Source organism: Eulemur rufifrons, chromosome 24 (genome assembly GCF_041146395.1).
Source record: "Eulemur rufifrons isolate Redbay chromosome 24, OSU_ERuf_1, whole genome shotgun sequence".
NCBI lineage: Eukaryota > Metazoa > Chordata > Mammalia > Primates > Lemuridae > Eulemur > Eulemur rufifrons.
The window spans coordinates 35,622,086-35,766,264 of NC_091006.1; the positions used below are offsets into that span (position 1 = coordinate 35,622,086).

The 144,179-nt window shown below is 37.3% G+C and overlaps 3 protein-coding genes across 5 annotated transcripts; 2 read left to right on the forward strand and 1 right to left on the reverse strand.

Annotated features, from left to right (window-relative positions):
- Positions 1-45,354: 45,354 nt before the first annotated feature.
- On the forward strand, positions 45,355-69,930 carry GNPDA2 (glucosamine-6-phosphate deaminase 2). The gene is made up of 7 exons (XM_069457479.1): positions 45,355-45,386; positions 48,303-48,461; positions 52,238-52,339; positions 53,400-53,582; positions 58,787-58,971; positions 65,553-65,727; positions 69,086-69,930. Exons 2-7 carry the CDS (start codon positions 48,338-48,340, stop codon positions 69,145-69,147), a joined length of 831 nt encoding a protein of 276 aa, XP_069313580.1. The 5' UTR covers positions 45,355-45,386; positions 48,303-48,337; the 3' UTR covers positions 69,148-69,930.
- Positions 69,931-72,200: 2,270 nt separating this feature from the next.
- GUF1 (GTP binding elongation factor GUF1) lies at positions 72,201-92,883 on the reverse strand. Of its 3 annotated transcripts, XM_069457121.1 has the most exons (17): positions 92,586-92,883; positions 90,791-90,902; positions 90,490-90,638; positions 90,124-90,204; positions 88,909-88,986; positions 88,021-88,104; positions 85,204-85,268; positions 84,528-84,731; positions 83,011-83,150; positions 81,742-81,865; positions 81,246-81,378; positions 80,418-80,561; positions 79,370-79,503; positions 76,262-76,363; positions 75,355-75,474; positions 73,696-73,732; positions 72,201-72,883 (listed from the first exon to the last, which is right to left on the reverse strand). In XM_069457121.1, the coding sequence occupies exons 1-17, from the start codon at positions 92,766-92,768 to the stop codon at positions 72,746-72,748; spliced, it is 2,028 nt and encodes a 675-aa protein (XP_069313222.1). In that variant the 5' UTR covers positions 92,769-92,883; the 3' UTR covers positions 72,201-72,745. The 3 variants fall into 3 exon arrangements, with proteins under 3 accessions (XP_069313222.1, XP_069313223.1, XP_069313224.1); XM_069457122.1 differs by lacking the exon at positions 75,355-75,474; XM_069457123.1 differs by lacking the exon at positions 92,586-92,883 and having other exon boundaries at positions 88,021-88,100.
- Positions 92,884-102,862: 9,979 nt separating this feature from the next.
- On the forward strand, positions 102,863-119,821 carry YIPF7 (Yip1 domain family member 7). The gene is given in 5 exon segments (XM_069457944.1): positions 102,863-102,978; positions 106,779-106,957; positions 112,013-112,158; positions 116,810-116,991; positions 119,659-119,821. Coding segments are annotated over 5 exon segments (786 nt in total).
- The last annotated feature ends 24,358 nt before the right edge of the window (positions 119,822-144,179 follow it).

Genomic DNA, 144,179 nt, shown 5'->3' on the forward strand with positions numbered 1-144,179 from the left:
TCTTCATATTTACATAATGCTAATGGTTGTGAGGTTAGTTTGTTTTTAATTTTTAAAATCGACCTTCAGGGAAAACACAAAAGACAACATAAACTTGACAAAGTGAAATAGAACATAAGTTCACAAAATAAAACAATGGTATGGCTGAGAGAATTTAGAAAATGGAAAGAGCAAGAAGAATTAAAATGTATGTGCACTATTTCCTCATCTTATATAATGTGAGGTCAATCGGTACTCTTAAATTGTATAAATCATGAAACATTTGTTGAGGACTATTATTTAAAGTCATAAGTACAATACTAGAAGAATCGTAATAATATAAATAATAAAAATGGGTACTAGATATGGGGAAAGTGGGACTTAGTTTTATGAACTAAATGCACCTTTCATCATAGAAAAGTTAGTATATATTGTCTAAAGTTAATGAATCAAGAAATAGAAATAAAAACGTAATTTAGAAAGCCAATGATAACCGGGTATGAGCTGAAAACAAAAACTTTTAAGTGGTTACAAGCGCAGATTGCAGCTGAAAGCAACCACAGAGGAAGGAAGAAACTTTCATTTTGTTTTATTTCTTTTTAAACTATCTGAAGATACAGATATATAGACATAAATACGTCTTTCTCTTACTGTTTCCTTTCTGAAAGACACAATGATTTCTTTTAGTCTTCATACCCACACCACTTACCAGTTCTGCTCTACTGACCAACTTAATTAGAATCGCAAGTCTTCTTGGTTATTATTATATTAATAATTATAATTCTTATCCTACCCTACATTTTATAGCATCTGCAAGGTTTTTAATGCATATTTTCTCAGTTAACCTAACAAGCAGTTTCCTACCCTCATTGTATAATTGGCGAAACTTGCTTCAGATCAGTTAAATAATTTCCCCAAATTGTTCGATTTTTCAAAAAAAGTGTGTATGTCAGAAACCAAGATAGGCACAAGGAATCCAATGGTTGGGGACACAGATGTACTTCCTGCTCTCAGGGAATTAGCAGTCCAGCCGAGGTGGCAATGTCAGCCACACAAATGAATATTCAACTGCAACTGGAGATACGTGACCCACGGAAAAACATAGTCTCATGAAAACCTATATGAATTAATGTGTTCTAAGTGGGAGTAGTGGGAGTTAAAAAGGCGTGGGAAGGAGAAACACAGCAAAGACAGTGATTCAGAGAGAAGGAGCGTCGTCCTGTCAGCCAACGGGGCTCAGGTGGCCGGAGCAGACCGCGCGTGGGGGTCAGTGCTGAAAGGTGGAGCTGGCCACGCGGGATCCGCAGGCCATGACAGCGACTGTTCTACTTCCCTGAGGACAACCAGAAGCCACTAAAGGACAAGGAGACATAAGAGGGTCAGGTTTGCACGCCAAAATAATGATTCTGTATGGAGAAGCCGGTATCTGAAGGGCTGGGGTTTCAACGCAGATATTCAGTCTCCCAGGCTAGAGCTCTTTCCACTATAACCACCTTTTCAGACGTATTTTCCTATTTGACAATTAAATAACTTATCTCGATTTTCTTCTTTTAGCACAACTTTCAGCAATATGTGAAGAGCTGAACATCATTATCATCGTTAAATATTGCCCAGAATAGTACCTTACACACAAAAGAAAATCAATAAATTCTGAGTTGAATAAATGAATAGATTGTTTCTATGTAACCTTTTAAATCACTGTGCCAAAGATGACATCCATGTATCTCTTTGGCCTGTATTTCCTTTCCATGGAATACCAATTATTGCTCTTTGCTCTTCTCCTTCCCCAAATAAAGAAAATACGTCTTGGATACTGTCAACCCCCAACAGCGAAGAGATTTCTATTAAGTACAGAGGAAGAATCTGGGAGGAAGGAAAGAATAAAAAGACTGACTTCTCAAATAGTCATTTTATCAAAGAAGGGCTTACATCATTAAAAAGTGTTATGTGAACCTTGTATTGTAGAATGAGGTGATAGACGGAAAAAAACAGAGTTGTGAGAAAGTAGTAATCACGGAGCAGGAAATGAAACGTATAATTAAGCCAACAGCACTACATGTAAGTAGACACACAGACACAAAGACAGCACAGGGCCCATACAGATAACCAAACATGCCAACAAACATGCATTCACAGTGATGTGTATTTACACAAACCTGAACCCATATAAACCCTATCAACAATCAGAAGACAGTGATCACACGTGTAAAATGGCCAAGCACCCAGCTGGGCGCCAAAGAGAGCTGGTATTCCCCACAAAAGTTTCTCTGCAGACCTGAGTATGCAAACGTGTCAGGGGACTATCAACACCTACGACAAAACTCAGACTGCAAACGAATGACAACAGGCAGCTGTGTTTTTCTGCTTAGAACATACTGAAATCCCACCTTCCAATGAAATATGGCCTAGCCCCTTTTGTCTTTTGGCCTCTGAGTCATCGTGTTACACGCAATACATTTACAAGGAATATCAGACATAGGCAACAACTAATCATTTTAGCAAAAGACCTCTCAACACATTAGTTTGGTGGAAAAATGTTTAGGAAGTACCTTACATGAATATTCTTATACTTGCTTCTCAGCGGAGGGTGCCGTGAACACCCACACACACACTTTTAGTTAACAATGCGTCAGACACTATTGTCCTTGCTTTTACCTTCCCACACATAATTGCATCCCTTCTTCCCATTAGCTTGTTTTTCAGGTGGTAAAAAGATTGGAACACAATGTCTATTTCTATTAGCTTTGAAGACAAAGCTAATAAGATATACTTCCAGCTGAGAAAGTATATTTTAGAAGCTGGTGTTCACGGTTTATAATAATGAAATCAGTAAGACTGAATCATTGGAAATGGATTTACATTAAAGGATCCTTTTTTATAATAGAAATTTCTTGTATACATTACTATGTAGAAATCTTTTGGTATACAAAACAGGAATTTATCAAAGAATTGAACTTTGAGGATATTTAATGGAATATTAATATTATGTAATGGTATATGTTAATAAGATTTTGAGGTATGTTTTGGCTGTCACATAAACAGGATTAAATTATGAGTTTAAAATATTAACTAAATTAACAAATCCTCTATGAACAGGTCTTCTATTAATAATAGGCCCAGATTTGAAAGGGAAGTAATAAAATAAAAGGGAGAGCTCTCTCTGGTGCTGGCCTCCAAAGTCTATCTGAGGGACCTTCTGTCTTCCTGAGCTCAATGATCCAATTGACTAAAGATCCCCCCCCCAAAAAAAGAAGTCTTCCTGATTTTTTTACTCACATAACATACATTGTTTATTTTATCCTTGGCTGGGGGAATATTGAAAGTAGATATATCAACCAGGACTTTCTGATGGTGAAGAAAAGCAAGCAATTCTAACTTAGCCAAGAAGCTAAAAAGTTCAGGAAGAACCGACCACCTAGGCTGTGGAAAGAGCAAGGAATCAACCCAAATTTACAGACAATCCTCTTAAGGGACTCAGTGGATGATTTCAACAGTTGATTTCAACCTATAGCCACTAAAAGGGAACATAAATTTGAGAAGTTTATAGACGCATCAGACCAGCAGGAATTAGCGACGAGACCTAATTCATCAATAGTATTTATAAATTAGGTCTCTTCCTTAAGTGTTTACTAAGTACCTATAAAATACTGAGTCAGTATCACATAATAATTAAGGGTTTGGAACTAGACTGCCTGGGTTAGTATTCTAGCTACTTTACGGTGTGAGCTTTAGCAAATTACTTATCTCTTTGGAGGTTAATACAATTTTTTCTCATTTGTAAAATGAAGATTAAAAAAGTATAAGGATTAGTTGTAAAGATTATATGACGTAATCCAATAAAACACTTATAACTTTGATTCTTGTTCTATGTAATATAATGTAATATACATATATACATATACACATACAGACACTGATATAACATCCACATATTTATTTCTTTTAGCCACCTTCTATAATATGTAACTATGCTTTCCATTTTAAAAATGAGGAAACTAAGGCACAGCTAGTAAGGTGTAGAGCCATTCTTGAAATTCAGGCACTTTGTCTCCAGAGTTTGCACTTAAACCGTTATGATCCAGCAGCCCCTAATCAGGACAGGCTGCAAAAGTGCCTGCTGTTATTGAGAAGTCATGCCAGTCGATGTTGGAAATAGTCCCAACTTTTCTGCTCTGATGTACAATGCCATAGTGAACATGACCTCAACCAATCTGAAAAGTTGACTTCATGGTGCTTATAACTGGAGTTGACTCCAGACTTTTCAAATTACTGTTCCATGGTTATACCTGCATTTTTAAGTATTGTCGCCTTAAGTTTTGTTATCTTATGAGGCAGTCTCCACACCGCCCTTTCTCAAAACTCTCTTGGTTTAATTAACCAGCCTAACACTGAGGCAGTTTTAACTGTCAAATAAATAACATAAAAGTGAGATACCGGTCTGAGCCTTGGGAACGTCTGTGGGGAAGCCTGCACAGAAGTGACAGAACCTGAGGAAAGCCTGGAGGGGAAGGTACTATTTGACTATTTGAATAGGCAGAGTATATAGGATTCCAGTTGGGTGAACTGATATAAACAATGATCTGGCGGTATCGGAGGAAATAACACAGACCGTACGCTGGACATAATGGGAAGAGAGTAAAGGTATTTGAGTGGGGGCGGACATGACGATACTTGGGTTTTATAAAGGCTAGCCTGTCAGTGATGTGCAGTGTTTCTCAGAGACTGAAGGCCTTTCAAACACTGAGATTATGGGGGGAAGATCTTACTTAGCATTTCTTTTAATTCATAGTACACGTAAGTGACTAAGTGCATTGCCACTTAGCACTGCCAGACAGGAAAACCTGCTTCTTGGTCATCAGATTTCAATTATCTCAGTAAATTCAAGTTCTTCACAAACCTTTCCATGTACATGAAACAGACGTCTCCCAGGATTGGGGGCTTGGTGATTAGCCCACCTAGTCCAGCTGCCCTGAGAATGGATCAATGTGCTGAGTATATTTATAGCCCATCCAAAGCTGACTGACTGAAAAGCTCTGTGTTACATTGGCAAATTACCTCAGACTATTATTGTGGCTTAAGTTCTATTAATAGCCTCGAAATTTCTTTTTCTTTTCTTCTATAATGACTAAGTCACCATTTTTAAAATTTAATTTCCCACTAAACTATGTACAGGGAAAGCATTCCAGTATCCATAAAATTATGTTTTTATTTTACTTTAATAAATGTCCATTCTCTGTTTGATGGCAATCTGTTATATTTTATTGCCTAATTGTTTTCAAACTCTGACCAGAGAGAGTTTCTGGCGCTTAGAGCAGACACCTACACCTTGATATTATCCACATAATCAAGCTATTTGATGTGTTCCTGTCTAGCTCTAGCTAATCTTTCCTTAAACAATGTTACTGTCCTTTCCATCTGTAAATTAGTCAAATGAACTAGAATGCACCTGCTGACAATTCAGATGCTACTGCCAAAAAAAGCTTCCTCTTTTTTGCCAATTCCAAGTCATTAGTAGTGGCTTCCTGCAATGCTGTGGAGAGAAGTATATTCTCATCTGGCTGAAGTTTGTCGATGATCTACCAAGGATATGGAATGGAATATCGCCAGCAGGTGTACTTTCTGACTGTGATCCCCAGATACAACTTATTTGAAAGAATCATTTTCTTTAATTTTTTTTTCTTTTTGATCTTTGGGTTTTTTTTTTTTTACTTGGGGGAATCCAGATGAAAATTCAGAAAAAAAAAATTAAGAAAAATGCGGAAGTAAAAGGCAAAGAAGAATGCAGAGTAAATACGAGGACGCAGACGTTGCCAGGTGACGGCAAGGAGGATAATTAGCCACGTTGCTGCCATGTCTCCACTCCGTCCTCATTTAGCTTTCACCTGCGAGAGCCGCTGCATCTGGACTTTGGAAGAAAATGCAGGGGTTTATTAGGGTTAGCCTGTCAAAATCAATGCTGATCTCTGATTTTCATTCACCCCAGCCAATTCACCAGATCTTAGTTGTTCAATATCGGGCAAGTTAATCTTCCTCTGATTTAATTTCCTCATCTTAAAAGTATGGAAAGTGTGTATGGTTAATATTAATAATAGAACCTACCTCACACCACCGTTACTAGGGTTCAGTTAAATGGTTTGCATGAAGGTACTTGGAATACAGGAAGCACTCCATAAATTTTAACTACTACTACAATGATGATGAGGATGATGACATGGCGATTTTCAACCAACTACTTTCTTCCCGAGCAGAAAATTTCCAAAATGGAAACAGAAATTTATCTTTTGTGAATCTGTTCAGGAGAAGATCTGTGTAGTGGTTTTTGAAGTAAATTAGCTCTTTTGGTACATAAGAATAAAGATTAAATCTCACACAATAGTACATAACACAAGGAGCAAAAATAAATAATAAAAATTGAAATTTACAATATTTGTTCATGCATATGGCATCATGGATACTTCTTCATATATTCAATGTCATATCTTTGTTTAATTTGATCATTTTCATTGAAGATATTTATAAAATAGTATACATGTTTCTGACTCCTTGAATGATACTAGCAATAGTTATCTAATAAAAATAAAAATGGAAAGACATCTTACAAGTTACATGTATGTGTGTTAACCTTTGCACATATGTACACACGTGTATTTGCTAACTTTAAATGTGTGCATTACTTATTAGTAGATTATTAGTGTGTTACAATTTTCCTATATATTGCATACATAAATACACAGCTACTATTTATAAAATGGTCTCTAAGAACTAGCAATAGGGCAACACCCACACAAAAACATGTTCTTGATATAACAGTTATGTATACACATTTGGGGACTCTGATGCAATGCACACAAAACATCTTAAGTGTGTTTTAGAGTTTTCAGCCTTTCTCTGTCGGCAACCTTTCTCAATGTTTTCCACATGCAATCTCCAACACTGCGTTAACCTGACCCTGATTCTACTCCTAATTTGCTTTGAATTAAAAAAGCCCAATAGGTTGAACAGTGTCCTCAAAATTCCAGGCCCACCTGGAACCTCGGGACGTGACCTTATTTTGAAATAGCATCTTTGTAGATGTAATTAGTTAAGCCAAGATGATGTCATACTAAATTAGGGTGGACCCTAAATCCAATGACTGGTGACCCTATAAAAAGAGGAGACACACAGAGGACAAAGCCATCTGAAGATGGAGGCAGAGGTCACAGTGATGCAGCTACCAGCTGAGGAACACCACGGATTGTGGGGAGCCACCAGATGCTAGGAAGAATCCAGAAAGAGTTCTTCCCTGGAGCCACGTCATGGCTAACAGGGTGACTTCAGACTTCTTGCCTCCAGCACTGAGAGAATAAAAGTCTGTTGTTTAAAGCCACCAAATTAACTGGTGATTTGTTACAACAGCCCTAGGAAACTAATACGTCAACTTTATAAAAGTCGTATTTAAAAGGATCAATAAAATGCAGGAGGCTACTTCTCTCTCTAAGTGTAGGTTAAATGTACCTACAGTTAAATGCAGTTTAAAGAACCCTTTCTAGGGAAAACCTGCGGGAGGTTTGGAAGATATTTCAGGAGCCCAGAAACATTTAGGTGTCCATTCAGGCTCCAAGTCAGAAGAGTCTGAGATGGTGCAGTTGTCAAGAGAGCAAGGGAGATGTGGAAACCAAGGATCCCTATCTTACCTGGCAATAACGTAACTCGTCCCAGAGATCCCTTAAATCCTAGGGGAAAATAAATGTGTGGTTTCACCTGAGAATCTCATTACTTGACTCAAACAGGGGTCATAATCCAAGGCTAGAGCCGCAACAGAGAAAATAGATTGCTCCCAGTGGGAGACCCCAAACACCATGCGTCACAGGTGAGTCAGGGGGCCGTGGTGCCTCTCTCTTGAATTGTTTATCAGCAACAGCAGATTAGATTACGAAAGTTAGTGGTGTGCTCTTACTAACTGAACAGAAAGCACACTTCACAATTGATGTATTTGGAACAAGCTGTGCTCTATATTCTATCCTTTGGACCTCACTGCTTATTATCAGAAATTTACAAAGGGGAGCGGCAGAGTAGAAAAAGGTCATTTCTATGGAATTTGGATATAATTTGATTCCTTTCCATAAAAATAACTAATGCTTCTTGCTTCCCGAAATTCTTCCGTTGGCTTTTGATGATTCACAGAACCACCGTGCAGCACGAGAACAGGGGACTGTTAAATGTATTCCCCAGCCTTTGAGCAGAGAAAATGTGAGGAAGGTGGCTACTTTTCCAACGATATTACGTATGCAAAGTGCCAGGAATATTGTGCAAGTCCTCACTAAAAAGTAGTTCCTGCCACAGCACCCTCAAACCTTCTCCTCCTCTTCCTTTCCCCCTCCCCTTCCTCCTTTTCCTTTAGTGTAACAATCAGAGAGACGTTGCCTGGTCACTTCTAGAGTCTTCCAAGCCACACATTCAAAAATACATGCCTAAATTCTTGTCCATTTCCCTTTGTCCTGTGCTTAGTAGTACCTGTTCTAACAAGTAAGCTATAGCACACTGTGTACTTTAAGGCAATTGTTTCCTTACTTTTTCTGTCTACAGAATATAAACACTCACTGCTCTAGAATGTCATCACGGGCTGTTTGATTTTTCTTGTTCTCCTGGTAAGGTCTGAATGGTTCTATTCTCCAAAATGTTATGTTGGAATTCTAACCCCCCAGGTGATAGTATTGTTTGGAAGGTGATTAAGTTGTGCGAGGGCACAGTCCTGATGAATGAGATTAGTACCCTCATAACAGAGACCCCAGAGAGCTCCCTTGCCTTTTCTGCCACATAAGGACACAGCAAGTAGGCACCATGTATTCACCACGAAACAGGCTTTCACGAGACACCACACATACTGGCAGCTTGATCTTGGATTTCCTAGCCTTTAAAACTGTGAGAAATAAATTTCTGTTATCTGTAAGCTACCCAGTCTATGGTGCTTTGCTATAGCAGCTCAAATGGACTAGACATTTCTATTGGAGCATTTTTAAATTTCTCACATTTTATATAAGGGCTCAAAAAGAAAAGATAAAAACCCTACATCATGGTGGTATGTCCAAGAGACACGGGAGCTGACTGAAGCTCCCAGGGACCAGAGCTGGACCAATCTGAGCAAGGAAATTAATAAACTAGTATTATAACCCTGGGTATAAAACAAATACCCAGGAGTTTATACTAACATAAATAAATAAAATGAATGAATAGAGAAGAAGAAACAAATCTCACCGGCAGAAGTATTTCAAATAACTTATGTAGATACCATGCTGTCAAGGAGGTATAGCATAACTCACCACCCCTGAAGTGTGGGCTGCACTTGGTGACTTCCTTCCAAAGACTGTGTCATGGAAAGGCCAGGGAGTGGGGGAGGACAGTGACTTCACAGGGGAGACAACTGACAAGCCCCATCTAGCCAGATGATCAAGGCTCACAGGAACAATGATAAGACATGTTGTTAGTGTGTGCCGTTGGTACAATGTGATGAGAACGGTACTTTGCCTCTGTGCTCTTCCACCACGATTTTTAGCATGAAAATAACATTAGCTAAACTCCAGCTGAGGCGTAGCCTACAAAATACATGACCAGTACTCCTCAAAACTGTCAAGGTCATGAAAAGCAAGGGAAGTCTGAAAAACTGTCACAGCCTAGAGTAGCGTAAAAAGATATGGCAAGTAAATGTAATGTGGTATCTTGGATGGAATCCAGCAACAGTGAAAAATGGCCAAGCCCATTCTTTGAAGTGCAGTATTACAAGAACAGAAAAACAAGCACCACATGTACTCACCTTCAAATTAGTATTAATTGATCAAGACTTATGTGCACATATAGTAGTAACATTCATCAGGTGTCGGGCAGCTGGGAGAGGGGAGGGGATGGGTATATTCACACCTAATGGGTGCGGTGTGCACCATCTGGGGGATGGACACGTTTGAAGCTCTGACACAGGCAGGGCAAAGACAATATATGGAAGCTAAACATTTGTACCCCTGTAATATGCTGAAATAAAAAATCAAAAAAAAAAAGAAAACTAAGAAAATTTGAATATGAACTTTACTTAATCATAATAGTAATTCCATTAATTTTGACAAATGTACCATATTAATGTAAAATATTTATGATAGAGGAAACTGGATGTAGGGTATAAGGGAACTCTGTACTTTCTTTACCATTCTTTTTTTTGTAAATCTAAAACTACTCGAAAATGAAATTTGTATTTAAAAAAATATATACACATATGTATTCTTGGTTTCCTAAATATAGCTAGCTAGCTTCCTCAGGAAGCTCACCCAGTGAAACACTGAATTAAACCTCAAAAAAAAAAAAAAAAATCCCTATGAGGTAGGTTCTATTATTATGGCATTTTTACAGATAGACAGACTAAGAGTTTAAATAGCTTTCCCAAAGACCTGCCCAAAAGTGGCAGAGCTGAAATTGGAACTCAGCCCAGTTCTGGAGATTATATTCTTAATCACTATCCCACAATGTGCCAATATTATCCAATAAAATACAAAAATAATCTACGCATACACTTTTAGAATTAATAAATTATTTTAGGAAAGCTATTCATTTCAAGGTCAACATAAAAACATAAGTGTAAGAACTTATATTTCTTACAACAAATTAGAAAATAAAAATGTTAAAGAATATACTATTTACAGTAACATCAAAATTATGAGATATAGCAACTCTAATAGCAGATGTATAAGACCTCTACATAGAAAACAGTAAAGTATTATTAAGAGAAATTAATGAAGACCAAGATAAATGTAAGAATAAATTTATTCATGGAAATACATGATATTATGAAGAAATAAATTCTCTTCAAACTTCTAAAGAATCAATAAAATTACCAACAGTGTGTGTGTGTAACTTTATAAATTATCTTAAAATTTAAATTGAATGCAATGGATTTAGAGTATTCAAAATACTATTCACATAGAAAAGAAGAGAAAGGAATTATCCCTGAAACAAATGGATGAAATATGGAAAAAAATTAAATATACTCCTATTCACATTATACTTAAATATCAAAACTAAGTGTAGTGTAGATATGAATGTAAAAGGCAAAACTAAAAATTTTCAGAATGTAATATATGATAATATTTTAATGACCTTAGGATAGGAAAAGACTTTAAATGGAACACAAAAATGTACTAAACATAAATAAAAAACTTTAAAACTTGGACTACATAAAAACTTATATCCTTCAAAAGATATAATCAAGGGAGAGAAAGCCAGACTAATGTACAGAAGATATAGCACACATGTCTGAATATATAACTTCTACAGATCAAAAGGAAAAAGCTAGTCAAACCGAAAGAAAAAGTAAGGGAGCTGAACAGATACTTCATAGAGAGGCAGCCCTAATGGTAAGAAATATATAAAAGTAATCAGGGAACCGCAACTTAAAATCCCAAATAGATACCACTAGAAACCCATTAATGGCTAAAATTGAGACTTACAACCAAGTATTATCAAGGATGCAGATCAACAGAAACTATCATACAATGCTGGTGAGATTATAAACTAGGACAACAATTTTGAGAACAGTTTGGAATAAGCTACTGAAATTGAAACATATGCACACACTATAACAGGAATTCCACTTACATGGATATCCAAAAAAAATGTGTACACATGTGCAGCAAAAGATATATACAAATCTGCATATTATTTATAAACAGCTCAAACTGGAAAAAGCCCAAATATCTATGAACATTAAAATGGATAACAATTTGTAGGAGACTAAAACAACAGAATACTATGCATCAACGAAGATGAGCAAACTAGCTACATGCAACAGCTCAGATGAGTCTCACTAACATCACCTTCAGCAAAAGAAGCAGGTAAAATAAAACATGTATTATATCGTTTGATTTATATGAAGTTCAACAACAGATAAAACTATAGTTTAATGATTAGAGATTTGTGCTTCTGTAAAACAAACTACAAAAAAAGAATGCATATATAATAAAAGTCAGAAGTATGCCTGCTTTGGAGGGTGAGATGTTGATTCAGTGTTTAGTGACTGGTATTGGACATGAGGGCAAATTCCTTGGTGTTGGCAATGTTTTGTTTCTTGACCTAAATGGGGATTTCATGGCTGTTCAGTTTGCACTTTATAATTCACTGAGTTGTAATTTTTGTTTTGTACACTCCTAAACAGAATATATTTTAAAATATGAAAATACAAATTATTTATTTTGCATTTAAATATATATTATTTCACATATTTTTTAAAGTTTTAAAAGAATAAGGCACACTGTAATGTTATTTTCTTATTCCTAACTGTTGCAGGCCACAAATCCCATCCCCAGATACACCTAACTTGCAGAATATCTAATCAAAATGAAAGTAGAATAGAATTTTATTCTAGGAAAAAAGATATATTTACCAAGGATGACTGGAACTTCTTTAATTACAAATTGCTCATGGTTTCCATTATAAAGTCTTTCTGCAGAAGGCAAGACTGTAATCACTCTCAGTACTATAAGGTGTCCCCATTGTGCTATTAGACAGGGTGGTAATTAACATGGTCACAACTATAACTGTCAAGCATGAAAGCAATGCTGAGTGTATTTCTGACCCAGCTGCTACCAGCATGGGGTACAAGGATTGAAAATATTGCCAAGAAATCAATCTCCTTCATCAAAACTGAGCTGGCTCCGAACAGTAGCTCAGTAGCTTTCTGAGAACAAACACAAGTACAACTAATTGCTACCTAGAAAATTAATACAAAAGGCTCTAGTCCATATTTCACCTGTGGTTTATGTGCAGGTGTTCTAAATGCCTGCCAAGAAAGTAATGTAAGGTGTCTCAGGAAACAAAAAATAGGTGAATGGCATCTTTCTGCGTACACAAAAGGAATATATCAACTGTCAGAACTACTTACAATCAGAATCATTCCTTTCTTTGCAGGACTTTTTTTGTTATACAAAGTTTCTCATCTCTAGAAATATATATATCTCACATTTTCTTCATCCACTTATGAATTGATGGGCACTTTGGTTGATTCCATATCTTTGCAATTCTGAATTGTGCTGCGATAAACATTGGGTGCAGGTGACTTTTGGATAAAACTACTTCTTTTCCTTTGGGTAGATACCTAGTAGTGGGATTTCTGGATTCAATGATAAGTCTATTTTTAGTTCTTTGAGGAATCTCCATAATGTTTTCCATAGAGATTATACTAGTTTGCAGTGTCACCAACAGTGTATGAGCATTCCTTTTTCTACATAACCACACCAGCATCTGTTGTTTTTTGACTGTTTGAATAATGGCCACTCTGACTGGGATAAGGTGGTATCTCATTGTGGTTTTAATTAGCGTTTCCCTGATAATTAGTGAAGTTGAATATTTTTTCATGTTTAGCTGCCATTTTTATGTCTTTCTTTGAAAAAATTCTGTTCATGTCTTTTGCCCATTTCTTGATGGGATTGGTTTTTTTTTTTTGTTTTGTTTTTGTTTTTGTTTTCTGTGGTTTTGTTTGAGTTCTTTGTAGATCCTGGATATTACCCCTTTGTCAGCCTTGAGTTCTTTTTATATTTTCTGTCATTCTGTAGATTGCCTGTTTACTGTTGATTATTTCCCTTGCTGTGCAGAAGCTTGTTAATTTAATTTGATCCCATTTACTTATTTATTTATTTATTGTTGCTGCTGAATTTGTCTTTGGGGTCATAGTCATAAATTCTTAGGCTAGGCCTATGTCTAGAAGAGATTTTCTTATATTTTGTTCTAGAATTTTAATGGCTTCATGCCTTACATTAAAGTCTTTAATCCATCTTGAATTAATTTTTGTTTATAGTGAGAGATAGGGGTCCTGCTTCATTCTTCTGCATGTGGCTATCCAATTTTCCCAGCACCATTTATTGAACAGAGTATCATTTCCCAGTGTATGTTTTTGTCTGCTTTGTTGAAGATCAGTTGGTTGCAGGTAGATGGTTTTATTTCGGGGTTCTCTATATTGTTCCATTGGTCTATATCTCTACTTTAATAACAACACCATGCTGTTTTTGGTTACTATAACCTTGTAGTATAATTTGAAGTCAGGTAGCATGATGCCTCCAGATTTGTTCTTTTTGGTTAGATTGCTCTGGCTATTTGTGCTCTTTTTTGGTTTCAAATGAAGCTTAGGATTATTTTTTTCTGGGTGTGTGAAATAAGACATTGGTATTTTAATGGAAATTGCATTGAATCTGTAAATTACTTTTGGCAGTATGGACATTTTAATGATGTTGATTCTACCAATCTATGAGCATAGAATGTTTTTCCATTTGTTTTTGTCATCTACAATTTCTTTCATCAGTGTGTTGTGGTTCTCCTTGTAGAGATCTTTCACCTCCTTGCTTAAGTATATTCCTAAATATTTTATCTTCTTTGTATCTATTGTAAGTGGTATGAAGTTCTTGATTTGTCTCAACTTTACTGTTTTGATAGTATACATAAATGCTATTGATTTGTGTACGTTGATTTTTTTAACCTGAGCCTTTGCTGAATTTATTTATCAATTATAGGAGTCTTTTGGTGGAGTCTTTAGGGTTTTTTAGATGCAAGATCATATCATCAGTAAACAGGGATAGTTTAACCTCTTCTTTTCTTACATGGATGCACTTGGATGCCTTTTATTTCTTATGCTAGCCTGATTACTCTGGCTAGCACTTCCAGTACTATGTTGAATAGAAGTGGTGAGAGTGGGCACCTTTGTCTTGTTCCAGTTCTGAGTGGGAATGCTGTCAACTTTTCCCCATTCAGTATGATGTTGGCTGTGGGTTTGTAGTATATGGCTTCTATAACTTTAAGATACGTTCCTTCTATGCCTACTTACGCATGGTTTTTATCATGAAAGGGGTGCTGGATTTTAACAAATGATTTTTTTTTACATCTAGTTGAGATGGTCATGTAGTCTTTGCTTTTGCTTCTGTTTATGTGGCAAATCACATTTAATGATTTATGTATTGACTACATATTGATTGTGTATTGATTTCATCCCTGGGATGAACCCTACTTGATCATAGTGAATTATCTTTTTGATGTGCTGTCAAATGCAGTTTGCTAGTATTTTGTTTAGAATTTTTGCATCTATGTTCATAAAGGATATTGGCCTATACTTTTCTTCTTTCACTTCTCCTTCCCTGATTTTGGTATCAAAGTGATACTGGCCTCATAGAACGAGTTAGGGAGGATTCCTTCCTTCTCAATGTTATAGAATAATTTCTGTAGGATGGGTGCAAGTTCTCCTTTGAAAGTCTGGTAGCATTTGCCTGTGAATTTGTCTGGTCCAGGGCTTTTTTCTATATGGAGGTTTTTTATTACTGCCTCAATCTTGCTGCCCATTTACTATTCAGTTAAGGATTTCTATTTCTTCCTGATTTGGGCTTGGGAGGTTGTGTGTTTCTAGCAATTTATCCATTTCTTCCATATTTTCTAGTTTGTGTGCGTGGAGGTTTTTGTAGTATTAATGGATAATATGTTTTATTTCTCTGGTATCAGTTGTAATGTCCCCTTTACCATTTCTGGTTGTGGTTATTAGAGTCCTTTCTCTTCTATTCTTCATTAATCTGGCTACTGGTCTACTGATTTTGTTTACCTTTGCAAAGAACCAACTTCTTTTTCATCGAGCCTTTGTATTCTTTTGTTTGTTTGTTTCCATTTTGCTCTAACCTTTGTTATTTCTTTATTATGCTGAATTGGGTTTTATTTGTTATTCTTCTTCTAGTTCCTTGAAATGTGACATTAGGTTGTTAATTTGTGATTTTTCTGTCTTTTTGGTGTAAGCATTTAAGGCTGTGAACTTTCCCCTTAGTGCTGCTTTTTCCATCCCACATAGATTTTGAAAGCTTGTGTCCTTTTTGTCATTCAGTTCAAAGAATCTTTTGATTTCCATCTTAATTTCATCATTGACCCAAGGACCATTCAACAGTAGGTTGTTTAATTTCCATGACTTTGTGTGGATTTGAGACTTTTTCTTGGAATTGATTTCTAGTTGTATTTCACTGTGGTTTGAGAAGATACCTGGTATGATTTCAATTTTTCTAAATTTGCTAAGACTTATTTGTGACCTACAATATGATTAATTTTGGAAAATGTCTGATGAGAAGAATGCATATTAGGTAGTTTTGGAGTACAGTGTTTTGTAGATGTCTTTTAGGTCCATTTGTTCTAGAGTCCTGTTTAAGTTCAGTATTTCTTTCTTGATTTTCTGCTTTGATGATTTATCCAGATTTGACATTGGGGGTTGTAGTCCTCAGTGTTTATGATGTTATTGTTTATTTCTTTGCTTACATCTAGGAGAATTTGTTTCATGAATCTGAGAGATTCAGTGTTAGGTACATATATATTTAAGATTGTTATGTCTTCTTGTTAAATTACTCCCTTTATCATTGTATAATGGCCATTTTTGGTCTTTTCTTTTACCATTGTTGATTTAAAAGTCAACTTTATATGATAGGAGAATGGCTACACCTGTTCCCTTTTGGTTTCCATTTGCATGTAATATTTTTTCCATCCCTTTAACTTGAGTCCATGTGAGTTCTTATGAGTGAGATGTGTTTCTTGGATACAGCATATATTTAGGTTGTGATTTTTCATTCTTTCAGCCAGTTTATGTCTTTTAAATGGAGCATTAAGACTGTTCATGATGGGCCCCTGGCACCACTCAGCCTGGGTGGGGGTGCCGCGGGGAACTGGCAAAAAATAAAAATAAAAAAATAAAAAGACTATTCATATTCAGTGTTAGTATTGATATGTCAAAATCTGTCATGTTCATCATGCTGAATGATACTTTATTGTTTTGTTTTCTCTATAGTGGTATGTTTTGTAAGAGCTGTAAGCTTTAACTTTCAGGTGTTTTCATACTGGTGGGCATCTATTGTTCTGTTCCATGTATAGTGTACTTTTGAGCATTTCCTGTAGAGTAGGTGTAGTATTGACAAATTCCCTTAGTGTTTGCTTGTCTAGAAAAGTCGTTATTTCTCCATCATTTGTGAAATTTGGTTTTGCAGGACAAAAAAGTTCTTGCCTGGCAGTTGTTCTGTTTAAGAAGACTAATAATAAGACTCCAATCCCTTCTGGTTTGTAAGGTCTCTGCTGAGAAGTCTGCTGTTAGTTTAATGGATTTTCCTTTGTAAGTTACTTGTCACTTTCATCTGGAAGCTTGTAGGATTTTCTCCTTCATTTTTACTTTGGCCAAACTGATGACAATGTGTTTTGGTGATGTTCTATTTGCTATGAATCTTCCAAGTGTTTGATGACCACCTTGTATCTGGATATCTAAATCTCTGGTGATAACAGAAAAGTTTTCCTCAATTATTCCCTCAAATAAGTTTTCCATGCTTTTTACTTTTTCTTCTTCTCCCTCAGGGATACCTATGATCCTTATATTGGCTTTCTTTACATATTACCATATTTCTCTAAGTGATTATTCATTCTTCTTTATTCTTTTATTTACATTTTTGAGTGACTGGGTTAGTTTGAAGTCCTTGTCTTCAAGCTCTGAAATTCTTTCTTCTGCTTGGTCTAGCCTATTGTTGAAGTTTTCTGCTGTATTTTTAAATTCCCTAAATGACTCTTTCATTTCTCTAAGTTCTATTATATCTTTTCTTATGTCATCTCCTTGGCAAGTTTTTATTTTTTTCATTCATGTCCTGAAATTTTTTTTTGACAACTTTCTCTTCAATCCCATTCATCTTATTTGACATCTGTACTCAGAATTCCATGCCTGACATTTCAACAATTTCCTTTAGTTTGGGGGTACATTGCTAGAGACCTATTGTGATCCTTTGGAGGTGCTGAAGCAGTTTGTTTTTTCATGTTGCCAGAGTTCTTATGCTGGTTTCTTCTCCTGTGAAACCTTAGTGAAAAGTAGGAGAGGTCCCTGGACGGTGCACTTGTGTCCTGCTCCAGAGGAGTGACCCAGTGGGAGTGGGGCAGATCCACTGAGAGCCTGTAGCACAGCTGTTCTCCTGCATCGTCCCATTACCCTGTGGTTGTCAACAGTCTGAGCTGGTTCTAGGAGATACTCGTGCAGAGTGGCAGGTTGGTTCCCAGGCCACTCCTAGAAGCTTGGACAGGGGGCTAGGCAAGTCCTTTCCCATGGAGGCAGACGGTGTGGGAGTTAGCTCTGCTCGGACCTCCCCACAGTGGTGGCAGTGGCAGTTGGGTGAGACTATCTAGGCAGTGGTCCCAGATGTCAAGCCAGTGGGTGTTCACTCCACTCAGTTCCAGGGGAAGTGGTTGTATGCAGTGGTGGGTGGCTTCCAGAAAACAAGTCTGCAGTGGTGGGGGGAGGGCAGTGCAATGGCAGCCATGCAGTGTGGGGTGTTGTTAGGGTCACTGATGTGCACAGTGCACTGCACTGCCAGGCTTGCAGTGCATGGGGCCACTAGGGCACACCGGACACAGGTCCATGGCAGCTGGGCAGGTCACAAGATCTTGGCTAGTAGCCAGGCGGGTCATGGGGCCTTTGGCTGGGTGTCCTGTGGCTAGAGGGCCTGGAGACATGCACAGCGCCCCACTGTCAAGTTTGGTGGCTGGGGCTCTCCCCCTTCCCAGGTCTGACTACAGCAGCTGCTGCAGTACTACCCGGGTGGCAGAGGGAGTGCTATCAAGATGGTGAAATGATGGCAGTAGATACTGAGGGACAGTGGGCACCTGTTCTGCTCAGATCCCTTGGAGGTGGCTGGAGTGGGGGGAGGTGCACAGCACCCAGTCACAGCACACATAGGAGCGCCCACCCTCCCTGCTTCCTCCCTGGCCTGGCAGGGGCAATGGGAGGCAGCTGCAGTGGAGCCAACCTCCTGCAGACCGGGCACTATGTGCTGAGAGTTCAGAATGGCAACTGTTCCAGTGACCCGGGATCAGAAGCCAGCAGGACCCCACCGTGCCCACTGGCTGGTGCAATGCCGCTGCACAGTCTCCAAGCAGCCCCCCTCGCAGCTCGAGCTGCAGTGTCCGCAGAGGGAGTATGAAGCCCTGGAAATCTCTCCCCTGACCCCTGACCCTTCCCCACAAGTGGACATTGCCCCAGGCACCTTTTGATCTTGCAGAGTTGGTCACCCCGCCTCTCCTTCACTTTGGGTGTCTGCAGTTGCTTCTGTGATGATTCACAATGCTCTCTCTGAGATGGTCCATCTATAGGTGAACTTCTACCTGCAGCCTTCTATGCTCTCCTTAAGAGCAGTGAACGAAGGCTGCTTCTAGCCTGCCATCTTGGCTCCCTCTCCAGAATTAACTGTTAACGGAAGTTTAGCCAAGAGCAAAATTCATCCCTGAGAAGAGTGATACTCCTAGGTGAGATTCTATAGTAGATCACCTTACAGGTGACAGAAAAATGTACAATTCAAGGTTTAAACATCATGAAAAAATTGGAAAAATGAGCTACAATGCCATGAGCTTGTTTCTCCATCTCTTGCGTCTGCCTCTCTATAGATCTTCCTCTTTCATGATCTCGCCACAGACAAGCTTCATTTCCTTCACAGTCCATGCAATGAAACAACCAGTAACCCATGGATCTCCTGTATTCATCTTTGGTCCAGCCAACCGTGGCAATGAATAAAATGACATAGTAATAATACGGCAACTCTCACTGCAACCATGTGAATGGAAGGGGAGATGGTTTCTGGTGAAGAGATTTTTAACCAGTGACACCACAGCTAGGTGTGACAGATTAAAATACAAATAGTAAATATAATTTGTATAGGTAGCATATACCGACCCTGTCTTCTTTATCTCCAAAGCAATTCAGGCAGTCTCTTCTCTCACTGTATTACTCATCATGACACATTTTATTGGATTCATTTAAATGCTGTGTAACATATGGAGTCTGCTAATAATATTTGGAGGAATTGATTGTTCTTATTTTATGTTGACGGCAATGTCAATGAGGAGCTCTTTTAGAAAGAATCTGGCAATTTTTATCAGGAACCTAGCATATGTTTTTCTTTAAATATTTCTAAAGAAATAATATAAAAGAAAAAAAGCTAAACAATGGCAAACACACCAGTATTACTGGCCCCTTTCCCCACTTTGACTTCTTTCTGTCTCTGTCTCTGTCTCTGTCTCTGTCTCTCTCTCTCACACACACCCTCCCCCCCCCACACACACACAGAGGAAAGCCTCAATAATTTCCCCTTTATTTCTATTGTGTGTAATTCTGCACTCTTCTTGGAAGTCTTGGTCTTAGCTGAAGCCTTAATATATCAGCTTGTACGTTTGGCTTTTGCAATATGTATTTATACTCTCCAAAAAATATTTTAATACCCATTCTTAATATTATTTATGACAATGAAAAATTGGTAAAACTTAACTGTCAAATACCACAGAAACAATCAGTCATAGCCATGAATGAGATTATTTTAAAACTACCAAGAGCATGGAATAATTATCATAAACAAATGCTATGATGAGATGACTATGAATTCAAAATTGTATCTATGAAGTGATTATAGATACTTGAAAATGACATGTATGCCTATGAATAACACCTCAGAGGGATAAGGAAAAAAGAACAAATAAAACTTAATCATCAGTGACTTAAGAGATGGGTTTTTGAATCTATTTCTTTAAGAATCATTGCTACTGTAACTTTCTTTGTATAATGCATGCATATACATGGACACGTGCCGGCGTAGGGGTTGCAGAGGAGACACAGTGTTACCCAGAGCCTTGAGCCTCCATGGGCAGCTGTAGTCGGGAGATGCTCAGCAGAACCTCAGTCTGCGTCCTCACACACCTGCTGCAGTGCTGCAAGGGACGATTTTCCTCCTCACTGACCGCACTATCTGCCTTCTGTTTCTAGTTCTTTGTAGAAATAATTCCTCCGCCATGCCACCAGGTTTCTAAAGAAAGAACCTTGGACTCCCTTGTCTACAGGAAGCTTAAAGTCATGTGCACATAACAGTGGCTCAAAATTGCCGTGAAGAGCAGTGAAAACCCACATTTCTTCAAATTCCCCATCACGTGGCAGGTCCCACATCTCCTCAACACTTTTTCTGGGTTTTGTTACCAGTCAACTCCTCTTCTATTTGTTTATTTTGGTGAAACCTTCAACTGTTCGTCTCCCCTTGAATACATTTTTTCTTATTTACCAAAGCACTCTTGAGAAAAGTACGTGACAATTTTGTCAGTTTTATTCTCCACGATTTGACCATCTGTGCTGATGACAGTGGTCAAAGGCTTCGAAGTCTTAAGATTTAGAACAGTAAGAATCCTGTTTTGCAGCCCATCCAATATAACCTCCTTTCTGTGTATTTATAGAAAGCAATTTTACCCACTAACTCCATTTTATACTTCTTCTTGTCCACAGAATCACCCCCTCTTCAAAAGCTAAACTAAAATGAACCCTACATACACTTGTATTTCTGAAAATCAAAACCAGAATTTAAAAACTGTTTCTTTAAGATTATATCTCACTCAGTTATCTGTCCCCGTCTTTTAAATTATGTTTTATATCACTTTATTTTTGCCGTTTCTCCTTTGACAAACAGATAATGGAGAAAGGGAGGGAGGGAGGAACGGAGGAGAAAGGACACACGCCTGCATTTACTGAGCGGAGAAGCAGAACCAAAATAACTTCCACTATTGTGTTCTTTTCACCTCCACCAAAGGTGGTATCGTTTCAGACTGGGAACAATTTGTCTCCTTTTGCGTTAGATGACTCCCTTGCTTTAACTAAGGGGGGAGGGAGTGGACACAATCTGTTCCAAACGTTCTTGGGCAGAATTACAGAGTTTAGGTTAAATGAACCTAGGCATACACACAGCATCATTCTGCATTTAGAATATTAAACAAAGGAAAAAAACCAGGTTTTTTTTTTATAGCTTCACATACTTCTCATTCTCTTTGCCAGTGGTTTTCCCAGTAGCTCTCAAGCTATTTTTAAATACTAAAAAAATAACAAAGCACTGACACCTTTTCTGAGGACAGATGAGCCTTTAATCTTTCATAACATGCCAGTGAATTTAGCTGGGACATAGTTTTTGGTATAGGTTGGTTGCACTTTGTGATGCTAGGTTATAAAAATGTCCACGGCACAGTGAACTTCCCATTTTTTGGAGAATGGAAGCCTGCAGTAGTTGTGCCAGTTATTCTACAGCCATGTTCCTTTTGTGGACACTGAAAAGATTGTGACCCTCAATATATTGTCTTCAATCTGGGCAATGGCCCATTTCTGGAGCAGCCTCTGTGGCAAGAGACACCAGATTACAATGATAGGGTCAAACAACGCACAGAGTGTGGAAATGTTAACACCACACCCAGCTTGTGTTTAACTTTTGAGGACCCTCTACCTTTTCTGCCATAGTGGCTGCACCATTTTACATTCCCACCAGCAATGCACAAGGATCCCAATTTCATAAAGATATTTTGCTTTTTAAATTACTTCTTATGCATATGTTCTCTCTCTCTCTCTCTCTCTCTCTCTGTCAAGCATTTATTGAATATTTATAGTCAACAGCATGCCAGGGTGGGTGAGTCAAGGACAAATAAGGAATGTTAAACTTGCATTATTTGAATAAAAAATAAATGCTGATAATACTGAAAGAGGTTGGGTAGTCCAATATTAAAATTTTATGTTAATTGATCTGCATAAAAGTATGTATTGCCTATCAGTCTAACTTATTTGCATCACTGGGGTTTTTTTCTTTGCTTTATTCTCGTGCATATTATTTTTAGATCCTAGAAATATCAAAAAAATTGAGTACATTAGTAAATATTAATCTGGACTATACTCAATGGAATGCAAATATCGTAACCTATTTTAGTCTGCTCAATATGTTACAGTGCTAGGACAGACAAAACGATATAGTTATCATAGCCACAATTATTTTTAAATGCTTACTACATGGTAAAAACTGGGTTAAGTACTTTGCATATATTATCCATCAATTAGGAACTATTATGCTCACGCTAGGAATAAAGAAACTGAGACTTGAAGATGCTATAGGGGGATTTCTCCTAGGTCGCGTAGCCAGTATGCAGCAGAGCACAGACTCAAACTCAGCCTGGTCTTTCAAGTGCAGTATCTTGAATACTCCATTTATTTTGACAGCGTTTGGTAATGCCTAAATACACAGCGCTTTCTATGAGAGGAAATATTAAGAGATAATTTTCAAGTTTTACCCTAACTCTTGGCAGTAATTGATAGTGTTCCAATTGCTTTCACAGATAGTTCAGGACAGCTGGAGTAGGGTTATATTGCTATTATTTATTAATTTAGGATATTATTATTATTTACTTCTGGGAAATTACATACCTCCCCAGAATATCATTTATCTACATTTAATACATAAAAGTTTAATAGTTTAATTATTTTTTAATTTTGAACCTAAAGCCCAGCACAATTAGAACTAGAACTTTTAATAAATTTGGGGAATTTCAGAAAGTTTAGCAAAAAGCTATCCAATAGATTTTTCTACACATTATAAAACGTTCTCTTGGCTTCCTATTTTACTTAGAGTAAGATCCCAAATCCATTACCTAAAACCCATACATCTCTCAGATCTCACGGCCACCACCCCTGCCTCATCCCCCTCGTCCAGGTTTCCAGGACTCCGTGACTCCACAGCCGCTGTCCTACCACACCGAGCAAAGTCCCACAGCAGGACATTTGCACTTGCCGTCTTCTGCTTGATCCTCTCCTTCCCAGTGTCCACACGGCTCATTAGTCACCTTCAGGTGGCGATCAAACGTCACGTTCCTGACAACGCCCATAAAACACCACCATTTATCTCCTCATCTCTACCAGTCACCTAGCTTTTACCTTTATCTGTCTTCATATTATAATATATATCACTATGTGATATGTTCCTCTTGTTTTCAAGACTTCTTTCAGATTATTGAAATATATTTAGTAATTTATTTCAATTTCTTTTGTGAGTTTTTAGTTGTAACTTTTGGTATTATGCCTTGGTGGTTACATTAGAGATTACAAAATTCGCTGTTATAACAGTCTACTTATATTTAATATTATACCATTTTATATAAAATGTTAAGAATTCTGCAAGAATATAATTCCATTTACCCTCCCCCTGTGTTCTTTTTCCTATTTTATATACTTTCCATCTGTATGTGTTATAAACTCCATAATCCAAGTGTATTCAATGTAGCATTAAACAGCCAGATATCTTTATAAGAAACTTAGAAAAAAATTAATCTTTTATATTTACCCTCATTTTACCATTTTTTGGAGCTCTTCATTGTTGTCTATAGACGTACGTTTATATCTGATGTTATTTCTTTTCATCCTGAAGAATTTCCTCTAGCATTTCTTGTACTCTAGGTCTTCTGAAATTAAACTATTTCATCTATTGTGTATCTGTAAATGTCTATCTTACATTAATTTTTATATAGAATGCTATATATAAAATGCTGGATTGATCTAAGTGTCCATCAATGGATGAATGGATAAAGAAATTGTAGTACATACACACATTGGAATATTATTCAGCCATAAAAAAGAATGAAATTCTGTACTTTACAACAACATGGATGGAACTGGAGAACATTATGTTAAGTGAAATAAGCCAAGCACAGAAAGACAAATCTCACATGTTCTTACTCGTCTGTCGGAGCTAAATATTAAAAAAAATTTATCTCATAAAGGTAGAGTAAAATGATGGTTACCAGAGTCTGAGAAGGGTAGTGGGGAGGAGAGGTTAAGGTGGGGATGATTTATGGGTGCAAAAATATAGTTAGTTAAATGGAATGAACTGTATTTGATAGCACAAAAAAGTGACTATCGTCAACAATAAGTTATGGTATACTGTAAACTAACTAAAAGAGTAGAGATGGAGTGTTCCTAACACAAAGAAATGATAAATGCCTGAGGTGATATATACTCCAATTATCCTGATTTGATTAATACCCATTGTATGCCTATGTCAAAACATCACATATATTCCATGTATATATATGACTATTATGTACCCAAAATAATAAAAAATACAAAATGAAAATTAAAAAATGCTTGATTGATTCACTTCTCTTTTTCCCTTGAGTATGTTGAAGTTATCATTTCATTCTCTTTTGGCCTTGGTGGTGTCTCATGAGAAGACAGTTTTAATTTTCATTTTTCCCCTTTATAAAACTTCTCTCTCTTCTACTCCCAAATGCTTCCAAGATTTCTTTCTTTACTTTTCATTTTTAGTAATTTGATGATGTTGTTCCTAGTGCTGTGTGTATGTATTGTCATTGGGGTCTACTCAGCTTTACATTTCTCTAGGTTGATAATTTTTCACCAAATTTGGGGAAATTTAGCCATCATTTCTTTAACTATTTTTCTTTTCCATTTGCTCTCTTTATTCTTTGTATATTCCGGTTACACATATGTTAATAGTTTGATACCGTCCTAATGTTCTGAGGTTCCATTCATTTTTTAAAATTATTTTTCTCTCTATTCTGCAGATTGTACAATTTCTATTGATTTGTCTTCAAGTACACTGACCAACCTTTTCTTCTGCCATCTTCTATCTGCTATTAAACATCATTAGTTAATTTTGCATTTCAAAATTTTATACTTTTAAGTATAATTTCCATATTCTACTTTTCGGTAACATACATTTCTCTGCTGAGATTCTTCATCTGTTCAGCATCATTACTTTTATACTCTTAAACATATCTACAATAACTGATTTAAAATTCTTGTCTTCTAACATCTGAGTCATCTCAAGGAATGTTTCTATCGTCTACTTTTGCTTTGGACTATCAGACACATTTTTCTGTTTTTTTTCACATTTAGAAACTTTTGGTTATACACTGTGCATTGTGGATTGTACAAAGTAGACTGCGGATTCTGGAGTCTTCCTCTAAACAGTACTGATTTGGGGTTAGCAGATAACTAAATTACTTACGATGTATCTTCAACTTATGTAGGTTTGGATTTATAATTTGTTTGATGAGGGTTTGTTTCAGTTTAGCCTTAGTCTTAGAAACAATACTTAGTCCGGGGAAAATAATCATTATTCCTAAATCACAGCCCTTCTGGGGTTTCAACTGAAAGCCTTCCTCATTTGGAAAGATTTAAATGTCAATTCCTGTCACCCCTGTGCTGGGCAAAGATTCAAATCTTTGTTCAGCATTTTCAGCCTACAAACTCTTTTTCACCTATATTCCTCGGAATCTCCTCTATGCATGCAAAGTTCAGGCTTATCCAAAAATATTTTGAGATAAGAGAATTTTATATGCAGATTCGGGGCCTTTCGTCTTTTTTAAGTATTTCCCTACTTAATTTCCAGCTGGCTGGCAGTCCTGAACTCTGATCCTAACCACTTAAGCTATTAAAACTGTGGCTTTCCTCTTGAGTTTTCTGCCCTGCACCCCATACAAATTCTAGTTATTTTTTTTTTATCATTGACAGATCTGAGGCACAAGACTGGAGACACCTAGCTTAGAAGGAGTGCTAGAGGCTGAAATGGCCCCAAGCCAGAAAATGGAGGCTAACATGTTCATCTGGGAGTGAATCTTCCCTGACCCAAAGCTGGAAAAGGAAGAAAATCCTGGGCCAGGAATCTGCATTTTTATGGATCAATCAGTACCAAATAAGCCGGAGAGAAGCACTGGTCAAATAATAATGCATTAAGCAAAACTGATCAAAAGCATGTTAACCTGATCTAAAAAAAAAAAAAAAAAATGTTATAAAACAAATTTTCCAGGGTCTTGGCTCCCCCTTGTGCCTCATATCAAAAGAACAGCTTCTAGTAACAGTCACTTCATTCTGCCATCATAAGATATTAGATGCAACAAAAAAAGTGAGTCCTTTAGTTGTGGCTGTCTTGGTATTTGTCTATCATGGAAATGAAAGAGGAAAAATAGTTTCTCTTTTGTCCAAAAATTTTAAAATCTGACAGATAATGCAGGGGAGTCTTAGAGAGATGGACCAGAAGGAACTATTAAAATCATGGCACCTGCCACCTTCATTTTACTCAGGGGAGAGCCGAAGCGTAAGAGCCTGGACCAGGTCCCCAGTCAGTGACAGTCAGAGTGGAACCTGCTCTCCTTCCTAGGTCCTCAGCCATGTGCCACCATGTCACTGCATTGTGTCTCCTTCATCATTCTTTGGGGCCCCTGAAAGCATTCAGCCCATAAACTGCCTCACATTGGTAACGTATACCAAAATATATACGTGGTTATGTTGGACACGATCACTAGTTATCTCGGAATAAAATCTCTAGAAAAATATCAGTGGCTCTATGGAACCACTTCATTTACCAAGGAAGGTATTTTAGTCTCTAGGAACTTCTGTCTAAATTTAGATTTTTTTTTCTAGCAGCAATGTTTCTTTAAACTGTAAACCACGCGCTACAAATAACCCAGTTACATCACTTCACGACTTTAAGCAATTGTTTTTTTTAAATATAGATAAATACTGCCCTCCAGTGGCAAAACTTGTTAGTATCTTTAAGTGTAAAGAATTGAAATAGGCCGGGCGCGGTGGCTCACGCCTGTAATCCTAGCACTCTGGGAGGCCGAGGTGGGCGGATCGTTTGAGCTCAGGAGTTCGAGACCAGCCTGAGCAAGAGCGAGACCCTATCTCTACTAAAAATAGAAAGAAATTATATGGACAGCTAAAAAAAATATATATATAGAAAAAATTAGCCGGGCATGGTGGTGCATGCCTGTAGTCCCAGCTACTCGGGAGGCTGAGGCAGGAGGATCGCCTCAGCCCAGGAGTCTGAGGTTGCTGTGAGCTAGGCTGACGCCACGGCACTCACTCTAGCCCAGGCAACAGAGCGAGACTCTGTCTCAAAAAAAAAAAAAAAAGAATTGAAATAAAATGAGATACTGATCAGGACAATGTTTTGACTAATAGTATATCAATATAGTATATTAATGTTCAATAAACATACTTTTACTAATATAACAAAAGAAACTTAATTACGTTCATGTATTTCCATGAAGTAGTTCTAAAAAAGAGGTGGCAAGTTATTGTCTAATTTTATGCAATTAAATACTGTTTAATTTTAATTACAGTGACACTTTCGCTATCTTCTAAAAATTAACTATGAACATATACTAGAGTATTTAAAAATAACTGACCTTAAACTACATTTTTATGTTAGTGCCAATCCACTTACCTAGGCTTGCAGATTGCTCATATATATTTAGTGAGGGAGAGACCATTAGGCAATGATTATTTCTTTGCTAAATAAATATTTCCATTCCAGGAGGTATATGTTGGGGCTATGAAAACTCCCCAAGTTCTTAAATATTACGGCATATAATGTCCTTCATAACATGCCATAACAAAATGTAAATATTTTATTTTTGTACTTGTAAATCTATAAAAATTAATTATCCCTAGAAAACTCACTGAAATAATTTCATAATTCACACTTTTACACTTTTATATAAAATATAGAGAGGTCTTCCTCATGACATGCAGCCAAGCCACTGCTAAATCTGCCTGCTGGCTCTTAATTTAGCCCAAGCTTCCATTTTCTAAGAAGTCATTTTTAAGATTTCTTTACTTTCTCGTCATTCCCATCACTAGCGATTACATTTCGTTTTCTATTGAGGTCCATTTCCAACTGAATAAACAGAGTTACTTATCACGTGTGATAAGTCAGAAACGTCAAGTCCGCTAAATCCTTGTGTGTTTGTGAACGTGTGTGCTTCTGTGCATAATTTACAGATATCGAGGATCTTGTATGTTCTGTGACAATTTTAAAAAATCGTTGCTGGTATTTAAAATACACATCAAAACACGCACATTTACAGAGAGAGAGTGCATTTGAAAATCATACTGTGCATGGGGTCTGCAAGACGAACTCTCACTGAAGGTACCGAGGTATCTCCCCTCCCACGTAGTGAGAGAGCTCTGCCTGCCAGGACAGCCCAGCCGGGCCTCTGTTTACCCGTGTCCCTTGCAGACAGGTGGAGCTCAGTGATTGCGCTTTTGCCAACGGACTGTCAGCAAAAGTGACACCGCTTGCGGACCCATCCGTAGACTGATGCCCTGGGCCCCCGTGTTCAGCTTTTGTTTCCAGAGACAGGAATTGGAAAGCACCTGAACCCACCTTCTCTCAAGCAGTTGACAACGATGCCCAGGGCTGCGGCCCCCAAGCCCCGCCGGGCCTGTTCCTGGTCTGCAGCCTGCTGGGAACCCAGCCACGCATCATGCATCACAGCATCACCGCCTGAGCTCCACCGCCTCCCACCTCCCACCCCACCGTCCACAGAAACATTGGCTTCCATGAAACTTAGGAATCAGCCGCTCCCCATCATTTGCTCACATGGCCACCACCTGAGCTCTGCCTCCCTCTCCCCTCTGGCCCCCTGTCTGTGGGAAAATTATCTTCCATGAAGCCAGTCCCTGGTGCCAAAAAGGTTGGGGACCGCTGCCCTAGGGTATCACCCAGAAGCAAAGTAGAAGAAAACTAGCACTAAAGGATTTCCTGCAACATGGCTGCATGCCAACCTGGACTATCCCCTTAGAGTAAGGTCTTATTTTCTCTAAGCCACCGAACTGTTGTTTTCTTTGTTGCAGCAACAGCCAAGCCTTCTCTTAACTAACTTTCAGGTGCCTTAAATTCTGAAATGCTAAAGTTTTAAATAAATGCAAAGTTGGTGATATTATGCTCACAAATTTTAAAACATATAGAGCAATAAATGGTTTGAGGAAACTAGCATCGATAGCACTGACTTCTTCCTCAAGATGCTTTGCGACATATTTCACTCCTGATATTTAGTTCTTTGGATTCTAATCACTTTGCATTTCTCTGTAGCATGATATCACTAAATACAACCCTAACATCCTATCATCTTTCCTGAGACTTTTAATCTATACCATAATGTTAAGCAAAAACCATAATAAAGAGATCATGGCATTTTGTTACAGATAAGAAATTGTGCCAGATCAATTTTCTAGCATTTAAATAACTTTATGCTCAGAATCCATGACTAAACTGAAAGAAATTTACTTTCTGCAATATAAATCACCTTGAGTTTTAATGAATACAAAAGAGGGGAAAACATTGTAAAAATAAATCAGTTAATTCTTCATCAGAATAGCAGTTTTCAGTAAGTAATGTATTGGAGAATTTATACTATGAAACATATGTTTCATATTTTCCTGTTGAAAATAGTTCTTTGGAAATTACTCCAATTTTAGCAAGATGGGCAAGTCTCAGGCATGTTGCACTTTATGTAACAGTAGCAGTTCCATCTTGTTCCACCCACAAGTGTTTTGATGTATCCATTAAGTGCCCCATGGATGGGGGGCAGGATGCCAGAAAAACGTGTAAGACATAATTCTTACTTTCCAGAAGTTTCCACTCTAGTTAGAAAGAGAAAACTAGCACATCTGCTTTTAAACACAAATGTGAAAGGTATTCATGGAAAGAAGAATTCAATACATACTGAAGTGATTCAGGGAAAATTTCCAGAACAGGAGGAGCATCTTAATTAGCGTTTTGATTGGCAGCAGAAAGACTGTTCCAAAGTGGGAAGAAACAAGAATGAATAAAGTTAATAAAATAGTGGGACATTTCCAGGCCAGAAGTGAGGAGGGGGAAATCTGGGCCTGACTAGGAAAAAAAAATTAAGGATAAAAGACAAGTTGTTACTAGGTTATTCAAGACTTTGAAACGTGGCTTCAAGATTTGTATTTGGCACCATAGGAAATAGGAAGAAATTCTGTGCTTCCAAATTGTTACTGGATAAAATGTTTTAGAAATATCACTATAATGGTTTTATGGTAAGTGGATTGGATCGGTGAGAAACTGATGACAAATAGACATTAGTTTCGTGAAAATGTGAAATGCACATGTTGATAAACCATTGCAAGCATTATGGAGAAACTGGAGCCCTCATGCAAAAAAGCTGTGAAGAAAAGGATTTATTGGGATAATGATGACAAGAAACTGGGATGACCTTAGAGGTATAGATTTGCAGATAGAGCTACTGTACTTGACACTAGAGCAAGCCCTGTAAATTTAATGTGTAAACATTTGGAACATAAATATACACACACATATTTATTACATTTGTCTTATGTATAAAATGTCACAGGCCCACCCAATTGAAGGGGAGGGGAAACAGATCCACCTCTTTTTTTTTTTTTTTTTAACTTTTATTTTTTTATTTATTTATTTTTATTTCAGCTTATTATGGGTACAAAAGTTCTGGTTATATGTATTGCCCATGTACCACCCATCCCCCCAAGTCAGAGCTTCAAGCATGTCCACTCCCCAGACAGTGCGCATTGCACTCATCATGTAGTTATACACCCATCCCCTCCCCCCACCCCCCACCTCAGTGTGATACCCATTTGGTGTTATTCCCAAATGTGCACTTAGGTGATGATCAGGGAAACCAATTTTCTGGTGAGTACATGTGGTGCTTGTTTTTCCATTCTTGGGATACTTCACTTAATAGAATGGGTTCCAACTCTCTCCAGGAGAACCAAAGGGATTCTATATCACCGTTATTTCTTATAGCTGAGTAATACTCCATGGCATACATATACCACAATTTACTAATCCATTCATGAATTGATGGGCATTTGGGTTGTTTCCACATCTTTGCAATTGTGAATTGTGCTGCTATAAACATTCGGGTGCAGGTGTCTTAATGGGAGGAACTGCAAAGTCGCATTTCGAAGGGTGTGGAGGTGACGAGGAGTAGATAATTAAATCTCACTGAGGAGGATGAGGAAAAGTGTCAAGAATGACTCCCAGTTTCTTGCCTGAGAAACCGGCTGAATGACGGTGCCACTGACAGACATAAAGCCGGAGGCCCCTACACTGGTTTTTCTCCAGAAGATGAATAAAAGTTCCATGTGAATTTCCAGTAGTCTGAAAAATAAATCTATACAAACGGCACAGCAATAACAACTGCAAGAACTGTGGTAGAACAGTCAATGTAAGACTCAATTTAAGAAAAAAGTTCTTATTGAAACGATACGGCATAGAATGCAACAGCAGAATCCACTAACCCATCGTAGCAAACACTGCCAGAACGCACGGAAACAAGCCGTGATTTCTTTCGGGGTCTGAAGCCATATAAAGTCCACTCTCAGATCTGTGAAGTCAAACTTCCTGTGGGGATTCCCCAAAACGAAACCACTGTCAAGGACGCGACATGAACAGGCTTTGTATTCGCTGTGCTGTGTTCAAACCCAGTGCACGGTCCTCCTAGGAGCAGGGAAACCCCACGTGTGCTATTACAGAAAAAGTGCAGAGTGGGATTGGGAGAGGGAAGGTCTATTTGGGGTGCGGGGACATGACTAGGGGCATGCATTGTCACAAACTGAGATGCACTATCGTGTGACAGAAAGGAAGTCAAATTGCTCTCATGGTCTGTCCCCGCGCATTCCTTGCTCAGCTCTAAGGAGACTTTCAGACTGTCAACTGGTTTTATAAACGGGTTCCACTGTTGGAATCGAGCTTGCTGCCAATTCTCGACTCCTGTCCTCAGCGCAGGTTTCCCAGGGCAAAAAGAAGTAAAAGCTCAGCGTTTCACCCTGTACTCAAGGCCTTCCCCAGCCTTCCCTGTTCATCTCTTGATCCGCATTTCTCAATCCTCCCTTAAATTCGGCCACAGCCATTGCCCACAGACATGCTGCCCTTTGCTCCTTTGCCTTCACTCACCTCCTCACTGTCTGCCTGTGCTGCTCGCTCCGTATCTCGGCTCCCCAGGCATCTTCCTTGTCCTCCAAGTCAGGACCCTAAAACCCACCAATTCCAGCAGCGTCTTGGGATTTCTGTTTCTTGAACTTCCACTCCACTGTGTGCCTCAATCTGGTCACTTATTTCAGTCTGCCTTCTGCTAAGTTTTTATTTGTTTTATCTCCTACTTCTTCATACATTTCCTGAGGACACAAGAATCCACTGTTTTCCAAGATGGAGTTGCCAGGAATGGAGAGTGGGAAATGAGATTTAGAGCCCCCCCTCTGCTAACAAAACAGTTCCGTTTTTATCTGCCTCCTATACTGGTCAATAGACTTTCAAAGAATATATCATTTGAAGAAAGAATTTTATAAGTTTAAAAAGTTTGAAAACTACTGTTTACTTATTTTTGCATCCTCTGCTATCCTAGGCATAATCCTCTCCCTGTGGTGGTGGGTGGCAATATATATGAGCTAAAATTAGTATGCTGAATAAAATCGTCCTCTTCCTGTCAAAAGGAAATAAAGGAATATCAAGTATGAGAAACTGCATATTAAGTCACTTGGCATATATTACTGATAATTGCAAAGTCATTTGCTAAAAAAAAAAATAGTGGCAAGCCAGCAGAAATATAAGCACTTTTAAGCACTAAGAAGGTAGTTGCCAATGATGAGTTCAACCTGATTAGGCAGCCATAAAACATCATAATCAGAACTTCCTAAATGATCAGAACTTCTTAAACTAAGCAGTAAACTAACGTGTGAGCAAGTATTAAATCGCAGTGCATGTCTGCTCATGTACTCCTGACCTAAATATTCGATCATAACTATAATATCTTATACCATCTTAGGCCTCTACCTGTGCTTTACGTGCTGGGGTAGGCAAAATAACACCCCTCCGCCCCCCGCAAAGATGTCCATGTTCTAATCCCCTGGACCTGTGAACATGTTATGTCACATGGCAAGGGACAGTTTAGGTTGCAGATGGAATTACGGTTGTTAATCAGCTAAAGTTAAGAAATTTATCCTGGATTACCTAGACAGGCTCAGTGTCACCACAAGGGTCCCTTAAATGTGGACGAGGGAACCAGGAGAGTCAGAGCCAGAGAGATGGCATTATGAGAAAGGCTCTCCTGGCTTTGAAGATTTGGAAGGGGACATGAGCTGAGACGTCCAGGAAACTTGGACTTTTTCCTTAGAGCCACAAAGGTGGAGTCTTCCTTAGGGCCTCCCAGAAGGGACACAGCCCTGTCAACACCTTTATTTTAGCACAATAAAACCCCTGTCAGACTTTGACCCCCACGACCATGGATAATAAATGTCTTGTTTTTAAGCCATTGCGTTTGTGGAAATTTTTTACAGCTGAAATAGGAAACTAAAACACCCACAAAAATTATCCTAACCTTCCCCAGTTCCCCAGAAACTGCTCCCTCCTTACCAAGTATCTTTCCTATCTCAGTCAACTGTCATTACTACCAAACTATCTTTATTTGCAAGATGATCATTATAATTTGATAAGATAGTGATGCTTTCTATAAATTTCTTTGTCAAAACAATTACTAAGAAAGACATTACCAAAGACTTAATGAATATTTAAGTCATGATTATACAGCTATTTTAATTGATGTCATTTCAGACACCAATTTAGAAGCAAAATAATATATTTTTAAACCCTCAAATAGAACACGATGACTTAATAAGATTTTTTTAAAATTTTGAGGACACAAATTGTGTTATCAGTTGATCTCTCCTATAAAAACAGACTAAGAAAATTAGGCAGTGTTTGTTCTGTCTTCCTATAATAGGTATGTAGATTAAGCATAAGAGGATAAAAATTAAAGTAATATCTCACTTCTAGCACAATTTCATCAAGATATACAATGTATATACTATTCAGGTGATAGCTACACTAAAAGCCCAGACTTTACCACTATGCAATATGTCCATGTAACACAATTGAACTTGTTCCCCCTAAACCTATACAAATAAAAACTATAGACATAAAAATAAAATGTACTTAAAAGATTGTGAAGGTTAAAGAGAATTAGGAATTAGAGAAGAACTCAAATTAACGTTCATGGATACGCAGGTTGCTTCTGTTTCAAAAATGCTTTTGTTTCAGTACCTTTTAGAAAATGTGAGACTCTTTTTACACAATTAAAAAACCAACGGCTGAGATTTGCCAATGTATTGACCATTTCTTAGACAGTGAGTCCCTCTAAATCTCACGGGTTTTCTATGTAAAACCAAGCTGATTTGACTGTAGATCTGATCCTGACACAGGTCGGTTCAGATGATCAAGTGAGATAACGCATTTAAAGCAACTTGTAACCTGACAAATCACTTTTTCTCCCCTAGTTCCGATTAATATCATGGGACAAACACCAAACAAGGCACGCAACCAACAATTAGGCAATAGCGCGACAACTAATGGACAGTATGAGACACCAAATCCATGACTAACACAAACTGGAAGGGAAGTGAGTACCTCTGTCCCGAGGGAATCAGAGTGCCCCGCTGTGTGACAGGCACTATGCGCAAGTGTTTTATGGCTGCTAAGCTACATCATTTAACCTTTCAAGGAGGTGGTGCTATTGTTTTTTTTTTTCTCACTAATGAGAAAGATGAGGTTTGTAAATTTAATTAGCTTTTCTAAGGTCTGGCAACAATAAGTGAGAAAGCCAGACTCACTCATTTATTAAATAATTACTTACCACCTACTGTGTATGAGACATTGCTCCAGATGTTGGGGTTATAGTAGCGAAGAAAACAGATACAAATAACATGCCTTTGAGACACGTATATTCCAGTGGGGAAAAGAGAAAATAAACAGGATAAAAAGTGATAAATGCCCACGAAAATAAGTGAAACACAGAAAAGAAACGAAATAAGAAGGGATTGGGGGTTGAAACTTTAAATAAGATGGTCAGTACAGTCCTCACGTCAAACACGTTGAGTTTGACATGTTTGTTAGACATTCAAGCGTTTCTGCCAAGTAGTCAGTGAATATGTGAGGAAGGGCAACACTTGGGTAATTGCCCAAAGGCAGGGAGGGAGTGTGACACGCAGACCTCGGCGGGGACAGCACTGGAGGAAGAACAGATCATGAGCAGAGGGAGGTTGGGGAGACTGAAGCTGAGTGAGAAAAGGGAAGGGCCAGAGCAGCCGCAGGTGAAATCAGGGTGTAATTGCCAGGGGGGGCGGATCATAAATGACCTTGAAGATCATAGTCAGGTCTTTGGCTCTTGTTCCTGATAAGAAAATGAGGTTTTCATCCCTCAAGGCCGTGTTTGAATGGATCACTTTGGTTTACTACGCTGAGAACAATCTACAAAGAGGAAACAGAGACTGGTGAGAACACATCTTCAATAATCCAGACAACAGAAGGCAGCGATTTGTACAAGTGTGCTAACAGAGGAGTGAAAGATTGTCAGATTCTCAATATATCTGAAAGTCAAGCTAGCAGGATCTGCAGACAGATTGAATGTGGGGTGTAAGAGAAAGAAGGGAATCAAAAGTGACCGCAAGGTTTGAAAGCTGAGCAACCGGAAAGATAAGTAGCCATTAACTTTTGGGAGAAAGAGGTTTGGTGGGAAATATCAGGCACTTAGATTTGGACATAGTTTGATACTCTTAGTAGACATTCAAAGGTACTTGTCAAGTAGGAAGTTGGATCTATCAGTCTGGAATTTGAGGGAAGGGTCTGGGCTGGAGAAATAAATTTGGAAGCCACTAACACATAAATTCAATTCCAGATCTGTTTTATTCCCAGGTCCTGTTGAGAGCAAGTCTCCATTGCATTTCTACTTGTCTCAAATTATATTTTCAAGGATGTCTGTGCAGAAAATATTCTTGGAAACAAGAGAGAGGATCTCCCTCTAGGTCGGAGAGATTTGTCTCCTGAGTAAGACAATACAGATAATGTCTCTCTTAGGGGCAAAGATTGGATACATCTTGAAGGCTGCAGCTCCTTGTAAGACTGGTTTTCTAAGCTCAGTGTTCCTCAGACGTGACACAAAATATTGAGTGTGAGCGTCCACTAGGGCCCATGCCGCATCACCCCCACGAGATGACGAGGGGGCAAGGGGAACCAGTGCAGCCCTGAAGCTCCTGCTGCCTCATGTCCCACGAGTAATAAACCGCCTCATTACACCTAGGCTCGCTGTTTCCTTGCTGACCAATCTACAGCAGTGTGGGACGTGAGTTGATCTCGCAGCTGCAGCAGTAGCTGCTGCAGAGAGCCTGCTCGACCACTTGGCAATAACCACTACTATTTTAGGCTACCTGGGAAAAATGGAACTTAACATTGAGGGACTAGGAAATACTCGGAAAGGGGCAGAGATAAAATGGAAAGAACATCACAGACAGAAAGAACCATATATTGTAAAGGCCTAGAGATGGGGGACAGCGTAACCATTAAGGGAAACCACAGCTAAGACTCTTAAAGCCTCCATCCAGAGATCTTTTTATCCTCATAATATATAACAAACTTCTACTTGAGCCTCAAACCAAATTTCTCTCTCCATTGTATTATTGCTCGTGTTAAAACTGTGTGGGAATAAATAATCCTATTGAGGTGCAAATGCATAGCAGGTGAATTGGGTCAGGGAAGAGACTCACAAACCGCAGTTTCAAGAGTAATGGAAATTGTACCTCATTAAAACCAAACACAATAGCTCAGTACTGGCGGCATATAGTGGGAGGAACAGACTGAGGGAGATGGGTCGAGAGAGAAAGCCAGAAAGGAGTTCAGGAAGGGCCTTTTGTGCTCTGCTTTGAAGGAAGTTGAACTCTGTCTTGGTGATTAGTGAGAACCATTGAAAATTCTCTAACAAGGACGGAGGCATACTCTACTTGAAGTTTAAAAATAAAATCCTCTGACACCAGAGAGAAAGTTGAACTAAGAAGAATTAAGATGGAAGCAGATAAACCATGCCAGAAATGACAAAGCCCAGGACAGAGGTGTCAGCAAAGGGAACTGAAAGAAGGAGGCAGATTTAAGAGACATTTAGAAGCTAAAATCAAGTGGCCTTTAATTTCAATAGAATAATTGCAACTGTAAGTAAGATAATTTCAAGTAATTTTCTTATATAAAAAGAGTGGCTATAGGCACATGTATTGCTCAGGGTTCTCCAGAGAAATAAAAGCAATAGGGTATACATAGATATATAGAAAGAACTTTATTATGAAGGATTTAGTCATGTGATTATAAAGGCTAAGAAGTCCCTCAATCTTCCCTCTGCAAGCTGGAGGCCTTGGAATGCCAGGGGAATAGTCCCGGTCTAAACCCAAAGTCCTCAGAACCAGAGGAGCCAATGGGTAATTCCCACTCCAAGTCTGAAGGGCCAAGAACCAGGAGTGCCAATGTCCAAAGGTGGGAGAAGCTCAAGGAGAGGAAGTAAACTCGCCCTTCCTCTGCCTTTGTGTTTTATTCAGGCCCTCAGTGGATGATACCCACCCATTGGTGAAGGCCATCTCACCAATTCAAATGTTAGACTCTTCCGGAAGTACCCTCACAATCAAACCCAGAAATAATATTTTACCAGCGATCTGGGCATCCCTAAGCCCAGTCAAATTGACACATAATATTAGCCATCACAGCGTGGTTGATACATCTGTCCTCTCTGCTAACTTCTCCTGCTGCTTTGTCTCTTTCAGGGTCTCAAGTAGCATCGTATCTTCAAACGGCAACGTCCATAACAGGGAGGAAAGTGAGAAACCCTCTGCACAGGTGTCTCTTTGTGTTTTAGTCAGATGGAAAGATCTTTCCCAGAAGCCTTTAAGCAGATCTCCCCTAATGTCCCAGTAAAAAGATTTGGAAAAAATGTTCATGCCTTAGATGCAAGGAAAATTGAGAAAGTGAAATCTGGCCCTTCAGCCTCTAACATGAGTGATGGTTTCCAATGGTAAGGAAGAGAGGGTTGAAATTGGTTATGGAAGAGACAAGCAATAATGTCTCCAAGAATAGTTGATTAGATGTGGAAGCTGAAAAAAAAAAAAGAGAGAAATCAAAATTACTGCTTAGACATCTGGCTTGGGCCATTAGCCAATGGTATTGCCATTACTGAACCAAACAATGAAAAAGGAATGGATCTGGGGTAGAGTGATGAGATCTCTTTGAACACATCTGAATTTCCATAGGAATTTACAACTCGAGATTGAGAGTTACGCTAAAGTTTTAAGCTTGAGACAACACAATTAAAGTCACAGATCAGAAGTGTTTGTCTAGAGACAGTGTGTAAAGTGATTAGAGAACAGAGCCAAAAAGGGAATCTTGGCAAGACAAGTCCATTTGAGAGACTAAAAAGGAAAGTCCATGAAGGTAGGAAGAAAAGCAGGAGAAATCAATAGTTTAAAATGGAAGAGAGGTCAACAGTAGTAAATACTTCCTAGAGATCAAATAGGAAGAGAAGAAGTACCTATCCGTTTAAACAACCAATATGTCATGGTGACCACTGCCAAGTAAGAAAAATGGTAGGAAGCTGTAGAGAATTTTGTTCTTATTATTTGGCTATTTGCTATGCTGTTTATTTTTTAATGAGGCCAATGTGAACCCATGGGGAGAAAGAAGGAAGACAAGAGTGAGAGTGATCTATAATTGTAATCTACAGCAGTCAGAAAGTACCTGTGCCTTGGATCTTTGCAGAACCAGTGAAGCCACCTACCAAGAGTCTACGATGGTCTGTAGATCCCCCTTCTCCTCCCTAGTATATAAAATATTAGCAGCCACTTCTCCAATTTCACCCCTTATTATTGCCATTTTATGCACTAAAAAATACGTTTTATTTATCAAGGTTAACTTTTGGACAGTAATTTGTTTACTCACAAAAATGGGGAAAATTAAATTTAAAGGAATATGCTAAAAGAAAACTACAATTCCTGTGCTAATGATCTGAGACAGGATCCCAGTTCATGTGAAAAGGTTGCTATTAAAGAAGAAAATCCTAAAATTTTTCATCACTCTGATATTGTTTTTCTTTTTGAGTTCCCTGGTAAACCTGTTAAATCTAACAAATGAAAATGGGCACTAAGTTTATATTGCAGTCAACTTCAGTTGAAAGGATTTTTTAAATAATCCTTGCTGTTACTGCTATGCTATGGGTTATCCAGAGTGACCTGCTATTCATAAAGAAGAATTAGAAAAAACAAAACCCACAGTTTGTAAGAAAATGCAAAACCAGTGTTATAGCAGTTTCAATCACACCCTCTTGTGTTTAAGTGTAACACAGCAGCTCTTAGGTTAAATTGAAATAACGTTGAATTCTGAGCACCCATTGTGTGCCAGGCTCTATGCTGGGTGCTAAGATATAGCTGCGAACAAGACCTACAAGGTCCCTACCTTCAATAGTATTTAGGATTTGTTTTAATTATTCTATTAGTTTAAATTCCATTTCAAAACCTCTCTGAGTGAAGATTAAGCATTTCATTATATGGCATAATAGATTTATCAATAAAAAAGAAATATTGTCAATAATTTCTTCAGTGTACAATCTTAAATTATTGATTCAGTTTGCCTCTAAACTTTTTTCCTTAGCTTCTAGTGGTAAAAATCGTAGAATACACAAACTTTGTTTAGTCGCTATTATTTACAAAGATACATTCTTCAATACAATACATTGTGATATTTAATTCTAAAGCTCTTATTTAATCTTCATGTTAGTTGTCATTGAGAAGCCTCTGAGGCATTAATTTCATAGTTTTTATGATCCCAGGAAAACTTTCTTTATTAAATTATAGGCAAGAGACAGCACTTCTTTCTGTGTTATTAAAATTGAAATTCCCTAAATCTCATTATATATTCTTACCATCTGCATGTTTATGATTCTTGTCTAAAGAAATCTTCTGAAAATCTCATTGCTGATATAAATTTTTCAAATTTTACTGTCTGGTTTTTGTGGCTTTGAAAAACAAAAGTTCTTGTTTTAATTTAAAGGAACAGCGACTAAACTGCAACGGCAGCATATGGTGATGAGTTATGTGGCCCAGAACGAACCTTCCTATAATGAATGCAAATATGACAAGACGTAAACCATGGTGGACAGATCTGGCAGACTTAGATTTTAATAAAACACTTCAATCAATAATCAGCCATTCTAGGTTTTGATTCCACAAAGACTGTTGCTTCACCCTTAGCAGTTAAATCATCGTATCTCTGCATCAGGAGCTTGTTTCTTCCCCTATGTGAGAAGACCACTGTGCATTATTTATTTAATCAATTGTCCTCTTATTCTTTCTGCAATAAGCCTTTATTCTACTTTAGTGTTTGGGGGCAGGGGCAATCTGGATAAGGTTAGTACTACGGGTGGTGATTTTAGCTCTTCCTCCAACTTCATCAAACCCCAAATGACCACAAATAAACCTGAAATCTAATTAAAAACAATGAGCATACTATGCAAATGTATATTCAAATCAAGTCCCTCATCTCTCCTCACGACCAGATGGCTGACTCAAAACCCCACTTACAGTAAAAATCTAGATGTCCCCATTTTCCCTCATAGACTGTAGATTTTCTTTAATAAAGACACGATGTGAGCATATTCCACTTTCCTGCAGGAAGGCTTTTGTCTCAGCTGATTGTAGTTTGAAATCTGTGGCTAAAATGGCAAATGAAAGCTTATTAAACCCTCAGGTATCCTGTATCATCTGCCTTGGCCCTGGAGGCCTAAGCCGTGAGCCAAGGAATTTGATCTGACAAACAATTGTTCCTGCATGTTGCAAAAAAGTGAGCTAACATCTTTGCTCAAGAGCATGAAAACCTTCTCAACAGATATATCCAACATCTCTGAGAGCCTTGTTATGTATATTCTTTCTTTATGTATTTACTTTCTAAGCTGTTTTTCTATTTAAAAACTCCTTTTTTTTTACTTGTTAAATATTTTGGTTAAACATGAAGACATAAATACTCACATTAGCCTAGGCCTACACAGCGTCAGGATCATCAATATCACTGTCTTCCACCTCCACATGTTGTCCCACTGGAGAGTCTTCATGGGCAGTGATATATATGCATGGGGCTGTCATATCCTACGATGACAGTGCCTTCTTCTGGATACTTCCTGAAGCACCTGCCTGAGGGTACTTTACAGTTAATTTTTTAACCATAAATAGAAGGAATATGCTCTAAAATGATAAAAGTTATAATATAGTAAATACATAAAACATTAACATAGTCACTTATCATTGTCAAGTATTAACTATTAATACTACACATAACTGCATGTGTTATACTTTTATACGACTGGCAATGCAGCTGCCAGAACTACATGAATGATATGTTACTCTAGGGCTTTACCATGGCTATTGTGACTAGGCCATAGGAGTTTTTCAGCTCCATCATAATTCTAAGGGACCACGGTTGTATATGCCACTCATTGTGGATCAAAATGTTGTTATACTGCACATGACTGTAATACAGTCTCCACCATTCTACCTTGTTCTTCCTGAAACATACCTTCTTGTTTCATATCTTGAGTTCATAAAGCTTAAGTAACTCCCTATTGCCTACAATATAAAGCCTAACTTCTATACATAGCCTATAAGGTATTTCATCATTTCACCTCAATCTCTGTTTCCAGACTCAGTTTCTGCTGGTTTCCAAATACATTCTGCTCTTAGCTAGATGGAAGCCACTCAGAAGTTCATGTCTGTGCCCTTCACTTTCCTGCCTGCCTGCTTTCTTGTGCAAGCTGTTTCCTGGGCTCAGAGGGCCCTCCTTTGTGTTCTCTTATTGGCAAAATCCAGCTGACACTGATTTACTCTCGACCCAACTTCAATCTGTTCACGGTGTGATTTTGTTTTACATACAAATCTGATTAAGATATACCCAGTTAAAACATTTTGAAGCACATAGAATTTCATGGGCCATAAATTCCAATGTGCCCTTTCTTATTTTTCTGTAATATACCTATATAATATATATCTTTAATACAACTTTCACTTAAATCTTACCCTCAAACCACATTTCTATGAAAGCAGGAAACTTAAACCAGTTATTTTTAGGTTAATTTGTTTTATTGTTTTCTTCATCATTTCAAATGTCTATTATCTCAATGCTGAGTACCCACCTTCTGCTCACAATGGCATCTAAGGTGGGAGGTTACTATTGTCTACATCAGCAGTGGCATCTGGTCCGGAGTCATCCTCTCTCCTTTGACAGCCACTGCAATGGATCAGCATCTCATCCCGTGTGGTTTCTGTCTTCATTAGATATCCACGCCGGTATCTGATGACATATCGTTTGTCCATTAGCTCCATTAGTATGATGCATATTGACTGAAACACCACTTCAGGCTCTTTGTTAGATAACTGCAGGCTACTCAGGATAACAGGGTATGATTGCTCTCTGATGTTTTTCCCCTGTCACCTACATAGCCATCTGTACTCTACTACTCCTATGCCACTGAAATGCTGTCACTTCCCTGGATTATAGCCTATTAAAACTTTTCTGCCAAATTCTTCAGCCAACCCAGCATAGAGCCTGGCACATAATGGGTGCTCAGAGCCATGTTAACCCTAACATTTCTGTTAAGCTTTCCATTTCTTGAATCTTTATTTGGAAGACAAGACACAGTCTTTCCTATGTTCAAGTTTATCCCCAAACATAAGGACATGTCTCAGTTTCATGACTGAGACTACTTTGCATAATTAGGATTTACTGGGTGATGGGGTGGTGGTAGTGATTTAGATCTGTATTCTCACAAGACTTTAGTTCACTGAGGGAAGGGTTCTGTGTCTGTTTTACTAATGTTGGTGCCTGGCACAATATTCACTCAATATTTTTACCAAGAGCCTGAGTGCTCTCAGACAATATTGAATGGTCAAATTAATGACTCAGCTTACATGTCCCTGCATTTGTCAAAAACATTTTTTTCTGTCTAGTATTAACAATTTTGCTTTTGACTACAGCAACTTTTGCTTTAGTCTTGCTACAAAGAGCCCGGCAGACGGGGTACAAAAAGAGGTGAGAAACACCAACTTGAGAAAAGAGAAGGCAGGACATGATACAGTGCAATTAAGACAGAATCAGCCCTAGTCAATATTCACAGCATGGTCAGAAGTGATTTTTATAGTGTCAGAAACACATAAAGAAGTAAAACTATTGGGAAAGAACATATTTCACAAATGTCTGTCTATGTTCCAATAATATTCCCTCCAAAGCTCTTTTATTACTTGCAGGCTTATTTGACCAAAATAGATGCACAATAAACAATTGTTAGGTGACAAATGATAGTACTGGGAAGGTGTTAAAAACGGCTTTGTAAACTAACTCAAGGCTAGAGTAATAAGAAAACTCATCCTCTATCAATGTATGAGAAACTTTGCTGTTTGAAGCACTATCAATGAAAACGTAACGTCCCACTCTTGCCTAAGGATTAAGCAAGGAGGCGGATCATTTTACCCGGAAAAGCAGCCTGGGTTTACAATCCAGGTGCAGAACTTCAAAGAATTTGAGGGCACAATATTTCACATTTATCTTAACTTTGTAGTTTCCAAAAGAAACAGTCACCCCACTCTAGTAGTCAAGAGTGTTGTTTCTAAGAGAACCCTAAAAAGAGTTTTTAACGGGGCATGGTGAGGGTTCACAACCCTTCTCCTTTCGAGTGATTACTACTTTCTTAATAACTTCCCCAGCCCTGTTTCCTTCCCTCTCCTCTGTGGACCAAGCCCTGTGCTGCCCAGTTCAAAGCTGATATCCGCTTCTCCTGCCCCTTTCTTAGAGTCTCATTCAGCGCATTAAATAGTTCTCTATTTCCAACTCGGTTGCCTCCTTCTGAGATGCTCCCGGGTTTCCCATGGCACACGGTTTGCCTTTCTGCAAACTTAACTTTGACGGGCTTTGATACAAAGGGCTTAGCTGTCATTTTGCTCGCCAAGTACACATAAAATAATTCGGGGTAGACAAAAGAGCAAAAGTCATTCTATAATAAAGACATCTGCACCCGAATGTTGGCGGCAGCACAATTGCCAGGATGCGGAAACAACCCAAGTGCCCGTCAATTCATGAGTGCATTATTAAAATCCGGTGTGTGTACACACTGGCATACGACTCACTAATAAGAAACGACAGTGATCTAGCACCTGTTACATTTTCCGGGCCAGAGCTGGGGCCCATCACCCGCAGCGAGGCATCGCAAGAATGGAGGAACGGGCTGCACCTGTGCGCGCCGTGCAATCGGCGCCGGCTGATCAGCGCTTGGGGTCACGTGGCGGTGACCCCCCCCCCTCCAGGGAGTGGGCCCGGGGGGCAAACGCACAGCCAATGGACGCGGCGAGCATTGCGGAGGGGGAGGGCCCGCCACTCAGCCTCGCTTGGGTGAGGCAGTGCCATTAACTGTAACCAAAACGTTTGTACCCTCATAATATCCTGAAATAAAACAAACACACAAATCGATAATTTGGGGTAGAGAGAGACGCGTTCCTATTGCCATTATAAGCAACAACTGTGCGTGAGCACCGCGGTCCCGCAGGAGAAATCTCACAAACCTGGAGAACCTCCCGCAAGTCAACCTCTGGGTGACGGGGAAAAAGTAGCGGCGAGGCGGCGCCCGGGGCTGGGAAGTCGCAGGTGGGTCCTGGCCTATCACAGGGCGCGCCCGGGCCGACGGGTATTTCATCCCGCGCGCCGGCGGCAGCGCGCATGCGCGGCGTCATCCGCGGGCCGCGCGGCTGCTCTTCTCCGCGCTTCCATCTGCATCCGGGTCGTTGGGCTTCGCGCTCCGCTTGCCGGCCCGGGTCGCTCGCGGGCGGCGGGGTGTCGGTTGTTCCGGGTGTGCGGGTGTCGGAAGAGCCGGTGGGTGTGCCGGTGAGTTTCGCGGGGCAGCCCAAGCAGGGGACTCGGGCGCGGACCCGGCCGGCGACTGCCCCCTGCGGGGTCTTTGTGCGGGAAAGGGGGCGCCGGGCCCGGGCCCGGGTTGGGGTCCCAGGAGCCTCGTGGCGAGGGGCGCGGGGGGTCCCGGCCTTGACCGTCTCCGCCCCGGCTGGTCGTCCTCTCTGGAATTGAGCCGCGTGGGGAGGCTTCCCTGCGCCCGCTTCTGCCGACGCCTCTCCCCGCGCTTGGTAGGAATCCGTGACGTGCGTCCTCGTTTGCGTTCCCTGCAGTTTGCGGGGAGAGCGCCCAGCGAGCGGCGCCCCTGCGGGAACCAGCGCCCTCTCCGCTGCTTCTGGGTCCCGCATGGGGACCGGCCGGGCCCCCCTTGCCCTTTTGGGTCCGGTGCAGCGTGGGGTAGGCGGAAGCTCAGGTGGAGATGCGGGGCGTCTAGGTTGCAGTCCTCACCCGGCCACTGGCTGCAACTTAAGCTGGGCAGAAGTTCCCATCCCGCTCCGAGTTGTGAGGTCTGTGTGCAGCGCTTTCCCCAGCGACGCACGTCCAGAAATGAATCAGCACCTGCGGGAAGATGCGGGAAGGGCAGTGCCGTGTCGTTGTTTATTGCCGTCTGGTCACGGTGCCAGAGAATTGCGTAGGGACACGGCAGTTGGGATCTGTGATCATTGGCAAAAACTGCAGAAGGCACATCTTAAAGAGCTGAATAAATGTGGTAAAGATATTCCTCTTTCCTCTTAGTGAGGGCGTTCATCTGGGAGTTTTGGAGGTGAACTCTGTGCCCTCCAAAAACTTTTAAAAAGCAAAAACTTGACTGTACCTTGGTCTGAGAGACTTCTTTGAGCACCTTCGCAATGAAGTGTATGGCTCTTTTACTAATTTAACCTGGTTGTAAGAGTCACCTGTTGATACTTGTGGAAGTACAAATTCACATCAGATGTTTTGAAACACCTTACGTCCAGGGGGAGGGACCTGAGAGTCTACGATTTTAACAAGCGTACTAAGTGATTTTCAACCGGTGAGATGTATTGGGAGCAAGAATCTTTGAGCCAGAGGCACTTAGGTTTAAATCCAGCTCCCTGGGGCATTTAATACCTTTATAACTTCAGCATATAGAGAGTTGCAGTTGTGTACATCTGCAAAGTGAGGATGATAATTTCAACTTCAGAGACTATTGAATTAAGTGATCCCAAGCTCTTTGATAATAAGAGTCCTTTTCTTAATCATTTTTGTTTCTACGGAATGTAGCATAGTGCTTAGGATATAATAGGTCCTTACAAGTGTGCTGAACTGAGAGGACAGAGAAGACACATGAAACACTCTAATGCCCTTCCTCCTTACCTTATAGCTTTTTTTTTCTTTTTATTAATAATCAATTTGTCAAATATTCTTATTAGAAGTAAATATATCTTTTGATAGTCATGACAGCCAGTAATTCTGATTCCATAGTGTATCTCTGAAATTGTTTTTGACGTTAGATTATTGATGTATTTAAATGGAAGCTGAGTCCATTTGTTGGACTGAATATATGACTTAGTATGTCATTTAAGTCATGTATGACGGTGAATGCTACTTCTTGTTACTCTTTGAGAAGAATTCTAGTTCATGGTGATCGTAATTTTTTGTTGTTACCCCAGAATTCTAAATCATTACATTTTTAAAGGCATCATTTAGATTCCATATATTCATTGTAATAAGACCTTCTACTCCCATAATTTAAAAAACTTGACTTATTATTCTAGGTAAAGTATGTGAGTAACAAAACTCAGGAATGAGGAAGCCATGTTATTATACACGGATTGGTGTTGGTGACTGATCCATTTAAATGTAAAATTAAGAATTAAAAGTTGTGAATTATGGTTATGGAAGACTGTAAATGTTATAAATCTTGACAGTATAAAAATAAATCTTACAGAAATCAGGAGGTGCAGGTTAGTGTAAGAATGCTAACTTCTATATCTTTCAAGATAGTAGGCCAATCCACATTGTCTGAAGTTGAATTGTGTGGTTTTAAAATGACTCTGATCTCTTAATGTTTGTGTAATAACTTTTCTTAACCTTTGGGTATTCTTTAAAGAGCTAAAATTGCTTTTTGTGCGCAGATTCCCTCTCCCCTTCCTCTTCAGTTCAGCAGTTTTTTAGTTTATTTTGTTTTCTTTTTCTTCTTATTAAAAATATCATGTCTATTATGATCACGTTGCCTTAAGACTGCCTTAATTTGAATTCTGGCTTTGTCACTTACCTAGGTACGTGAACTCAGTCAAATTGTGTGAATCCATTTCCTCATCTAAAATTGGGCGTTTTATTTGCTTCACGTGATTGTTGTAAGGGCTAATACACGTACAGTTGTCCCTGGGTGTCCATGAGAAGTTGGTTCCAGGATGCTGGTTCCAGGACTTAAATGCACAGATGCTCAAGTCCCTGATACAAAATGGCATAGTATTTGCATATAACCTGTGTACACACATCCTCCAGTATACTTGAAATCATTTCTAGGTATTACTTACAATACCTAATATGATATAAATGCTGTATAAATAGTTGCTACACTGTATTGTTTAGGGAATAATGTCAAGAAAAGAAACTCTGTAAATATTCAGTACAGACTCAACCATCCATCTTTTCCCCTGAATATTTTCGAACCCAGGTTGGTTGAATTGCGGGCATGGAACCCACAGATACAGAGGGCCGACTGTACTTACCTGGCTTAGCCCACTGCCTGAAACTCAGGGTCTGCTCGAAAGAGAACAGCGACTATTACTATTTTTAAACTAGAGATTGTTTTTGTATATGTGCATGTTCTTCTTAAATAATATCCTTTATAAATTATCAGTACATTAGACTTCTGTTTGAGTGTCTGTAAATTACTTAAAGTGCTCTACGATGGAATTTTCCCAGGTTTGAACTTTTTGTCCTGGAAGCTGCGCATCACCATGAGGCTTGTAATTCTTGATAACTATGACTTGGCTAGTGAATGGGCAGCCAAGTACATCTGTAATCGCATCATTCAGTTCAAACCCGGACAGGACAGATACTTTACACTGGGTTTACCAACAGGTAATAAACCACTTTTTCCATTTTAGATACTGATGTTATCTAAATTTGTATAATTGTAGGTTTTCTCGTATTCAAATATTTCACCCATTCATTTCTAGCCATATCACTGATGGAACATACTAGTATATAAAGCTAGGGGAAAATGTATATAATCTAATATCAACATTTTGTTGCTATTTCTTATGTTAAAATTCTGTCTCACCTACCATGCCAAAATGCAATAGGAAATACCCAACTTAAGTGATGGTCATGATATTTTTGATACCTTTTTCTTAGTAGTCCTTGGTTTGTTTTTAGGGGCATTGTTTTTGCTAGTCATATCATTTTTTAATAGATTAGCTTTCTTATTAATCATTAAGAGGTACCTAAAGTATGTACTATTGCCTCTTAATTTCACCTCACCTGTCTTATATTCTTACTATCTTACTAGCCCTTTACTATTTCGTTTATTTTTCTTCTAATATAGAAGTATTACTGGTGGAAAAATTTGAAGACTGGTATGTCTTCATCACAGAATGAACATAAGCATTAATCAGATATTTTATTGGATTTAGTTTTCTGTTATGACATCTCTTAAAAAATTACCAGGTGGTGTCATTTATGGCACTTAATTTGGTATTGCTGACACATGACTTCACAGAGTATTAGACCTAGAATTAGAGATGCTGTAATACTTGTTGACTGCAAGGCATTTATTCTACACCCCTGAGCCTTGGTTTCCTTACCTGTAAGAAAGATATGGATAATAATTTAAGATGCTGTTTTGAGGCTCAGCTACGATAGTGTATGCGAGTCCCTTATATACTGTAAATACAATATAAATGTGTAGTTCCTATCAGTGTTTTATTTAAACAGACTATTCTCTCCTGCTCCTCCCCTCATAAATGCCAATTAGATAAAAGCTATACTCACAATTTCCACTTGTGTAATTTCCGTGGATGGTACTCTTGAAGTTGATTTTTTTGTTTGTTTTTTGTTTTCCTTTTTCTCTTTTGGTCCAGGGCAGTACATCTTGGTGAGAATGGCAAAAGGGGATATTTTTTTTTCAATTAACGCACACCCTCAGTACCCTCAGTTCTGATATCTGAGCCCCAGTGGCTGAACACGGTTTCTATACAGTTTGCATACTGTTTACCTGGGTTACACTCAGCCTGCCTGTCTTAATGATGTTATCTTAATTATGATTCAGAAATAAACAGGAATTTGAGTGTGCAGACAGAAAGACTTCAAGGAGTCCTAAATGCCAGCAGTGCTAAACATGTTTTTGTGTATTTAGATGTACAGCTTTTGCTTTCTTCAGGGTAATACACCTGCCAAGGAAGTATCTCTGGAAAACCTTTGGCGACGTTTTCCATTACTCTCCTTTATTGACCATCGACAGTCAATGACAGACCATTGACAGTGTTAATTATGTTGTCTTCCCCTCTCCTCCACTGCTTTTGAATCTTGAACATACATGTCTTGAATTACAAGTAACATGCCGTCTTGCAGTTATCTCCCCACCAAGCACAATTGCTGGGGAATATCTGTTCAATTTATATCTAATGAAGTGGTCTTAATGGTGTTGACATTTAAAGGCCTGCGTGCCGTGGGCCTGATCTGCTTCCCAGCCTTATTCCCGCCATTGCCTACGCTGAGTCGGGCTGGGCAGATGGACGGCTTGCAACTCAAGGAACAGGCCTGCATGTGCTTGCTGCTCTGCTTTGCTTTCACTCGTGTTGCTAGCATGTTACGTAATGGAATCCACATGAGCTCTGGAACTAGACAGATCTAGGTTTGAATCCTTGCTTCACAACCATGTGATATTTGGCAAATTTCTTAATCTTTTTGACACATTTTTTCCATTTTCAAAATGGGAAAGATAATGCCAGTTTCCAAAGGTGGTGAGATTTACATGAGCTACTGTATAACTCCAGCACAGCATCTAGGCACATGGTAGACAGATGTCGTCTTTGAACCTCCTACTCCATCTTCTCTGTGTTCTCAGTTACAGCTTGCCCCCTTCTTGCTGAAATGTCCCTTCTTCAAGACTCAGTGGTAATGCCATCTTGTTTCATTGTTCTTCCAACAAACAAGACTATAGTCTTTTTTCTTTGATTTAATGGAGTTCTCCAGACTTCTTTTTGGTTATTTACCATGTCTTTCCTTGTGCCATGATTATTTTGTACTTGCTTATTTCTGTATTGTGAGTTCTTACAGGACAGAAAGTCTTAATAATCTTTGTTTTATCTGAATCATAGTTGGCACTTGGTAAATATTAGTTATTTTAGTAAATGGTTATTACAAAGCAAATATTAAAATGAAGTTTCTCTAACCAGTTCATCCTGTGCCATCTTTCATTATTCTTTCCTTCACCCACATTGATTAAAAGATAGAAAATGCAAGTTTTCTGGCACCACCATTATGACAACTGACTTTTCTATTCACATATCTTTACATTGAGGGAATCCTATAACTAACTCTTCTCTTGATACTGAAAGAGACAAGATTCATTTATGCTTCTAGAAAGGAAGAAAGGGAAGCTTATTTATCCGTCTTTTAGACAGGTTTCATGTTAGTGGGCTATAGCTCTTTGAGAAAGAATTGTAAAATTTAACCACATAATTTTTGAATTATTAATTGCAATTTAAAACATACGTACTTAATTTTCTATTATTATTTTGTTCTCTGAACCTATGTAGTCTTTATTATTTATAGCCACTTCTGTTATTCTGTCATCTCAAACAAGAGGCTGTCTTTTTATTACTCTTGAATTTCCTTTGTATTTGTTTTTGCCAGAGACTTAGTGCTGTCAGACTTCTGTATGGTACCTGAGTAGAAATTTTTGTGCAGATTTTTTATTTTGTGATGCTGGGTGGATTAGAAATCAATACTCGGCCAGGATTAGGAGGGCCAGGTCTGTTTTAAGAATGCAGTTGATGTAGCTTTTCAGTTTGGAGTTAAAATGAAGAAAATGTAGCAAATTTAGAAGACAGAGGGAGGCCATCACAAGTGGCTAAATTCGTTATCTTTATTTTGTCATGTCGTGAAGCACCATTAAATCTCTTTTCAAATATCAACTAATTCTATAAAACATGTAAAAGATAACATTATTGTATAAAACAATAAAATCGGGAACGCAGATGCAGCATCCGAAGGCCGGATCCATTTCCTAGACGTCCTGTCTTAAAGAACACTTCTTTTTCTGACTTTGTACATTGTAGCTGATACTTGCTGAAGCTGAGGAGCAGGAGCGCCAGTAAAAAAGCTGTAATTAGGCTGAAGTTCCTCACTCGGTCTGTGCCAGTGGCAAAGTCTGTTTTGAACGTAGGGACAGTATTTAAATTTAGCTCTGGTTTCCCTTTTGATTTCACTAAGTGGTCAACACTTGACCTATTTGTCTTACTTGTGTAAGAACTCAAGGTTTTTTCCCCAAAAAGTGAGATGTTTATTTTTCTCGTAATTCATATGTACTATCTAGAAGTTTCTGATCTTAGAATTGGCAGTCATAATTCCCAATATCCAACAACTCCAGGATAATTTGACATACTTTCAGTTTTGACAGATTTCCAGCTTTATTCAGTAAATTCTAGTTTACCAAAATTTCAGGGTATCTTGTAAAGAGACTGATTTAACATATACTTGTTAGTTGAATACATACTCAAATGAATAGCTATTTGCGTAATAAATTAAAAATATTGAATGTCACTAAATAAAAGAGTAGGTGAAGTTAGTATAAACTTTTTTAAAATAGATTTTCAACTTATGTTAGAAAATTGAATTTTTATCTGTTTTAGGAAGTACACCTTTAGGATGTTATAAAAAACTGATAGAATATCACAAGAATGGAGACCTTTCTTTTAAATATGTGAAGACCTTTAACATGGATGAATATGTAGGTAAGCTGTATTTGAATTTATTGAATATATTATTTGGCTATATGGTATATTACATTTTGAATAGAATGAATGTATTTTTGGAATATTATTTGAACTTACTGTTTGAATATAATACGAATATATTTCCAGGATATACTGTACAGTTTTGGGATGAGATTGGGAGTTCATATAAAAATCCGTGTTTTTGTGATGGTAGCACAGTGCGGTGGAAGGAATACAGGACTAGAAATCGGAAGATCCTCGTTCGTCCTGGGCTCCGCCACTTACCAGTCATGTAACTTTGAGCCAATCTAGTCACATTGCTCATTCTCTCTTTTTTTTTTTTTTTCTTAAGTCAGAGTCCAAACCAGTGTTGCATGGATGAATTAAGTAAAGTGTATGTAAAAGTAATTAGTAAGATAAACACTTTTTCAAATCAAAAGCTATTTATATTATAAGCCATGAAGCTTTTATGATGTACTGAGTGTTAACTTGCTTAACTGGAAAGATCTATGATGCATAGAAATTGTGTCAAAATTAAACATAGGAATATATTTTTACTGGTAGCTAAGTGATACCCAAAGAACTTTTGTGATTCAATATATTAATAGTTTGCACACAGGTAGAATGAGTAGGGGAAGAACATGGCCAACGTTTCAGTCGAATGGCTAATTATTTTATTTAGAGCTTGACATGTAAGTCGGTTCCATTGCCTAAAATTTTGTGTGTTTGAGAAGTGATTTGAGTACACATGGACTAGACTTCCCGTGCTTGAATCCCAGCCCCTGTGTGAGCTACGGGACCTGGGAAAAGTTCTTTTTCAATGTTTCGTCTATAAAGTGAGAATAATAGTATTTTCATTGGTGTTCTACAAATTAATTTTGAATAGATACATGTAAAGTGATTAATGCTGGACATACAGTAAGTATATATCCCACATAAAAATACTAAATACTGTTAAATTGATTATAGTATAGAGAGGTTATTTATATTAAATAGCATTTATGACTTAAATAGAAAAATAAAATTTAGAATTATTTCTAGAAATAATTACATTTTTATTTATTAACTTCATATTTAGGACTTCCGAGAAATCATCCTGAAAGCTACCATTCTTATATGTGGAATAACTTTTTTAAGCATATTGATATAGATCCCAATAATGCACATATCCTTGATGGGAATGCTACAGATTTACAAGCAGAATGTGATGCATTTGAAAAGAAAATAAAAGAAGCTGGAGGGATAGATCTTTTTGTTGGAGGTATGTAAAAACATTTTGTCATTAATTGTTAATGTTTGAATTAGGTGTTTTAAAATTTAAAAAAACCTTAACGTGTATTGTGAAGAACACCTGTGAAGGTCTGTGATATCCATTTATTCTGCTACTGATTTCGGTTTTACTTTATTTTCATCAAAAAATAATCTTAAAATTCACATCTTAATATTAAAATTGACAGTTGGAATTATTTAAATTATGCCTTGAAAGAAAGGTCCCAATTCCTGCTAAACTCTTGTAATTACCTCTTTAAAGTTGACCGTTTATCACACCTTTCAAAGTGAATGATCTGTTTCTTTTCCTAAATGATAGGTTTCTCTTTTAATATTTCTTTAAAACCCCAGCCCAGCCTATTTACATATTACATACAGAGTTGAATCTAAAAGTTTGCATGAGGAGCAGGTGGATTGTAGCAGATCACTTAAATTGCTTCATCTCATGAGAAATCAAGTGACTTTTTATTTATCATCAGTCTGTAGTAAATATGAGTTAAGCTGTATAACTGCCTTAATAAATTCCAAAGGGAATGTTTTAACTGACCAGATTTCGCTTGTAATTTATATATATGTGTGTGTGTATATTTGTGTACATCATCTGCAGTTGAAAATAGGGGGAAGAGTTTTTTCTTTTGTAATGACAACATGGTTTTCTGTTGTCAGTATGAAGCATCTGAGACAGCTACCTGATTGCTATAAGAATGGAATAACTTCAACTAAATAAAACTAGAATTGGTTTTTGCCAGATTTATTAATATTCAACTAAATGTACTAATCCTCTGAATTAACCTTGTTATCTGTATATATGTTAAAATTAATTAGAAGACTGCTCAAAATTACATGAATTAGATATTCAGTAATGCTGTATTGCAGTTAATTTTTGGTTGAAGTGACTAAGTATATAGTTGAGATGGTTGGTTGCCCTTGGGGAAAATTTTGTTTTACAATCAGACGTAAATTTGTATCCTGTTGCAACCACTTGCTAGCTGTATGACCTTGGAAAGTTTATTGAGGTTCAGTATAATTAAGTCATTTGTAAAACAGGATTAATATTAACCATTCCAAAATTTGTGAGAATTAATCCTGTTGTAACATGTGTAAAATGCCTTGCATAGTGCTTGGTATATAGCTGGTACTCCGTAAGTGTTATTTCAGTATTCTCTTTCTAAACTGTAAATGCTGAAATAATTGTCCCTAAGTTTATTGAATTCCCGAGGATTTTTATGGAATTATCTCTAAAGACATCCAGTGAGATTGAAATCTTTTCCTTGAGGAAATTTTTATCCCTTCCTAGCAGAGCCAATACCATTTTCTTTTGTAGATAGGATGATTATTAATCTGAGCATGGATGCAAGTTATATTCTTGCTTTTCAAAATAGAAAAGTTATCTATGTTTTAAAATCTGCTAATATCACTTCAGTAATTCCAGAGAACATATGCATACTCCTGTTTTGTACATATAGCTTGATTTTGAAATAATTACTATTTGAACCTCTCAGTATCAAGCCTAAAACAATATATTTTTGAAAATACCTGAGTGCACTAACCACCCACTTTTTAGAAGGTTTGTTATTAAAAATGGCTGCTTAAAAAATGTCTTCATTTGTGGACTTTTTTTCCTCTGTTAATTTATTGACCTTACATAAGGATCCATGTGACAAATCTCCTATAGACTCAATGCTAGGAAATAAAATTTACTGGGAGGGAAAACTGATTAAAACTCTTTATTTTGTTCTTTTGCCTGCTTTTCAGAAAGTACTCATAGCTTAATATACACAAGGCTGGAACTCTCTTACCTAAAATTGCTGATAGAACTCTCTCCTCTTTCCCCATAGCTTTAATTCACTTCTTATTTCTTTTTAGCTAAATTTGTTCTGGGTACGTTTCATCACTTATATAAACCACCTCAGTTCTCCCTTTGAACTAGGTGGTGCATAAATTATAATTATTTATGTTTATCACTGACACTACTAAAAAGAAATTGACTTTGTTATTTAACCAATTTGTTTTAAGCTTCCTGTAGTTGTTTCCCTCCATACCATCCTCCACCCCCCGCAGCCCAAAACAACACATTTTAAGAGAGTTTCTTTGCTTCCTACCTTAACATTTTTGCTGTGGTCAGAGGATGATCCAGGGCCTGGCGTTTCGTGTGTGCCTCTAAAGGGCGTGGTGACTCTGCACAGGGAGAGGAGAGTGAGCTTACTGCACTTGGGGTGCCCTGTTACTGGATGTGTACTCAGGAAAGAATCTCATTTGATTCTTTGTATTTGTTGATCTAGGTTTATCGTCATTGGATTTTTTAAAGATAAGGCTTGGTGTCTGGGTCTTACCACTTACCCTTCTTTTGTTCCAGGGTTTGGTTAATAAAAGCACTAAGAACTATGCCAAATGGGATCAAAATATCAGCTTTATTAAAGGTAAAGTTGGAATAGAGATTGCAGTTTGGGCTGGAAGCCACAATGGGGTTTTCTACTCCTCTCTGAATTGGAAACAGTAGAATGAGAAGAGCTCAAGAACATTAATGTACTGTCACTCATCCAGGGAATTAGATTAGAGCAGGAGTTCCCTTTCCTTGGTAGAGGGAAAGCGAAAAGAGGAAATAAAGACTCTCAAAAGTTCTCATTCTTCTGATGGCAAAAGTGTTGAGAGACAGGGTAAGGTGTATCATGTAATTCCTAACCTATCCCCAGCAATAAGATATACAAACATGGAATTTTTTAAATAAAATCTAAATTAACTTGAAAAATATCTTAAGGTATTTTTGTTTTTAAAAAGTAAAAGAAGACACTGGGGAAAACTTTAACCTTCCGATTTGATTGCATGCTTAGATTCTTTGGTTTGGTAGTAGCAGTAACTGGCTAGTGAACCAAAAGTAAACTAGTTGGAATGATTCTAGGGTAACCCACAAAACAGAAGGAAGAGTTGAAACAACCTTAAGTCTCTGGAAAGACGAGAACCAGCGAACTTCAGATTTCAGAAACGGGAACTCTTAGCCTTCTCCTTACCGTGCTGTCCTCCGGTGCCTCGGTTCTCTGTGCCCTCTTCCTTCTTACACCCCTGGTCAAGAGTTAGATCCAGAGAGAGATTCTGATTGGTTCAGCCTGGAAGAGTACCTGTGTCCAGACCACAGTCTCTCTCAGAGGGATGTGGGGAATTATAATGGTTCTGCCCCTGTGGTGAGGGGAACAGCAGAAGAGAAAACGGTGGGAGGTGGGGGAAACTCTACTGGGCTGACCAAAGTGTAACAACCGTACATTCCTTTATTCAGCCGTTATTTATTAAGTGCCTCCTAGGTGTCATGTGCTGTTCTAAATGGTAAGGATTTAATAAAGTCCTTACTTTCATGGAGAGTACCTGTACGTTCTACCCATAGAACTATAGGAACACGGGAAAGACATTTACTCCAGAGAAGTTTTGAGATGTTTCTTAGAGGTGCTGGTATCTTAATTTAGACTTAAAGGCTAAATAAGAATTAGCCACATTAAAAAAATAAGTTTTATATTCAAATCCTCGCATTTTGACAGTTACTCATGGCCATTAAGGGAATATGTTGACCTTTACTGATAGTTTCAGCTTAGCTGTACACTCCTATATGGCCCAGATCTCCAGTGAGGTCACTAGTGTTGATCTTAGCAGACTTCCTATTTTGTCTGGAAATTTTATTTTCCTGGTTCCATCCTTTCCGCTTTACGCATATTTAGAGAAATATAAATATAAATGTTTAGGCATTTGTATACCTAAGAGGAGGAACAGAATACTTTTATAAATCTACAGAGAAATGCATCTCTGTAATTTAAACATGTATAAGCAGATACGTACTTAATAGTAGAAATAATCAATGCATAATTAACCACATATAGGTCTGGCTTTATGTTCCCACATTAAAAATTCCTGGATTGCTGTCCTTTGGTAGTCTGTATCTGCTTCATAGAGTATTCATTTCCTCCTTCATCCTTCAAAACCAGGTTACTTATTGTCATATTTTACCTTATTGTGACCTGGGAAATTTTTGCTGGGATTGTATGCTAAGTGTCAGTAAAATACACCTATCTTATCCGTAAAGTAAATATGCAGAATTTAAATGTTAAAGATATTTTAATGACTCAGAGAACTTGCAAGTTTATTTTTTTAATTGAGGTTGCCAGAAATGTGACTTTGCTACTAGGGTATCTGTTATGTAAAGCTTGTTTTATTTATGTCATAGAAAGGTCTTGATTTTATGAACAGAATTCTCTCTCAATTCCTTCAAATAAAGAACGCCATAGCCTTGGCTGTACTTTACAAGTGATCCTGGCATGTCAGAGCTGACAGTAGATCTCGTCACAGCAGAGGTTTTCAAACTGGTCGTCACCCATCGTTAGGTCATGCAGTCAGTGTAGTCAGTCACAGCCACGTTTTCTTCTTGTTTTGTTAATGGAATGGAATAGAAAATAGCTTGTACGGCTCCTAGGAAGAGTAAGTACGGTTTCATGCAATTCTTGTTTTAATTATATTTTATGTGTATGATGTGCGTGTATATGTGCTAGATTATAGTATCAAATATTTCTTACAATCAGTTCAACAAGTTTGAATACTCCTGCTCTAGATATTATCTTGTCTAGTCCACACGTTTTTATAAGTGAAGGAACTATACTCTAGAGAAGTCCACTAGTTAATTGCCCCATCTGGACTAGAACTAAGCAAAGTAAAGTGTGGCAAGAGTACAGAAAGCACTGAGTTAGGAATCGGAAAACTCACGATTTGAGTTCTCAGTATTTACTAAACTGCAACCTTGAACAAGTTGCTCATTTTCCATGAGCATCAAAGTTTCCTTTTGTGTTTAAAAAAAGGCGGGGGCGATGAGGGAATTAGATATGCCTAATCTGACCATCTCATGAGATTGCTAAATGTATCTGTTTTGATGATGCATGTGAAAAGGCTTTAAAAACTGAAGTGTTATACTAATACAAGGTGATACTTAATTTTACCAGTTATTAGAACCATGCCAGCTCATTGCTAAGCATATAGAAACCATGGAAATATTTGTTGAATCAATACAGAAATATTTTAATGCAGTATTAGGAATTCAGCTGTAAAACAAGGTAAGTGTGTTTACTCTTAAAACCATGTTGAACTTAGAGAACTCTTATTTACTATCTGTGAAAAACCTTACTTACTCGATGTGTATGTATGTATGTATGCTTCTTTTGAAAGGAATTGGTCCAGATGGTCATATCGCCTTCAACGAGCCTGGATCCAGTTTAGTATCAAGGACAAGATTAAAGACTCTAGCAATGGATACCATTTTGGCAAATGCTAAATATTTTGATGGAGATTTAGCAAAAGTGCCAACGATGGCTCTAACTGTTGGTGTGGGGACAGTCATGGACGCTAGAGAAGTAAGAATTCAGTGTTCTTCGATGCTTTCCCTTTGATGTTGATATGTTTTGGAGGTATTACGATACTGAATAAGTGATATCTTGGTTGTATTCTACTTGTAGTATAAATTGTTTACTAGTTTTAGTAACTACATTCTGTCACTCTCATTGACAGGTTTAGAAATTAACTAAATTTAGTCTTTTGGAGTGGTACGCTAAGAATTAGCCCCCACTTTTGAGGTATTGCTTCACTTGCCTATTCCTGCTACAGTTTGAGGTCCTAAACTCGTACCACTTACACTGTTTATTTTTAATTGAAATAGTCTTGTGCAAGGACTGTGGGGACAAAGATGCAATGCTAGTTATGTACACGGCACTACTTTTAGAGCCCTCAGGATGGTGTAGTGTCCAGTGTTTCCCGACTGCATGTAGGATGATAGCCCAGTTGGTTTCCAGCAGAAAAGGAACCCATCTAGGTCTGGATCTTCACATTCGGTGTTGAGTAGGTAAGAGCTCTGAACAGTAGACCATGCCTGATTTTTAAGTTTCTGGTTGGACTGTCATTTTCTTCCTTGATAGTAACAGAACAAATTACAGTCAGTTCATGGTTTAGAAGTAGTTAAATTATATGGAATCCCAGAACTCCATTCCTTTCTAGTCGCAGCATTAGACAGGTTCAGGGAAAGAGTACAGACAAGATACGATAAATAGGTAACTGATAGTGATATAATTATATTTAGACTTGAACATACAAATAGAACTGTCATTCAAAATATAGGAGTTTCTTATCTAAAAATCATAAGTATATGAAAAAAATTTCATATACTTTCTGTCCTTGCAAGTACTGAAATTTATAGTAAATAAGTTGAAAAAGATTTTAATGCAATCTCATTTCTAAAATATGAAAGTTATATAAATAGATTCCTTCCATTTGACATGATTTAAGTTTTAATGCTTATGCTAATTTTAGAATGAATAGAGAATTATTCAAATACTGATTTTTTTTTTTCTTTGGGTCAATTTTTGCATCAAAAATTAAATTGGCATACACCTAACGGTATTTGTTCCCAGCATGATTATAGAGAAAATCATCATGGCAAAAGTAATCTAGGACTTTATCATTTTCCCAAGGACGTACCTTAGTGCTTTGATTTCACAGAATTCTTTTGAAACAAGTGTATTTATTGATTTGCTTATCCCCAATCGTAATGGGATTAATTGTACAGATTCTCTTTCGCTAGTGGTTGTAACTGTGATTTGAGCTGGGCTTCAGTGCCATTTTCATTAACACCCCATACACTTAATTACATTTTGAATCCATGTGTGAGGCGGGTGCTATCTGTAAATAGAAAGAAGGATTGGGCGGGGAACTAAATTTGCAAGTGGTCGGTTCATTGATAAATATCTTCACAATTTGGAAACTTAGATAATAAGGACCTTCTGTATACACTTGGGAGGTTATCAGAGGTTTCCTTAAGACTTGGGACTCGTAAGCTAGATAAGGAACTCCACAGACCACTGGCCTCAGTACCGCCTGTTCCTTGCCTTGGGATCTTCCTGTTGATGATGGATCTGGAATGCTCTACTTTTTCACTCCTCGCTTGGCTAACACTGCACCATTGAGTTTTCAACTGTAAGAGTTCCCTTTCTTACCCATCATCCTCGTAATCAAAATGATTTTCTTTTATTCTCTCTCATACTACTCTGTTCTTTTCCTTTGTGACATTTGTCACAACTTGAAATTATTTTAGTACGTTTACTGGTTGTGTTAGTCCATTTTCTGTTGCTTATAGCAATACCTGAAACTGGGTAATTCATAAAGAAAAGGAATTTATGTTGTAAAGTTCTGGGGACTGAGAAGTCCAAGGTTGAGGGGCCACGTCTGGTAGAGCCTTGTTGGTGGAGACGCTCTACGGAGTCCTGGAGCAGCACCAGGCATCAGGAGGCATGAAGGAGAACTGAGCATGCTGCAGTGCTAGCTCAGGTCTCTCTTCTTAAAAAGTCACCAGTTCCACTCCCATGATGACCTATTAATCCATTAGCCCTTTAATTCATTAATCTATGAATGGATTAATCTCTTCATGAGGACAGATCTTAAGATCCAGTCACATCTTAAAGGTCCCACCTCTCAATACTGCCACACTGGGGATTAAGTTTCAACATGAATTTTGGAGGGGACATTCAGACCATATTACTAGTTTATTATCTGTTTCCTCACTGATTTATAATCTCCATGAATTTAAGGACTATGTATGTCTAGTTCCTAACACTGCCCGTGACTTAATAAGTATCCAATAACTGTTGGGAATAGTTTGAATGAATTATGTATGTTTGCAATCCATTTTGGATGAAGTCGGTTCTATCCACAGCTTGATTATCTACCTGAACCACCAGAACTGATTTTTATTGACTTTTGGCTGTTTTCCAGAAGCCAAATTTACCCCCAAAGGATTAAAATTTGTTTTTGCTGAGTTATATTTAAAGATAATGCCATATATTTTGAATGTAATTTCAAAAGAAAGGACAAACTTTTTAACTATTGCTATATCTATAATCATAACAATTTAATATTCTTATGATGATTTAAGGAAAATAAAACTTAACCAAGAAAACTTAAAAACCTGCTTTTCATTGCCTCACCAGAAGTCACAGAGGTCACCAGTGACTTCTTCATTGGTAGAACCAGCGTCTCTCTGCAAGTCTCATCCTGTGAGGCCTCTTCTCATCACCTGCTATTGACCGTTCCGTCGTCATAAAGCTCTGCCCTTGTCCTTCATCCTTGCTGACCCGTCCTTCTCAGTCACCTTCCCTCGCCCCCCAGCTCTTCTGGAGTTCCATCCTAGCATGTATATTTACTCTGCATACTCTGTTTGACCAGTCTTCTCCAAGATCATTTTTTTAAAACTGCCCCGTCAATCAGTAACAGTCACTGTCCTACTTGGGAGGCTGAGGTAGGAGGATCGCTTTAGCCCAGGATTTGCAGACCAGCCTGGGCAACATAGCAAGACCCTGCCTCAAAAACAGACAAACAAAAACAGTCACACTTGGGCCATTCTCAGTTTTATCACTGTTCTGAGAAAGATTAACTACTCTCTGTACAGTGGTAACTACTAATGCATATCTTTAGTTTTCTTTTGGAAGCTTCAGAAAGACTATTCCCATCTGCCTGCCAACATCTAGTAGATGTTTAAAGACTTGGTATCCTTACTCTATTCAAAACTTAAATTCATTCTTTACCAAAATTGTCTTTCTGATATTTTCTCCCTTGAGTAGCAATACTGTCCATGAAAACGATCTCAGCTGGAAACGTTTGTGCCATTCTCAGCTTCTTCGTCTTTTCTACATCTAATCCTCACGAAGTGCTGACCATTTAACAGGTAACTTGGGTAAATGAGTATCACGCCCCCGTCACAACTGCGTTAAAGCAAGTCTGCTTTCAGCATTTTCAAGGATTATTGCAAGCCTGTCCTAAATCATGGCTATCTCCAGTCTCTATCCATGCCATTCTCTGTTACTGCCTCGATAATCTTTGCAAAAACAGTTTAGTTTATTACTTATCTGTATAATTAAGAACCTCCTATTCTCTGTTACTCCATCATAAGATGAAGTGTAGCCTCTGTTTGGCATAAAAGGCTCTGTTGTACTAGCCTTCAACTAGTTTCCAACCATTTTCTTTCATTTCCTTATGCTCCAAGCTTTACCAAACTTTCAGCATTTTATTGATTATCTTGTAACGGTCTGAAACTCGCCCTTATCTGGTGCTTTCCTGCTTATCCTTATGGCTTGGTTTTACATTAGAGCTACTCAGAAGTTTTTCCCAACTCCCCCAGAGTTGTGCCTTTATGTCATCCTTGTGTTTTATTATTTTCTATATATGATAAAATACTATATATATTTCGTACATGTAGTACAACAGTTTGTTACATATCTGTTCTTCTGGCATCTTTCCATCTTAAGGCTGTGGTAGGTAAAAGCTTAGAAGTTATGAGCTAAAAATCCTGTATACACCTCTTGCTAACTACACCACCTTAGGCAAGTGGCTCAACTTCTTTAAAGCTTAATTTCCTCACTTATTAAAAATTACAGTTGATGTAAAAATATCTACCAAGAAGGGATGTGGGTGATTAAAAATGAAGTTTTAGATTTTTATAATTCAAATCTGTTTATGGAATGATTAAATGTTGACTATTCTTTCAAATCAGCTTATTTCATAACCTTTTTAAATAGTGTAATTGTTATACTTTTATCATTTCTTTAAGTAGCATAAAACTATCACTGCAACATCTGCCTGAGCACTGGGTCTCAAACATCAGTGTCCACAAGAATCACCTGGTATCCACACCCAAAGATCGGCTCTTTAAATTTGGCAATGGTGCAGTGTGTGCAAGCATCCCAAATGATTGTGATGCAGTTTGTCCCTTTGCATAATTTAAGAACAGTGGAGTATTATATAATAGAACTAATCACATACTGATACCATTCTGAGAGTAATTTTTTTCCAATTTCTGCTTTTCCAAATATTTCTTCTTAATTCTCAATTAAAAGTTACAGCCGTACCTTAGCCATAGATAAACACCAATAATTCTTCATCCCACCCTAAGCTGTTCCACCAGCCTGCCTGCCTTCCTCTCCCTTCATAATGTTCATGCCAGAAACGTACTTGCCCTTTCTCATCACTGAAAGCTTGGTTGTCTTTCCACTGTGTTTCATCAGTGTACACTTTATGTTGAGATTTGTTGGCACCTGTCCTATTACCTTTCGACAGCGTATGCGTCAGTAAGGAAGGACTCTTAGCTGCTGTTAATTGTTACACCTTTTAACGGTTTCTCTGTCAAGAGGCAGTGTAATGTAGTTAATTGTTAAGGATATGGACCCTAGAACCAGACTCATTTTTATCTTGGCTTTAGCAACAACTTGGGCAAGTTAGGGACTAGCTATGCCTCAGTTTCCTTATCTGTAAAATATGAGTAACACTAGTACTTATCTCGTGGTGGTGTCTTGAGGAGTTGGATGACGTAATTCAGTGCAGAGTTCATCATTTACCCCTTGAACCACCAAGTCGTATTTGAAAACTCTCCGGAAATAAACTTCCAAAATCCTTTATGCAGCAATTAGCAGAAAATTTCATTTAATACAATGCGTCTTACAGTAGCTTCATAGTATCTCTTCAAGTGCTGGTCTAAGAACTTCTGCTAGATTGTCTGCATAATAATCATGTAAAGGCTTTGATTCCTGGGCCCTAAATCCAAATATTCTGATTAGAAGACCTGGACTGGAGCCAAGTAACTTCATTGTACGGGGCTTTTGTTTTGTTTTTTTAATTCTTTCTGTAATCCATGTATCAGTCCTAAGAAAACCAGTTTTGGCTAATAATGTCCAGCAAGGAAAACTAGCTTACAGATCCATTCATTAGTATTTTACTTAGCTTATTATATCAAACTTATAAAAGACAAATGTTTTTAATCATAGGTGACAGCATATTAAATTTGCTGAGCCTAGAACCCTATACTTAAGAATCAAATAAAAAAGTTAGTGCAAATTTATACATATCTTAATGCAATCATGTGCTTTGATTTTAATCAAGATATAGCTTGATTTTAATCAAGATATAGCTTCAAAATGAAAATCAAGTAGTGAGTCATGATAAAAAAGAAATATTGCAGTATCGTGGTCCGTTAATCTTTCACTTCCCATTTTAGAAGGTCTAGTTATAAAATATGCAATACAGAATTTCTATGTGATATATTTTAGAACTACAGCCACTTTAACACGCATTTTTTAACAATTCTAATAAGGCAAAAATCAAATTTAAAGATTTATTATATTACAAAAACTTGCATGTATAGTTTGAGTTGTAAAATGCGATTGATTTACTGCTGAAAGATGATAAAGAGAAGATTGATTCTAACACATATACACTCACATGTTAGTGAATTATTTCATAGGTGGTTAGGGATTTGGGACCAAGAGCTTGGATTTTCTGTAGCTGATAAGGGTAGTTTCAGTTGTATGTGCTTAAAAGGCAGCTCCTGTGTTGAAGGAGAATCCCTAGTCCTCCTTCAATCAGTTTCTGTTCTGAGTCAGATGGCGTATGTTCAGTCAAACGACTTTCAGGCTTCTCTAGATTACTTTTCAAATATCTGTTGTTTTAGAGTCTTTTGCTTTTCTGAAGTAATGTTTATTGCTTGTCTGGATGAGAGCAATCTGCTGCATCATTCCAGATTATATAAGTTGTTAGAAGACTTGTAATTCTGCTTTTGCAAGATGGCCCCTATTTCTTTTTCTTCATTCTCCCAGGTTGTCTTTTACATACCATTATTTACTGTGTTAATAATTATGGGTATTACAGTGTATCCACTAATACCCATAACAAGAAACTGTTTTGCTTAAACCAGAAGCCCTTTGTTCTTGTTTGTTACCTTAAAAAAGTAGAAATAAATAACTTGAACTGTGAAGAAACGTGGAGCTGTGTATTTTTGTTTTTTCCTCAGAATACTGGTTTTAATGTCCTATTTAAAAAAAAAAAAAAAACAGTAGAGCTTCTTACTCATTTGGAACACGTTTTAACTATTAATTAACAAGTGCTGTTCATGATTTTCTAGGTAATGATCCTCATTACAGGGGCGCACAAGGCATTCGCCCTGTACAAAGCCATTGAAGAAGGAGTCAACCACATGTGGACTGTCTCAGCTTTCCAGCAGCATCCGCGGACCATTTTTGTGTGTGATGAAGATGCTACTTTAGAATTAAGAGTTAAAACTGTGAAATACTTTAAAGGTGAGCATTGAATTTCAAAGGCAGACTGTGAGGTGTTCTGTTGCAGGTGACAGTTAAAACCTTAATGTGAGTGTGGAGTTAAATCCCACGCCGTGGCCTGTCACATACAGGCATGGGGGACATAACAGTCAGTTCTTTCAAGGAATAAAAACTCACCACGGCTAACAGCAGCTTTCAGAGTAGTTTCTTGTTTTGTTTTTTTCATGAAGAGAATCTCTGTAATCTATATTTTCAGTAAACACAATTTTTCCTGAAATCTAAAATTTAATAAAATACTCTACTTTCAGATTAAATATACAAGATTAACCCAAAAGGAACTCTGTGTCCTTTCTGGTTTTTTTTTTCATCTTTACCAGTCCTGCCTCAACCCCTCTCCCTGTAACCTGTGTTTAGAACCGAATCAGTGGATAATACAGGTCTCCCACAATTTCATTTATTCCTCACAATTTTAAACAAATCTATTCCCATATATTAAAGTTATAATGACTAAATATTAAAACGGTATGAAACAAATTCTGCAAATAAGCAGTTTGATTGCCTAGACTTCTGCATGTTGATTTTCTTTTTGCTTTTTTCTGTAGCCTAGTTCAGCAGTTCTCAAACCTTACTGTATCAGACTGTGTATAAAAAAACCACAAATGCTTGATAACAGTGAGTAGTTTAAGAGATTGTCAAGGGACGTTTGACTATACTCAATTTAGAACCCAATCCCTGAATAAGAGTCAGCTCCACATATAAATACACATACAGATAGTCAAGCTATCTAAGTAGATATGTTTAATAAAGCACCTATATTTATATACCTGATATAAAAATTACATAACTGGTCATACAGCTAGCTCAGTGATACACTGTTTAGTATGTGTGCTACTTTTATTACATGAATGGATATACATTTTTAATCTTTTTACTGGTAACTAGGTTTTTATTTTAACATGTATTAGAAAAAATATACTGAACAAATCAAAGCTGTATTTTTTGGATATGATTAAGACAAGTTCTAAAAAAGCTACCATATTATATTGCCTCTAAGACACATTGATTTTGTCTGAAATTGGAATGTGTCTTAAAATTGGTGTCACCATAGCTTATCTGGTAGCATTTTTTCCTCAGTGGTACATAAAATAATTGTGTGTTTTACAGTCTACAGCATCTCATATTCAGAAATATAGCATATAATCTTAAAAAATTCTAAGTCAGCTTAAAGGAAACTGGTAATTTATAGTACACGTAAATATGTGAGTATGGCAAAAATCTGGAAAGTGTTACACAAAATGAAGTTTGGCAAGCACTGAAAGTAGGTATTTTAAAAACAAAATTTAATCATGCTATGTATATGGTTTTGTCTTGTATTTGCACTTATGTTTTGTGAGTATTTTGCTATTTTACTAAATATTCCTCAAAAGCACTTAGTGGATAGTTAAGTAGATGTAATTTACTTAAACATTTCATTAACAGATTATTTCCAGTCATTCATATTTTTATCAATTAAATTACTAGTTTTTTACCAAGTCACAAATATATCAAATTAAAATGAAAAATTATTAGCTTCTTTGTAATTTGACAGAAACAGAGTAGTGATGAGTTAGTTGAGAATAACAAGCTCTTGGTTGGGGTTTTACCTATATATTTTAACATAGTCCTTCAGATTTCATGCCAAAATAGATTCCTTAAAAAGAATCTTCATTATCCAGAAATTTTAATGCCAGTTTTAAGGAGATTAATTTAACATGGCTGTTTTCTAGTACCAGTAATCCCCAGGTAAACCCCTGTACTAGTCTGATTTTGTCACGATTTGGTTTTTACAAGACTTTTACATTTTAGTGAATAATAATCTATTTAATAATAGCCAATACCTCTATGACCAGGCATTATTCTAAATTCATTGTACTCAATGATTTATTTAATTCTCACATCAGTGTTATGAAGTGGGTACTCTATGTTCCCATTTTTAAATAAAAAACAGGCTTAACAGATGTTAAACCACTTACCCAAAGTCAAACAGAGCTTGGTAATTGAAATCAGGCTTATCTGGGGTGTGGGCTTTTGTCCATTCTGTTACGCTGCCTCCCAGAAGAATGGTATTGTCTAAATCAAAACCATATTTCCATTTTTTTCATACCATAATCATTGCTTCATTGAAAGGTATAGACATATGTTAGATAATTTAAATTAGAAGGGAGGTAGATGTTCTTTTAGTTCATCTATCCAAATTCTAAGCTCTTCTGAAAAATTCTGAGGCACAGACCATTTGTGAGAATGTTGCTGCATTGCCCAAAGGAGGATGTGTGTTTTCCACTTGGGAACTGTAGTTCCAAAGAGGTTTCCAGGATATCGGCCTCTGTCAGGGTACCTCTTTCAATATGAAGAAAAAATGGAATTGGGATATCGTCCCTTAAAGGTGGTTCTTCCTCAGGTTGGATTTTAGAGTGCTTTTTTCAGCCTTCCCAGCAAAGAGCACCTACTTACCATTAATAACAAGTACCCTCCCTCCAACCCAATAATGCCATTTTCTGCCAAAAACTGCATTGTGAGTGCTCCTCCTCAGCCTTCTTAATAACCTGGAAAACTTAACTGATTTCTTTAACCTTCAAAATATGAAATATTTATTTCATTAATTGGGCCAAAGACAATCTTTTTAGAACTTTTTAAGAAATATAGTACTTGTGCATTAAGATATTAATAACTGGAAGGTTATTTCCCAAGAAGCTTTAACAGGTAAGAATAATCTGCAAGTATATGCACAATGATGAAATGAAATTTAAAATCTACTTACTTAAAATCTCAATTTCTACTCTAAATTATTTCATCCAGATTATCTTCTGTATTTTTAGTAAACTTCCCTCAATATGGAATGGTTAAGCTTGTAATCAACCTTTGTCATAAATACAAATAGCAAAAGAATGGAAAATAATTTGCCAGATGAATGGATAGGGTGATATATTAGAGTGTAACAAAAGTTCTGAGCCCCTCACTGGAGTCCAGTGGAGGAACTGCCTGATCAAAATCAACACAGACTTTTAGATGTAATTAAAATGTATTAACTGAGTTAGTATTCAAATTTACCTTGTCATACTGAAGCTCTCTGAAGAACTGCTCCTACTTCTGGTTACTCCCAAAGTACTTGTACACATTCTGCATCTGCATTATTCATAAATAATTATAAATTGGCATTTTCTAGGTAGTTAAAACTAGACATTCTGAAACATTTCTGTTTGTACTTTTTCAAAAAACCTATTTTGTATCAGATGGGAACCAAATAGACTTACTGTATCTTATAAAAAACCTATTGTTTTCTGTAGTAAATGAGAGTTCAAAATTAACCAAAACAACTAGAACTGTGCTTTTTTTCTTTAAGGTTTAATGCATGTGCACAATAAACTTGTGGATCCACTATACAGTATGAAGGAAGGAAATTGAAGGAGATTGGAGCAAAATTCTTCTTGAATGAACAGAGCACTTTTTTTTTATAAGTAGCAGATGAATTTTCAGCTATGCAATGATAAAACATGGGGAATTTTGAAGACTGTCATTTTTGAAGTCCACTATCTATGTTAAACATTCCATATTTAGAATGTGTCTGTTTTACACTAGGGTTTAGAAGTAGTTAGCTCTCAAAATTGATTGGCTATTTTCTTATAAAATACAAAAGCCACACAGCCACCTAGAAAACAGCACAGAAATGAAATGTCTGCTGTTCAGAAATTTAAAGTCATCTTAAAGGTGAAGATTGTCTGCATAGCAGGTGCCATTTGTGGCTTGACTCCAGTGGCATACATAGATTTTCGTATCTTAATGACACTCCAGACCCTTCAGGTATCAAAAGAACTATCATTGCACACCTTTCCTTTCGGAATGCTGACTTTGCATTTTCTGTGCATTACACACATGCTTTCTGCACGTGGTTGCCTTAGTCATCTTCTTGCAGTAACATCTAGCCATCAAGTTACGCTATCTATTGTTGGTAAAGGAAGTGTGAAGAGATGACAGTGCCTAAAAGTACAGTTTACATCCTTTTAGAAAGTATGTGTAAGTGCATGTTTTTTGTGCACCTTCTTCTATAGCACTTTTTTACAAATATCCTCTTATTTTTATTTAATGACTTGGGTTCCTGCCCTTAATATAGGTATCTTGGCAACGATGAGCTTTATATCTAGGAACACATTTGAGGAAATTCTTTTGGTGAATATCGTCTGATTGTTAAATTTCGTAAATGATTAGCTTTATTCCTTATATAAAAAATCTCTGAAGGGAAAATATGAAGTATATATAAAAGGAATTACTGTAACTAGATTGATATAATTTGCATAATCAAAGCACAAAAGTATATTGTTTTCTATCTTTAACTCAAATAAAGCTTTCAATAAACAAGTTATCTAAATTTTATTTCTGGAAGTGAAATTGAAGAATACGTGTATTTGATTCCAGCAAGTACAGTATACCTGTGAAGCTGCATTTATTTTTGGTTTGTTGCCATTACTCAATTAAGAGATTTGAATTAAAAGACAATGTCCCTGTCTATAGTTTCTTTGCTTATTTTGCATTTTATAAGTAGAAGCTGCCTTACTTATATATCTGTATAATTGTCTCTGTGACTAAAATATAGTTTCTTCAAATTTTCAAATAACAAATAAATTTAAAATGAAATAAAAGCAAAAATATGCTGCTTTAATTCCAGATGGTGACATTTTCATGGCCTTATAAAAAACGGTTTTTGAATAACTAGTGAATCGGCATTTCCTGCTCAGACTTCTGATAATAAGCACTGTTAACTATGAACTACCCTAACGGCCTTAGGAGATCATGTGGTACCGTAATGGAAAAGCTAACGGGCCCTGTTTTGGTGCATGGTTCCCCAGTTATTTCTGTGCTTCGAACAGCTAAAAGACCTCCTTTCCCCTTCACTGCCTTTGAGATTAGGAGGCTAGTTTAGGTCCCAGCTTCTCAGCAAACTGCTCTTTGGCACTTGAGTAGCTCCCTAACTCCTGAGCTAAGCTGCTGTTAAGCAAAGAACCTAGAAGCCCACGGAAGGCATTTCCTCAGGGGCGTTTAAGAGTTGGCCTTTGAAGAAAGAAACCCTCCACTGTAGGACTCGCTGCTCTGCCAGCTGTGACCTTGGGCAGCAAAGCAGCCTTGGCTCATTTCCCTCACTTGCTCTGTGCACTCAGTGAGGGAGCCACACAGGGCTCAGCACAGAGGCCGTCACATGCTAAACTCAGTAATAGTGACTCTTAATACTCAGATTATTGTTTAAACATTATTTTAACGTTGCCAAAATCTTAGCAATATTAGGTTCTCTGGGGAAGACGCCTGGCAAGCACACAACTCCAAATCACTAAAATCATCGTGGGAAAGTAGCCAAGGGACAGAAGTTAAGCTTATGCTAAATAATTTGGAAAATGGTTTTCTGTACTATCATTAGTACAAGTAAAACTATTTCCTAAAGAGTCACATGTCAAGAAAGGATAAAATTTGTCTGGATTAAAAAAAAAAGCTAATACTGATTGCTAAAATACTAAATAGCAGACACAGTACGTATTACATGTCAGGTACCAACTTACAACTCTCCTGTAGCAATAATGATAGAACATTTTGTTTTAGACATTGATTTTCTAGTTTCAAATGCTCTGTCGTTTTCCAAAATACCATTGTCCTGGTGTTTCAGATTTCATGTGTTCTGTCAGAGCTAGAAGGGAGAGGGAGCGTACATGAGCCGATTGATTTATGTAACTAGGACTAAGTCCCAGGCTACTTAACTAATACATAATTTTAAGCAAATCCACACATTATCTCCTAATGTAATAACCTAAGTATGAAATTACTTGTTGACAGGTTTTATCCCTGGAAGACATTTTCCTCATTCAGTTCATTCAAGGTAGAAGACAAATATTAATCCCAATGGCTAAATTAGTTATTTTGCTGTAGTATAGTCTGCACTCTGGTTTGTTCATAGTCTGAACAGACTTGGAACTTGGGAGCTTTGAAATAATACAGCCATTTCCTGGCTGTGAGATCTCAAGTACGTTACTGAACTACTCTAAAGTTCAGTCTCTTCAACAATGAAATTTAGGCAATAATTAAACGGTCGTTAATAACAGCTCCTGCTAATACCAGGCACCTGCCATTTTACACAAATGCATTTTGAGTGTCAGAAATAAGACAGCTCCTGCCCTTTATGTAAACCATCTAGTTTCAGACTAACACCTGATAAAATTTATAAAGTTTTTATCAAAAAAGCTAGAACAGAGGTCTACATAGTATATTTAAGTTTATTGTTTAATGATTCATAAGTATCAGATAAATTGACCCAGCTAACAAATTTGTCACTTAAGGTGATTCTGAACATCCTTTAACTTAAACTAGATGGCATCTTAAGTATGGGGCCTTTTAGGATCAGTAAGGAAAAAAAATATGCCCCAAAATAAAATTCAGTGAGTCCTTACTTGACAATGTTGATAGGTTCTTGGAAATTGTGACTCTGAAAGCACATATAAGGAAACCAATTTTTTTTCTCCTCAATGTTAATATAAAACCACTTTGAAGGCAACCACATAGTTCAAGGACTTGCTGCATGTCATTTCACTTAACGTCACAGGTTCCAAGAACCTATCAGTTCCATTAAGTGAGGACTTTATAGTTACAGTTCACTGACTACTTACTATGTAAGGTACTCCTCTGAAAATTTTAAAGTATATTATATAATCTTCACAACAACCTATGGAAGTAGCAGTAGTATAATCTCAATTTTACTTAAAGAGGAAACAAAGGGTTAAGTAATTTGGCCAAGTACACCTTACTAGTGAATGGCTGGAAGAGAAATTTGAAACTAGGCAATATGGCTTAACAATCCCACCCACTTCAATGCCCATTCAAAGAAAAGCCAGTAGATTATTTAAACCTGAAAACCCTGAAAGTAACTAGCAAATTTTACAATTTTCATTCTATTGTCAGCATATTATTAATTGCTATAAAAAATACAGTTTTTAATTTAGGAAAATTCTTTATATTTTTTCAACATTTATTTATCAGATTGTGTTTTCAGAACTTTTATAAAAGCTTCTTTTGGAACTTCAATGTTGCCAATCTTCCTCATTCTTTTTTTTCCTTCTGCTTGTCTCTTCAAAAGTTTCATTTTTCGAGTAATATCACCACCATACTGAAAAATATTAAAAAAAGGAAGTGTAAACCATGCCAAAGAAAAACAATTACATCATACAGTTACATAGAGGCATCAACATAATCATAACCTCACCAAACTATTACCCATCAAGTAGACATCTGCAAAGTTATCACTCTAATGTTCCTAGCAGGTCCTAATTTTACTACCGCTCTTCAAAGAATGATAAAGCTTTTACTTTGGGGGGGATGGAGATGAAGATCCCCAGGGAAACCCAGTACTACAATATGCATGGCAAGGAAGAATTATCAATCTCATTACTGATTCCAGGCTTGGAATTTTGGATTATATAACTACAGTCTAATATATAGACTCTTAATCACATTGAGCATAAATGTACCAGAAACTATTTCTAAGCATTTTAGAACAACACTTTATCATTCAATTCTCACAATAACAGAGTTAAGAATAATTTCTTAACAGACAGAAACTTTGGCAAAGCAAGGTAGGAGAGGTATATTTCAATTTCCACCTCTTCACATTGTAAGATATAGCCACTGTCTTCAAAATCTTCCATCACATTAATATATTAGATCAACAAAACATGTTGCCCAGACCATAGAAATAACTGTTATAAAAATCCTTCCTTAAATAGTACTACACAAGAAACAAGATGAAAAAAATTTAAGAATGTGGTCAAAACAAATTTTCATGGTCAAGCTGTAATTTACCTATCTAAAAAGTAAACTTGGAGATGAAATAAATGATGTAACAACAAAAACCAATAGTCCCTTTGATTTTTAAACCCATAAAGCAGTTATAAAGTAGAATAAGTATAGCTAGATACGTACACATTTTGCCAAAACATTTTTCCTATAGGCTTTCACACTGTAAAAGAGGAAATTTTGTTTTAGTACGTAATTCCATCATACTGTTTCAAAGCACTTTATTTCCCCAAACTATCTCCCCTTTACTAAAAGATTTTAATGATAGTACCACTATCTATGTAAAATTGCCATAGGGAATTAATTAGATAGCTCAAATGCTCCTGTATTTATTTTCACATACTTGGCATAAAAAGGCATATAAATTCAACATGGTTATCAAACATTTTATTACGGAAAAAAGGTCAAGGCTTGTGGAGGTCAGTCTTGATTAGGCCAAATTTAAGCATGATGTGACCTTGACTGTAAGAATTACATGTTATGTCTGCTACCGTGGGATGCTATAGTAGCGGTATACTGCTACCACTACTATTTCAAAACAATTAAAAATGGTTATTATCTCATTACTGCCTCCACTAAAAGTAGGGGGAGTCGCTAGGAAGCTAAGGAGTATGTTACCAGACTTAGGCTTTTATAAAACCCATCTCAAGCAAGGTAAACTACTTTTAATATATTCATCCCAGCAGTTATAAACTAATCTATTTCTGTAATGTTTCTGAGAAATTTCCAGATCACTTTAATTTTGAAAACAACTCCATTTTTATGTATTCCTTAAGACAAAAAAAAAAAAAAAAAAGGAATTTTTTTTTTTCCTTTAAGGTATTCTCTCCCTCAACACACTTATGTGAATGACCATTTGCTGTTTTAAATTGGATTTTCCAGGATGTTCCTTGGTTATCAACTCCATTCTCCCTAACCTCTGGGTATTTATGAAACACAAAAATCACTAACTGCAGCAAAGTAGTGTTAGGAAATGAAATTCACTGCAAATAATGTGCAGAAAATTTACCTCAAGTCTATATAAAAATGATGGCTGTATTTCACCACTACTAACACATTGGGTTTGGGTTAAAGTAGAATTTAACAGCAATTTCTAACTTTTTATAACTGAGGCAGTATTTCTGATTTCCAAGACCATTAAGGAAAGGAAATGGGAAGCACAGCAAGATACTTCCTGGACTTGCTGTTACGAGCACAGCAACTTACTCAGTGTTCTGATTTATAAACTACGCTTCACAGAAGACTGGTTTCCTACTGAAATCAGCCCATCTTCCGTGTCTACTATACCCCAGATGTGGTCCCTAATCTAGAATGCAAAGCCTAACATGACATTAGCCTTCCTCTGTGATTTACAACTTAACTAATCCTGTGAAGCAGGGAAGTGATATTAAATGCTTCAGGTAAAAAAATCATAATTTTGTCTTTTGGAAGACAAAACCTTTTAGTTTCAGTTTTTATTACCTTACAAGCCACCTAAAGGGATAAAACCATGAAGAAATTCCTTATTCAGGAAATTGAATACAGTCATTCATTAAAATTAGTGGAAATAAAAGCAATTTGTGAAGCCCATATACTATTAACTATAAATAACATTACCCAATTACTTTGAATTACTTATATGATACCATCATCACTTAAATCAGTGAAAGTGAGAGTCAGCTCTATCATACTGTTTCTACAAATAAAGTTTAGGCCAAAGTTGAGTTAAAATTTTCAATACTCTTTCACTTTCTAGATATATCATTTCTGAAACCAGCTCGCGAACAAAAATGAATTTCAACTCACGTTTCTCTCGCAATAATTTTACTTCCAACAGCAGCTTGAATTGCTATCTCAAACAGCTGCCTGGGAAGAGAATCCTTTAGCCGCTCACATATGGTTTTGCCAACCAAGTGTGCTTTGTCTCTGAGACAGAAAAAATACAACTGTTTACATATCCTAAATAAGAATATTTAACGTATCTTTCTAGGCCATATGTGTAATCAATATAAAGGTAATTTCTTAAGGAGTTTCAAATGGATCTTATTTACCATAAATATCTCTTAGTCTCTGAATCATGAATGTCTTTTCTAATTTAAAAAAAAAATGAGTCCAGAAAATTTAGAAACAGATTGAAAACCAGAGCAAACATTTTAGAATGTTTAAACATATCCTTCTAGTCATTTTTTGTATACACACTTAATTTGTTTTGTTAGATCATAGTGTGTATGATATATTCTACCTTATTTTATGCACATTTTTCCTATCACCACATGACTCCACAATAGTTTTAATGACTTAAAATATAACAGTAATATAGGTGCTCCATAATTTATTTGAACCAATCTGCCATTTCTTGAACATGTAGAGTATTTCATTTTTATAGTTTTTATAAATATGAAAAAACTTTTTGTTACCAATTCTAAATCCATAATTATAAAATTTAAAAAATATTTGTTTTATACAGTAAAGAAAACATTTCTACAACACTATCGTTTTGGCTATCAAAATTCTATACTTCCTCTTCTATTTTTAGCAGTCTAGAAAGGGAAATGTGGAAAAAGAAAAACTAGTAGAGTGAAATCTATCTTCATTACCTTTGAAAGTTTTTAAAATGTAGCTGCTCAAACAAAAATGAGCAACCAAGAACTAAAGAAAAACATATCAAAAGTAATTATTTTCACATTCCATGATTAATTTCTATTCAACTTACTTGTGTACAACAGTTACTAGTTCCTCTACGATATTTCCATTCAGTAGAATATCCATTTTTACAAGTTCTGCAGTCTGGTAGCCTGCATCTTCATAATCAAAACTAATGAGAAAAACAGTCCAAGTAATAAACATTATACTTCTCAGATTACATTTTTCTCTCTTTACAAAATGCCTGTTCTCCGCCCCCTCTAAGATACCCCCCAAAGAGATCGAACTGTCCACCAAAATATTATATACACAATTTAATCTGAATGGATCTAAATGTCCTCCTTTTATGTTTATGAAATAAAGGGCAAAAACAAGGGGATTATTATCTAGTGGGGGAAGGAAAAGAAATTGATAAGCCAGACTAGGAAAACGGATCTTAAAGACAAATGCCACCTCCTTCCCAATGTTCCCAGCAGCTGGCAGGCTTTAGACAATACTGTTTGTCAACGGGTCATTCTCATACTCATGAGTTGGTTTTCTGTTTAGTTGTCTATTACAATGACAACCCTATGTGCAGATAATGCCATGGCACTGATAAACAGCCATATGAATAAATGATTCCTTTATTCATTTTGGATTTCCTTTTGGATTTCCTACATGGCTCTTCAGCTTGAACCTTCACAGGGCTTTGTAAGGATTAAGTGATTTAATACATGGAAGCCACTCTGAGCAGTGCCTAGTTCTTACGTGTTCAGAACAGAGCCTGGCTTAGCAAACATGAGCACTTCATTTCAGCTATTACTTTTAACAACACGGCCAAAGCTTACAGTGTGAATCAAAACAGACATGTTAAACGTTTAAGTCTAACAAGAAACAAAATTTCTGTTATGCTTACAAGTCTTCCTTATTATTGATAAGAACATGTATATATATTCCTATTGTCTTAATTTTAAAACAACTGGTTCCTGGAATTACAAATGTTTGGTTTCTAAAGATTTTCAGCAGGAAGGTCCTAAATTGAGAATAATACACTCTTTTACCAGATTATTGCTTGAAATGTTGCTAAAATCCTTTCTTTCTTCAGCAAACATCACTTATTAAACATTTACTGTATAAAAGACACCACTGTAAGTACTGCACAGAATACATAGAGAGAGAAAGACATGGTTCCTAACTTTTAAGTTGTTTATAGCTCTAAACTGTTATGTTCTGTACTAAAAAATCTTAGAATTTCTTATTTTTTCAAAAGAAACCATTATACAAATGGTGTTTGTTTCCAAGCCAGCCCAATGGGAACCTAACCTCTATTCAAACACAGGTATTCTAGTGTTCCTTAGAATGGAGCAGACACATTGGGAACTCCAAAAAGCTACTGGTGGTGTGGATTGAGGGCAAACTACAGTCCTTATATAACAAAGGAATCCCTACTGTGACCCAGCTGCAGTGGATTCTTGGCACTGAGTAAAAAATAATTTTTTTCTGATCTTAATCTATGGGAGGTTTATGGCCTTAGCCAGAAGGCCATGGACCATGACGAGTTTCTTTCTGTTAAGTGTAGAACTTACTATATATGTAAAACAACCAACTTAAAAACATAAGAATTATCTTAATTATGGAAGCTGGAATATTTTATTTTTAATAGTTCAAAACAAACCATATTCTCTCATGTAAAATGAAATGTATTTAAGCTTCCAAGATGAAAGACTTTTTAAGGCTACTTGTAACTCAGAAAGTGGCACCCAAATGGAAACCAAAATTGACTTTTGCTAAAAATATTTACAAACATTAAGCCTAGTAATCATCCTTTTAACTACAGTAATTTTAACATGCCGTCACAATTCATTTTACTTTAAGTTCCATTGCCACTTATTTGCTCAAGGTCTTGTCCAAATGAAGACACAGAAGAAAAACATTTGGGTGACAAAGTAGAAAAAAATTTCTCAATACAAACGAACATAAAGAAGATTCCTTGGTATGAAGAGTTACTGTACACACTCTCTTCACTGAAAAGCTGATTAAATAAAGTTAAACTTCCAGGTCACTATAGCATGTTCGTTAAAACACTGAAATTTCTCTTTGAATATTACATTGTTATGTGTGTACTGTGTGGAAGTTTTATAGATATGAATGTTCATTTTCCCCCTGTACTTCCCCAGTATGTTTCATATTTCTTTATACTCTACTATGTACTATCCTGTAATATAAGATTTTAGGATACCAAGGGCATCTAGAGTTATTTGATACAACAAAAAAGATTCCCTGAATGCTATGCACTGAGTTCCTTATTTGTTGTTTAATATTAACTCTCACTTTTATCTGGCTGTTCTCTATATAACCCTATGTGATACACAATGGTTTTCATGACATGGACCACCATTCCTGGAAAGACCATGTTATTAAAATGTTCACAAATGTAAGGGCACACCTAGCATTTTTTATAGACTGATTTTATATACTCCTGTTTTTCAAATGTAAATAGATGCTCCTGAAATCACGTAACATACAGTTTAAAAGTACCACTGAGGTTACAGTAGCTTTTTGAAATTATGTATAATTTTTTTTTTTTTTTTTTTTGAGACAGAGTCTCACTCTGTTGCCCAGGCTAGAGTGAGTGCCGTGGCGTCAGCCTAGCTCACAGCAACCTCAAACTCCTGAGCTCAAGGGATCCTCCTGTCTCAGCCTCCCGAGTAGCTGGGACTACAGGCATGTGCCACCATGCCCGGCTAATTTTTCTATATATATTTTTAGCTGTCTATATAATTTCTTTCTATTTTTAGTAGAGATGGGGTCTCGCTCTTGCTCAGGCTGGTCTCGAACTCCTGAGCTCAAACGATCCGCCCACCTCGGCCTCCCAGAGTGCTAGGATTACAGGCGTGAGCCACCGCGCCCGGCCTGAAATTATGTATAATTCTTAATCAACAGACAGAAGGAATACAACTCCCAAGAGGGCACTAACGTTTTTTTCATAAAAAGAGGCGTAATAGTTTGATGATGAAACTTTTTCTCCTATAAGCAAATTTTAAGTACTCTGTGACATGTATAAGGTTGTTCCAAGCCTTTCTAACCTTAGAGGAGGATTCTCAACTGTCTTGAAGAGAGTGAAGTATTAGTGTACTCTGGCAGGTCAGTTATTTCAAAACAGTTGTCCTGGCATCTGAGGTTCCCATTAGTTCTTTACCTAGCATATCCAGAGGATAGGGACTTCAAAGAATCATAAAAATCTACCACAATTTCATTCAAAGGGAAGAGATATTTAAGCATAACCCTATTTTCATCAATAAACATCATATTCTTCTGAACTGCTCTTCGAGCCTAAAAAGGGAAAGAAGAAAAAATCGATTTAATGATAACCTATTCAAATATTGATTTAAACTAATACAGAGAGATGTAAATTACTGAGTTACAAATCCTAATCATAAAGAGTAGGCAAAATGAAGGAATATTTTGTTTGTTAATGGTCTAGTAAAAGCTTGCAAGCGATATTTACAATATAGGGAGAACCACTTTGTATTTCAATTACATATACTTGCTACTAAAGCTTTTAGGTCTTTGTCTTTATATATCAGTTTTATCTTTTTAAATCACACAGTATTTCATTTAATAATAAATCAAATATAACTGCATACATAGTCAAAGTCCTAATATGTTTTACAAATAAAGAAATTTGATCCAAAGAAATTAAATCATTAAACAAAATTATAGTCTAGTTTGTGAGTTTGTGGTAATAGAATTAAATCTGAAGTCACCATTTGACACACTTTCTAATATGTGTCACAGTATTTCACACAGATATTTTTTCAGGAATATGATTACATCACATTTATCAATTAAATCATTTGTTATAATGTGGCAAGAACTAAAGCAAAATGGGGCTAGGGTCCCTGAAGTATACTTATCTTTCAAACTGTATTCAATTTCAAGTATTCAAAATGCTAAAAGAAATTATACTTTTTGCTACTTTGGGATAAATAAGCATCAAATTTCTTTCTTTTGGGCTAAAATATCAATTCAGTAAATTAACACAGATGATCAAAAATACTGATTATATTTTTCTTATTTAAAATCAAAATAGTTGAAAAAGTGTATCTATATATACATGTATATAAAAAGATAAGTATGAAAATCTTTTATTAAATTCAGTATGCTCAGCAGAGAGAAATCTTTCAAAACCAACTATTTTCAGAGGACTAAAACCATTTTTGTGTTAAACTGTATTACATTTATACCTGGCAAAGCATCATTATTTTTCCAGTGTATTCATCTGGTGTGATGATAGTGCCCAAAACAACTGGCTCCAAATACTCTGCTACTTTTGATTTATCAGGGAATTGTGCAGGATTGATGATTGTAATTTCTTTTTCCCTATATTCCTGAAAATTAGAAAAATCAACAATAGTTAAAAAGAAGTCTTTGCTTTATATTTTAAAAACTCTCTAGTTGTAATCATTTATATTAATATTAATAACAATCATTAATAATATTCTGATCACTGACATTTACCAAACACATTTCATGGACCACTTAGAAGTATGACATTTTAACCTGACCCTTATAAGGCATTATAATTAGTTTACTAAGTTAATTTTGTTGGAAAGTATTTACAGATGTCAAAGTTAATATTTGTTTAAAATGAAAGCTTTCCAACTAGATGAAATCCAATATTGTCTCTATCAACATGAAATCTAAAATTTTCCACAGCCACAGGAATCAATGCTTCACTTTTTACAAGATAAATTACTTATAAAAAATTATATAAGTGCCAGATTTCCAACAGTATTTTTATCAGTAACTCTACTTTTTTCTATCAGTAAGACTAGTTTTGATAATGTAGAGATTTTATCGGATTAAGAAAAATATTGCATAAGTTAGTTTTCAAAAAGGTTCTCCATCACTAGCCTAAAGGTAATTCAATTTTTATTAATACTAATCAAGAAATATTTAATTAGCTTTAATAGCTACTCAGCTATTGGTACACTAACAAATTTCTCCTGCTTTCCCATATACACATTTTTCCCTTTTATGCTGGTGCAAAACAATATAACATATTATAGTACCTTTATCAATTTTGCTGATGAAAGAACAGCTTTATATGGAACAGTAGGTGTTGTCAAAATAACAGACGTGTTATATTCTTGCTCTAGTCGCTGGTTGAAAACTTCCATGTGCAAAAGTCCAAGAAATCCCAACCTCAGGGAGGAAAAAGACAAACTCCAAAATGATTATGTCCCCTGGGCTCTATTTTCTTTGATGAATATATTGTGATTTTGTAGGGGAAGAGTGGAATTAAGTCATTCAAGCAATTCACATCACAACTAAATGCTAATATAATTTTATTAAAGATTAAGTCTTCCATTGGGAATCTATTTTCAATCAGTATAAAACTTACCCATAGAATGTGAATTCACAGTGTGACACAGACAGACATAAATTAATTGTCTTAAGTTCTCTTTACACAAATATGAGCTACCTTCAGAAATGTTCAAGAGCAAAGCACCACTTAGACTTTACTTTCTATAAAAAATATGCCTTCACAACGTGAATGAATCTTACCTCCAGCCTGCACCCAGGGCAAGGCTACTATCCCGATGCACTGTCACACTGGAGTCATTTAAAGTCAGTTTTTCTATAGCACTCTTCAGGTTGTTATATTCAGATTGGTCTATAGGGTACATTCCTGAGGACACAAGGATTTCTAAGTATCACATGTGATAAGCTGCCTACAAACCAAACCTAATAGGCAGTGTTGCAAATTCAAAATTAATCATTTAGCTTTCAAATTACTTTCCTGTATTTTACGGACCAAAATATTGGTTTGCTAAAAATCTATGAATATTAAGTTAAACTGGTTTCTTGGAGATCATATATACAACTGGATTCACACTCTGAATAATTTTTTTATGCTTTTGAAAAATATAGGAGAAAGAAAAATAAAGAACCATAGAAATTAGGCTTATAAGGAAAACAACTGTGTTTACTGTAAAAACCAAAAGCCTCACATATTCCACAACCACAAATGAAACTCTAGTAGTAGATAAAAATAGGAGAAATGAAAACTACACTGAACTCTCAATTCTTTAGGGCAGGTTATTTATTAAAACGAAAGACAAATTTTGCTTTTTCAATTCACTGAACAAAATATGGGAATTACTACTGATTCATCAAATTCTCTTTCATCTGACACCTCTCAAGTCCTCCAAAATCCAAGTGACTGACTTTGCCTAAAGGTAGGGTGAACAAAGTCCGTAATTCCCAACGGAAGAGGGGGGGAAAGCCAAGGCTGGACACCCAGCACAGAGTAACCTGTTCCTTTTTCAAATGTAAAACCACACAGCAGTAAAAGGTTCTGAAGTAATACATACTTGAGGTAATACTATTCTCTGTCATGTCTATACTGGAACAATATTAAAGAGAGGCCAAGCAGAGGGCACTCAGTAAAAGTCCATTGATAGTAATACAAACATCCTAATTAGGAAAATGTTTCAAATATAATAACGGACTAACTCCCTGGAGAAACAAGAAGGAAATTTGGAAATTTATATTACTGTGTTCTTCTATATATCAGAGCTTGTTTCTGAAGAGCTTATTTCTTAAGGAGTCCTAAATGATCTCCACGTAAAATTCATCATACATATGAAATTATCAACTGATACATAAATAGCACACACAAAGAACAATTAAATGAAACAGAATATCCTGCCATTAGTAGATACTTAAAATAACCAGAATATGCACTTATCTTCTAGTAATTTTTCTTTCAACACACAGACTTTAGTTTAAAAATATTCTGGCCCTCAACCTTTGAACTTGTGAGCTCCTCACCTGCAAATACCATTGGTTTCGCTGATTTGAACCCAGGCAAGGGCTCCACTGGTTGCTTATGTAAATGTAATGTGTCTCCTATTTGTGCTTCAGTGACATCTTTCATCCCAGCAATCAGATAGCCCACCTGTCCTGCATATCTAAATAAAATTATTATACGCAAACATTTACTGCTTTAATGTTTCAAGTGCATACTCACAATTAGTTTTACCTTTCCAGGGAACTATCACACACTTTCCAAATAAAACCTCAAACTGAAAGCAAGTGCTACATATCAATTCTCAAACTTTAAACCTTGTCAGCAAAGAACAAACCCACCATGCCTTACAATCCGTTACCCAAGGACCTCTGCACCACAAGCCACACAGTAGTCAAGGCCTTCCTCATGACTCTGCCCATCTTTGCAAATTAAACAAGTTTCTAAAATACATTGTAAACACAGTGAAACTGATAAGGGCAGAAGCACAGTATACTACTTATAATGTCTATTGTATTAATATTAATGAATTGTGTTAAAAAATGTTCTTCAACTAAGGAAAAAGAGGTAAATATTTAACCAAGCAGAAAAACGTGAACTCAACAAACCTGACATTTGATATTCCCTCTTGTAGAAAAGGAGCAAATTCCGAGATTTCAGAATTTAAGCTTAAAGAAAAAATTCCCAAATGGTAACAAACTATTTACACTTAGGATGAGGTATAAGGACCTAAAATAAAGACGCATTAATGTCCAGTATGTATGGCAGACTATAATCAGACTTTAAACTATTTCAGTAAAATTAAAAATAGGCTTTCTGGCTCAAATAAAAAATGTAATGAACATAATGCTATTTTTAAACATACAACACTAAATCCTCAAATGGGATCCAGGTATAGTCGTCTGGCTCATTACTTTGATTTCCACAGATGAGCAAACAGGACCTTACAAAGCACAAACTATGTGTCCAAGGTCACATCTCTTCACTCATTACCTGACATGGAACAGGCACTCAATAAATAGTCGTTTTACAAGTGAACTCAGATCTGTTTTTCTAATGCACACTATGCCATGCACCTTGCTAATCCCACTCCCCAAGAATTTTAATCAAGGTTTTACCAATAATTCCACACTAAAGAATTATCAAGGTTTCTATACTCCCTTTATGTTTGAAAATCTAGTTGTAAAAAAATTAAATGTCAAAAATGATACCTCATATGGATATGGATGGATGAAACTCTCTCTTGCATAGTCTCATCAAATACATCAACATAGGACCCAACCTACACTGAATCTTAAAATTGGCTATGACTAGTCATGAAGAATAAAAATACATCAAATTTATATCCATCGAAGTTTCTATTGTCCTTCACACGAGATTCCTTGTGACAGCATTCACTGTATGGTTGCGTTAAATAATCAAGGTTTTTTTTTTTAAGTTACCAAATTAGGATCATTCTAAGCATACCAAGTTAAGAAAAAAGTAGAAAGAGAAACACATACCAACATATTTTAATGAATTACCAATGCAGATTACTTACAATTTTTGAGTTGACTGCTCATTAGGATTCAAAATTCCTACTTCGTTAACTTCGTATGTTTTTTGCGTATGTGCAGATACAATTTTATCTCCTTTGGAAACCACTCCATCAAATAATGCTACATTGGCTATCACGCCTCTGTACTGGTCAAAGGTGGAGTCAAATACCAGAGCTCTCAGGGGATTTTTGCGATTCACTTTAGGACTAGTAAATATAAGTAAAAAACAAAGACATACATACTAACTTAAAATCTTAATAAAATGCCTATTTTCAACTTAGGCATTATACTTAATTTATTCTATTTCTTGAGAAAGGCTGATACTCGACAGCCAAAATAAAAGGACTTTTATAAAATATGGTACATTAGATTTAATTCAACCTCTAGTTTTAAATTTTTTAATTAACTTATGAATATATTTATTCAGTATAAAGAACAATAATTGCGAATGTACTGAAGTCTCTTTATTATGACTGTCAAGAAGAGATTCCTATCATCCTTCCTCTTTTAATTTCTGTACTGTATTTGCCTTCTATGTATTACTAAAAGCCAATAAATTTATTCTCACTGACAGAGTATTTGCCATATCAATTAAGCTAAAATAACATTATCACACTGTTAAGTCTTTGAACTATTAAGTATAGGTGAACAATTATACAAAAATAGCAAAATACTTACGGGGGTATTCTTTCAATAACTGCCTGAAGAACACTTTCAACATTTGTTCCAAGTTTAGCAGAAATCTAAAAATATACAAGTGAAAAAAACAAGCATGTAAATTAAGACCGTACTTTTCTATCCTGATGACTTATGACTGACAATCAGAAGGAAGAAAGAATTCTAATAGTTATCAATCTGTTTGAAAAATACAGCAAAAAGAAAAGCACAAAGCAAGTAATACGTTGACAAATACATCTTTTCCCATTATGGCTATGTGGTTCTATGTTCTAGGACTGAATTACAAGAGCATTCTGATTATGGTATAGAAAGACCAAGAGTTCAAAAAAATCCGCCTAACAATCATATTGTCTCTGTATGGAATATTTGACTTTGACCAAGATCTATCTCCTTGAGCTTCAATTTCCTCATCTGAAAAATAAAGCGATTATTCATATTCTGCCTAAATCTCAAGGTTGTTGTGTGAATAGAATAAACAATATATTTGGACGACATGCAACTATAAGGCATATTACTATTTTATTGTTCTCACACTAGAAAAGCAAGCCAAGACTCAAACCACATGCCTATGCCTGACCTTTGTCCTCACCAGTGGTAAATGGACTATCTCTGAAATCTTGATTTCTTACCTCTTACCCTTCAAACCCAGTCTAGAGCAGGATTTTTCAACCTTAGCACTAATGACATTTTGGGCCACATAATTCTTTGTCTTGGGAGCCTGTCTTGTGCCTTACAGGATGTTCAGTAGCAACCAGGGAATCACACTGACCTACAGGATACCAGCAGCACCCTCCCAAGTTGTGACAACCCAACATGTTTCCAGATATTATCCAACATCCCCGGTGGTGGTGGTGGGGTGTAGGGGGACCAATCACCACTGAAAACTATTACTCTAGACTCTTAGTACCTTCTTTACAGCACTCCTTACCTTCTAATCTATTCACTATCCTACTTTATGATGTTATCCATTGGCCCCCACTCCCTTTCCGTACTGCCCAGCTGGGACTCCAAGGTCCACTATTTAGAATCATCCTGCACAACCACTTTCTATTCTCTCCCTGTCATAAGCAGCTGGTAAAAGCTCAACCTTGACTGCATCCAGTTATGTGCCTTTTCTATTCCTATTCCAGAGCAGATTAATTACTGGAGAAAAAAATCAAATCAATGGTCTGGTCTGACAAGCTGCCTTACCTATGGGCAGCCTGCCTTGCTTCTTTCAAATTTATCTCCAATGTCAAGAAATATAATTTAATGCAGTATACACTTTGAAATTGATTCTTAATTAATTTTGAATTATGAAATGGAGGTCTGTAGACAGTACTCAGTTTAGCACTGAACTGTTATGTTTGATATGTTACATTGTTTCCTCCTAGGTCATAAGCTCCTTAGCCACAGTGATTTCACACCTGGGCTATTACTGCTAGATTTCCTGTACCTCTTCTCGTACCCCTCTAATCCATTCTCTGTAAGGCAACACGAATGACTGCTTTATTTCTCTTTCTTGTTTAAAATCTTTTCATAATCTCAGAATAATTTTCAAATTCTTTAGCAGATGAAAAGAGTCCCAGCATGACTTGATTTCTACATACCCCTAACAAAGCCTTCTCATCCAACTTGCCTCCTTTCTGTTCCTTAAACATGCCAAGTCTTATCCTAATTTAGGTTCTAATACTTGCTCTTTTCTCTTCCTGGAATGCTTTCCTCAGAACTATTCACTCCTTCAGGTCTCAGTTTATTAGAAGAGCTTTCCCTAAATTACTCCATGTCATAGCATCTCTCTTAAAAAGAGATTTTTTTCATTGTTACTTATGGTATTTCACCTACAGTATAATTTGTTGAATGAATTTCCTTGACAATATCTGTCCTATTCAATAATTCCCACACTTACTTCTTTGTTTACTTATTTATTGACTGACTGTAGAGGAAAGGATCTTGTGTGTCTTGTTCACTGCTATACCCCTAGCTGTCCAATACCAAATAAAACCAGAAGTTAATTATACTTTAATGTAATACTATCCAAGATATAAAACCAGATGTAATTCCAGTTGGCTGCCTTATATAATGAGGTCCCCGTATAATAAAAACGCATTAAATTCTATGTATATATCCACAAAAAAAATTACTTTATTCAGTTATTACCAGGTTGTATGTAATCATCCATTGTTTAAAAAACAAAACAAACAAACAAACAAAAAACACTTCACCACCTGAAACCTGCTCTTTCAAAAACCAGATGAGATTTGAAAAAAAAACATTATATTGCTGCACTGACATAACTTACTACACTACCATGCAGTTTGGCTGTGGCGATTTAACAAGAAAATCATCATTTGAAAGGAGAGTAAAAATTCAAATTTAAGACGGTAATAACTTTCATATAAATAAAACCTATTATTTCCCAGCATTACCACAGCTAGCTTTTTTATAAAATAGGTTTCTGTCAATTCCAATAATGATACATACAAATACCTTGAAATTAGTTTGAACCTGCTCTTCAAACACAGTAGTCTCATAGAGGCAAAATGGCATACAAGAAATAATACTGCAGGAAGTTTGAGAAGGCCCAAGGTTTAGTCTGGCCACACTGACTGACTAAACTAGTGATCTTAGGAGAGTGGTACATCTTTGAGCCTTACTTCCTTTAACTGTAGCATTGTAATAATACAGTATCAAAAGGGTTTCTGGTGAGAAGCAAAGAAAATAATAGTAAAAGAACTCTGCAAAACCATGAAAAAAACTAGACCATGCTAAGTTATCAAATATCACAAAATTTCACTTTTTAAAAAAGTATAACCTTTTCAAAAAAAGGTATTTTACCTTAATACATTCATCACTTGGAATATCAAACACTTTTTCAATTTGCTTTTCAACTCTTTCAGGATCAGCATTCTTCAAATCTATCTTTAAAAAAAAATCCATTATGTGTTAGTATAATAAAAATAAAGTATTAACAGTATCTGGATAGTTAAAAGCTTACCTGCTTTAACCTAACTGACCCCTCTATGATTTTCTTTCACAAGTATTAAAATAACCTATATATAAGCAATACGATATTTATCAACCATGACTACTGAAAAATATCAGATAGCAGAACATGCAAAAAACTTAAGCAGTTAGCTACTCAACGCAGAAGAATTCAGTAATAATTTATCAATTAGCACCATCTGCACTGATTTTAAAAGTTAAACAGGCTGACAAGCTTTCCTACCTATGACTTTGCTTCTTTTAAACTAAACTCCAATATCGAGAAGTGCTAATTTAACTCAATGCAGATTTTAAAATTAAAATTCTCAATGTATTAATTTTAAAATATAAATGGAGGTTTGTAGACAGAACCCAGTTTAGCACTGAACTGTTACCTTTCATGTCTTGTACTATTTCCTCCTGTATCACAAGCTCCTTTTTTTTCCTATGTGAAGTTTAGTACAACAGATGTGTTTTTTTTTGGCTTGTACCCCTTTCCTACAGAAATGGCCTTGCATTACCGCACGGAATTCAGGGGACTATCTTCTCAACTACATGCAAAGGTATAGGAGTTTCAGTGGCAATTCTCTTATATGCAATTCAAAGAGATAAATCCCACCAACATATTTAATAAATAGCTGGAGATCTCTAATATAATCTGTAATACACCTGATATTTAAACACTAAATATACTTTCAGAAAGTGAAATACTAAATAGCAGTGCTGTCTCATTATACTTACCTTGTTTATAACTGGAATTACTGATAGCTGTGCTTCAAAGGCAAGAAAGAAGTTTGCTACAGTTTGGGCTTGAATACCCTGGAAATTCAAGACACAAGACACCGAGATGACCACCATTCTACTGTCCGTCACAAAACTTGTAATTCAAGACCATTCCACCCATCTTTATTAAAACTGAGGTTTTGCATCACTCTAATAATGAAAGTAAACAAAATGCCATATATCTGCCCTCCATACTTTTCTCTCTATCTTATGTCTTGAGGATCAAAATGAGGACGGCTGATGGTAAAGCAATAACCACATTAAGCAGGGTGGGCCACAGACACTACCAAGTTTGAGATAGGAAGCCTCACGCAGAGGTACAGGGCAAACAAACTATGGTATCTATACCTCCATGCCTGGGATCGTTCCTTTTCTGCTCAGGAAGCATTTATTAGAGGGCCTATTCTATAGCAGGAACTGTGTCAGGCATTGAAGACACAAAGATAAACCATGGACTCTCAAGGACCTCACGGCCTGCTAGAGGGCACAGTCACGTAACACACTTTATAAAGCCCAGTACCATGTATGTAAGGTACAGATTGACTTTTCCGGGCAGGATCAGGAAAACCTTACCACCACAATATCATACCCTTTGGGTTTTGAATAAAGAGTTTGTAAGAAACTGAGATATATCAAAAGCTTACTTTAGTATATCATAGATCTTATATGGTCATCTGCTGATTACTTTTTTAAGGTTTATACCACAAAAGAACTTGGTAATATTATTTGATTTCTTTTAAAACCTAACACTTTGCAAATGACTGCCTTAAAATCACCTAAAGTGATCTGAAAACTAAAGATTTATTTCCAAGCTCTGCTTGGAATTGATATGGAAACCTCAGATTAAAAACTGCTAGAATTGGAGGGGTTTTTTTGGCAGGATGCGCTGATACATGACATCATAGTTCAACAAAAATACAACAATCTTTGAAGAATTCTTCTGATCAGTTTTCAAATATTAAAAGATGAACAGTCAATTCCACAGAATGCTTTAGTGTACTAAAACTTCAAGTTAACAGGATCAAAGTATATGATTTTGAATAATACAATAAATCTACTTTTTTCAAACACAAAAATTCTATTTCCAAAACACATTTTAAGGAAAACCTCTTGAAACAATCAAGCAGGCATGGCACATCACATGTCAGAACATATAAAATGAAAAACACCTACCTCATTTGCATCAACCACAAGTAGAACACCCTGGCAAGCAGAAAGTGACCTGGATACTTCATAACTGAAATCAACATGGCCCTGAGAAACAAAAATACTGATACGTCTAAATGTTAGCTGTAATTTTTTTAGAAAGGAGCATTATGGCAAATCTACTGACTGTACTTGATAAAAAGTCGTTAAATATACATTTCCTTTTTTTAGCCTGCACTTTTGAAACAATTTATATTTAACACAAGAACACTGAGAAAACAAAAAGAAAACGTAGCTGTTTAATATTCAGTTCAAATATTAAGTAAGGATTTGTTTGCACTATTAACACAAGGTTGACTTTAACAATCCATGCAAAATTAATAGCAAACTTACTGGTGTATCGATGAGATTTAAAAGGTATTGCTTTCCTTCACAATTATAAAAAAGAGATGCTGTCTGTGCTTTAACAGTGATTCCTCTTTCTCGTTCCACTTGCAATTTATCAAGAACCTGCTTGTTATTCTTTGTTTTATCAATTGCTCCTACAAAAAGAAACACTTATTGATATTTCTCTGGACTTTAAAAAAGAGAGTATTACATATAAAATTAAAACTAAAATTTAAGATGACATAGAAAAAGTAATTCCCAATTATTCACAGCTACTGATTAAGTATATAATATAAAATGAAAATACCTGTTAGTTCTAGGAGCCTGTCTGCTAAAGTACTTTTGCCATGATCCACATGTGCAATAATACTGAAATTTCTGATATTTTCAACAGGAAATCCAGACATGTCAAGTTTTTCCTAAAAGGAAGAGAGAAATATCAAATTTAGGAGTATAAACTTTGCATAAAAGTATACTAATTCTTTTAATTTTTTTTAAACAATTTCATTTCTAGCACTTATATTGTTCATGTTATTATTCTGACAATAAAGACGTGTATGGCTAAGCTTATATTACAAGGAACATATTATAAAAGCACTCATCAAATACATCAGTTTAATCATCAAAGGTGAACATATTAGCTAAATAATCCCTTACTTAATATTTCCACCACTTTTAGGGCCAATCAGGAAGTGAATTTATTTTCATGAATGCAGAGCACAAGATACTCAGGCCTGAAAATGCCTTGTCCAGCAAAATCTCGGGGCAAAGGAATGACAGAGAAGCTGAAAAAATGAAACTGTCTCCTCCCACATTTAATCAGGAATCAGATCAATTTAAAAATCTGTGTTCCTAATAAAGCCTTCAAAGTTTTAATTTATATACAATGTTGTTCCTGTGCAACTTCTCCGGAAAGAAAAAAGATTACATCAACCAAAAAAAAGGCTTTTAATCACTTTACACTTCTAAATATTTTAAAACGAAACTTTTGGTTTTTAGCGTAGACATCTTAACATTTTACTGAAACCTATCACAAATTACTGGAAATTGGTATTCAAGTAAAATATACCAGTTCTTTTGAACTCTAAACATTTTATCCGATAAAAATCTGTATATAGTAATCAGCAAAAAAACATGAAATTATAATGGAATAGTTTTTTTATAACTGCCCCAATACAAGGCAGATAATAAAAGTACATTCGTATCTGAAAGAAATTCTGCCAAAAAACCCCTCATCCTGATATTTGCCCTATAGATGTTCTTATCTCCTGCCTTTCACTTCAAAGGTATACAAAACTCTCCCATGTTTAAGAACTTGGAATTGCAATACAAGTCCACTTTCAAAACCACAGGCCTATTAGAAAAACTGGTTAATTATAATAAAGTCTTATTTCTCCACCTACTTATAGCTTGCATTCAATCACTTCACTTTTCTGCCTAAACTGTATGTGTCTCTTCACGGTTACGTAGTTTTATTTAAGAGTTGCTGAACCCTCACCTTCTCCAACCACAAGAACCTTGAGTCTCAACTGCACACGTTTGCTCTGAGGTAAAATAAAATAATAAAACAAGCAGAAGCGAAGACATACCCAGCACTTCTTGCATCCTAGGTACTGGTCTAAAAAGCTCCACGCCTTACATCAGATAAACCTCGCAAATAAGCCACTGGATGTCTGATTAGTAACTCATGCAACAAATAAAGCAGCAGAGTCTCGAAGAAGTAACTTGCCCGGGTCACAGAGCTAATAAGCGGCAGGAAAATGAAAGTTATACCGGCAGCTTCCCCGATGGGCTTTCAGGAAAATTAAATACATCAACACACGCAAAGCGTTACGACCAGGGCCTGGCATAAACAGACAAACGAATCAGCCGACACTACCAATTAGAAAACCTAGGAAGTTAAGGTGACGTGACCAAGGTCACAGCAGTGAGAGGCGGGAGGACGCAGGACCCCGAGCGGTTCCCGCGCTCTCTGCTCTGCCCCCCTCTAAGATTCCCAGACGGATTCACGGCTCGTCCCAGGAAAAGCAAGCACAATTCCAAGATCGCATGGGCACTCCAAAGTTTTAAAAGGTGGCCCTTCGGAGACTAAGGGCGGTCACCTTGAGGTCTGCAGAGCTGAAGAGCCTGGCCGTGGCCCAGGGCTCCGCGGCGGCCCAGGGCTCCGCGGCGGCCCCGCGGCTCGGCGCAGGTCGAGGCCCCGGCAGGCGCCGGCGCGCGGCCCCCGTGGCCCACAGCGCGAGCGCGTGTCCGCGCCCCCAGCCCCGACCCCAGAGGCTCCCCATGGCCCGGGCGGCGAAGGTGTCAGGAAAGGGTCCCGAGACCCCACAGCGCCATAGCCCGCAGCCTCCCCAGGGCCCGGCCGCCGGGACTGACGCCGGCTCCGCCAGGCGCGGAAGGCAGGAGCCGAGGGCGCTCCGTCCGTCCAGCGGCCCTAGCGACTCGCCGGAAACGCGGCGCAGCGCGTTGACGTCCGCACGTCGCACGGCGCCATGACGTCAGCGCGTCTCCGCGCGAGATGGGGAAAGGTGAAGCTAAAGTCCTGGAACGTAAAGATCCTGTGATTAACACAACCGAATGGCAAAATAACAATGGAACTTTTAAAATCTGGATGCTGAAATATATTCCACGTGTCAGTAATTGAGCTAATTTCACATGAGCTCTGGTGGAGCGAGAAAGAGGGATAAAAATGTTAAAGAGACCTGGATAGCAGCTGATGTTTGTCTCCCACTATTTCCCTGCGGCTTTTCTGGGCTATCCAGAGGTTGTTCAGTTCACCATTGTGATTTGAAACAGAATTCTTAGCATTGTTTCCAAAACCTTTGAAAGTTTCAACTGGACACAATTGAACCCTTTTTCCTGCGCAGTGAAAAGTGGGATTTGTGTTTAGCTAACCTTGTATAGACTTATGGACCCTTATGTACACTGTCCAGAAAGCAAACATTAAGTCTTAATTACCATTACCACCATAAATTCCCACCACTTCCCTAACTCATAGTACTCCCTAAAGATTTTCCCTCAGAAAACTGCTCATTGAATTTTTTCCCTTGGCATGTGTTCTCTTGTCTGGCAAATCAATAAACTCACTTTGGTGATCACAGTGGTGGTTCTGGCCTTTCCTTTATTCACTGTCTGAGTTTTGGAAATCAGAGCAAACACATTGATCTCTAAAGTCTAAAATCTATATGTAAGAGATGAGATCAAGAACATCCAAAACCACTTCAAGGAGAAACAATAGTGTACAGTAGTCATTCCTTATCCACCGTTTTGCTTTCTACAGTTTCAGTTACTAAAAATATAAAATGGAAAATTTCAGAAATAAACAATTCATACATTTTTAAATTGTGCACTGTTGTGAGTAGTGTGATGAGATCTCTTGCCGTCCGCTCCATCCTGCCCTGCACTTGAATCCTGCCTTTGTCCAGCACATCTATGCAGTCTACATGATAGCACGTATGTTAGTCACTTAGTAGCTGCCTTGGTTATCACATCGACAGATCACAAGACAGCTGAGTACAGTATAATAAGATATTTTAAGAGAGAAAGAGAGGGAGGAACCAATTCATATGACTTTTATTCCAGTATACTTTTATAATTTTTCTATTTTATTATTAATTATTTTTGTTAATCTCTTATTGTGCCTAACTTATAAATTAAACTTTATCATACATATGTATATATAGGAAAAACATAGTACATATGGGGTTTGATACTATGCATGGTTTCAGGCATCCACTGAGGGTCTTGGAACACAGTGGGGAGCTACTGCACAGAACAGGACAACAGTGGGTATAATTTAACAAATGGTTTCAATAAAGCTGAAGAAAAACATGTGTCCACTAGAAGGAATGTCAATCAGAAAAAAAACAAGGAAGAAAGGGCATTAGAGAGGCAAAGGTTAACATTATCTTTATAGGGTCCATTGCAATGAGTGCCTTGAACCAAGAACTTTTATCTGTTGGCCAGAAGTGGAGGCACGGGGAATTAAAAACCAAGTCCCCACGCTCTGATTGCACTTCACTAAGTAATATTTCTGTTATCTTTTGTCTTCAACGTCGTTTTGTCTGCAGTACACTTGGTCAAATGTACCTTTTTAGGTTTGAGGTTTGAAGATTTAAGTCTAATAATTCTCATCCTTTAATACATAATGTCTCTTCCCTGTGGAAAAGATACAGGATTAACAAATTATGCTGCTTCCTATTGTTTTTAAGAAGATGACATTAAGAAACATTTGCACCTTTTACAAGTGATCATGAATACTTATTGAAACAAATGGAACATGGAATATCTGCAAAGTTCGTGTAAGAATTTTTACTATACACAAATTGTACCAACTCCCATCCAAAGAACAGAGATGCTCAGTGCATTTCCTGCCTCCCTATCTGAGTTTCTAATGGGTCAATTTACAACCAACTTCACAACCAATAGCTCCTTCTAAGACAGGACCTTTTCTAACTTAGGCCACCTTGTGACTGTTGAGAAATGTTAATATTCCTAAAACCCTTGTAATTTAACTGAGAGTGTCCATAAGTCATGCCCAGAAGATATTTAGAAGCTCTACGAAATATACCCTTAAATCTATCTGAGGTCATTTTCTGTATTCTGCCTGGAAAATTCCCTTTCTATTTTTCAAGTTAATTTTAGCAACGGTATTGCCGAACTTTCTGATACTACATAAAATAGGATTTTTTTTTTTCCATCTTTCGAAAACATATTTTTCACTATTTTTCAAATCCTTATCCTGGGGCCCTTTGAGCTTCCACTAACAGTCTCCTTGCGGCTCTTCAACTTTTTCTTCCTATCTTGTCTCAGAGCCAATGTAACATTTTAAAAAAATGATTACATACACCAAATTGTGTTCTTGTTATTTGTTGCTATTATTACAAACCACTCTAAAATTTAGTGTCTTAAGACAATCATTCCTTTTGCTCATTTGTCTGCGATTTGGAAGGATTGGGAGAGATGGCTTGTTTCTGTTATATGATGTTTGTGTCCTCAACTGGGATGACTGGACAAGCCGGGGACTTGATAAATGACTTATTTCTCTTACTGTAGTCACAGGGCCTTTCCAGGTGGGTCTCTCCACATGGGCTCTCCAGCATGACCTCAGGGTACATCGCCTTATTACGTGGCAGTTGGCCAAAAACAAGTGTTCCAAGAGACCAAGGCAAAAGCTAAGTGACTTTCAGCCTCAGAAGTCTGAGAACATTACTTTCACCGCATCTTATTGGTCAAGCAAGTCACTAAGGCCAGCCCATAGTCAAGGCGAAAGGTGTTCCTTCTTAACAAGAGGAATGTCAAGGAATTTGTAGCTATCTTTAATCTGCATTTTTAGTTGTCCAGGTAATTTCTTTCTATTTTTTTAGTAGAGACGGGGTCTCACTCTTGCTCAGGCTGGTCTTGAACTCCTGAGCTCAGACCACCCACCCTCCTCAGCCTTCCGGTGCGCTAGGATTACAGATGTGAGCCACCGCACCTGGCCGATTTATTTATTATAAAATAAGAGATGAATACTCAAGAAATGTTGAATCTCTAATCACAATCTATCTGTGAGACCGAACATTTGCACATATATACCCCTCACCTTCTTTTGATAAAATGAACTTTTATGCAGATTTATATAATATCAGAGTAGAGTTCACTAAAAAAAGTTACGTGTTGAATGACTATACGTAATAGGCACAAGAATAAATATAGACACCTGCTATTGATCCAGCTTCATTTTCACCTAGAATCATAATCATAACAAGTAACATTTATTGAGCATTTACTATTTCCAGCTACTGTGGTAATTGCTCCTTTTGCAAAATTCTGCCTAATCCTCATGTTTTATACGTTTATTTATACACACATACATACACATATATATACACATATGTACATACATTTTGATTAATGATTTAGGTATATCATGAAACATAAAAAATAAAATTAAGTGGATGAGATAAAGATGAAATAAATTATACCTAAGATGTAGGTATATATTTTGTTCCTTTTTACAGATGAGAGAACTAAGGATCCATTTGGTTAGATAAGTTATGGAGGAATTTATGTAATTCCTAGGAAAGACTTCTTATAAAAAGTAATTATATCAATTTGCTAAATGTAGATAAATTTGACTTATTACATTTAAAAATGACATTTATAATAATATGGTTGCCAGAATGTACAACTCAACTACTGCTCATATCAACTTTCATAATTACAGGTGCAAAGTATGTTTCTGCTAACAATTATTACCAAACTAGAAACTCAATAAGAGTTCAGTAATAATTCTACTAGATTCCAATTTTTTCTATTAAGACAAAAGTGGAAGCTCACAAGAAATAGCCAAATTAAAAGTCAAAGATAATTATGAAGTGCTAATGAAGCAAAACCCTGTAGTTTTCTTTTCTTTTCTTGCCATAGAACATATTGAGCTCTTTAAAATTCATGCAATGAAATAGAATTTTATGCCTATTTTCATGTGACTATGTAATATTCTGGGCTGCAGTTTCAGGCTTATAAAATAGAAGCAGCATGGTCTTTAAAGGGCAGATGATCAGGAACAAATCTTTGTGCTACTAACAAAAAGTGCTTGTAGAGAATGCTGACCAAAATGCATTAAAAATAATGGAAAACGAAATGCATTGTATTCGTCTCTGCATTAATGAGAATAGTAATTTATATGTAAAATGCAGCCAGTGTACATTAAATTGCAATACAGATTGCCAAAATAAAGTAATTACATGATAAACACTGGTAATAAACAATCAGTGTTTCTGTCAGCAGAGGTAGAAAATGGTAACACATTCTTTTGGTTTATTGGCAGCTCTGTTCAGCTGAAAAATATTTTCTGGGGTTATAAATACACATCATTTAGTGTTTCCAAATAGGTACAGTCATAACACCAGAATTTTGGACAGCCATACATAGTGTTTTGGGAGAAGCAGAGCAATAAAAGGAAACTGGTCTGAGTGAGAGAATTGATGTTTCAGACTAGGTTCTTTCCCATACTAGGTGTGTAACTTTACACAAGTCACTGAGCCTCTCTTGAGCCTCTGTTTTTATACCAGAGGACTTCAGTGATGGATGTCACAATTTTATATGATGCGTATATTGATAGACATCAACTGAAATATAGGATTCGAGTATGCAGAATTAATAGTAGTAATCATCCATTCATCTAATAATTCATCCCTTAATTTAACACAAATATGTATGTTTAATTGTCAGGTATAGGATAAATTGTTGCAGATATAACTATTGAGCAAGTCAGTCTCTACAACATTTGACAGGTGATCAGAGAGATACTAAGAAATTGTGGATGTGGATGGAAATTCTTCTCCTTGAGTCCCCCTGCTAATTGCAGTTAGCAACCACAGACAAATCTTTCCTGATTTTGGCAATTCACTAAAAGTATATTTACAATCTTTTAATATAAGCTTTATTACCTCCTGCTAATCTGCTACTTTAAAAGTGGTATTTCACTTTGTTGAATAATTACAAACAGAAGTCTAATTGGGGGAACAGGGCTGCTTCAACCAGGCTGGGAGCAGGAGAGATGGAGGAAATTGGTTAATGGGAGATATATTTTTGAGAAAGAATTGGTAGAATATGTTGACAGACTAGATGATTTCTGATTTGAGTGAGTGAGTGTTTTGTGACGCCATTTCTTGAAATGGAGAAAAGAGTATTGGGTTGGGGAGGGTAGAGATTTTTAAAAAAAAAAATCTGGTTTTGATTGTATTAGGTATGAAACATCTATCAAATTGACAGTCTAGAGCTGAGAAAAAAGGTCAGAGGTACATGTGTGACTTTGGGATTGTCTATGTATAATAATATATAAATCCAGGAAAATAGATGAGATCATCTTAGGAGAGAATTCAGAGAGAGAACAAAATGAAGGGAGGAAAGGATGGAGGGAAGGAGAGAGTGGGGAGAGACAGAGAAGTGAAAAGGAAGGAAAGGAAAGAGGCTGTGAGTAGAACATGGAGCTTTTTATATCCAGTGAGAATCTTTATTCATAGTACGTAGTCTTTTTGGTCATTCAGAACCCAGAAACTATTATTTAAATAAATGGGCCAAAATACTCAATTGATGACACTGTGACTATATATAATATTGATCTATATTCTGCTCTTCAACATACACTATAACAATCAGATTATTCATTAACGGAAAAAAAACACTTAAATGCATATTTTATACCTATCTAGTGTTACCTTTATAAGAGTAGCTTTAAAATATTCTGGCATATGCATTAATGGTCCATTAATGCACTTCTCAGGAGATTGAAGTCATTTGGTCTTCAATGTTTCATAGCTTATAGTTCACTTGAGAGTTAGATTAATTTCATTTTCATATGCCATTTTTGGTCCATGTATTCCTACAGTTCATTTAATCAAGCCAGTTTTTAGGAAGGAAACAATGTTGAAAAGTACAAAATCAAAAAATATGTTTAAAATTTATCTAAATGGACTAAGATTAAAAATATTATCTTTGGTAAACTTTTCTGTGAATTTATATGCCAGAAAAAAAGAATGTACCCTGAATCCCTGCTGTTACAGGAAGGGACCTACGTTCTCACATAAAGAACTTTGAAAGAAGGAATAGAAAAGGCGATGATCTAAATTTGGCTACTATACAACAATTTGGCCTTACTCTACAGCATTATGTAATATATTAGGACATAAAAGTTGCCAGAATTCTAGAAATCGTCATTAGTAATTGTCTTTTCCTTCTCCCCCCTATTCAATGGAAATTGAATCCTATTAAATCTTCTTTCCACATATCTTCTGTACCTGTTCAGCCCTCTCTGTCTCCACTGGACCTTCCTCCGTTCAGACAACTCTTCGTCATCTTCCTGGACTGAATTCTCTTCTTACTGATACTCTGTTCCAGTCGTGACCCCTTCAGTTCATCTTTCCCTCAGCTGCAATGGCTTTTGGACCAGTTCTCCCCCTTCCACGGCAACCCTAGTCCATGCCAGCTGCATCTCCTGCCTGTGTTATTGCAACAGCCTCCTCCTAACCGGGCTCCCTCTTCCACTTCTGCGTAACGCTGCTCATATCATCTCACTGCTTAAAACCCTTCAGTGACCTCTCATTTCAATTATATTGACATCTAGACTCCTTGCCATGACCTACAAGCTCCTTTATGATCTGCCCATGCTTTTGACTTCATCTCTTTCAGCTTTTCCCTGGTTCAAAATCACTAGTCACACTGGCTTTCTTTCTAAACCGCAAACCACTAGACGCCTTGCCATCTCAAAGCCTTTGCTTAAAATGTTCTTCACATAATCTTCCGAATGACTTCTTCCTTCTCATCAATCAGATACCTATCCAAATGACCCTCTTAAAAGGCCTTCTCTGAGTACTAAAATCTTCTCCCCTTAGCACTCTCCATCTTACTAGCATATTCTACTTCTTTCCTGAAATTATTAATATCTTGGATAATAATGTGAGCTCTGGGCTGTCTGCCGTGGTTTGAACATTCGCTCTTTCAACTACTGGTTGCTGACCTTGAGCAAGTTGTTTAATCTCTATTTCTTCTTCTGTAAAACAGGAGGATAATACCTCATAAGATTGCTGAATTAAATGACTTAAAGCTAACATTTGTGGAAAAATGCCTAGGTAGTCATTGTTATTAGTTATACGTGGAGTATAATCAATTCTAAAATGTATCTCTTTAAATGCAGCTCTGTTTCGTTTGTCTGCTTCTGTAACCCTAGCATTAGAACAAAGTCTGGTCCTCAACAGTAGGTCCTCAATAAATGTGTGACCTGTGTTACCTGACTAGTGACCTACAAAGGGCAGCTCTGATCAAGCAAATACAAATTCTAAATGTTTTTAAACAATGTGGAAAAAATTACCGTGACATGCTGTCGTTAGCTCCAGTTCAAAAATTTTAAACGCCAAATAATCTGCACTTGAACAGAAAATTTCAGTTACTGAGATTTGGGCACATGGGAAGTCTCAAGTCCTAGAAAGGAGAATCAGCACGAAGCAGATCACAGTTGAGAACTTGACCTCTCCCCATGAGATTGGTGTTAGGGACAAAGACACCGGATCCAGATAGAAATGAGAGTTTTATCCAGGTTAGTGGGGTCAGAACTAGAGACAAGTCTCCTAGCGGTGGCCTAGTGACGTCGAGAGCGCCAACCAGGTAGCTTCCTTGGGGGGGGATGGGTCTAACGCCTTCCAGTGGTTAGGATTGGCTCAAAAATGGGACAGAACCTGCCCTGCAAATGAGAAGCACTAGATCACATTAGTATTTAGTGCCTCTGTCTTGGCCTCTGCTGGAGAAGTGGGAAACAGGAAAAAAAGTCAGAGGCAGACCGTAATTAGTCTTCTTAAAGGTTGTTCACATAAATAGAATATATTTCAGATTTAGCTAAAATCAACAACATCCCATTTTTGTTTTGGTGCTAAGATCTTCATATTAAGATTATGTACCATATATTGACTTTTTCTGCATATTAGTAGGAAATCCTATCTAGGTAAAACACATTCTCATAGACCACGACGTGGAAGGGACATTGAGGCATCTTACTTTCCGCAAATAAATAATCTTATGTCAGAGTATAATAGACATGCATGCAAGGGAATTCAATCTGTCTTTCCACAATTTCCACATTATCAGTTTATGTCTGAACACTGTTCACTGTGTTTGTAAACCACAACAAGTGTTATGAGATACTGTATTTGGCTTTCTGGTAGGCTTTTTTTTTTTTTTTGGCTGTAGCATCTGTTCAGAGTGTCAGAGTACAAATTTAGAAACATATATATATAGCCAGCCCCGTCATCTTTCCACAAACAGATTTGCTTTAAGAATCTCATGTAAAGCTACGCTAGTTGGAGGATCTTTCCACATAAAATACATAGAGGTATGTGTCTGATCCTTCTAAAAGACTTGGCATATAAACAAAATATGAAGCTGGATTATGTAAGGACTCTAATACCAATAGCTATATTACATAAAGCTTTGCATGTTATGAAAACTTAGTGTATTCTCAAGAAATTACTCCCTATGCTCTATAACATATTTTCATGTATTGAAAAAGTTATGCTATTAAATTTTAAGTTCTTTAAATTATAAGTTATTAAAAGATTTATTACTAAGTCCTGATTTTAGTTGACATAATTCATAGCTACTTTTATACACATTACTAATGAAAAATCTTGATTTATTAAATCAGATGTGTGAATTGCTGCATCTAATTTTAGAAGAGGTTTTTGTATTTTTACTGAACACATTTGATAGATGTGACAGTTGTTGCTCGAATATTTCTGATTAATGAGGCCCTTAGAGTTAAGGCTGTTTATGCAATTTCATTTGAAATTTATTATAAGTAGTTGTCCACAGATGATTGTAATTACATGGATTACTCCCAGTGATTTTTAAATTCACTTTTTAAAAAAAAAACTTTTTTCCAAGAAAAATAAAGATTAAAATGTTGAGTTGAATCATCATATTTGTTCAATTGAGAATTCTCTTCTCCATTCTCTAGTTTTTATCAAAGGAGCCCACTCTTATCTCTCTAACACCTTCTTCTTCCCTCACCTCTTTCTGCTCTCAAATCTCTTTTTCCCTCTGGTATTCCTGGCCATTAGGTCTAGTTCAAGATCATGCCCTCCTCTTCATTCCCAGAAGTGAGTAGAAACTATGTAAAGGGTATATATTAATAGGAAAAAAGCCTGTTCCTTTAGCAGTGCTGAGCCTTTCTCTCTCCAACTCAGCCGGAAGTGCAGGTACAGCATCCAAAGGAAAAGAAGCATGAAAACGTTCCGAACACTGTTTAGGAATTGCCCACTAGAACTAGAAAATAGGTTTCAGGGCTTTGTTTTTGTTTGGGGGAACAGGGAGGCTGTTAGCAAACTTGAAAGCTGTAGGAAAATCAAACTTAAATAGTATTACTGTTGTCAGCCATTTGCTTTATAGTCTTGCTATAAGAGTGTGTGTATGTATATGTGTGTGTGTGTGTATGTTTGCGTGTGCGCACATCCTTAAAGTGAAGAACTGACATTGCTTAAGGGAAAACCTAGATGTGTACCAAATTTTAAACTTTTTCTCTTAAACTGCTAAGTATAAGATATTTGGGGAAGAACGTTAATTCTTTCAGATCAATTAAAGTCAATTTAGTCAAAGTCATGGTCCAGAGTGTGAAAATTTCAGAAGTAGTTGAAGATAATGCATTTTGCAAATGACTTTCCAGCATGTCTTTCCACATCCTTCCCTCAATACTTAATTTACCCCTTCAAAGAATACCTTGTTCTCCCATAGGAATTCAGTCATAACCATATCATCAATTAATCTTTGTAAATGTCTCAAAAGAAGTTGCATTAACTCATGAACTTAGTAAAAAAAAAAAAAAAAAAAAAATCTCTTATTTTTCAGGATGTCAAACTTGGGGCAATTTGACTCCGATTTTTATCAATCTAATTATACCATTGATAATCAGGAGCAGAGTTGTAATGATTCTAATGCCCATGGAAATCTCTATGGATCTGGAAAGTAAGTACTTTATCTTGCTCTCATTTTAAAAAGTCTTAATATTATGGCAAGGGGTTCTGGGTAGGGAGGTTTCCTTGGGAGAAGTCAAAGTTTATCTCAGCATATCTCAGTAAAGTCCCCAAGAAAAAAATGTCACCAAAGGGCAGAGAAGTTAATCCAGTTCTCCATCGATGCCTCTTATCACCTCGGGCCCAGGCTGAGCAAATGACTTGTCTCCTCTTTTCAAAATATCACTTAACAGGGAGTCTGAATACAACTCCTGGGCAGGCAAGAAAGCGTTTTCTTTTTCCCTGAGATTTTCCAGGACACTGCTTGAGAAATAGATTTCATTTAATTTCGTAAACATTTATTGAATGCCTGCTTACATGACAGAAATTAAGAAGATAAAGATGAAATCCACAGTCTTTTTCCTCACAAAATACATGATTTTATGCTAAGGAATTGGGCAATTAAATATGCAATTATGATATAGCGTGAATAGTGTGCTATCATGGAATCAAGGTAAACATTTCAAAATACGTTAATTATTTACAATGAAAATTTTACTTGAGATGAAAATAAAATGATTAAGAATTTAGTACTTGTCATTTTCTAGTAGCAAAATATAGCATTTAGAGTAAAAAGAATTTGGTTCAAATTCTGGCTCTAGTAGATATTGTCTTTGTGATATTGGAAAGATTTCTCTGACTGTTTTAGTCTGAAAAATAAGGACATTAATAATACCTACTTCATCAATTGTAACAGAAAACAATTGTGATAGTGTGTAGGAAAGTATGTTTTAAAGTAAGACCATTATGTGAGTAACAAAATAGCCAAATGAGGAAAGCTCATAATTATATAATATCAGGTTGATGGCCTTGCCTGCTTTAGATGCTCAGTATTTAAATCCAGGTCCTGGTTTGGATGCAGTAACCTTTAAATTCCAATCCACACCGTAAGTGTCAGGAATTAGGAAAGGGCACGTTAGCTGTGGTCGTTTTATGAGGTCCATAAAAGATGGATTCAGGTCAGTGATTTACTAGTGTACATCAAAGGACCTGCAGAGATATGATCTTTTATTCATACCATGAATACTTCGATTAAAATATACCCCAAATAAGAAAAAGATGCTCATCATCCTGATAAAAGACATAGGGATCCAGAGAGAGTTACAATCAATCATTCAGCTTCTGTGTCTCTGTCTCTGTCTCTTCCTCTCTCCTTCACTCTTCCCCTCCCCTCACCCCTGCTCCCGGTATATGGGGGCTTATTTTAAAAATTGTTTGGCTCGATGGAGCGCTGATCTGAAAGCTGATTGACTGCACTTACTAAGACAAGGAAGATACTTGTATTTAAAAACATTTCTTGTTCTGGAATGAACAAGGAGAAGCTTTCTCTTTAAAACAACAACAACAACAACAAAAACACACAACTATTCAGTAATTCAGATAGGGGATAATTTCCAGCCATCTATAGCTGGTTATATATAAATATATATAAATATAGCTAGGCTATATTTTCCCACTATATTTTTCCAATTTTTGAAACGGGAAACCTATTTATATTATTTGAAGGAAGAACTAGATATTGCTGCAGAAGTGTGAGGAAAACTGGAAAACTCCCTTTGAATGTTCTGGTAGCATTTTAATAGATCAACACTGAATCATCATCTTTTCTGAATCTTCAGACATGGTCTTCTAGTATTTCATAGCAATTTTGGGAAAAAGGCCTCAAACATGAGCATTGGGTTAGGTTATTTACAGAGGATTTTGGGTGAGACTTTGGACTAATGTCATTATTTTGTTATTGCATGGGTTTTGTTCATTGAGATGTATTAAATATTATAATCAAAGTGTACAAAGTCAAAGTTATAAGATAAAAAAGAGAATTTAAATTTAGATAGTTATCCAAGGTGAGCATAGTAATTTTAATACTTAAAGGATTTTGTGTTTCCCTTTATAGGACAAACTTTAAAATTTTCCTTACTTAAATAAGTGGTAAAGGAATTTCAATTTATGCTCTCATTATCATAAGGATGGTAGACGCCAAGCTCCTGATGGAGTTTTGCTAGATGAAGGAGCAAGATGGATGGAAGAAAGACGGGAAAGGATTTGACCAGTGATGAGCATGTATATATTCTTTTCTATTAAAAAATGTGTTTTTCTCTTTAGGGAGGACTGCGTCAAAGTAGCTACCCATATGAAGTCCCTCATTACAGAGGTTGCTTTGTAGGTACTAAGTGTGAAAGTTACGTTTCCTCAAGCCTAGTTAGTGCCACTGGGCATGAGTCAGGTGGGGCCAGGCTGGTGTATCAATGGCGTAGTCTAATTTAGACACTGGTCCATTGAATCATGATTATTTGCCCCTTTTATTCTTCTAGAATGGCTTACATTTTAAGAAATGCATATTAAGGGGGCTTTATCAACCAACAAGCCATTCAGATTCTTATTTATAGTTTTTTTCTACCAATACTTTTCATAGTGTGCCTGCTTGGCTGAAAAAAAATTAAGAACATAACAGATGGCTAAATGAATAATAACAGTAGGTAATCAGCATATGTTCTTGGACATTCAAAAAATATTACCCAGGTCCCTTCTCCTAATTAGCTTACAGAGAATTAGTGAATGATTAAGTTTTTTCATATCCTTCTCTCTCTCTCTCTCTCTCTCTCTCTCTCTGTCTCTCTCTCTCTCTGGCTTTCTTTTCCAAAATAGGTTATTTTCTTGGCCAGGCTTACTCATATAAAGGAGGTTGAATATGTTATTCTTAGATTTCATATTAAGATTGATGCTAGAAGAAAAGTATTAAAAGCCATTTTGCAAGTATTTTACCATAAAGAGATCAGGGAGAGTTCAAAGTTCAGAATCTCGTACTGTATATTTAGCTTAGCCCCACGGGCTTTGATGAAAGAAACCTAAACATATTAATGGACACCTCTTTATGTTTCTTCCCCTTCTTTCAGATAAAAACCATTTAAAATGAACAAATAACCTCACACATTCTCCCTTTTTCCTTCTTTTCTGGAGAACAAGAAGGTATTGACAAAGATTGTTGTTTTCCAACTTACTCATACAAATGGTAAAATAAAAAACAAAACCATGGTCAAGGAGGTATTGAAACATCATATTTTGGCAAAATGAAATGGCTCATTTCAAAAGAAGGACTCTAAAACCAGCTATAGAACACATGTAGCTAGACACAAAAGATAATTCCATTGGCAATAATTGTCTGGGAATGGCCAGAACTGGAAAATGTATTATTTCTTTACAGACTAATTCACAGTTAGTTTACGTATTTATTTTCTTCTGTGAATTGACGATACTATTAAAATTATGATTTTTACTCGCTGCTTCCACAGACTTACGGGGACACCACGGTTGGTGGTTGTCCCCGAAGATCAGTGAAAAAGCAGCGTGTGAGCAGAAAACCCCAGCCCAGAGTCCTGCTCCTGCAGTGTTATTGCGGGATCCTGGGCAAGTCCTTCAGTCTCTATGAACCTCTATTTCTCTTTCTGTAAAATGGGATTAAGAATACATTTTACCTTGTAGAGTATCAATAGAGAAAACACGAGGGGACGTGTCCAGCACACTGTACATGCTTAATTAATATTTGTTAGTATGGGTCATTTTCTAGAAGTCTTCCTATGACCAGTTATTTTACTCTTTTGGACTAAAGTCACATTTGGAACAAGTTATTTCTTTCACGGGTAAATATTCATAAAACTAGGCGAATTCATGAAAGAAAAATTGTAGTTTTCTTACTTGATGTATTATGATATTTTTTTCTTAGATGTGTAAATACGAGTATTTTTCTTTGTCTAGCCAACAAGTGGATGCGCAGCCTCAGCCTGCCTCGTTTGTTCCACCAGAAATGCTCATGTCACCAGATTACACGGGACAATTTTTTCAGCCAGCCTCCAGCTCGGATTATTATTCACAATCTTCTTACATTGGCAGTTTTGATGAAGAGCCTCCTTTGCTAGAAGATAAGTTAAGGAAGTGTTATTAATGTGTGTACAGCTCAAAGAATAATAGCAATAATTAGCAGTTAATGTGCACCGTCAGTATGTTGTGTACAGTGTTTTGTGTGTGATTATTTCACTTATAACAACAGTTTGCAAAACCAAGGCACTTAAACCGTTCGAAGTTTGTCACGTTTGTGTAGGGAAATTGGAAGTAGATTTGTGCTCTTGCTGTGATATTTCTGCAGTTATTAAATGTTGTTTCACTGTTTCTTAAATTTGGACACCCTGGCCATGTTTAGACAACAGCAAAGACATCTTTTGGCAGAGTGGTTATATCAAAGCAACCACCCTTCCCACCCCAGTTAATGAAGCACTTCAGAACAGCATATTTTATTTTCTGCTATGCTTGCCTGGGAGCAAAGGGGATAGCTTCTCAAATTAATATTTTTGTTGTTGTTGTTGACATGGAGACAAGCCATTTTTTTTACTTCCCTGATTCATACGAGCTCTCTCATCTCAGTTTGGCATGGGCAAGTGGAGAAGAATTCAAAATACTACAGAAAATTATATAATAGATCTACTGGCTCTTTAAAAGCCAGTTAAGTTTTTGGATCAATTATATTTAACTAGTTCATTCTATTTTGCCTCTACAATTGATAAACACCTGAAAGTCATAAGCTAGTCTTGTTAAAAATTTTTCTTGACTCCACCAACATCTCTGTTTTTTAAAAAGTAAACTATCAATTGTCTAATTATATTCAGTATAGAATTTGGGAAATATAGAAGCATATGAGTAAAAATATAAAAATCACTTCAAATCCTGTCTCCAAAACATGACTACTATTAATAATTTGATGTATTTCCTTGAGCCTTTATTCTATTTTCCTACAAATGTATATGTATATTATGTGTATATATACACACACATACATACTTAAAAATGAAATACTATTTTTCAATGAATGTGTACATATTTATGAGTACTTAAAAATGAAAATTGGATCATATTATGGATACAAAGATTTTTATTCATTTCAGTTACCTTGTATCATGAACAATTCTATGCCGTGCATTCCTTAAAGTCATTATATATTATTTGAAAACATGACTTATAATGGCTTCGTAATATTCTATCACATAAAAGAACCAAAATTTAAACACATCTTAATGGTTGTTTCTTATAATACATAATGCTTTGGTGAACATCGTAGTAAACAACCTGTGACCTGGAGAGAGGTCTTCAGGATTTATCTAGAACAGTGGGATTACTGAGTTAAAAGATACTTACACCATAAAACTGATTTCTGAAATGGGTATTCCACTCCACCCTCACGGAATATGAGATGTCTTTGTCAATATTTTAGGAAAAAAGAATACTTTTTATTTCTTGGTTACTGGAAAAGTTTGACCTTTTGTCATATGTTTATTGAATATATTCATTTCTTCCTACTTTTCATGTTTTTTGGGTCAGGTTTTCTATTGGAATCTAAACAGTTTTCCTTTTCTTGTTTATTTTTAGAGATATTTTTATAGTAAAAATATTTATTATCTGGAATATGAATTTCAAATATTTTTTTCCTAGCATGTGTTTATCATCTAATTTGTTTATAGGTCTTTGGGGGCATATAAAAAATTTAATACTTTTGTTTTAAACCCAGAATATTTTTCTTGCTAACTTTTCTTCTTTCCAATTGTTCTTTTGTTTAGACTCTTTCTCCAGCTCTCAATACTATTTATATCCCTTTATAGATTGTCAAATTTTTAACATTTTTTGTTTTATTTGTAAATTTTTGATTTGAGCATTGTTTTTAGCTTAATATGTGAAGTAAGGATTTAACTTTAATTTTTCCTTTACTGGTTAACCATTTTTTTTCCTGCACCATTTCTTCTTATCAGAAATGTCCCTATTGCTGTATTCTACACTCCATGCATCCTCCTCTACTGTCTCCTTAAATGTGAATAGAAAATAAACACCAGATTTTCCTTCACACTTTATGCAGCTCAGAGAGAATTTTCTAGATCTTTTTTTCTCTTTGTGATCATCTGTACCAAATAGAGAGCATAAGAGAGAGCACCTATAATATAATTTTGCATTTGGAATCTATGAAATATCTAGACTTTTGATCCAATGTGTTCTTCAGGCTAGGTGATTTGTGAAAGCCTCAAGCCTCACCTGTCTAAAGATATGAAACAGCTATAGTCAGGATTTCTATAAGGTAATAAAGAGCATTTGCTAGTTTTTATTGAGCACACATCAAATTGGCCTATAACATTATGAAGCTATAATTATGAACATTCCTTGCACAAAAGCATGTTATTTTGAAAATGTGCTAATTTATTTCTTAAGTGCTTTGTCATCTAAAATAGTTATTTGGTTTTATGTAAGAACAATAACTTCTGCGTTTGATAATATACAGTCAATATGTTAACGAATGCATCTTCAAAAATAATAGTCAATTCAAGTCTGTCAGACCATAAAAAATTACCAATATTTGGCATTTTGTATTTGTAGACTAGCCTGATGTTTATATATGAAAAGCCAAATGCCACAATTTACATAGAAAATAAAGATTTTAATTCATTTTTATAGCACATAGATCATATACTTTACTACCACTAGATGACAGCAAAACAATAAATTTTGCATTCAAATTTCACAGCAGTTTCATCTTCTTTTATTTTGTAAAATATAGTGTTATATTAGGATCTACAATTAATACATACCTATAATCTCATTCACATACCTTGTAATAAATTCAAAACCAAAATATTATGGAGCAATATTTTAGAAGAAAGCACATAAAATCTTTTTTCTTATGAAAATATTTAGTAGGTCTTATGCTCATTTATCGTTTCATGACTCAATGTTGAAACATGTGCAGAAGTTAATTACGCCATCAAATAAATGGTTAGAATCAGTAATGATGCTGCATAAACCATTTTTCATCTGAGTCTTTTTCAGAAATAATTATGCTTTTTGAGGAAAAAGGCATTTGGAATTTAAGACCACTTTATTGTGGTAAATGCTGAAAATCTATTGTTAGCATTAATGCCAAAATTGAAAATAAAGCTTGGAAACAACCTAAGCCTCAGGTGAAACTAATTTAAAATACAGCATTTCCCAATTTTTAAATTCTTATGCTATTTTAAAAATTATAGCATCCTAACCTTATTTTAAGCTTGGTGACCTGCTCATATTCTTCAAAGAGTGTGTTCATAAAGAAATATACAAACACAATGTGAAAATGAAGCATGAAACATGGAAGTTGAAATGGAAATTATTTTCTTACTATTAATTTAACTGGTCATTTTTTTTTTTTCTTTTTCAAGCTTGGAATAGCAAATGTCATCCTGGGCATGAAATGAGTAAAATACCCTTTCTCCCTTAGTTCAGACCAGTGTCTACATGACCCTCTGAGAATCTCTGGGTTTTTAGAGTAAGGCCCCTCTGTGTCAAAGGAATCATTAAAAGTGCATCTTGTATTCTGTGCACAGAATGTCAGTTATGCCAGGTCTTTTAAGCAGTACGTGCTGCTGTAAAAGAAGATGAGCTATGCCCTGCAGCTGACCAAAGAGGGTTGCTAAATCCTTGGAAGGGAAGTTGAATGACACATATAAATCAATTTAAGAAGCTAGCCCTTCCCACGGGAGAATTGGGCTCAATTAAAAAAATACAACTGTTATGAGATTAGATGCACATTGACCAAACCAGAACACTGTGATTAAAAGCATGCAATCTGGAGTCAGATTGTCCAATGTTGAAACCTAGATTTTCTATTACTAGCTCTATGACTTTGCATAAGTTACTTAACGTCTCAAAACCTCAACCACCTGATGCATAAAAAGGAAATAAACGAACAATACCAGCTTCACTGTGTGTGTTTAAGACCAATGCATGTAAATCTCGTAGGGCCCACAGTAAACACTTAGTAAAAGGTAGCTCTTTCTAGTTAAAATGTTTGTACTTATAGTTTAGCTTTAGTTCTTCCTAGCTTCCACCTCACCTGTATTGAAATTTAAAAATGATAGAAGGAGCGTAATCAGTTTGATTGCTAGTTAAGTTATACTCTTCTCTTTGTTCTCTTTTTCTACCCAAGATACCTCTTAGTTTATTTTTATAGGAGTGGTGAGAAAAGAAACCAATATGGTGTCAATAGTTATTTCCATGCTCAGTGGATGTCAAATGCCTGAGTGTTTTTCTTCATAAAAACATTGTAAGAGGAACAGAATCTAGCAGAGGGGTCTGTGAGGTGGCAGGCAGAATTCTTTGGAAAAGAAGCATAGGAGGAAAAAAATTAAAAACTTCTACATGAGTTTGGACTCATGGACACTGAGCCCCACTGATTGTGAATATTTTATTCTAACACTACCACTTATAAAAGGGAAAGTTTAACTTGTCTCAATAATTTAATCTTGGAATATACAGACTGAATCTCATAGTGCATTGACCTTATAAAAGTATAAGTGCATATTATGATTACTTTTATGTGCAGAAAGAGCTCTCCCCTTTTCTCCTCAGTGGACTTTCAGGCATTTAGCATTAAATTGCTCTTCTCATTAGGCATAGTGGTAGTAAAATCCAAGACTTGGATTAAGTATTATTAGTTTAGATAGTACTGCTAATTGAAAAATTATGCCATAGTTGATATGACAAGATTTCAGAAGTGTTAGCAGTTGCAAATATGGAAAGAGGAAATATCTAAATGGGTGATGGGATGAGGCTTTTGGTATATTAGCTACAATTTTATCTTTGACTGCATATCGTCAATTTCCCAATTTTTAACTCCATTTTAAGCATGCATTTGCTACATAGATCAGGAAACTTTTTCTTTTATGGAATATTTCTCTAAAATATTTAGTTTATATCACTGTTTGGCAATAAAAACTTTTTTTAGTTTGTTTTTTAAGGGTTACTATATGTTACAGAACTTTAGATTCTATGTAAGATAGAACATAAAACTTCAGAAGGCATAATAGGACAATAAGATTAAAATGCTAAGTACATTAATGAAATAGTTAACCTTTAATTAAAGAATATAACATTTATATTTCTCTATGTTTATATTACTCTCTTTGTTTTTCTTTTTGCAGAACTCGGAATCAATTTTGATCACATATGGCAAAAAACCTTGACGGTGTTAAACCCAATGAAACCAGCAGATGGCAGCATTATGAACGAAACGGATCTCACTGGCCCCGTCCTGTTTTGCGTCGCTCTGGGAGCCACCCTGCTGCTGGTAAGCGCCAGATTTTAACGCTGGTCATTTCCAGGGTCAATTTTGACAGGGCTATCTTTGTAAATGCAGAAGAAAGTATGTTGCTTTATATAGTGAAAATGGTTTAATACATGACTCAACTTTTCCAGTGAGAGAGAATATTTAATCAAACCACAGGGACAAAAAGAAGCTACTATCATGTATTACAACTAATAAAAATGTAAATTTAAATAGAATTTCAGAAATCAAACCACCAAGTCAAATTTTCCCCAAAGCAAGAGATCATTTATGTCTTTCTTGTTATTAAGAAAGACTGTCAGGCTGGAATAGTTGAAAGAAAACATGGATTTGGGAACTATAAGCTCTAAATTTTATTTCTTGATTTCTGGGCGATTTCTATTGTGACACTGAACAAGTCACCTCTCTTCCTTTTTGGTCATCATTTTCTTGGCTGTGGTCTATCCCAATAGTACTTCTAATATCTTGTGAAGTAGGAGATGAGTCTCCTTGTTTCTGAATAAATTATGAATTGTTTATGAATAAATTAATAAGTTATTTATGAATAAAACAATTTGCAATAACCTATAATTTGTTTACTCAATCTATATATTTCCTCTATAATTTTAGTTTTCTGCTTTTTATGAAGGCATTTGTTCCCCTAACTTCACCATAGACCTTCTGTATGGGCCCCTTTCATTCTTTACACCTGGAAACAACGATATTAAGAGTCATCAAAAGGTAAAGAAAAACATGTTTCCACCTAAGTCAAGTTTAGAAAACATTCTAACTCATAACTTAAACAAAAAGGAAGAAGAGAAAAATAAATGAGGAAAGGTCTTGGATTTTACAGTAAGGCAGGAATAGTAATACATTAGAAACAAGACGGAAATGGTCAATTCAGTCTGAATTCAAAGTATAGTTTCATTAAGGCACAAAGAGCTAAACTTGGCAGGGGAAATAATTTAGAAAATTAAAGATGCTAGGAACTTTTAAAATAACTTAAAATAACTATTTAACCCTCTTCCCCCCGCTTGCTGCTATACACTTCCCATGAAAATAATTTTCCCTTAATGTAGCTATCATTTTTAAAAGTAGTTATAAAATGCATTTGCAACTAAATAAATTTCACTTTTCATTTATTAATTATATATTATCAATCAAAATACTGATAGCAGTCTAGTTTCTGCATGGCACTATGTCCAATAATCACATCATATACATCCTCTACAAACGTATTTAATGATAATATCTTATTTCTTTGTACCACAGCAAATGTAAATACTCTGTAAATCAAATACTGTATCTACTACAGTTTTAATTTAGTGTCTAACCTCCCTTCTTCTGTCTTTGCCACAGTAATTTGATAATCTTAAATTAACCTGCTAAGGCCATGTGAATTAATCAAATAGTCAGAAACAATCAATTTAATATATGAACTCATCTTTCTTTTTCAAGTCATTTGTAATATAACAGTTGTTTTTCTGTAGAAAAATATTACAGTTAGCATTCCTTAAAGGATAGCATTAATCCCACTAAAATCTCTCTTTGATGTATAATGTTAGCTGGAATTATTTAAATATCCTCTCTTATGTTTTAAATGCAAAACATTATAGGCAAAAAAAATCTTAAGTGGAAGTGAGAAAATTGGATCTACCCTAACTTTTCCACTGGCTGTGATCTTGAACCTTTGGTTTCATATTTATAGGCCCTCACTTTATTTTCTTCAAGGCAAAAGGAGTTTATTTGAGTGGTTCTTATGGTTCCTTTGAGTTCTAAAATTATGGAGAATGAGTGAAAATACCAATTTTCTGAATCTTTTTATGCAAACAGTTTCACTTCGATTTTACCATTAGATGTGGTAACTTTAGAATGGATTATGATAAATATAGAGCAATAAGGAGCCCCTCCCCCCAAAAAACCTCCAACTGCATATTAATTGAAGATTTAGTTCAGAATTCATTTGATGCTAGGTTAACTCTGCCCTAGATATCTAGAATTAAAATATAAAGGGTGATTTTATAGGCTGATACAGGAATTATACTAGAGAAAGCAAAACTAAATCCAGAACCAATATACAAATCTGTTCACTATCTCCAGATATGTGACATTCATAGTTATATACTCAGTCATTTTTATAATTTATGTTGATGTAAGGACCCGATACTTTTTAGTGGGCTTTCTTCAGGTTGAAGGAGACAAACCAAAGAAAACAGCGTCAAACACTAAACACAAGCTTTAGTTTTACTTATTCTTTCCCCCCAAATTATTTTCAACTCTGACATCAAGATCTAGCACCTCTTATATTATCCTGGATAGAGACTGAGCTCATCCTTTGAAGTGAGGTATCACAAGGATGGAAAAACAAGCACCACATGTACTCACCATCAAATTGGTACTAACTCATCAACACTAAGGTGCTCACATGGTAGTAATACTCACTGGGTGCTGATCAGGTGTGGGGGTGGGGGGTAAACCCACAGCCAATGGAAACGGGGCACACCGTGTGGGGGACTGATATGCTTGTAGCCCTGGCTTGGGTGAGGCAAACGCATTTCATGTAATCAAAATGTTTATACCCCCATAATATCCTGAATTTAAAAAAAATAAATAAAGAATACAACTGGTTTAAAGCAATTGTTCCATGTAACTTTTCTGGTAGGGCTAAGAATGTGATCTGGAAAAACAATATCCATGACCAATATAAAAAAGCATAATCAGAAGAATACTAAGTATTTTAAAGTAACATGTGGTATTTAGGGAGGGCTGAAAACTTTTGAGGTTAAAAAAATGGAATATTTGTTTCTATTTCAGTTATAAGCTCTTGTTAGACTTTGAAACAAATTTTTAAAATAGCAGTGATGCAGGTCAAATAAAATTACAACTTAAATTGGACAAATCGGCAAGAGGAAGCCATGAAGAGAGAGGTCTATAATGGATCAGGAAAGGCACAATTTTACTATTAGTACCAAATTAGTTTCATCCACCCCCTATTTGCCATACTGCATTTATAAAACTTCCTTTTAGGGCCAGAAGATACAGTTATGTGTCCTTTGGGTGTAAGGAAATTACACTACAACATTACAATGAGCTCTGTCTTAGAATTATCCCATCCAAGTAAAATATTAAGTAGAATGTTTCCGTAATACATGAAAGTAATTCGAAATTGTTACCATTTTCCTGCTAGAGGAAACCTAACCACTAGGGCAGTGCATAACTGATAGCATGCCCATAATTAGCATTATTTCCTCAAATAGGTATAAGAATACAAAAGATTTAATGAGAACTTATCAGTGGCCAATGCTGGAGAGAATTCTATCAGCGTAGGCCATCGATATTTTATGAAAAACTTAGTAGCGACCAACCTCTCTAACACAGAGGAAGAAGAATTCAGAATACGTGGACAATTTTTAACAATAAAATGGTTGTAACATTCTCTATTATCCTAATTAATAATTGCAGGATATGTATCTCTAAAGAACTTCATGGATAACCACCACAGAGAAGGAAAAATGACAGCTAAAAAGCTCTCGCTATGAATCAACTTACCAGATCCTTCATTGCTTTTGCATGATTCCCCTGAAAACCAGAGTCAGCCTATTCAACCTCTATCTAGAAGTTATAACCAACTTAATGTAAACACAAAAAAATAAATGCATTATTTACTGGAGTTTTGGCATTCTCAGGTAGCAAACATTAAAAAATCTCCCGTTGAATTAATATCAATGCTACGCTGTGACTGTCCCTGCATGAATTCGTGGGGAGTCCTACTCCCTAGTGCCTTGGAAATGATGGCTATTTTTGAGTCCTCCTTAGAAGCTTAGTGGTGTACTCTGAAGACTGCTAACTTCCTTTAACAACACCCCTTTTATGATTCATTACCAGTTGGTTTATATAAATCAGCTTTGCATAAGGCGCTGTCAATCAGCCTGGCCTAGGCATTATGAAGAACAGAAGGATTCTGTGGTCAAATAAGTTTGGCATGTGCTGACTTAAATGTGGTTAAATAAATCCCATTATTTTAGGACTTGTTAGTGCTTGTGTTAATGTTACAGATCCGAATTTTAGAGCCAGGATGTTGGGTTCCATGCCCATCTCCACTGCTTAGCATTATATTACTTTGGGCAAGTTACTTCACCTGTGTGCACCTCAGTTTCCTCACGTGTAAAGTTGGTATAATAATGGTCTTTATCTCACAAAGTTGTTATATGGATTAAATACTATACGTAGGACACGTAGAATGGGACCTGACATAGTAAATCCTATAGATGTTTGCTCATTTTACTAATATGCCTTGTAAATCTCCAAGACTAACTTGGATGTTTTTTCATTCCTTTATTTGATCATGCAATGATTCATTAAATAGGGGCACAAAAGATAGCTTTACTTATGCCTTGTACTCCTAATAGACAATCTATGATACAAACCTAGCAATACTTCATCTTTTTTTGTAGCATGTTTGTTCCATCCCAAGTACAGTCAGGGATATTTGCTTTAGAATCTGAATTCATTTCATAAGCAGTGTTTTCTTTACAGGACCTCCAGTCTCCTGATGATAGTACTACAAGGATATGGGGCAGTGTTGAGCTGACTCTGAAATACCATCTGCTCTGCTGACATTCAGATTTCCTCTTGATGTCTGTGTGTTCAAACTGTTTTCTTCCTGTTGTTTTAGGCAGGAAAAGTTCAGTTTGGTTACGTGTACGGCATGAGCGCCCTTGGCTGCCTTGGGGTTTACGCCTTACTGAACTTGATGAGCTCTTCAGGGGTGTCGTACGGCTGTGTGGCGAGCGTGCTGGGTTACTGCCTGCTGCCCATGGTCATCCTGTCCAGCTGTGCCGTCTTCTTTTCACTGCAGTAAGTGACTGTGTGCTCTGACGTTGCGTGCACAACCATCGCCAAGGCTTGCCACCCTGGTGCAAAAGTTAAGTTCTTTCCCATCGTTTTGGTGGTGGAATTAAGGAAATAATGGCTATTAAAAGTTGCACACAGATTCAGAAAAGTAGGTCAGATTGGGCTCGGGTGCTAGTCCTATTTCAATGATTTAAAAAAATAAATTAAGCCAAGTTATCTTTAAAACTGGAACTTTTTTAAGCTGTCACGTTTTTCAGTGTGACCTATTGTCGTGTCAAATAACAACCACAGAAAATGCATTTGTTTGATTTTGGAAGAGTAAGCGCCTGGTGAACACTGACAAATTGCTTCTGCTCCAGGCATTCTGCCTCCCGGGCTAGAAGCAACGGTTCTTTCTCAGCTGGGCTCCTTGCAGTGCAGAACTCCCAGGAACTCTGAGGATATTAATGCCGGAGAACTTTGTAGCATATTTGCTCAGTCAACACATTTTTTTTCTTTTTCTCCCCTTGCTTAGGCAGTTAGTATTTGCAATTCAAAGCTATTAATAAGGGTACGGTAGATACAAATTTCTGTTGGGCAATTTCCCAGGGCTTATGCATATCACTACCACTTTGGTGATGAAAAGCAAGTGATTCCACAGTCCTTTGTCAACTGCCATGTTCTAAACCCACTTGGAAAAATATGCATTTGGCATCAGTGTTCATTCTTCTACAATTTCTTCTTGAATAATGCAAGTCTTAGATTATTAATGATACATTGGTGAGGCTATTATATAAAGAATTTAGCAATGCCAAAGATAAACATCTTAGGAAAGCTCTTAATGTTTTTGTTCAATGTAATCGTAAATAACTTTTTTATAACATTATTGAGAATGACCATAAATGCTTTTCTTGTTTTAATATGGTATCATTTTTAAAATAACATTCCTGATGAATAACTTAGAGCAAATTCTTTATCAGCAAGTAATCAGCACTTTAAAGAGAAGAATATGACGGGAAATAGATACGTTGAATGTGTGAACATAACGTGAGTTATAGGTATATTTACTGAGTCTTATCCACAGAAAAATCCCACATTTCATATGCTGTTTTCTTTAGTAAGCTGTTCCATTCACTCTGTTATTTAGCAAAGAAGTTTGGCATGTTAATACAGAGTTCAATACTATAACTTCTACTTTGCTTTTGCAAAAGAATACTATTATGATCTATGGTTTAAAAATTCTAAATTTTAAACACTGTTTCCAGCTAAGTTGAGATTTGGAGCATTCTAAATAACTTCAGAATAGTCAGAAATAGTAAGAAAATAAAAACTAGAACTTTTGAATTTGGGGAATCATTAGAAGTCTGGATTTTTTCATTGTGAAATTATAAAGGATGATCTCGAGGTGCTTTACATTAATATTAAAGGGGGAATAAACTATCTGACCCCTAAGACCATTAAATTGAAATTTACTGTATCATTCTAATTAATCAGATATAATTTTACATTTTTGTTCACAAAAATATGTACATTAAATCACTCTAGAAACTGTTCCTAATAGGTACTAATTAAACCGATAAATATGGCATTTATTGGATGCTTTTAAAAATATTTTTGGTTTACTGATAATCTAAGGCATTATAAGCTATACTGTACAGATTTTCACTTGTTTTGCTTCAGTGACATTATTAAAAGTAGGTATTTCTGTCACTCTCACAAATAGTAAACACAATTCCCGACTGCAGAGTCAAACCAGGACCAAGTGAGCTAGTGCAGTTGGATGGTGCAAACAGCAATGTGCTAGGAGTGCGGAGAGCTTGACCCAATGCCCGCTTTACCCAGCAAGTTCCTGCAGTGCTTTAACGCTGGGCACTAGGTATCTCCTGAGTTCTCCCCTAGCTCTTATGTCTTATTTTCCTACATAATGATTTTGCACGTAAGGAAAGAAACTGACTTTTCACTGTAGGTGCCCGTGCCTCGCTTCCTATTCCCACGGTGGCAACACTTGACCACCTGACTTGCCCATTCGTTCTTAAAGAACTGATCGCCTCCGCAGTTACTTTTTGAAGATACCAATTTGCACAAATCTATTCCAGTATCCTAAAAAATCCACACATACACATACAAAATAGAACTTCAGGGATGGGGTGGGAGGCCCCACATATATGTACTTTCCTAGTTCATGTGTTTCCTACTTGAGCCGTGTCGGGCTTTGCTATCTCGGACAAAAACCTAAGAAATGGATCTGGACGTAGTGGGGCCCGGTCACCCTACTGCAATGTAACTCCATTCACCTTTCTTATACTGTGGGCCAATTTTTGAAGAAAGCAGGAGAAAGGCGATCTGTGGCTATAAGGAAGAGAAGGCTCTGAACTTAGTATAGAAGGGAATTTCAGGAGTTGGGACTCGAATGTTGACAGATGAGAGTGACTGCTGGTGGTTCCTTCTGTTTTCACTAATTGAGGTTTTACCGAAGTATAAAATATTTAGCCTCCATGGTGAATTTGACTACAGAGTTTTCTAGCTGGCTGAGGTTTTTTTTTTTTTTTCCCATATGGTTCAGCATCTTCATTTTACAAATGGAGAAAGGAGTTATAAATATTGTACCAAGGACATTTCAGAGGCAGCTGTGACTCAGTAATCTCTTCTTCTCCTGGTGTAAGGCAATCATCTCTTGTGTCTTTGTTGCAGGGGCATCTTCGGAACCATGTCAGCCCTGGTCATCGTTGGCTGGTGCAGCCTCTCGGCTTCCAAGATCTTCATTTCGGCCTTGGACATGGAGGGACAGCAGCTTCTAATTGCCTACCCTTGTGCCTTGCTTTATGGGCTTTTTGCCCTTCTAATGGTTTTCTAAAGAATGTTTAAGGTGGCGTTTCAAGATTCTAATTTGTCTGCTGTTCAGATTATCTTGGAAATGTATTAACATTCAAATTTGGTGGTGTCATTTCTGTCTTACTGCTGTAGAGAATAATAAGCAGAGAGACAAAACAGCACTTAAGGATGGTTCTCTAATAGCCTATTGGTTTCAATGATGTTTTGCTTTTCAGTTTGGTGCATTAAAACATTTTAAGATACTTAAAATAAAAAGAGACATGGTTTCTGTACTGATGGACCCTACTTTTCTCAATAGATGTATTTCTGAGAAATTATAAGTAAATCAGATTACATGTTTACCGATTAAAGGAAATCTCTAGTAAGCCTTTTGAAAAACTTTCCTGACAGCTCAAGCTGTGTGCATGTGGTTAAAAACTGCACTGTTCAGCACCTTTGGAGACGTCAGGGGTATGTTATACAGGGTTTCTATTTACTCAAAAAGTCAGAGAACCTCCTGTCTTTCAATTCACTTACTTTAATAACTGTTGTTTGGTCTCATTTAGATAATGCGTTGACTCACTACTTTTTCAAGCCCTCCTGTCCTTCTTACTTAGCTAAGATGCCACGGCCCATTACTGTAATTTCTCCCTTGCATATATCATCAGCAACCTTGCCATTTTCTCCCTAAGTAAACGAATGTCACTAGAAAGAAATCTCACCTATTTCACATTTATTGTATCACCATATCTTAAATGGCTCCTCAGTACTGCCCTTGAATCCTGCTGCTACATTCTCCTACTAAATTGGCTTCCATACCAGGCTGTTTATTAGATTGTTGATTTTTGACCTTTCTGGTTTTTGGATGTGAGCATTTAATGCTATTAGTTTTCCTCTCAGGAATGCTTTTGCTGAATCCCACAGATTTTAATAACTTGTGTCCCCATTATCATTTAGTTCGAAGAATGTTTTGATTTCTCTCTGTATTTCCTCCTTTACCCAATAGTTATTGAACAATAGATTGTTTCATTTCCATGAGTTTGTGAAGTGGTGTGTATTTCTGTTGGAATTGAACTCTAATTTTATACCACTGTGATCTGAGAAGATACATGGTATTATTTCTGGGTTTGTTTTTTTTTTAATATATTGAGGTCTGATTTGTGGCCTCATATGTGATCAGTTTTGAAGAAAGTTCCATGAGCTGATGAGAAGGATGTATATTCAGTTTTATTTGGGTGGAATGTTCTGTAGAGGTCTGTCAGACCCTTTTGTTCTAGAGGTCTGTTTAAGTCCATTATTTCTTTGCTTATTTTCTGTTTGGAAGATCTGTCCAGTTCATTCAGTGGAGTGTTGAAGTCCCCCGCTACTGTGACATTATTGTTTATCATGCTATTTCGATCAGACAGAGTTTGCTTTATGTATCTGGGTGCTCCTGAGTTTGGTGCATAAATATTAAGAATTGTTAAGTCTTTCTGTTGGATCTTCCCTTTCACTATTATATAGTGGCCATCTTTCTCCTTTCTTACTTTTGCTATTTTAAAGCTTATGTTATCTTAAATAAGTATAGCTACACTCTGCTTTCTTTTGACTGCCATTTGCCTGGAGGATTGTTTTCCATCCCTTCAATTTGAGTCTGAAAGCATCTTGGTGTGTCAGATGCATTTCCTGTAGACAGCAGAAACTAGGCTTGTGGATTTTTATCCACTCTGCCAGTCTGTGTCTCTTCAGAGGACAATTCAAGCCATTCACATTTATTGAGGGGATTGATATTTGAGGTAGATTTCTGTTCATATTGTTGGGTGACCTATTGTTTTGTTTTACTCCTTGAGCCATCTTGGAGTCTAGGTTCTAGACTTTAACTCTTGAGTGATTTTACTTTGGAGAGTGTCTAATGCGCTTTTCCGTGTGTAATGCAGGTCTGAGTACTTCCTGTAGGGTTGGGCTAGCCTTGGCAAATTCTGTCAGTGTTTGATTGTCTGGGAAAGGCTTTATTTCTCCCTCATAGATAAAGCTTAATTTTTCCAAGTAGAGAATTCTAGGTTGGCCATTATTCTGTTTTAGAAGATTAAGGATAGGCACCCAGTCCCTCTGGCTTGTAAATTTTCAGTTGAGAAGTCTGCACTTAGTCTGATAGGTTTTCCTTTGTAGGTTATTTGTTGCTTTCACCTCACTGCTCAGAGGATTGCTTCTTTTTTGTTTATTTTCACCAGCCTAATAACTTCGTGACATGGTGAATATTTTTTCACATCGAGTCTCCCAGTTCTGTGTGCTTCTTGTATCTGGATGTCTAGATTTCTGGCCAGGCCAGGCATATTTTCCTCCAGTATTCCATGAAATAAGTTTTCCAGACCTTGTGTATTTTCTTCTTCTCTCTCTGGGATGCCAATGATTCTTATATTTGGCTTCTTTACATAATCCCACATTTCTTGTATGTTTTGGTCTTGTCTCTTGTTTCTGTGTTCTTTTTCTTTATCCTATTTGTTTAGCACAAAGGCATTATCTTCAAGTTCTGAGATTCTTTCCTCTGTGTGATCCATTCTGTTCTTGAGGCTTTCCACTGTGTTTTGAAGTTTCTTGAATGCCTCCTTCATTTCCAAGATTTCTGTTTTGTTTTTCCGTAGTATTTCCATTTCCTTAGAGAATTTTTCATTCATTTCCTATATTGTTCTTCTGGCTTCTTTATGTTGGGTTTCTATTTTCTCTTCAATTCGTTGAGTTTTCTTACAATCCATATTCAGAATTCTTCCTCTGTCAGTTTAGTCATATAAGTTAGTACCTACTGATGCAGATTGACTATTTTCTTTTGAGGTGACTTTTCTCTCTGATCTTTCATGTTTCTTGTGTTCTTTCACTGATTCTTTCTCATTAGGCTACTTTGTCGAGAACTGGGGGTGCTGGGGCTGGGTTATGGCCTTATCTCCAAGTCCCTAAAGGCACGTTCCTTGACAGTGCTGGGGAGATGCGCTCTGGTCCTGTATTGCCTTAGAGGTGTTTTAGCCTGTTGTGTTGTCTCTGACCTGTTGTCTTCACCTCTTGCCAAAGGAGATGAGCGAGTTTGGACCCCTTGCTGAGTCTCCCAGGTGGTGACTCACTCTTATGTGAGTGACTCCGCTGCCCTCCGCTAGTTTGGGATGGAAGAAACTGTGTTGGGCTATGGGGTTGTTGCTTGTAGTTTGTGTGCAGAAGTTGATTATCAAGGTTTTCCAATGCCTTTTTGTTGGGCTCTAAACCCCCAAATGGGGTATACCAGTGCCCCAATCTTTGGGAAATGTCTTGTCACTCCCAGGGGTTACTTGAGCCCTGTTGCCACTTTAGGTGGGGTAAGGGCAACAGGTACCTGCGAGCCTGAGAGCGCAGACTTCTGTGGTCGCTTGATCTGCTGCTAGGGGAGAGCTGCTAATGTGTTATTCAGGGCTCTTTCTCCACACTTGCGAGGCAGCTCCAGGTGGGGGGGTGTCAATCGGTGCAATTGCTAAGCTCTCTGGCCAGGATTGTCCTTCCCAGGCCGCAAGTCCCAAAGCTGGCAGCGGCCTGGGCGCCAAGGGCGAGCCCTGGTGTTATGTTCTTATCAGAGGATCAAAACCAACCCGCTGGGCCGAATCAACAGTCCGCTCCCTTTTGCTTAGTTTCAGGGTCCCACAGATTCACACCAATCACACAGAGAAAGCGACTTTTCTCCTTTCTCGCTCCCTCCAAGGGCGTAGCCTGCCCTGCCGGGCTGGCGGTGAACTGTTACCTGAGGCCGCCGCCCTTTCCAGGCCGGAAAACGTGTTCCCTCCTTTCTCGGCTTCCCCCAGGGCCGGCCTGCCCTGCCGTAAGGCAAGTCGGTGGCGGGGCTGGGGGAGGGGCGCTGCCAGGGGCAACCGAGCCTCAGCCCGGAAAGCCGCTTCTCTTTGCTCCGCCCCTTTAAGGGCGGAGCTTGGTCAGCGTGAGGTAGAAGCTACTGGAAAGCTCCTTTGAGGCCGCGGAAAAGTCACTCAGCCGGGAAAGCGGCTTCTCTCGTTATTCTGCCCCTTCAAGGGCAGGGTTTGACCTACGGGGCATAAAGGCAAGCGAGTGGGCCGGGAGAGGAATGTTCAGGAAGCGGTTTCTCTCCTTCCTCTCCTCCTGCAGGGCCGAGGCCTGCTCTGCCGGGCGGGGCAGCGGACTTGCCTGAGACCGTGGCCCGGGCCTGCCCTGCTGGGCTGGGGCACGGGCCGTGCCAGAACCGCAACGCGCCACCGCGTCTCTAGGCCATGGACCCCCAAAATGGCGGCTGTCCCCCCACAGAGCGCCCCCACTGCAGGCGACTGCTTGGGGGCAGCGGGTGCTGGGCCTGGCCGGCTGTCCCCACGAGCTGCCGGCTGTCCCCGCTGCTTCCCTGACTCATGGTCTCACCTCGGTCCGGCAGACGGTCCCGCGTTCTCCGTCCCCCCCTGCGCCAGCCAAGTCTTGGGCGGTTCCCGGGGGCAGAGCCTCCCTTTCGGCGCCCACCTTCCTTGCTCGGTCCCGGGACCGCCAGAGGCGAGGGGCCGTCTCCTCACCCCCTTCCGCGGGCTCGAGAACCTTCCACTCGGACGGCCCCTCCCCCGCCCAGGGCGGACCTAGCTCAGCGCGCGGTACAGTCGAGAACGTTTCCCGCCTTTGTCTCCTCCACCCGCCCGTCAGCCCCCGACTGTCCCCGACTCCAGGCGGCTCCCTGGCCGGGCGGGTGTGGCGGGCGGTGGGGGCGGGGTCGTCCTGCGGGTCGGACCGCGCTGCCCGCGGTGACGGCGCGGCCGCCCCACGCCCTGTCCCCGGTGTGTATCTCGCGCTCTAAGGACTTGCCGGTCCCTTCTCCAATTTATCTTGTGTTTTTTTTTCCCTAGCGCTGCTTGTCCCGCTGCTTCTCTGCAGATCCACGACGCTGTCCCTGTGGGAGAGTGGTCCGCTCGCGCGTAGCTGTCCCCGTCCTTCACCTGCCACTCTGGGAGCGGAGAGCCAGGAGGGCACCGCCGGGCCGCCATTGTTCCCTCCCTCCAAAAGGTACTTTTCTCGGGAATCGACAAGGGGATTCTCAGTTAACCTGAAAAAATAGGCGACTATCTAACCGTGAAAAATTGGAAAAGCCCTAAAAATGTATTTCACAGTTGGAAGTGAAATAAATTATTGTTCATCTCTGTAATTGAAAGCTAGGTAAGTATAAAAACATTCTGGAAGAATCATGACATGGAAAAATACATACAGTAAGTTTTCACAATTTTGATATTTACTGAGGACTTAGGGGCTGGCTTGCAGACTTTGCACATATCGACTCATTTTTAGTCCTCGTTATGGTTTTATGACCTAGCCTTTCCATCGCCTCCGTTTTACAGGTGAGACAGGTGAGTGACAGACAGGCCGAATCACTTGCCCAGGATGACTCAGTCGATAGGGACGAGGGGAGTTGGGGGAGCTTGATTTCAGCGTCCATACTCGTGATCCAACACTGCCCGGGACTCGGCAGCAACGTGGAGACCACGTTTCCTGCTCGGATTTGTTCTTTCTTCTTGACCTTGGCCACTGCTAGATAGGGCCGGTGGGCTTTACCTGCCAGGGAAAAAATAATATGGTAATAAGATAGAAGAAGAATCCAGAATGTCAAACAGGGTTAAGGGTGCGTGACTCCTGGGTCTATTTCTGAACGCTGGTTTAAAGGAATCATGTAGCTTCAGATCTAGTTAGAATTTGGATTGAAAAATTTCACAAAGTCTAAGTTCTCTTTCCCGGTTCCGGAAAGTGTGTGCATTATATGGATTTGTGTGGCAGGAAAGTATTTTCCTTTTTAATTATTAAAATATATTGTGAAATCGATTTGTGATCAGTAGAGTGTGTTACAGAACAAAGGATAAAGCGAACGGAAACACATTTTTGGGGTACACGACTAGAAATATATCATTTTGGTTTAACAGACCCCAGCCAGTTTTTTTCCTTCCCCCCCCCCCCCCGCCCCCTCAAATGTCTTTAACTTCTTTTATCTGAGAATGTAACATTTTTCAACTTTTCTGTCTTTACTGGTTAGTGAAAGTTACAGATTATGTGCAAAGGGTAAAGCACACTCAGTGTCAAGAGATGGCCTTCATTTCGGCAGGAATGATTGGGGACACGGGCTGAAAATAAAAGTCCTGAATTACTCGGATTCAAGTGCCCCAGTTCACAACAGTTTAACTAGGGCAATGGCCTTTGTAACACTTGATGACAGATGCTTTTCTTCTCCGCTCTGGCTCCAAGGGAGGGACACCTACTACAAAACCACACTGAAAGTCTCCCGCTCCTCTTTTATTTGGAGCACTGTAGGTTCTACTCTGTTTCTCCGACACAATCAAGGATCTATAGCTTTCCAAATCAGTTTTCATTCTGAGTGGAAGTCTGGAGTAATTTTTTTTAAAGTTTAAAAAACCTACCAGGCTGTTTCACACAGAATCCGTGATGATGGTGACCCAATATATATTTTCAGAAAAAAAAATAAATATTTTTTTCATGAAGGTAGAGTTCATGGGCTTTTACACTACTGGTTAACCATGTAGAGTGGTGAAAATGTAATGAACAGTGACTTTGACATAGTTAAAAGAAAGAAGGAAAACAGGGAAGGAAGGAAGGGAGGGAGGGGAAATCAATCAATTCTAGGTTCTTGTCCTAGCTCTGCATGTAAACAGCGTGATGACTTTGAGACCATTCTGTAGCTTTCTGAATCTCATTTTGTTCAGCTGGGAAATGAAGTGAATAATGCAGAGTTTGCCAGGGCCTTGTGAGGACTGAGTAAGATGTTGCATATAAATGATCTAGCCCGGTGCCCTGCATATAGTAATCACTCAGTAAATGGAAACTTGCCACAGTTGTAATAGATCCTCTGGGATGAGCTTTTGGGAAAGGCTATTTGCTCTTCCATAATATCATGAATAAAATTACAGATAAAAGATGATAACCTTAATTGATACACAGACAAGGGAAAACAATTATTTTGGCACGGTGGTGCAATTGGTGAGGGAGAGTACATCAGGGTGACCTGAACTTTCTTTAAGTATTACTAGAAATCTTAACATGATTTTATGTATTTGAAAGAAGGGCCTTTGTTGAAGTTTTATTATTTGGCTACCAAGCATCTGACCATCCTTCCTCTTTTAAAGGTATTCCCTGTACCCTGAAGCAGTCTATTCTGACCTTTCTCTGATCTCTGACAGCTAGTGGTATACACGTGAACCAGGATCAGCCAACTTGATCCTGTCATTCAGCACCTGGAATCCTGATGACATGACACACAGGCAGAGGAGCTATTAGAAATATTCAAGGAAGCAGGAGACCAGATTCTAATGATGGTGGTGGCTGTGCCTTTGTACCTGGGTTCATATCTGCCAGGTGACATGGATTGTTTTTGTAATGCTTGAGTCCTGGCTATCGGTGTGGCCGTCACCCAAATAGTGCTCACAGTACCCGTTAGGTTGGTTTATTCACCTCCCCTACCCACCCCGTTGCTTTCCACGGGGTTTTATTTCCCTGTGTGCACATATCTGCCAGACAAGATTTTATCTCCAGCAACACCTGGGCTGTGTTCTGTACCTGGTCTGTTTTAGATTATGCCTTTTTCCCAATCTCAGTCCTCTGGCCTTATCGTTGATTCTGTGATCTATCCTATGTCCTCCTTTTAAATCCTGTTTATTTTTATATTAAACAGAGTCAATTTCTGTTGTTTGTGTACGAGAACTCCTAAGGTACTGATAGACTAGTGAACATTTCCTAGTCTTGGTAACATCAAAAACTTCAGAAGGCAAATTAGGTCTGATAACCCATAACGCAGAGGGTTGGAATGAGTGTTATTCTTTACTCTGGATGAGAAGACATAACCATCGCATTGTATATAGCACTCAATGTGCGGAACACTTAGCCCCTAAACTGTCACTGTAGAGGTATTATCACACAGAACACCACAAAAAATAGCCCCTTGAAACTGATCGTAATTTGAGGAGAGATTTTTGGTAACTAAAGTATAATTCCCAGAATCCGGAAATAGGTTAATAACTTGAGTTTTATCTCTCCCAGCAGCCAATCTTCTGAGACTGACTGAAAGCTGTGTTTGCAGGTGTATCACGTGGTACGGAGAGATGTGTCGTGCTAGAAGGGAAGCAGCATGTGAGGAATAACATGCTAAATATTGCACAGAGGCAGAAGCCTGGCCAGGACAGCAGGAGTGACAGTGAGCACCAGGCAGAGCAGTCCGAGGGGCTCTCTCTGACCGAGTGAGCGGGCACACGGAGCCTCGGTCACTGCCTGTCACCAGCTGCAGTGAGACCATCACCTATAGGTGCCACAATCTGTCTTGCCTTTGAGAATGTGAGGACTGGGGCATCCATCCTTATTTAATAAAACGTGTGGCCCTTGTAGATAAACAGCCATTCCTAACTTCGCTGGAAGGGGTCACTTACTGAACACAGAGGGGCAGGAGAAGCCAGTCCAAGCACAAGCAAGGTGGTTCTTGTGTCAAAAGCGTATCAGAGGAACTTCCATAGAACGCTTTCAGATTTATGGGATTTGCATAGAGTGCAATTGTTTGTAGAGGCCCCAATATGCCATTTCAGGTTTCTGCCTTTGATAATTTTCATTCTGCCCAGGGAGTTTGCTGGAGGGAGTCCAAAAACCATATAGAATAAGCAAAGATATTTTTATTCCTCGCATGATTTTTATAAACACTGGCTACAAAAACATTCATTTCATAACTATTTAGAAAGGCCCCCGGGCTTGTCTCTCTGCAAGGAATCATAGAGCCTGGCCTAATGTTTTCCATACCTATAACCTATCCCCTATTTATCTGCCCTGGGTCATAACTGCTATCAAGAAACATTGCTTAATTAAAATGATAGGTCAGAAATGTAAATACGCCTCCCTGATGAATGATAGGCATTAATGCTAAGTTGATCTTATTAGACGTCTCCTTCCAGCAAGATTTCCCAAGTTCAATATCTTTCAGCATAAACTCTATTCAATAAACCTCTCGTCAATCACAAACTTCGATAAAATAGACCTTTCAAGTAGCCATTAGTATTTGCTTAAGCATTATAATTTCACAGATTATTATTTTAACATAATGATAAATTCTATTTCCCAATCTTTGCTTTCAATCATAGCTTAAACTAATCTTGAGAAAATTCCTCTTCACTTGACCAGAATGAACTGACCCAGAATATTTTTAAATGCTCGTCAGAACCACCCTGCACTGCACACAGCTTCACAGCACTTTAGAATCAGTAGTTGGTTGTGGAAGACTCCTCCGAAGTGACCCAGGCTGCCAATACCGGGCCCTGCCTTATTGCTGGGGCTGCATATGTTCCCCGTGGCCAGCAGAGTCTTTTTCAGACTCATCCACTCTGACTTCCTACTTTTTTCCCTTCCATGGGTAGAAGAAAATACCATTATGTATGTATATACTTGTTATGAAGGAAGGATCTATGGAACTCATACAAAGTGAGCATCTGTTGTTTCAGTGCTTTATGTAGAGCGTCTCATCTCACCATCAGAGAAGGCAGTAAGACAGTATACTCAGGAAGAATCTAAACTAAGAGAATACGATGCCCTTTTTCCACGCTCCCATAGCATCCTGTCTCTGTTCTTATTGCAAATACTGTCATACTGTATTAAAAAACCTACTTATTTGGCTACAGCATCCATGGGGGTTAGGTCTCTTGAGGATGCTGCCTCCATCAGCTTGCTGGGGCTGACACAACCAAGTACCACGGACTGGGTGGCTTCAACAACAGACACGTATTGCCTCACAGTTCTAGTGGTTAGAAGAAGTCCAGGATCAAGACGTGAGCTGGTTTGGTTTCTTCTTCAGCCTCTCTCCTTGGCTTGCAGATGCCACCTTCTCGCTGTGTCCTCTCATGTGCTTTCCTCGCTTTACACACCTGTGTCCTAATCGCCTCTGTTTATAAGGACATCATCAGGTAGATTAGGGTCCACCCTCATTTTACCTTAATTACCTCTCTAAAGGCCCTATCTCCAAAGGCAGGCACATTCTGAGTTAGGACTTCAGCATATAAATTTGGGGGTGCAGGAGACATGATCCAGCCCATAATATTGTCCATGTCTAACCATTTCTATATCTTCATCATCGATCATAGAAGATGATAGATACTCAGTGAAAGAAGGCTGATGCCAAAGTTAATGCTCATTTCTGTCGTATCACCTGTTTATCCAAGAAATTTTCTAATCTCTTCCTTGACCTGCTAGGAACAACTTTTTCCCGTACCCCTTTTAACTCCCTCTTCCCCACCCACCATAGGATCTAGCAGGAAAGGTGGCCACCGCACTGCCATCATTTCCTTTTCTCTCTGCACATATGTGCCACTCCCTGTCTTGAACCTGGGCTGCTCATGCTAGTTTGACTAACCGACTAGCTGGGAATGACACTGGGCAGGCTCTGAGCCAAAGCTTTACGAGGGCTGGCTCCTGCTGCTTCCTGGTGCTTAAAGTTCTGAACCACCGTACGGGAAGTCCAGGTTCCTCTGCTGGAGAAGACGCCACAAGCATGGATAGACTACAATAACCTTAGAGAATTATTTTGCACAAGCCCAGTGTACAGAGTAGGCAGTGAAGGCAGTCTTGTTCTGTCCTTTCCCAAGAGTTAGCAGGCTCTGTCCAAAGAGAACTCCAAGCCTCTAAACAATTTAATAAAATTAATGCATTTTTAGGACGAACTCTTGTACTTTTAACCTAAAACCAATTTCTTCATATAATTTGAAATCTATTCACTGGAGCAACCATCCACAGAATAGTTCTCAACTATTCTTGAACCTGAAATGCCTGTTAAGATGCAATTGGTACTGTCAACATTTCTTGTACGATTTTAATGAGAAAAAAAATTAAAAGCAGACTTCTCTGTACAGCCAGTCATTAATCACTGTAATGATAGCTGGGAAGTAAATTAACTGATACCATAACCTCTTCCCCTTCAGAAGCTAAGTAATCATAAAGGTACCACAGGAAAATTGGTTACATCTGAACATGTTTTTTTAAGAAGGGATGATAATTAAAAATGTTAAAAAAAAATCAAAGTGTTAAAAATTTATTTTAAAAGTGAAACATCCTAAGAACTTCAAGCTTAGGGGCAGTACTGCAATCCTTATCTCTGCAGGTCACTTCCTGTGTACTGCTCAGGCCATGCTGTAATACCCTCCTTCTTGCCACCCCCTGTGCCAGAGCACCTCTATGTGTCCACTGAGAACTTAGGATCCTTATTGTGTTTCTACTCTTCCCTCAAATGCATGAGTCATCCCAAAGGACCTGCCTGTCCATGTGGAGGGTGTGTCCTGCACCCTCTCCTCTACACACCTCCACGACTGCACCCCCATTGCTGGGCCTCCACTTAGCATCCTGCTACCGGAACGACACTCTGGACTTTGCTGTTTCCTAGAATTATTTTATCTCCAAAACAAATATTATTAGGATTCTCAGTCCCTCAATTTCCTCCTTTTCTCTCAGTGTTCTCTGATTCTAACACATTGCATTTTCGTCTTTAACCAAGCCAGATATCATGGTGTCTCACCTTCTCAACTCTCTTAAACCTTTGCCCTTTTGCCAACTGGCTTTGCTAAACAGCACACACCGTAGATTAAAACAAACAAATAAACAAACGAAACACTTCTAGTTTCTTAATTTCCTACTTGGTCTGATGGGAGCTGCTGGAAAACTGCATAATTACACAACCATACGGATGAGTTTGATTTCGAATTTATAAACTAAATTGTCAAATGGATTCTCAAAGCAACTCAATAAATAAAACATATTTATTATGGAACTCATAAAAGCAGGCAACCAAGCAAGCAAGCAAACAAACAAAAATGCCCCTTACTATTATGAAATGCACTTAGGCAGTGTCACAGAATTTATTTTAAATGTCTAATTTTTAATGGCTCCATATTATTCTCCTGTTTAGACACACTGAAACTTATTTTTAACTTTCCCTTACTGGTGGCTGTTTAGATTAATGATCAGCACCTCTAACTTTTTATTTAGAATGAGTTCCTAAAGGTAGAATTAGAGAGCTAAAGAAAATAACAGTTTAAGGTTCTTGATGCACTTTGACAAATCACTCTTGAGAAAAGTGGGAACAGTAGACTCCAACAACAGCGAAAAGTAAGAACTATTTTGTCCTGTATTTGGCACACTGACCGACATACATAGCCAAAAGTGACCGTATATAATCAGTGGCCAAAGTGCCACTGATGGCATTTAAAAGTCTTTAAGTTGCCAAAAATGGGGTATGTGTGTGTTTTATCTCTTTGATTACTAGGAAAATTAAATTTTTTACTTTACAAGTTTCTTAGCATCTATTATTTTGTGAATTACCTGTTCACATCTTTAATCATTTGGAATATTCCTGGCCATCTCGCTTCCAATTCCACACCTTCCCAAGTTTGCTTCCTACATTTTAAATTATATGGAGTCTATGTGGCAAAAAATATTCCCTCTTCTCCATCCCCATACCCTGTCTTCTGTATTGTGATGGTTTATTTACTGACAACTCAGAATCCTTTCCCCCTTTTTGCGTGTTGCTTTGTATCACCTGGGCTAGAACCCTGGGAGTTATATTTACCAGAATTCTGACCAGATTTCGGGTAAGATTCCAATAAATCTTTCACGCAAGACGTGGCAGGCCAAAACAAGCAGAAACCGTTGTGCCTCCTGAGCTGTGGTAGCCAAACACGTGGGCTTTGGCAGAAGGAAACTATGAGGCTTTTCTGCCTTCTGGGTATTTTCCCACCTGCTATCCAATTTGTTGCTACAGGTGGCCGGGATTATCACTGGCATTTTCCTACAATTCCCATGTCAATTGAACACTTGAATGTTAACGGGTTCCCTGTAAGGCGTCCAGCTCCACACCCAGAGTCCATGTGAGATCTTTCAGGCTGGACCACAGGCAATTACAAGGATGGAGAAGGCCTCCCAGGGGGAAGTTGCCCTCCCCACACCTGAGTTGTTGCCCTGCCAGCCCACTGCAGTTTTCTGGCGGGAATTGCAGTCAAGGAATCAGGTTCCCAAGGGACTGCCATGTTCTTGCAGGGAGGCCTAAGCAGGGGTCCTGAGCACTTCCCAGATACCTCCTCTCAGGCCTTATTAGAGACCTTTCTACTCCTGGTTCTTCCCCCAGTCCCTCATCCCGGCTCACAGATGCATAAAGAGCAGGAGCCTTCTGTTTGGGACTTCTCCCGTCCAAGTACTAACCAGGCCCCACTCTGCTTAGCTTCTGAGATCAGATGAGATCGGGCATGTTCAGGTGGTATGGCCGTGGACTTTGGACTTCTCAATAGTGACACAAGCCTCACCATCAGGGATGCGTCCACCTGACTCCTGCCCAGTTCCATTTCCAGGGGAAAAATGGAACACGGGGGAGCCAATGTCTCCTTATGCCTGACCCTGATCTTCAATCCCCTGGGCTCCAGCACCGTGTTAAATCCCTTTTCACATCAAATACCTAGAGACGTTTCTTTTGTTCTGCGCTAGAATTCTTACTGAGAAGCGTACCTAGTATTTCTTCTTTCCCTTCCACTTCACAAGAAGAAATGTTACATTTCTTGCTCAAGGTTAATACTTCATTCTCTCAGTCATTTCGCATTCATGTATTCATTTAACATACCGTATTATCATCCCTGGCACTGGATTACTTCATGAGAATATAAGATAAAGAAGACTCAGTCTACATCCTCAAGAAGTTCCTTGACTTATCCAGGAGACAAAAATGGACAGATAACACCAATTCGTAAGTAACCACAGGAACCCACAGGGAAACGGAGGAAGGTCATCCAATCCAGTCAATAGTTAAGTATTTACAGAGGAGGCGCTATCCAGACCCAGAGCAATCGTACAATAAAAATGTGTTCAGGAACGCCGATGGAAATGGAAGCTTGCCAGAGGATGTGAAACTGAGGAAGCCACGATGGGAACAGTGGGAAAAGGTAGCATAGCCAGAAAAGAAAAAGAGTCGAGAAGCACGGTGTGTGCAGAGAGCAGCGGGAGGCCACGTGCTGACTATAAAGTGGGAAGTAGAAGACGAGAGGCGACCTTGGGAACGGGTGGGAGCCAGCAAATGTCATGACTTAGCTGCCATAAGAAAGAGTGTGGGCTTAAACTTGAAGGTAATCGAGAGGTATTGAAGGAGTTTATTAGAAAAGTTGTTCACTGAATAATAATAATCATCATCATAAGTTCCTTGAGAAATTTTAGGCACTCATTGAAATTAAGATCTTCCTGTAACATGGTGCTATGAATTCTTGAAAGCCTCTGTGACCTTCTGGAAGAAGCAGGGTGCATGGAGGCCTGGGAGACTGGACGTGAGCAGGGCCAGCAGCCAAGGGCTTTGCCCTTAGACTCTTTGGTAACCAGATAAATTAAACATATTAAAGCAGCAATGCTATATACTATTTTCATTTCTAAAATCAGCATAGATAAAAATAAATATTAATACTTGTGAGGGTACGGAGAAGTGGGCGCCCAGTGGCAGTAGTGTAAAGTATTGCAAACTTCTCTGGAAATCAATTTAATGATATGTGCCAAGAACCTTAGGTTCACACCTTTGACCTTGTAATTTCACTCTTGCAGATCATGAATGCAGGTGATGATTATCATTACCAGCCAGAAAATGAAATGGCAACAACTTATATTGCAGTGAAGAATGAGATAATGCTCAAAAAACTCCTGTAACATTGCCAGGGCGTAGATGAGCTCAGCAAATGTTAGGAATCATTCTTGTTTTGCATCTTGATTTAAAAATTGCTTATGCATTAAATAATGAGTGAGTAAACCATAGTGTATACTGACTGTCCACTATGTGCCAGGCTCCATACTAATTGCTGAGTGTATATATAGTATATTACATAGTAAATATTGTAGGCTTGGTTCTTGCCCTTGCAATATAGCCAGTCTAGTGACAAAGACAGGCTCTAAGTAAGTAAATATATTGTATAAAATATACATAGATGTGTATATATATTGTCACACGATAGAGGAAATGAACATAGTATTAGGAGAGAAAAACAGGAGATATTAAATTTAGAGGCAGAGGCAGGGCAGCTCTTGCTCTCCAAGTGAGATTTAAGTAGGGACCTTGTTAGGAACTGAATTGTGTCCTCCTCCTCCCCCTAATTCAGATGTTGAAGCCCTGACCACTAATGTGATTGTATTTGGAGATAGGATCTTTCAGGAGGTAAAGTTAAATGAGTTCAGAGGGTGGGTGGGACCCTAATCCAATGGGACTGGTCTCCTTCCTCTGACCACTGGTGCACACAGTGAAGACACAGCAAGAAGGAGCAGTCTCAAGCTGAGGAGAGAGGCCTTCCCAGAGCCAACCCTGTTGGCACTTCGATCTTGGACTTCCAGCCTCCAGCACTGTGAGAAAATAAACTGCTGTAAAGGCAGCCGGCCTGTGCTGTGTTGTCAGGGCCGCCTAGCAAACCAACACAGACCTGAAGGATGGGAGGAGATGGCTGTGTGCAGAGTGGTAAACTATCTGCAGAAGGGAACACTTCCAGGGAGAGGGAACAACAGACACAAAGCTCTGGAGGCTGAACCTGTCTTGGTGTGCTGGACAACTGCAAGAAGAACAGTATTCCTGGTTTCTATGGATCTATTGTAAATATTTCTGAAATAGGTTTGGGAAATGAGGCCAAGACAACATGACAACTAGTTATGGAGATAACAAATGGATTTTAGTTCTGATGGCCCTGAGTTCCACCTCTAAGGAGGACCATGTGATGGAAATGGGAGAAGAGACCAGTGTTCTACATGTGAACAACATCTGAGGCATTGAAACAGTGAGTAAGTTCAACCTTTTCATGTTACAGCTGTCAAAACCAAAACCCAGAGAAATGAGGGATGTTAACAGGGATTAAACAAATAACCCACGAGCTAATGTCAGGCATACTTAAGAATCTAGGTCTCCTATATCCCTTTCAAGTGCTTTAAACAATCCTATTAAACTAAACCAACTTCCCTGACCCAAATTGAAGTCTTATAATTGGGCTATGGTACCAAACGTGGATTTCTAGAAAAACTTTTCTCTATTGTGTCTGAATAGTTCTAAAGAAAATAGAAACTGGAAACTGCAAACTGAAAGAATTAACCATGAATTCTTTTATTGAGTGTGTTTGCCTCCATATTCTTAGCAATGTTGACCAAGCTCTGTTTAAAGGTTTTGGGTCTGTTACACACATTGTTTATTCACATTGTACTATAACCTCCCCAAAAGCTCACTTTCATAATTGTTGGAACGATGATAGCAATGTATATTTATTGAGTATTTATGGTATGTCTCTTCTGTCAAGGTGTTTATCTTGCAAAAGCTCTAACTACGTCCCTGAGTTTGCAAAGCAAATGTTGGTGGAAACTTCTGAAGCCTGAATGAGAGCAGAAGTGTCTGCAGCGATCAGTACACCTTGTAGAGAATGCATTTCTTGTGTTCAGCTGACCCTGTTGGCAAGATCTCTCTGTCTGTGAATTATGAATAGTATTATATTTACATAAGAAACTGCTTTCTTATTGTGAGTTGCATTTTGATGGTGATGGCCTCTTTTGTGACCATCATAGATGTTGAAGTTGACTTGGCCACTTGTGGTGTTTCACTGGGAATGATGCAGAATGACTCCTCTGCCCCATTGGTGTTGGTGTCAATAATGTCCCTCTGTCAAAGGATTCTCCTATTTTCATGAGGCCATAGATACCAGATAGTGCTGACGAAAAGTACACTTTCAACATTCTACATGTTCATGAAAGTTTTAGTCTTAAATGAAGCGGAGATTGTAGCAATTCCTACTCTCAGCACATATGTGGACCTTGTAAATACAGACCTTAAAACAGCCTCTTTCTGTTCAGTGCTTTTTATTCTGTTTTAAAATGGACTGAGAGGCTCTTAGCATACAAGTTTTACGAAATTAGCCAATTGATATCAAACTTTTCAGTATGCCCCAAAGCTGCTATTTCAAGCTCAGATTCTCATCAAATTCCAGAACAGAGACAATTTTCAGTTTTACCACATTCCATAATCCAGGTTTCTCTTTAATGGGATCTTGTTCTCTTTGCTAGAAGATTGTGTGTGTGTGAATTAGCAGTGGAACTCGGCAAACCCACGTGTGTCTTCAGAGAAGGATGATCTGGATCAACTCTGCCCTATAAAAGTTAACAGTTAATAGAGATAGTAAAAATTTTTGTTCACCTTTTGAGTAAACAGCAAAAAGGAGGAAAAAGAGACAGATTGTTTGTGTTTTATTTGCCCGTTTTTCAGTTTGTCTTATGATTGTTTAGAAAATTGAGTCTCGTTTCTATCAAAAAAAGATTTTTATTTATTTTTTTTAAATTAACAGTAAATCTCAACAACCATGTGATTTTAACACAAACAAAACTACTCCAAGCATTTCAACTTGGAATGCTTGAGAAACATACTTGATAAACTTCCTTAAAGTGATTCTTAAAAGGAGTATTTATTAGACAGACATTAAAATATTAATCTGCTTTTGTGTGAAGGAAGGGTCTCAGCTTGTGTAGAATTAATTTTCAGTTTCATTGTTTTTGTCAAGTGAACATTTCTTTAAAGTGAACAATTTTAAGTCTCTTCTAGTTTAATTCATAGATATGAGCTTTATCTGTGCATTTAGGATTTATTCAGAATACCAAGTAAACAAAGTGTGCACGTGTGTGTGTGTGTGTGTGTGTGTATGTAGTTTCATTGTTTTTCAAAGTCACATACTGAGGCATTGACTGAAGTAACTAAAGCATTATAAAGTATCATGGCATGAAAGCCACATAATGTGATATGAGTGACCAATAGGCAATTTGTACATATAAGATATAAATATATATTTAAATATATATTTTAAACTGTCTTAATAAAATATGTGCATGCTGAAAAGATTTTGGAATTTTATCAACTAGAGTGCCACTGATGTACCAGAAGCAAGTTACTCTTGATTATGTCATTAAAAAATGTTTTTGAAATGTGATTATTGATTTATAATAATGGCATTATTAATTAAAAGATAAATATGCAAATGTTATGTCCCCAATTCAGAGTTTATGTGTTGCTGACTCCAGGGGAGAAAGGACAAAGGAGAATAGGGAGAGAGCACAGCAAGTCCAGGTACCTACTTACAATCTATGTATTAGATTCTTGCTTATAATATAGAATAAATTTATCTGTTTATATGAAATATAACAGTATATCGTAGACTTGTTGCCTATTCCTTTGTAAAAATAGGAACACTTTTTGACTGTCAAGGCCAAATACATATTAGTTTATTTACTGAGATTCATGAATTAAATAGAATTCTGGATATGTTCTTGTTAAGATCTTTTAGTTGAAGGAAACAGAGATTCACTCAAGGTGTCTTAATGATCAAGGAGTTATAGTGAGGAAACTTTCTGGGCAATTGGAGAGACAGAGATCAAATATGATTCCAAGAATGGAAGCCATGATGCAGCTGTCCATCATGCCAATGGAAACTGATTCAAGGCAACACTAATAATTTGAGCAGTGGAAGTCCGTGACCTGTCAGGAGCTTGACAGCAGTACTGTGTTCCCCCTTGTACTGACTTTGTATTCCTGCCACTCCTCTGTCTTCTAACTGGGTCCTCAAAACTTTAGCTTGCTATGACCCTTCATGACCCCAACTCAAAATTCCTCTTGGACCCATCTAATCCTCATGGTTTCTCCTTCATGACCCCAACTCAAAATTCCTCTTGGACCCATCTAATCCTCATGGTTTCTCCTTATTCCTCTTAGCAGCTATAATTCTCTAGATTAATTACTTAACTTTTCCTGGCATTTAACAGAAAACATTCTTGAGCTATAGAATCTTATAGGGCCACGTGCAGACAAAAGTGACTCTATCTTGAACGCTAACTTGCCATGTTGACTTCTGATTAACTCCAGACCCAGGAATGCTTCCGGATTTCTACTTTATTTACTGTCCCTAGTGCAAGAACATGTACTCACCATAAACTCTGCTCTACATCAAATTATAGGCTACGATGCACATGGCATTCTGGCCTATTCTGGAGGGTTGCCTTTAATTGTCCATATACAGCATGTGCACACTTTCCCTACGGTATTTACGCCCTGGATCTGGGGCATAAGTAACAGTGTCAAGATCTACCTCTCTTGCTGCCTCCCAAGACCACACTTCTGTTAATAAGTTCCCCAATAAATCACTTTATACCAAGAAACTAGATTTGTCTGCCTCAGTCTTTGATTTCACAGTTCCTTCTGTGTTTCAGGACTGCTTTGCATATATGGCCCTTTCAAGGAACAGGCCAAATAATAATTTTAGTCTATTTGGGCAGACCTTTTCCCATTGGTCTACTTCAAGGAACATTGACTGGTCTGTAAATTGGTTGCCTTGAGGGCAGATGCTCCCGGTTCAAATACCTTGAGCAAAACCGAGTCATCTTGTCTTCCCCTTATAAGAATTTATGGGTATGAGAAAGACTGTGATTGACCAATATAATGCTTTCCACCTTAACTTCTTTCACACATACCTTCTTTACTTATCTACAGTTCCAAAGATACTACAACTTCATGTGACTCGATGAGAACATGGTGTGATTGACTTTGTGACAACCACCTACCCTGAATGTTTGGAATAAGCCAACCATAATAATTCCATTGTTCAGGAAGGTGATGAAATTCTAACCAGTAAAATGTGAGGGTGGGCTGTAGAAGTGGGCAGGGAACCTATAAGAAATGTGTGCTCTTGACTGAGAGAGAGCAACAGGAAGAAATAATCTCCATTCTTCCTTGGGACATTGTTAAGTGTGACCACTGCAGCTTTCTCACCATCAGCCTAAAAGTGACACAGTGCCAAGGATGGCGGAGGAGGGAGAGAGGAAGCCTGAGAACGTAATGGTATCTTTTAGCCTGACCTAAGCAATGACTTCCTTTTTCTGCTAAATGATGTGTTTTCTTACTAAGCAGCCATGAACAACCTAACTGATACACACATACAACTCAAATAGCACCTTGTCAATTAGGTCTTTCTTGGCTGGGCTATTTAAAATCTTACACATCCAACACTTTTTATCCTAATTCCCTATTTTTTCCTTAGCATTTAATTACCATTTAACATACTATGCAATTGATTTCTATATCTTATTCTTTATGTCTCCGCACCAGAATTTGAGAGACAATTGGAGATTCTTTTTCCTTTGTTTGGTTCACTGTGGCATCCTCTGTACCTAGAATGGTGCCTGGGATACAGCAGGCGATCAACAGATATCTGCTGAGTGGCTTCATGACCTGTATTCAGCAAACATTTATTGAATGATTGAATGGCCTACTCAACTTCTAGAATGAAAGTGACATAACTGTTTGTGCTTAAATCTTTAAAAAAATATTTGTGGCTGGGTGCGGTGACTCACGCCTGTAATCCTAGCACTTTGGGAGACCAAGGAGGGAGGATTACTTGAGGTCAGGAGTTCAAGATGAGCCTGAGCAAGAGTGAGATCCCATCTCTACCAAAAATAGAAAAAATTAGCTGGGTGTGGAGACCTACGCCGGTAGTCCCAGCTACTAGGGAGGCTGAGGCAGGAAGATGCCTTGAGCCCAGGAGTTTGAGGCTGCAGCAAGTTGTAATGATGCCACTGCACTCTAGCCCGGGTGACAGAGTAAGACCCTGTCTCAAAAAAAAAAAAAAAAGAAAGAAAGAAAATATATACGTATATATATATTTTTCCAAATTGGTCTCTAAATGGATTGACATAATCTCCTACTACCAGTTATGATAGAGCTTGTTTCCCCATACTCTTGCTTATTTCAGTAAGTTTTAATACAGACTTAGTTGATAAAGAAAACTGACATATTTTCTATAGTCTCTAATACCATATCAATTTGCATTTATTTGACTATTACTAAGGTGAACCCCCTTCTATGTATTTAGTAGCCAGGTTTAGGAAGTGAATGAATTGCTTTTGGTCTGATTTTCTACTAGGATGCTTATTTTTCTTTTATTGATCTTTAAATATTTTAATATATCAGAGTGAACCTTGATTTTCTATTTAAAAATAGTTTTCTTAGTTTATCATTTGCTTTATAATTTTGATCAATATTTCCTGACTTTAGTTTTTAATTATTTGTTATAATTTATTTGTTATACTTTAGTTTTATTTTAATTATTTGTTATACTTTAGTTTTAAATTATTTGTCTAATTTTTCTCTTCTTCCTAGATTTTGCTTTTGCTAAGAAAAGCAAAGGTTTCTTCCTTTCCAAAATTATATAATTATTAATAGTTCCCATCATCAGTGTTCTTTGAATTGTGCTCTATGGACAACCTGCAGCAGAATCACTTGGGTTTGCTTATTTAAAACATATTAATAGAATATCTATGCTCCACCCCAGACTTATTGTATTAGATTTCTTTTCAAGTGAGGCCAAAATAATGTTCAGTTTTAAAATCAAGAAAAAGTGTTGATCCTTTTCTATATTATGATTTGACACAGTTGATATATTTTTCTGGTAGTTCATTAAGACTACAAATTACTTTTAAATAATTATAAAAGGAGATTATTTTTTGAAAAAGTTCTGCAAAACAAAAGTATATAAAATAAATGTGAGAGTTATCCTCCAATTACCTCTTTGGGACTAAAAATTATTAACAAGTTTGTTTTGAATTCTTCAGGATGTTTCCTATCATAGCGAAATTTTGACTGTCTAACAAATTGTGAATTTACAATCCTGACAACTAACGCTTTGTAAATTTATATAATTATTATTTTTAGCAGAGAAATCTAAAGAAACTTGAAATATGGGTTTTTTTTGTACAATTTAAGAATTCCCCCAGCAATTATACAGATTATGCATTAAGCCATGTTCTAAAGCAAATAAAGACATTTACATATACTTATATAAACATTTTAATGCAGGTCGCTTTACATTATTTAAAAATTTCAAAGGAAACATCACAAATTATTCATTATAACATGAGCTGAACATAGTAGTAAAGCTATTCATATTTTATTTTCTGTCATGCCAAGTTCTTTGCAAATTGTCAGAGGGCATAAATTACCTTTAAAATTCTGTTCTTGTGCAGTTTGATCTTGTTGATAAAATTTTCAAAAGACATTGAATGTCTTCAGAAGTGGCAGCTTTACATCAAGTGCAAAAATACATGTTAATCTCAGGTGACAGTTTGTCTTAAATCATGGCTTGCCCTATATTATTGACCCTGACTTTGAAGATGAGCAGGCTGTCTGATTTCATTGTTTGACCAGGAAGGATTTCACATTCATTACGCACAGAGCAATTAATTCTTTCTTTAAAGTTGAATATAGGCTTTTGTTTAACACATTTAGACCTATTTTAATCAATCTTGATATTGATTTTCCAGTGATATATTAACCCATTAGAATACTTTCTCCTGAAATTGTTATCTTGGGCTTAACCTCCATATATTAATATATTAGAATACATGCACCTTTTAGTCTGTATCCTTTCTAATAATTTTCTGAGACTGTGAGATTTATATGAAAGAGAACCCATGGTTATTGTTCTATATTAAATATATATCCACTTACGAGTCTGGTGGCGGGACCCAAGGCTCATTCTTTGGACTTCTTGCTCCCTAGGTAGAAAGCTCATCTCATCCAGCTCCATGTGCTTTGGGTTCAGCGTTCCGCCATGACTCCTAATGTCCCAAATAATTCAGGCTTAAGTAATCAATGCTAGGTTCCCTGAAGGGCCCCAGCGAGGCCCCTCCCTTCCTGGGAGAATTGCTGAAGAGGCACAGACTTTCTGTGGGGGTTTGCAGATGAAAAGTGAACCTGGAGCTCCTAGAGATCTTTTGCCATGTGGTGAGAAGAACTGAGAGTGAAACCAACACAGGGAAAAGCACTATGAAGAGGTGGATAAAGATGGATTTCCAATTAATTCATTTGAGCACATGAGGCCAAACAGGCTTACTCTTGGCCTTTCCAGTAACCTTTATATGCATATAGGCCAAAATTTACCTTTACTTGCTTAAGCCACTTTTAATTGGGTTTCAATTCCATGCAAATAAATCAGTGACACAGAAAATACTCCTATAATAATATCAAATGATAAAAAGCCACACTTTTTTTTAAATTTTTAGCATTATCTCAGATATTAAAAAATATACAAAGCAATAAGACTTAAACAAAAAGGTAAAAATGTAATTCTCTTTGAGAAGTAAGATATTTTTTATTCAGTAACTTTTTTAATCTTCAAATTTTCTATAATAAACATCTGTTTATAAGAGGAAAAGCTATAAATCTAATTTTGTAAAAATTTAGCGTTTCCATTTTTATGGGTGCTGTATTGCCTCAGTATTCTTTGTGCTTAAATGTGATTTTGCTTGAAAACTCAATATATTGGATTTATTTTTATTGGGTGCATGATTTTCAGTTCATCTTTAAAAAAGAACATAAACCTGGCTAATAGGTTTATGTTTTCCCCCCATTCATAGAGATTTTTATTTCCTATTCTAATTATGAGTATTTTTTAAAAATCTCACCTCTAAAATTCTATTTTTTTTCTTTTAGTTGCTTATCAGTTATCTTTCTACTGCTTGTTTTGGTACATTCTTATGTATATACTTTTCTATTTCTCTTTGCCTTTTAGACTGACAACATGAGTATACTGTCTTCTAACTGTTGCTTTAGGTAGGCAATAGCGTGTGAATTTTCACATGAACAGTTGTAATGGAAGTGGACAATAATTGCTATTTTAAGTGCTGCTAACACTGTCTATGAGAAAAAAGTTAGATGTTTAAGCCTTTGTGATTTGAAAAAGCTTAAAGAAGATTCAAGTGTGATGTGAGTTGATTCCTATTTTAGCTGACACCCACAATTTACTCAGACTTATCATAATTCATTATTAAATACATTTTATATCTCAATAGATAAAGAACGGTTTGATTCATTGTGAATTTTGTACACTCTGTGGGTACTGGAAATGTCCATATGTAAGTAGCTAATACCCAAAAGTTCATGGAACCTTAATAAACTTGGGACATTTGAATATTGAAATGTTTTATAATGACAGATTTTTTTTCTTTCTAGTATTGGAAGAAGAGTATTATTTAGCTTAGAAGTTATTTTCTTCTCCCAAATACCAAAGTGGTTTTCAGCAGTATGAAGAAAAACTGTCTCTGGGTATTCTCAGACAGATACACAGGAATATTTGGAAGAGGCAGAATTGAATAAGGATTATAATTATAGAAAATTTAGCAATTTACACATGTGTGTGAGGATTATAGGAATATAGCTGAGAAAGTTTCCACATTAAAGTTAGCTTGGATCAATTGCAGAAGACAATGAGAATACTCTAAAATTTGTACAGAAACTCTTATAAAAAGAAGTAATTAACCTGACGTGAACCAATTTGAGAACAGAACAAGGTTAGTGGGTGGTTTAG

Excerpts from the sequence above, each read along its gene's own strand:
- GUF1 (XM_069457121.1), bottom strand. The coding sequence starts at position 92,768 with ATGGGGAGCCTCTGGGGTCGGGGCTGGGGGCGCGGACACGCGCTCGCG. Across the intron at positions 84,732-85,203 it reads GTTATTGAAAGAATACCCCC|TCCTAAAGTGAATCGCAAAA; the intron begins GTAAGTATTTTG and ends TATATTTACTAG. Across the intron at positions 80,562-81,245 it reads CATCAGCAAAATTGATAAAG|GAATATAGGGAAAAAGAAAT; the intron begins GTACTATAATAT and ends TCTAATTTTCAG.
- GNPDA2 (XM_069457479.1), top strand. The coding sequence starts at position 48,338 with ATGAGGCTTGTAATTCTTGATAACTATGACTTGGCTAGTGAATGGGCA. Across the intron at positions 58,972-65,552 it reads CAGTCATGGACGCTAGAGAA|GTAATGATCCTCATTACAGG; the intron begins GTAAGAATTCAG and ends ATGATTTTCTAG. Across the intron at positions 65,728-69,085 it reads AACTGTGAAATACTTTAAAG|GTTTAATGCATGTGCACAAT; the intron begins GTGAGCATTGAA and ends TTTTTCTTTAAG.